The sequence below is a fragment of the Gavia stellata genome, chromosome 16, assembly GCF_030936135.1.
Source record: "Gavia stellata isolate bGavSte3 chromosome 16, bGavSte3.hap2, whole genome shotgun sequence".
Lineage (NCBI taxonomy): Eukaryota > Metazoa > Chordata > Aves > Gaviiformes > Gaviidae > Gavia > Gavia stellata.
In genome coordinates this window covers 12,142,076-12,285,781 of record NC_082609.1, presented here as the reverse complement: position 1 = coordinate 12,285,781, position 143,706 = coordinate 12,142,076, and the positions used below count along the sequence as shown (strand labels likewise).

At 45.9% G+C, this 143,706-nt stretch overlaps 2 protein-coding genes across 2 annotated transcripts; one reads left to right on the top strand and one right to left on the bottom strand.

Annotated features, from left to right (window-relative positions):
* Positions 1 to 70,396: 70,396 nt before the first annotated feature.
* UBTD2 (ubiquitin domain containing 2) lies at positions 70,397 to 127,225 on the top strand. The gene is made up of 3 exons (XM_059825465.1): positions 70,397 to 70,466; positions 100,472 to 100,708; positions 126,828 to 127,225. The coding sequence occupies exons 1-3, from the start codon at positions 70,397 to 70,399 to the stop codon at positions 127,223 to 127,225; spliced, it is 705 nt and encodes a 234-aa protein (XP_059681448.1).
* Positions 127,226 to 137,559: 10,334 nt separating this feature from the next.
* EFCAB9 (EF-hand calcium binding domain 9) lies at positions 137,560 to 141,464 on the bottom strand. The gene is given in 6 exon segments (XM_009813967.2): positions 137,560 to 137,631; positions 138,065 to 138,172; positions 138,174 to 138,239; positions 139,172 to 139,347; positions 140,499 to 140,601; positions 141,318 to 141,464. Coding segments are annotated over 6 exon segments (672 nt in total).
* Between the last annotated feature and the right edge of the window lie 2,242 nt (positions 141,465 to 143,706).

Here is a 143,706-nt window from a genome sequence, read left to right as displayed (position 1 = left end):
CCCAGTCCCCAGACACACTCTGTCACAGGCACCAGTGGGGAAGTGTGGTGGGTCTTGTGGTGGCTCCTGTCCCTAGGCAGGGTCCTGCAGCACCCCGGGGTCAGCGGGGCTGGGGGGGATGCGACGGGCGCCTCTGGCTTGGCAGGTAACCACAGGAAGCATTGTACTACTGAGCTCATTTCCACCAGGACCAAGAGTTCATTAGGAGTAAAAATAACTCTGGAAAAACAGAGCCAAAGCCCTGTCATGGAGTCCCTCAGTTGCTCGAGCTGTTTCTTGATCAGCCTGAGCCAGCCCAGGGTCCCTCCCTTCCGCCCTGCCTGCACAGCCCATTACTTCTCTTGCACCCACGAGCATGATGATATTACCAGGACCACAGGAACCATCTTTGGCGCATCAGCTGGTTTATACTGCCCTGCTCAAGCAGTCTTTGCCATTTCTAAATCATGGGCATTGTGTTTCTCTTTTGCAAAAGGTGGAATTTTACACTGAAGAACAAGAGAAATGCTTCTAAAAAATGCTGTCCCCCAGTGCTATTCCTCCTGAGATCCCTTGGATATTTCTTACAGTCTTACTGTTTGAATAAGGAGCTTTTCCAGCTCATTTGCAAATAGAGATGTAGGAACAGCCGATTTTTCAGTTTGGTTGGTGAACAAAGAAATCAGAGAAAAATTAATTAGCTCAGCCAAAGGAGAGCTGCATTCCCCCCCCCGCCCCAGTTGTTTTGCAAAACAACAATGACAAAGAAGATGAACTAGACCCAAAACAAGAGACTTGTTTTGTTTAGAGAGCATTGATTCTTCTTTTTCACTCTTTTTCTCAAAAAATGGGTCATATTTCAAAAGAAAAAAAGCGGTTATTCTGAAAGATCAGGCTGAAAGACTTCTTTCAAATTGTCAAAATGAAAAACTTCAGCACCTTTGGGGGAAAAGAAATCTTGGAGGGGAGGATTTTTCACAAAACTTGACTCAAAATGTGTAAATAATTTCCTTCTTCCATGAACTGTGTTTTCCCCAAAATTTGTAATCCACTGAGGACAAATACCCAATTTCACAGTTAAGTCTCCTTTGCAGCACTACCCTGGAGTAAGGGATAAATCTGAACAGAGGAGAAATCCCTTGATATAAAGACATGGAGACCCAGCGGTAAAAAGTGCATCCAAGAACAAGCCATGGAAGAACTCATGGCAGGAAACGAGCTTCCTTCTAAGTCAGGCATTACTGAACTTTATGCCACAGTGAATAGCCTTTGATCAGGGTCCAGGAGTCAGTGATAAGCGTGGCGGGTTATTTCTCACTCTGCTTCTAAGTTTCTGATAAGAAATGTCCGCATGCTCCCCCCAGAGGAACTAAAACATAAGAAACCCAAATCTGGCAGAGCTTAGTTCCACTCTGTTATGCATGGGAAAAATGAAACAATTGAGCTCAGTCTGTATCTAGCCATTTATTAGGTACTCCATAATTAATAAGGAGCGACATGTGTTACATGTGTTTTCTAATATGATCACATTTCCTGTGGATGAAATCACAAGCTGACTGTACATTGCTACTTCTTCTGGCTCACATTAAATATTAAATATTCATGGACGTACCAACTTCGCAGAGAAAAGGCAGGGTTCTTCACAATGAAATCATGTTTTAAAGCAGAAGGGCCCCACTACCCTCCAAGAAACCTTATAAAATAGATTACTCAGTTCTCCAAACTATCTTTGTTAGCTAGCTCGTGTTCTTCACTCAGGCTGAAGAAAGAACCTCTGATGTCCTCACTTCCCTCATACCCAACATCCACCAAATCTTCATGCTTTCACAATAACCACCTTAACTATCTTCTGGAAGGAAGGCACTCAGAGTTCCTAAGTCACAGATATTATCAAAAATCCATCAAAGCTGGGGACAGTATTTCAAAGCTGAAAATGGTGATTGCCTTTCTACAGCCTTCATTTCTTGCTGACACAGTGGCTTCTTGGAAGAAAGTGCCTTAAATATGGTGTAGAATTTAAGGGTTCTCAAATAAAAATTACTATGCAATACATTCAAGGAAAAGTCTTGGTCTGACCACCTCCATCAAGAAGATCAAACACATCCACCCTTGTAGCCTAAGATGTGACTACATAGAAGCTGTTTCCAGTGTCCCTTTCAAGCCAACCCTGATGTTCCAGAGACCAAGAGGCTCTGAGGTGAATACAGGGGACAGCTTAGTCCTCCGTCCCACCTTCTCCCATCACAAAGTCACTGCACAGCGCAGCACATGGGTCTGGACTCTGAGATGGGCCAGGCAGCTTAGGGGTATGTAGCGAATGCCTTGAGGGGCAGGTATGGTCTTGACACCTGGAACAGTTAGATCAGGAGATGTATAGGAGACATATGGGGGATGTATGACAATTGCTGTCAGATCCAAGCAAGTTGGAAATTCAGCACTGCAGTGTTTTTGAAGCATTCCCTTCCATAGTTTTGCTTCAACCCCCTTGGTCCTAATTCCTGCAGCAATATCCATCTGATCAGCAGCATCAGACTTCGCTTGCTGCGGCCCAAGGCTGTCAGGCCCTTCATATCCAAGCCAATCTGTCAGCATCCTTCCCACTGGGTTGGCCAGGTTTCAGCTATGTGGACTTCTCATTACTGGGGATATTATTTACCCATTCAGGCTTTACCCTCAGCCAGCCACACTGCCAACAAGCAGTGTTTTTTGCACCACGCCAGGTGAAGTTCCCAGCATAGTCGTCCCTGGTAATTAATGGCTATGTAGTGCCGGCTGTCAGGAGGAGCCCAGGACAGTCTCCAGATCCCTCTGTGAGCCTTGACAAAGTTAAAGAAAGGGAGAAATAAGCTGAATGTCAAGCAAAATACTTCCCTAGCATAGAGCTGTGGGATGATCCTGATGCAGGTCCATTGCCCCCTACTTTTAAAACACTTCATCTGCTCCATCGTGCCACTGTAGGACCAAGTGCAAGTCACCTCAAAGGCTGTGGCCAGCAAACAGTCCCGTCCCCAACTGTTTCTGGTAGTTTACACAGAAAGGACCTCACCAGCAAGGGATGGTGACCTACCTCAAGGTGGTCCAGGGCACATTTCTCAGAAACAGGGTCAGAAGGTCTTTCCCCCTCTCAAATTCAGTATTGACCACCATGGTGGGGAAGTGTCACGTGAGGTCTTTCTGGAGTTGCAGTTTCAGAGTCATTCTTGCCCTAATATTGAGGAGCAAAAGGTCTCCTTTGGAAGAAGGGACCAGTGCCAGGAACCCTGAGCTGTAATGTCACTGCAGTCAGGTGCAGTGTAGGGATGGGACTGTAACGAAACCCAGTGCCAGAGCTCAGGCTGGTCTTACAAGCCTTTCTGTTATGCAATGGGGAGAGAAGCTCAAATTAATTATTCTCCAGGCAATTAAACTTTGCAAAGGCAGATCAAAGCAGAAGTAGTAGCATTGCGAAGGAGATAGATGTGTTGCAGAGCTGAGAAACAAATCAAGGCCGTGTGAAGAGCAGAGTGAAAGTTAGCCCAGCTCTCAGAAGCTGCTTATCGAAAACAGGGAAAAAGTAAGTGGGTCTGAGTCATAGCAGCAGCAGCTTCATTGCAACAATCGTACCATAGCTTGTAGCTCCTTTGAAGTCCACTTTTTACCAGATCAGCAACTGGCTATCACAATGGAAAATACTTCAACAAGTGCCTGAAATTTCAATGTGCAATGAAAAGTGCATGCATTTGCTGAAATATTTTCCACTGAAAAAATGGGTATTTGGCTAAAATAAATGTTGCCAGTTTTCCAAAGGGAAAGGTGCATTTTTATGTATTGGAAATATTTAGAGGGAGATTGGGGAAAAAAAACATATTAGCATTTTTGATCAATAACTTTCAGTTTTGAGAATGAAATGATGATGTTTTCCACAGCAAACTTCAGCAAGATCATGACTTGTTTTCTTTTCTTTCACCAACATTATACGCAGGAGCGAATACCATTTATGACCAGTTTTACCAAAGGTCATACACACCAACATACAGCCACACAAGTGCACCCAGGACAGCAGTTCCTCTTCCACACTTTGGACATTGCTATCCATTACAGGCTCTGCTATGCCCACAGCAGCACCAGTCACCAGCCCTTGCAGCAGCATCTTTCAGAGAGCGCATGGATACACGTGATGGGGGAGCAGCAAGACCTGAGGAACACATACGAAATGGCCAGCAAGAATCATCCAGCCTCAGCGACACTGTGAGCGTTCAGATTGGGCTGACACTCATCCAGAAGTGGAGCCAGTCCAGAACTGTATCAGCCTGAAAGCTTGCAGGGCAAGGCAGGGGGAACACGCTGAAATGCGAGCAGGGGACTGGAAGCACATCTCAGTGGGGAGAGGAACTCCCTTTCCCTCCCACAACAGCCCAGGGCTACTGTAGAGGGTATTGGGAAAGGATGTGACCTTTTGTAGAGCACATCCGAGCAGGGGAGCTTTATTATTCCATAACAGCTACAGCCTGAAGGCAGATTAAGTTGTCCCAGGAACAAAGCTGATCTCTGCAGTCTTCCTGCCAATCCTTTGTCAAGGCAGGGTTGGATTTAATGAGGTGGTTATCCTGGTCTGACAAACAGCAATAAAATAAAAGGGTCAAAAACATGTTTGAATACATCTACATCAGCCAAGCAAGGACTCATGTGTCCCAGAGGTGGGACTGCTCCTTGGAATGGCTCTCCAAAGAGCAATCCTGGAGCATAAAGCTGGCATAGAGGGACAGGACAGCTTTAAATAGGAGCCGCTGGAGTGTTGTAGCACATGGATCCAGCTCATGCAGGCACTGGGCTTGGTGCCTGGCCCGACACGAGCATCACTGGGTCCCTGAGGTGGCCATGGTCACGCCATTCCCTGAGCTACATCCTGAGGGCCAGAGCCTTTTCATGCAAACTTAAATCAGAAAGGCCTCACCTTCCCTGCCAGGCCATTTGCCAGCTGGTCCAGAGAGGCCATCTGCCACCTCCCCACCTCCGCCCATCCCACCATGTGTGCCTTCGCGGCTGGGGCGATGACTCAGCCCATCAGCAGCACCAGCCTCCCATTGCTAGAAACCAAGCATCCCTGTGTTTGCTTTTTGTGTTCATGCTCTGCAGGCTTGTTTTTCCACCTTTTGCTTCCAGGAGCCATTTGTGACACCAGGAGAAGAAAAAAAGCAAGCGTGATCCCATCTGCTTGGGATATTTCCATCTTCCTTCAGCCACCTCCTGTCACCGTCAGTGGTGTCCATGATGGTGACTTGTGCACTGCAGGGGGATAGAAGGGTTGAAGACTCCAAAGTGTTGCAGCTCTTGGCCCTTAATTGCTTTGATGAAAGATCCCAAAAAACCAAAACTGCAGTTACAGAGAACACAAACAACAAGTCTGGCACATTCCCCAACTAAAATGACACTCAAACAGTAACCATGGCCTCTAGTGGTCCTTTTGCTATGCTGATGCATTTTCTTTATGTTTTATCAGCTACTACAGACTTACTGTGCTACCTGTATCTTTGCCCTTACCCCATGCGGTTGTCCTGTTTCTATTTAATCAACAGAGGGCACAGAGGTGACCCAAACCATGCCTGAGTGTTTGGACAGCAGTGAGCATGGCTGTGGGACACCCCCAGCCCATCAAGGCTTATGCTCAGTGCACCTCTGTCCCTGTGTCCAAGAGAACCAGCTCCCCCCTGAAAAATTCACTCCAACGACCAGTGGAAATGACCCCAAACACCCACTCACTCACCAAAAGTACAACGCAGAAAGAAGGCGACTGCAGCCACCATGGGCACAGTTCTTGGTTGTGCAAGTTCTAGGACTGGAGCCTATTTTGGGCCTCATCCACGCTATGTCCTTCACTGACTGTTTAAGAGCAGAAGAATGGCTCTCCGAAGGTGTGCTGAACATCTGCCTGTGTCTCGTAACAGCCAGCAAGCAGAAAAAGGAAAGAGAGAAAGAAACTGGCCATGCAACACATGGGTCATTCCCCTAATATCCCATCCAGCCTTTGGCATCCAGCAGTTCAGGAGCTTCCTGAGCTGAAGGTGAACTTCGAACCTTCATGTTTAATAACCAGTAGTTGAGCTTTTTTGTGACTTTCTCTATGTCCCTGTTGAACCCGCTTGCATCTTGGGCCTGTGCTGGAGGTGGGGTGCCAAGGGCTGCACACAACACCCACCCATTTATACAGCACATTATTTTTACTTTGTTCTCAGTTGCTTTCCTCAATGTGTGACGTGACTTAAACATGTCCACTACGGCAACAAAGCTCTTGAGTTTGGCTGCTTGTGAGGGATAGGGAGCCACAGTGCAGAGCAGGACTTTTACCCCTAGGACTGGCAAAGCACGATCCTTGCAAGGCCAGTGGCATCAGTGCAGTTTCATCTGCTTTTGCCTTCTTCCACAAACAGCAGGTGAACTGAGGACTCAGTTACTGTGCTACAGAACCCTCCCTCAGTCCCCTGCTCACTGCTGAATCTCATCAGGGATCTCGGACAAGCTCAGTCTGTCTGGGGGGGGAGCTTGTAGCGATCACAGCATTCATGGTTCCAGACTTGCTGATTAAGATAAACAGTTACCATGACATTTTCCTAATTATGGAGGTTTCCTAAAGGGGACTGAACTCACTGCTCTGAACTGATGGGAAAAATAATAACTGACATTGTTTCAGTATTTTTTATCCTGTAAGATCCAAAAGCATGCTATAAACATAATTTATGAGCAGGGATTACTTCACTCATCACTGAAACTCAACAACTTTGTAAGTGAGAAGGAGCAGGGTATGGAAAGAGCACTTTGTGGGTTTAGGTCAGGAAGTGGGAGGTTTCGTGTCCAAAGAGGGGACATTACAGTTTGGGGGAAGAAGAACATATTTGACCTAAGAAGAATTCAAGCAGGTTGGGGCCCAGCGTCTCATGAGAAATGCAGAACTGTTCAATGAATGCTGCTGGTTAGGACCATGATTTTTGCCTCTCTGACAAACCATCACCGCTACTCCAAAACGATCCAGCACTGTCCTTTCCAAATCTCTCTGTAAATTCCCCTTGGGGAATAGAAACACAGTCGCTGGGAATGTTGTTGCTCAGAAATGGTCTACTCCACTGACTGATTCTCCCATAGTTCAGTGAAATGATCTTCATGTATACTCTGCACCCAGGCCACGGAAGAGAAACTCGAAGCCAGCCAGGAGAGCCCCCCAAGCCTGCACACAGATGCCCAGCACTTGCCTGTGCTGTGCTCCAGGCAGCCGCTAGAATCAGGCAAGAGCTGCACTGGGAAGGAGTCTCAGCCCAGCTTTTCTGGGGTGGGTTTTATATGACTTGGGTTACATGGACCAGAGCTACAGATGTCATCATTTATCACTTAATCTCCAAGGCGATAAATATTGTCTGACTGGGTCCCAGCACACAGAATAAGGGTGTGCAGAGCAGAGCGTTTCACTGCAAACAGGACTCGCTCAGGTCATGCATGTGGCCCTGGCCATGCACCCTTCATCCCTGCCTCAGCCCTGCCTGGGCTCAGCACTCACTATCTTTCCATGGTGCATTCGCTGTTTGGGGACACAGAAAGTGACATGCTGGGGGGCGGCTTGGCCATTTCACACCTGCTTTCAGATCACCGAGCGAGCTGGGACTGTACGTGTCCTGCCCGTGGGGCGAGCTCTATGCCATTGTGATAGAGGCCAGAGGCATCTAGGCTCTGAGTGGAAGCGGGAGTAAGATGAAATGTTGGTTAAACGTTGTAGGCCTTTCCACGCTTGGACTTCACTCCTACTAAAGATGACACATTCCCTTCTTATGAGGATGGCTGTTCAGGGCAAACTTGTAAGAGTTTTACTTTCTGGCAGGGGATGCACACGAGCCCCATGTTAAGCCCCACCATCAAACTGAAGGGAAAGCAGAAGTGCGACCCTGCATCTGACCATCGCCCTCTTGCACTACACCTCTCCCTGGCTGGAAGTGACTCCACACTCGCTCACAGTAGCCGTCCCCTTGCACAGGCAGGCAGTGACAGGGACACCCCTGCTCCATTTGGGCTATTTTCCTCAGCTCTCACCCTTTCCCCAATTCTAGCCCAGAGCACTGCACTACTGAGAGGCTGTGCTTTTCAGGAATGCAGCATAAACCTCTGAGGCACATTAATGACTGTTTATTTGCCTTGTGTTGTTGCCTCCTTTCTTGGTCATGGTTGCAACAAAACTTTTTTTTTTAAACTTCAATGGAAAAACAAATTAATAGCTTCCTGCAGCCACTCTCTGCTGGCCACGAAGAGCAGCTGTCACCCACAAAGGGGGCACTTGTGACCCTGAAAATATTGGCAATGGGTCCCCAGGCTTTGAGATATCTCACTATGCTGGGATCAAACACAAGGGATTTCTGCTGCTCCTCAGCCTGGTACTCCCAGCAAGGATGGTGTGTTGATTAAAACTAGTCTCGCTCTTCCAAAACAGATTTTCCCCCTGTCACTGTCCAACTTTGGCTGGTGGCAGAGGTTATTTATTTCTTTATCACCTGCCTGTGTGTCCTCACTGTGAATGTGTCCCTGGGTCTGTGAGGCTGAAATGAGAGCTCAGGCCTCTCTTCTGTTTCAGAGCACCCCTTTAGATGAACCTGCGGGACAGGCTGTGCTCCTCACTGCCTGTGGCTGCCCGCAGCTTGGCACCACCCCGCTGCTCGGGCAAAGCGAAGCAAAGCAGTGCAGGTTCCTGACAGTCGCACAGCAAAGCCCGAGAGCTCCTTGCTGTGCTGTCTGCTGAGCTGAAGATGCTGGGAAGCCATAGAATGACACCTCCTCTTTGAGCATGTCCCAAGGAGGGCATATCCACCTCTCTTTTGGCAGCTGCCGTCCCAATAGCTTTGCAAAGCTGACCCTCAGGGACAGGCAGCTCGACACAAGGCTTGGCCCAGCGAGGCTCGTTTAGTGAGGTCACCATGACCCCTAGAGGGGAGGCGCACCACCTTCCTGAGGCTGCTGTGCTCTCGCTTTGCCTGCCTGGGCTTTCGAAAACCCTCCTCCTCCTCCTCCCGGAGCCCGGTTCCCACTCCTACCAAGCCTGGACCTGACCACGCTGGAACAAGCTTCACTTGAACCCTGCGAGGTATTTTTCTGACATCTGCAGATCTCACCAAAGCTCAGAGACCTTCCGCTCCAGTAAATGAAATTTTTGTGGATTTTGTTTTTGCAAGAGTGAGTCAGTATTTGGGTTGCAATTGTTTTTCTAGCTAGACTAAAGCCTATGTTATGTGGCCCAAATGTGGCTTGCCTACAGTTTGCCCTGTATATAAAACAGTTTTCATGGGAACTCTCTCTCTGCTCCATTTTTCAGATTTTCTTTGGATCTGTTTTTCACTTTGCCCTATTTTAAATGTATTTTCACTGGAGATTTTTTCCGCTTTCTTCCTCTGCTGACATCTTATTGTTCATTTATGTTTTACCCCTGTTTTGCTCCCTCTTTTCTTGTCCTGTATGGACTGGCATGGTGCGTCTGAGCCACCTGGGCTTAAACCTTGAAGCCTTGAAGGTCAGCTCCCACTGAGCGAGCCCTGGCAATGCTCTGGGAGCCAGCAACTCACAGGAGGCTCAGAGCCTTAAATGCTCATTCAACACTCTAGGCCTGAAAGGCAATTCAGGATAGCAAAGAGTCTCATGCCCTGGGTTAAACTCTACAGCAGAGGGAAGATCCATGGAGAGTGCCGAGATACACCCCACTCCTGGGGTGGATGTGTCAGAGTTAGGCACAGTTAGGAGAAGCATGGCTGTGCTTTTGCCACCATGGCTTCCTCTGCCTCAGGACCAAACCCTACGTAGTCCCAAGGCTATGTATTCCCCAGAGACTGGGCAGGAGTTACATTTGGTGGCAGTCTCAATGGGATTCCATGGTGCACATCCCCAGTATGACCAGTTTGGAGCACATTCCCAGCATGTCAGTCCAGCGCATCTCCAGTGTGGCTCCACATCCAGGAGGGCCATCTTCCACTACTTGCTCTGGGACCATCCCCCGGTGATGTGCACACATGAGCTCACTCTGTGCAGAAGGAGGAACACACTCCAGGCAATGCTCCTCCAGATCTTCCTGAGATGTCCACCTTGGAGCACCTCTCCTCCAGCTGCTTTCCCTCTGCTGGGTTTCCTGGCCCATTCCTGCAGGCTGCTAGTTTTTAATATCTCTTCTTTTGTCATCACTGCACCTCTCTTCCCTGTATCTTCATTCCTGGCTCATCCTGGGAGAACAAGTTCTTCCTGGCTGCTCTCCTAGCTGGGAGCTGCAGACTGAGAGTGAACACAGTGGCCTGAGCTCAGTGCCCCGAAATACTCCCCACAGACAGAGGTTCCCTGGCTATCCCTGTCTGCTCACCTCTGGCTGGGGCCAGCAGCAGCCATCCACTCCCTCACACTTACAACTGGGAGCCGAGTATATGCAAAGTGGAAAAACACTGGATCAGGAGCAGACATCTAATCTGTTTGCAGGAGGGAGAGGTTTCCTCACCTCCTGCCCAGCGTGTGATCACCCCCTGTTACCTAGCACCATGTAATACAGACAGCTAACTACTCTTCTCAGCACCATTTTTCAGCCTGTAGGTTTCACTTACTCTGGCCCCTCTTCAGTGCTCTGGGCTGGAGAAAGTGCTGCCTCAGCTCTTCATGTGCACAGCCCCAGCACGCTGCTCTGTCCCCATCGCTGCATCTGTGTCATCAGCTTGATTTCTTCGGTTTCCTTCGGTTGTTGTTTTTCTCACAAGGAGAAGGGAAAAGAGAGGGCAGAAAGCCTGGTATTCTGCTGGGGCAAGAAAAAAAACAAACCCAGAAGGTCTCTCTTGGGCTGCCAGTCTGGGGCTTTGGGACATTTAACAACAAAGCGTTCAAGCTGATGGAAAGGAGGAGCTGTTCTGAGGATTGCCCAAATCTGTGGGTGCTGGTTGCCTGATGGGAAAACGAGGGCTGGACTGGCTCTTGGGGAATTACAATACAACAGGGTAAGAAGAGAGACAGCATACCCAGCATGGGCTGGGGCTCAAATGTGGTCACTCCTTTTCTTTTCTAAGCAGGGCTACGTGTCCATCTGCCCCCAAAAAGCAGGGGCTGGGGACAGGACAGTGTCCCATGGGTAGGTCTCATCCATGCTCCTCAGGCCACAGAGACTCTGGCATGTGCTATGTGCAGGATTTCAGTTGCACGCTTGTAAGAGCTTTGTCTCTATGGTGCCTTAAAAAAGCCCTGTCTCCGCTTTAAAGAGGTGAGCTCAGTCCAGGCTCCCTGGATCGCTCATGTTTTGCACCAGGTACAAGAAGCCATTCAGCCTCCTCTGTCCCTTCCACCGTTTGCAGAATAACAACTCCAGTGATTAATAATACTGAGGATATATTTCTTCAGAGCAGTAAGAACTTGTAGTGTTAGTGCCTGTATTCAAAAACTCAGGGTACCCAACTGGAAGAATCTGGAGATTAAAACCGGAGATAGCAAAATTAGCTGCCAAGCCAGGATCCAGAAGGACATCTGAGAAATCAGGCAATTATATACCAAAGGCATATCTTTTTGTGTTCTCACAGCTACAAATATAGCACACAGAACAGGCTCTTCTCTGGCAGTGCTTGCCTATTTTGCTCATCAGAATAGTAGCCAACCAGAGGATAAAGATCTTTGCTATCAACCCTTTTAGCTAAGAAATGAAGCTTGAATGAACCTTTCATAGACAAACATCTGGACGAGGGTGGATTGAAGTGAAACTGAGCAGTGTGCTGTGAATTAACTCCAGCACTTCAGCAATTCCCGTCCTCCCTCCAAGCTTTCACAACCCTCTTGCTCTTCTTCAGGGTTGACTCCATTTGCTATCTCTTCCTTGAATTTCCCCCAAGGACACCTGAAAAATTGCTCCAAACCCAGGAGACAGCTTCAGAATTCAGGTACATCCCACAGAGACCCAGGGATGCTAATGCAACAGCTCCCTTAAACACTAGATCCATGTATCATATACCACTACATCATAAATCTCTTCTGAGACTTCATGCCTGTAGTATGTTCACAACAATCTCTTTACAGTCACAGAGCTGGCCCTGTCCCTAAATGGTGCTTTGCTCTCAAGATGCATCAGCACTCATCCAGGGACACATTACATAAAGATCTTGGTCAGGCTGGAAGCTGTTCAGAAAAAGTTTCCAGTTTGAGGAGTCTTTATGCATGGTATGTTTATAGAGAAAACAGATAAATAAAGTGGAGATATGCAATTCCAAGGCTGCATTTAGATGTTATAGACAGTAGCACATTTCAAATGTATAAACAGTCACTACTTTTACCGCTCACTCTGCAGAAGGATGTCACAACAGATAGTGCATGAATGGCTGATTGATGTTTGGCCTTTCAGTTCATGCTGATGGGGAGCTCCTGGTACAAGAGCTGGCACTTTCTTGGTGTGCCACTGGCTCGTAGGCCTAGGAAGTTAACCAGGAAGATAAATAGTCTGCCAAACAGCAAAGGTCTAGTTAATCCTAATGGGAGGGAGGCTGGCTGGCAAAGCTCCTTGTGGATACATGGCAAAAGTGTCTCAAGCGAGAAAAGACCCAAACAGTGCCTTCCTTCCTGATCTGTGCTGCAAGCCTTGAGTATTTATGGCTTGAATTACACTGCAAATTACACTGAATTACACGGCAAATGCCATCTCATGTTTGGGATCAGAGTTTCAGTACTTTCAAGTTCATCACATGCCTATCAGAATTAGGACAGTTGCAAAATATTCCCCAGGTCACACCATCAGTGTTTTAATATAGTATGGAAATTTTGAAGAGACCTGATTTTTCATCCTTCTTGGCCCCTATGATATATTGCAACTGTGAGTTCCACAGATTAACTGTGAACTGTCATATAAAAAGCCTATTATCAATTTAAAATACATTGCTCTGATTTTGTTGATTCCTCTCTTGCTTTGTATTTATAGAAAAGATAAACTAGCTTGCTTCCCAGTATTTCTCTATTGTATTCCTTCTTAGCTCTTCATTTTCTTAAATCCAAGGCCTATTAGTGCACTCAGGGCCCTGACAAACAGTCCCAATCTTGTCAGTTTGTTTTCACAATGAGGTTTCCTCAGCCTCTGAACATTTTCAGATATGCTTCCTCCCAGCATATGCCTTTCTGGGACAGGATAATCAGAGCTAAGCAAGGTTAGAGAGGTCAAGGCTCTATCGGGTTATACAGTAGCAGCACAATATTTCCTACCCCAACTTTTAGGCATGCTAACATTTTGTTTACGCTTCAGACTAGTGCTGCACAGGGAGCCTTGCTCTTTATTTAGCTGTGTGCATATGCCCAGATCCATTCCCTTTATGGGTACCATTAATTTGGAGTTCAGCAATGCTCTAACTGTACAAGGTGTTCAGTCCATTCCTTCCAATGTGACCTAGTATTTGGCATAAGATATGACATGGTGCTGCTTATTCATCTGAGCGTCTGAGATCTTCTAGAAATTTATCAGTATCCTTCCTGGCCTGACTAATTTAAATTAATTTTTGAAATCCAAAGGATTTATCTTTCTCCAGTATCTATACCTTTATCATCATAGTCAAATAATTATGGTAGATTAGAGGAGCACGAATTTCCTTTATAGAAATCAAAATTGTTCTTCCTTCTCGTGCCATATCTATTTAGGGGTTATATAACTTCATAAAAGCAAAAATATATAAAAATATATAACTTCATAAAACCAGTATGTCTAACTTCATGACACCAAAAAGCATTCATAGGTCTAATCCTCAGCTTCATCGCAGGCAACTCGTAGGGCCAAAGACAGGTGCTTTGCCACCATGTGGTCAAGATAGTTTAGTGACAGTCCTTCCTTCTCTATGCCTTGGCTACTTCACCCTTTATAGCTACAACGAAAACTATCCATTTTTGGCCTTTAGCTTCAACTTTGATGTCTTTCCAAGTGCTTTTTGACTGTTTTCATTTATGGACAGCTAAAAATTTCCCAGTGAAGATAAAGACTTTTTTATCAATTTCACATATGTGGTTTGCTGTGAAGAATGTGTGAAGCTGCCTTAGTAACCTCTTGTGGGCTCCAGTTATCTGCAGACCTCGGCCTGAAAACTTCTTCTGCAGCGTAACCAGAGATTAAGGGAACAAAACTGGAAGCGTCATGTGAAACTTCATGCCTTACACTGAAAACCAAATGATAATCATGGTTTCTTCTGGCTTTAAAATCTGTAAAATTGTGAGCCGATGTAACACCCCATGAACATCTGGGAAATAGTCTCTGCTCATAAGGGTAATCCAGCTTGTCCAGTCCATGGGAGCTCTCACATTGCTTGGAGTCCTTCGCTGAACCAAGACATGAACTGTTAATAGCACTTCTTTCTTTGGTCACTTCAATTTTAGACAATTTCTTCATCTTTATTACTTGAAAATAATATCCTGAAAGGTACAATTTGGTGCCAAGTAAGGAATCTTATTTTTGTCTTACATTTGAGTTGCCAATGCGATTTCCTTAGAGCTGGCTGTGCTTGGGCTGGATTTTTATGTTTTGAGTGATACTTACTTGACTTCAATAGATTCTTAAACCTTGCCAGCTTTTAATTGTTTTTTTTATTTGCTTTTTTTCCCTCTTGCCTCCCATTTCCCCCTGAGACTGAATGTTACAAAGTGCTACAGTGCCTGCCAACACCCTGTCTTCTGCACTTGGACTTACGGGAGCTTCTCCCGTATCCTTTAATCTTTGTAATCTCTCCTTTTGAAGCGAGGACACAGCATTATTCCTGGGGAACAACCCTTTCTACAAAGATGCTGAATTTCATCACGTGCTGCTATGAGCCGCTCAGCTATATCAAACAGCACAATAATTTCTCATTGTTTGGAGCCAGTGAGACACCAAAGAGACTGACAAACTTTTCAGTTATCAAGGAAAGGTGGGACTGAGTTTATGCTGAAAAAGGGCTTTGCTGGGCAGCTTTATCAGGCAGTTTGCCTCCCTCCAAGGGGCAGAGCCTCTTGGCATGCCGCTGCAAGGATAGAAAGGCTCATGTTTCCTATTACTGGAGACCTACTCGCATAGTAACATTTTTCTTATTTACCCGTGTTTTCCCCCTCTCACTTGAGCGACCCTGGCTATGTTCCGCTGTTTAGAAGAGTCCTGCTAATGCCTGTCATACACAAAGGAGGACACGCAGCTAGGGCTCAGGTTGGGAATTAGCTATTTCTTTCTCACCAGAGCCATTCAAGGGGCCAGACAGACTGCAAGCTTGGCCCAAGGCTTACAGTTTCCTAGCAGCCAGTAGTCTCAGGTGGCTGAAGGCAAATGCTGGCTTCAGCTCACAAAGGAAGCTGTAGCTGCTGGGGTATGTGTAGGTGAGAGAGCCCAAGGGCTTTACAAAACGCCAGGCTGTGGTCTGCCCTTCCCAGGGTCACAGAGAGTCCTCTTGCTTTACCAACAGGGAAAGTGAAGCTGAGTTTTGAGGTCCAAGAGAAATCTTTGGCCAGACAAGGTTAAGGGCTGAGAACAAGGAAGAAAGCAAGCTGTGAAGCTAACGCAGGGCATAAGAAGACTCAGAAATTATTTTGATACCTAAATAATGTACTTGGCAGAGTGCTCTAAGGTGAACATGCAGGGACTCTATTACCCTTCAGCTTCTGTCTCACTGATTAGACACATAATTGCATAACTATCTTTGTCCTAAATTTGATCTTCTTTCCACCACTGACAGCACGTCTACCAGGTGAAGGGGATCTTTGTAATTGCAAGAGTCCTCAGGGAGTCAGAAGAGTCTTCCAGCATCCTCCAAGAATAAACAGCACAACAGTGGGCATCCGCTTCCAAACTACTCTTAAGCTACTACTACTTATAAGCATTTCTAATACCAAAATGCTGGGAGGCCTGCACACCTGGAGACCCGTACAACAGGTATAGCCTGAGCAAAAGCTGAGTGTCTGAGGGTCAAAATGATGAGGAGCTTCAGAAAAAGCAGAGGTCTTGGAAGGGATCAGCTCCAAAACACCCCACACTTCTGCAACTCATCTCTTCACGGACCCTCTGAAACACTCTCAGCAATGTCTTACAGACCTCCCTCACACACGCAGACATAGTGCACCACATGGGAGCTTGCTGTCCCTAGGTAACTGGTCACCTGGGGTTCAAGGCACACCTCTGCTCTCTAACACTGTAGCTAACACACTGCCTTCCTCTGCCATCACCCCCGGGCCCCAGCGCAGGCTGCACAGAGGGAGATACACTATTCAACCAGACTTCAGTATCATGACTAACTCTACTCCCCACCCCCGGGCGCCATCTTGTGGGGCGGGACGCCATTAGCGGTGGGTGAGCTGGTCACGTACCCACTTCTCCTTTAAAGGAGTCCCGGGCGCCCGGGCCAATCAGGATGAGAGACGTCGCAGAACAGTGACGTATAAGAGCACGCGCCGCCGCTCTGCTTATAAAAGGGCGCAGCCGGGCGGCCTATCCCTCTCAGCTTGGGCCTGGTGGCAGGTGCTGGTGCTTCCTGTTGTGGGCTTTTCTTTCAGGCTGTGCACCGAAAAGACCAATTAATTCGGCCATCAGCCCCGCAAAGGTTCCCGTAATTTTGCAAGTCCTTGCTGTTGTGCTTGGACAGTGCTTACAAGGCCCCTGGCAAGCTCGCAGGCTGGTAACGTGACTAGCCAACTGCTGCAGTTACCTCAGCCACACGGTTTCAGAGCAGGAACGTCAACCAGACCTATAACCTAAAACTCCAGCAAGAAGGGACTTGTGACAATAACAAAGTCCAAAATGCTTCCAGGTTTGCATGAACAGTACTCATCAGGGTGATTAATCACCAAGAGCAACATCTGATACTGTCTTAACAATAGATTGGGGTTGATTCATTTTGCTTTTTCTCTCTCGTGTGCTGATGAAGTTGTCTCTTGCAGTTGAGTGGAGGGGTAGGCCTGCAGGGCAGCCAAAGGAATTGGATTTAGGCTTAAATCCAGATTACCTTTGCCAGCACTTCATCCTCTTCAAACCACCACCGTTCGCAGTGGTGGCTGCCTGTGTTGCATGTGCCCCTCCACAGAGCCTGGGGAATGGGCTGTGTGGGTGCTGCCATGCAGGGCTGATTTAAACCAGCCTGGGAGGCTGGTTTAGCCCTCCTGAGAGGATGGGGTGCTCATCTGCTCCTTTTGAGGCTGCTAGCCGGGCAGTGACAACACACAGACAACAGCTATCATTTAACTACAGCAACTGCAGAGGCACAGCCATTCCCAGCCACAGTTTCTAGCCAAGAAGGCATATGCCAAGTGTTGATAAAAGCTTCCTAGCTAAAAAGGTAGCAGGAATAATCAGACTGCTTTGAGAGGCACTGGAGAGATTTAAAGATACTGTTTACCTGCCTGTGATTTCCTTGCTTTTTAGGGATTATGGCCTCAGTTACAGCAATAAAAATGTTGCACCAGGACCTCAGCTTTCTTGGGGGAAAATAAGGTTCTAGGCATTTACAAAGCTGAAAAATTCAAAGCAATGAAAATGCTAAAAATCAGGCATGAAGGGGGCCCCAATGCCTCTGAAAAAGTCCTTTCCTGGAAAAAGAAAGAAGGAAGGACAGATCAGAAACAGACCTGTAAGCCTGGATATTTGGGGTTAATGATACGGAAAAACAGTCCAAGGAGAGATGCCTCTCTGCCCCATCCGTCACATGTCTGAGGGCTTCTACATCCTCATCCTTTATTCCTCCAGTTCTCATCCCTTCCTTCCCCACACTTGCGTATCGTGGCCTCCTTTCCCCAGCCTGGTTTCCCCTGACAAGAGCTGAGTGCTCTGAGCATCCTGGTTTTGTCCCTGCAGTGCAGGAGCTCATTTCACAATGGGCTTTGGGCTCTAAGTGTTCAGCAGGAGGGCAGGAGAGGTAACATGGCAGCAGAGGCTGAATGTCAGCAGAGGAAATCACCGTGGACCATTCTTTATCAAGAATGTTAAAAATAAAAGCACTGTTTTTTGAGTTCTGAGAACCTAAACATGAACCACGTTTTTCTTTCCTGTTGGTGCTATTTATCAGCCCTGTGCAAACCTCCCCAGCGCGGCAAAGTCAGAGAACACCCCCCCCCCCCCCGGGGGCCAGATCCTCAGCAGTGTAAAGCATTACAGTGCTGCTGCCTCAGGTTTGCTGATGCCGTTTTGCACCTCCTGCAGACTGGCTATTTTTCACACTTCTTATTTATAGCTGGAGGCTTTGGTCTTAGTTTTCTCCATGCCAGATGCCTTCCTTGTCCTCTACATAATACAGACTAAAAGTTGCTCTGAACCCTGAGTCTGGGGGCAGGAGAAGCAGCATGGTGCGTCCCCACAGCGATAGGGGTTCAGCTGAAACCAGCCTTCAGGCTCACTGAGTGGAAGCTGCTTGTGGGACCACAGGGATTTAATATCTGTGCTTTGGCCCATCCGAGCTCACACATGGGGTCTGGCAGTCACAGATTAAAAGCCATTTCCAGCTCTCTAATCCCTGATGGGTGACACCTTCATTACAGCTGCTTCTGTTCCTTGGTGGCTGGCAGCAACTTGTGGAGCTGTGATTAAATATTCCTGCATTCTTCTTGTGTGTGCTTTTGGAGCCTCAAAGCTCTTTGGCCACCCCTGGCTCCTTGCAGATCGCACGTCCTCCCTGTCTGTTCTGCATGACTAGCCCTCCTCTTGGCATTCATCGCTCAGGGCGACTTGGGGAGCTGCTGGGCTCTGGCAAACTCAACTGAAATAGTTAATGAATGCAACCTGCACCACAGGACTTCATTGAGCTTTTGATGTTCTGGAAGTGAGGGCACAGCAAGGAACAGCCCAGGTTAACAGTATTCAGCACTGGGTGAACACTTTCCACAAGCTCAGATGGCTCAGAACAGCCATGGAAGGCCCTGGCAGCCTCCTAAGAGCCAGCCCAGTGGCTCCCCTGTCTCCTAAGAGGTCAGGCTACGCTTGCCCGAGCTTACATATAAGCTCCTTTCTTAAGTTCTGCAGAAGACCCTGAACCACACACTATTTCCCATATGTCCCAGACCTCTGCTATGTCTCTGGTTGGTATTTGAGGAGCAATGGGACAGCACAGAAACAGAGAGCAGTGAAGCATTGCATCAGTGTCCATGTCCGATATGAGGATGGCAAAAACCTCTTTGAGTGTTGCCAAATAGACCTGTGGAGGGCTTTAATCTGCCTCATTCCTTGTTACATTGGGGTGTGCAGTTGCTATGAGATGTTCTGCTTCCACGTCAGATGAGATGTCTCCCCTGTGCCAGCTCTAGCTTCCCCCCACACCTCCCGCTAACCCAAGGAGCACACCAAACAGCTCTAATTTATATAATTGCAGGTGCTTGTTATGTCCTGCAAACCCCGCAGAGCTAGTGGCCCACCCTTCTCAGAAACCATCTCTCCTCTTCTTTACAAGAGCAAGGAGTGCCACACTTGGGCAAGACCCCAGGTTTGCAGGTGCCAGGATCTGCACCCCAGCCCTTTGCACCGCTATCGGCAAGCTCTAGGCAAGGCTATCCCGTTGGGAATCACATGTTTAGGGATCTGTAGAGCCTGGGAAACACTTTTGCCCTTGCATTGCCCGATGTCCATGTAAGTGGCTTTTTGCCACACTCACTAAAGTTGAAAGGTGGCATTGACTCGCAGGATGAGGCACTGCAGTAAAGAAATGCAACTTCTGGGCCCAGCTGCCCTTTTCCACCCCTGGAGAGGCAAGGAAGAACGGGTTCCAACCAGCAGCTCTAGTTTGTTTCCGAAAGCTGCCCCTAGCGCCGTGAGCCGAGCCCCACGCAGTGCTGCCCTGCGCTGCCTGCTGGGAGCACGGCTCGGTCACATCACACCTCGCTGGCTGGGGCAGAGCCGTGATTTTGTGGCTTTTGAGTAATGTCAGGGACTCTGCAAGCTGCTGAGAAGAGGCAGCTTCTTTCTGAGCCAGTCATTTCTGACTAATACAGTCCCTTTCAACTGCCCTTGAATTTTGCCACTGTAGAAATGGGAAGGACCAGAGGAACTGATAGCAACTTCAGTTCAATGGAAATTCAGACATTTGCAAACTACCTCCTTGCATCCTCTCCCTGCTGTGTCACAGAGGCCTGTTTCTTACACTGCTTCTATCTTGATTTACCATAGGCCAGGTGCTTCTTTGTATTCATTTAATGGAGCATAAAAATTGCAAAACACCATTTTTTATCCCACCAAAGCTGCTGACAGCTCCACTGACTTCTGCTTTGAACTGGAACTGCTGCATTCAGCCCAAAGCGATATGATGCTGCCACTCACAGTTCAGCCCTGTCAGCTGAGTTGTCATCACCGTGTTGCCTTTTGCTCTGCAGAATTAATTCCCACTTAAGCCTTGTGGCATTTATTTGTTTTCCTGTATTTGCCGGTGAATTCATACACTAGTGTGGCAAGGTCAGCCTGTTTCCTGAAGGTGGATGTCACACAGGACCTTGTACCAATACGGCAGTAGAGGTGGTCCCCTCGCTCCACAGCCACTCTCCTAGGTCTGCCCTGGCCTTCCTGCACTGCTTGAGTTTTCCAGCCACATCCCACCAGAGGAACAGCTGATCCAATTATGTTCAGGCCATTCTCGTAGCTTTGGCTTACGCTGAACAAAGGAGCAAATCTGCAGACTTTGGCTGAGCTGACCTGCTTGCCGGCAGCTGCTGGCTCTGCTGGGAAGTGCCAAGATTTCTCGTTCTGCTCCATGCAGGTGTCTCTTCTGCATGGCCCTTCAGGGCCTCAGTTCATCTGCATCCTGGTGTTCAGGCTTGAAGAGGGTGAATCTGGCTGGGGGCAGGGAGGAGGAAGGATTCCTGATGATCTGCTGTGTGTATAGTGAAATGCTGCTGTTGTTAGAAAGCACGGCTTTTCGCAGAAAGGTTCAACAGACGTGAAACAAGCCCCAGTGTCATTCCACAGTGATAAACAGTCTTATATGTCCCCTTTTAAGAGCAGGGTTGAATTCTTGAAAGCACAGGACCTTTTATAGGATAGGAAAGCTATTAGCCGCTCAGCTGTGCCTGTGGTCTGGCTTCTTGGGGTTAAATACTGCCAAACCAGCACAGGAGAGAGAGAGTAAAATTGCACAGCCAGCTCCTGCCCAGGTTGGACCACCAAATGGAAGCACTCCCACACATCCCAGCTTAGATATACTCATTGAGGAGAGCAGCTCCAGGTTTTGGGACTGAGGGTGATGTATTTGACCACCTGATGCTTTATCTTCAGTAAATCCATCCTTATTCGACCTCCTCCATCTCCTCAAGCCTTTGTGTGTATCTTCAGACCTCAGAGGCGAAGCTGCTCTGTACCCAGATCAAGCTCAGCCGGGTGGCGAGGGTCCAAAGGTGGGGAACAGCAGAGAGACAGCTCAGCAGTGCTCCCAAGAGAAAGGTCACTGCTGTTCCCAGGACACTTTTCTGCAGAGGAAATGTCTGACATGTCACCTACTTCATCCGTCGGGAGCCCGGCAGGATGGCACCATGTGCCTCGCTGCTGGCTGGCGCTGGAAGATCCGCCACCCATGCTGACTCCCATCCTGCATCCCCTCCATCTCCTGCGGACACACAGATGTAACCCACTGGCCAGTCTTTCTGGACATGCATAAAGAAGAGAACACAAAAGATTTTGGCGGCAAATCATAGCACATCTGAGATTACTTAAGCCCTATAGAATTTGGTGAGAACACTTTGCTCTGTGTTTCCATTTATCTGCCAAATAAAGCCCAAATCCCATTCTATTCCTTTAATCACAGCATTTCAAAGAATTTCCTGGTGAATACACACAACCACGTATTGGCTCTGTGTCTTCTCCTCAGTTGGAGTTAATTCTGAGAATAACGGAGGAGCTTTATCTATTAATTAAAACTAATGACTTTATAAAATTGCAGATGTGTTAAACTTTGAAAGACTTGCATTGGAGACCAATAGGAACAGGCAATTTGCAAGCTTGAATAATAAAGGAAATTGCCTTGAAATGGATATATCCTGCTAGATTAAAGCCTCTCCAGCTACTCGAAATTGCAGAGAGAATTAATTGTGGCTGTTAGTCCTTAGATTACTATGTTTACCACGCTATTTCAGAGGTGTGTCTGGGAATACTTCCCATGTACCATGCAAAACTGGGAAAGGGCATTTTCCCCTTCAAGGTAAAATCGGATACAAGCCATTGCAATGATTCCCATTTGCTTTCTTCCAAATTGTTTCCAGATTGAGCCTACTCATTTTGCGAAGATAAGGAGTCCAGCTGGATGCTTCATGCTCATCACATCCCCACTGGCACTAAAAGTTCTGCTACCTTTAATCTCGCAGCAGACAACCAAACATCTCACCATCTCCTCCCAGGTCTCCCCTCTGCCCTGCCTGCTAGTGGCTGAATGGAGTGACACTGAGCTGCTGCACTTGCAGACCATTTCCAAGGACCTATTCAAGACTGACTTGGGCAGAGCAAGGAGAAAACAAACCTGGTATCCTCTGATGGCAAGAAAGGATCGCAAAGTGACAATTGTCCCCTCATTGCAGCTGCTGTGGGTGTCCCCAAACAATCCACAACAGCGCAGGAAATCACAGCAGTAACGCAGAGAGAGAAGAGCCTCTGCAAAGGGGGAAAAAAGCCGCATGAATGTATAAGAATTTCCTTGTGGATTTTGCAGTGCACATAGGCTAAGGAGTGCAAATTAGCTAGGAGGTACTTTACTCAAAGATACAGCCGAAATCCCATCTGAAGGTTGCATTTGGCCAGATGTTTCCTGAAGCTGTATGCTGGCCAGCCTGCTGCCTGCCTTCGCCAGATGTGCAGCCCCCTCCTGTGCTGCCAAATGTTTTGCCTGCAGAGTGTGTTTCCTCGGCTGGAGTTGGATTTTCCTAATTACCAGCCTGCTCTGTGTTCCTGCCTTTCAGAAATTATTTATTCCTGCCAGCCGCTAAATCCAATGGTTGTAGAAGGTGTTTACATGGGAATAAATATGGCAGGCTGACAAATCCCTGGCAAAGGTTTCTCTCACGGACCTTTCGCACTGAACCAGCACTCCAGTTGGTGTACTGAAAGTTAACTGGGCTTCTCTTTTCTGTGCAGTGGCTGTTAAGCATGAGTTTAGCACAGTGTCAAGTGCAGATTTCATGGGCTCGGCTGTAATTCCCCCTGGGCTGAGGGGCTGTGGTGGAGAGAGCCCAAGCGCCTGGCAGCACTCAGGGAATGGGTCCGGGCCTGCTGCTGCAGCTCCAGCCCTACTTACTCTGGAGGCAGGGCTGTGTGGGGAAGCAGTTCAAGCAAAGGGAGGTATTATAAGAAAATCGGCCTGTTTTGTTATTTAGAGAGGTTGTAGATTTTTAGTGTCTTTAGTGAAAGTTGTGCAATTTTTATTGTGGTAGGAGACTCCTTGTGACTGGGGGCATGGAAGTGCCTTAGGGTCTGTTTCCTTTAGCCTAGCTGCCTTTCTGCGTAAAAATCAGATGATCAAAATGTGGATTCTGGACTAAATTCCTGACATCAGGCCAAAGAAGACACGGTGGAGTCCACATGTTGCTTTGCTATGTGAACAGAAACATGTCTTGCTTTCAGAAATGCAAAGATCAGTGAAGCGGGCTGCAGCAAAAATCCATCCCCACAGACCTGATTTCCCACCCTGTCTCACCCCAGGAAGGCTGTGGGCTTCCTGGGCAGCCGGCGGGACCCTGCAGAGTGCACCCGCCGGCAGCCTGGACCCTGCCCTCCACATCCTGCCCTGCTAACCCTTCTCAGGTGGGCTGCAAACAGGGAGAGATGCCCTAACTGGTTTCTAGTTCATATAGCATGCACACAAATGCATGTATATTAGGCGGCATTTCATCCGTAAGGAATTATGTACTGTGTTTGCTGAAACCACCAGTGAAGGAGGATGACATGTTGTCCATTAAGAATTTGGCAGCTGAATTTCTCCCAGGGTCCCAAAGTCACTGACTTTTCTTCTTTTGCTTCCCCAATCCCCCCGTATTTCCTGATCTCTTGACAGCAGTGTGCAGTTTCTCTTCTCGTTTCTTGCCATGGGTGACATCCGTTGCTATTTTGTCACCTTCTCCCTGCCACCTATTTATCACTCTCCCTCATTAAGAGAGAAGCATTTACATGGTTTAGTCAAGGAAGCATCTCTTGGTGAGGTGCTTTCTTAACACTAACAAACACAAGATGTGATAAATATTGACTGTTATTGCTGTAAACTTGTCAAGCCTCCAGCAGCGTGGGAGACAAGTGCTGGCTGTGCTGCTGAGGCAGATGATTGCAGGGGCGATAACGTGAACTACCTGTAGCTCAGGTTTGTGTATGGGAGGACACGCAGTATTTACAGCTCCTGGCTTCTGTGTCTTTTCTCAGAACTGACCCAAACATGTCCCCAGGTGCCCATGGACCTCTCCCGAATCACCAAGTGACTGAGGGCGCAGGGCTGCACGGCAGCTGCTGGATGCCTGTGAAGAGCTGGCTGGCAACGTGGTGCTGGCTCTCCTCCTTGTTTCCAGCTGCTACTTCAATTAAAAGTAGCTATAAATACACAAATGCTCTCCCGATACTATTTTCCATGTAAGCAAGAGGAGAGGGATGCTATGCAGGCATGAATGAGAGGTGTACTAGCTTGTCCTCATTTGGGGAGTGAGGGATGGAAAGTCTGGATAAAGTTAATTTCTTCCCAGACGCAGCCCCTGCAATGATGAGTTCAGAAAGCTCTTTGAGGAACAGACGGCCCTTTTCTGCACGGTCAGCTGGGGAAGTGTCAGGCATCCAAGCGAATAAATTGAAGAGCATGGGAGACCCCAGCCAGGCTCTGCCTCCAAAATCGCCAGCGACACTAGTACGGCACAGGAGCTTGGCTAGTATGGTGAAGCAATGCCTAGCTCCTCAGATCTGCATGTTTCTCTCTCCTGACAGCTTTACAACATACAAACTCACTTATATAAATCTCCTTAAAAAGTCAGCTGGTGTTTGCTAGGTCATCTCCATCTCCTTACTCTCACTCATGATTATAGGAGTGTGAGTTAATATCAATGAGGATCAAGCCTAGGGGTGGCAGCCAGCTCAGAAAACAGCATCAGGATCTTTCCAAGGGTGTCAAACTGGGGATCAGAGTAGTGTACAGGTCACCAAAAGAAACGTTCAGGCACCTCCCACACTTCTGCAGGGAGGCACCTTTCGAGAAAGCTATATTTGTCTGGAGAGATTTATTCCAGACTTGCCAAGCAGAGTTGTCCTACTGCTTCTAAATTAAGGGCTTTTGCGCTGCATGCGCGTCGAGCAGAGCTCACCCTGCCTTGCAACTGCCTGGCAGTGATGGGCAAGGAAAGGTTTATAGCAAAGACCCAGCTAGAGGGTCCCCGCAAGATTTGCAGCAGGTTACCTACACCACCTTTGCATCAGCCCTACTATGAAACCAATGTTCTCCATTTAGCATTCCCAGGCCAAACTCACTGGGTGGTACAAACATGTTTTGGTGATTCAAGTGTATGTTGACTTTGTGTGTGATTTGGTGTGTGAATAGAATAGATGTTCAAAGCACTTTCTCCTTCTGAGAGCAAAAATTTTGAAAAAAGCCATAGACGTTGGGTGGAAATAGAAGGTACAAGAATTCCTTCTTAGACAACTTCACAGAAAACTAGCAGTTCAAAATAGCAATGCCAAAGTCTTGCTCTTCAAACATGGAAGTTGAGCATGAAAGTTACTGGCCCTGCAGGTTGTATCTGAGAAAACCCCATGCAGATGGTGAATATTCTGGTACCTGCCAGCCTCAGCCTCCCAACATGTAGGGACAGAGAGAGACCTTCATCCCTCTCAGAGCGCCCACAGTCCAGCCGTTGGTCATGCACCACTGCAATCCAGTGACACTGCGCTGGTGCAGCGAGCTGGGAAGTCTGTCTGTGTCCCAGCCTGGAGGTGGGGAGACGGCCCCTTCAAGAACGGTTAGGGAACGGAAAGATATCAAATGCTCCCCCCAAAATAGCAGCTATTCCACAGCACAGAGCTTGGAGGTACTGTCCGGATAAAAGCAGAAGGGAACAGCAGCATATGGTAAATTGCCTGATGTCAAATGGAATTTTTCCAGCCATGTTCGAGGAACTCGGGTCCAAGTGCTGCTTCGAAGGCCTCAGCTCAGAACCTATATATAACTATGCTGAATTTGCTGGCAGCCAGGGTGGGGTGGACAGTGCCCAGCACCTCCCTGGCACACCACCCCTCTCCCAGAAAAGACTCTTTAAAGGGCTGGAAGTGCATTCTGGTGCAAAGGCAAGAGACAAAAAGAAAAAAGGAAGGAAGGTGCACAGTTTGGTGCATGTCAAATGTGCTTTTTTTCTTACAGTGGATGTCACACCCATTGGCACTAAGAACTGCAAGGGAGCTAGGGGTGCCTCCAAGCAGCTCTCTGAGACATCCTCATGCTATTGGTTGGACAGTCTGAAATGTATTTTCTTTTCTTTTGCCTTAGAGTCCTTCCCCACCACCAGGCATGTCCAGACGGAGAGCACAGCCCTGGCTGCTCACCTCCATTTCTGGCTGGAAGAGGACTGGCTCATCTAGCGAGCATCCCTGTGCAGGCAAGCACTCCTGCTCCTGAGTATCACAGCCCAATCCCAGCTCTCTATGAAAACTTCTGTGTTTCCCCCTGGCCTGACATCAAGCTTTAAGATGTATAGAAAGCCATGCATTGGGATGTAAAGGGCTGGCTGGATTACTCAGGCTTTGAGCACCATCTCCTGTCCTGTTGGCTCAGCTCCATCCGGGTACCAGAGCAAACTGCCCGCAGTAGAGAAGCAACACGCTGTGCTGCAGTAGACACACTGGGGCTGTGGCTGCTGGCCTTGTTCCACAAACCTCCAAGCACAAACATGTCTTTCATGGGGTAGTATCATCATTTCCAGGTCTGGATAAATAGCCCTCTGCATTTCTGAGCACCAACTTCTGAGCCTCTTAACACAGTGGTTGTGTGAGACCCAGGAGGGTGGGGAGGCAGATTTAACTCTGGAGTTGAGTATTGAGAGCCATTTCACTTCTCCCAGCTTTAAAGTTTTATCTTGTCTTTACTTTAAAGGAGGTCTGTGCTGTTTTCCTTTGAGGACTTTGTAATTATTCAGTCTCCTGGGAGCTCCGGCATTTATCACATTAGTAACAGCTTCAGCACAGAGGCATTTTCTCGAAGCTAAATGCTACTTGACTGTAACAGGACACTCAGCTTTGACGGGGGTCAGATTTGACGTCAATGACACACGTTGGCTTCTATCCTAGGTGATATCGATGCACAAACACCCTCCTGCCCTTGCTTTCCCCCTCGTCCTCCGATCCCCAGGAAGGAAGAGAGGCCTCCGTTCAGGACCATATGCCAGCTGCCAGCACCCTGGATCATGATCAGTCTCCTCAGAGACATCCAGTCCACCAGCTGGTGGCTATGCCCAAGTTCACATCCACTCCCCACTCCGTCCCAGTAGCAGCCGTTCCCCTGGACCTGTCTCCAAGGGGCTGTAGGTACTAACGAAAGTGTTCCAAGGGGCTCAGCTTCTGCCACTCAGACTAAACCCACACAGGGCTTGGAGGCTCTTTCTCCCCCACCAAAAGCCCAAACAGACTCTGTCCCTCTGGGTCCACTTCAATGCACGGCAGCAACCACAGAACTGGAACCACAAAGCTGCTGATCCCAACCAAAATGGGAGAGAGCACAGCTGGGATGCAACTGCCCCCCTGTAAGAGACAGCGAGGCCCACCTGCATCATGTCAGCCTTCATTTGGCCTGTTCCTCACATGAACATGTGCGTGCATGTGTATGCAAACTTGGCACAGCCACCGCTCATACCAGCAAACATGATGCCATCCAACGGGGCCTGCAAGGGGGCATTCCTCCTTGGGGCTGGGATGAGAGAGCAGGTGTTGATGTTGGTGTTTGGAGTCGGGAGGACACTTGGTAGGTCCTTGGGAACCCTGTCAGCTGGAGGAGAGTGGAGAAGCTAAACTGACAAGCTGCTGGACTGTGGGAGGCTGTAGTGTCTCAGGTTGGACACATACTCAGTGAGGTGCTGAGCTCCTGGCCCACAGAGGTATGGTGGCCAGCTGCTGGGAGCTCTGGTGCTGCAGAGCATGAGGGGCAGAGACCCAGAAAGCATCCCAGAAGCATCAGCTGAAATTAAGATAACCCTGGGAGCTTTCTCATTTTTTCTTTTAGGCATCTCCAGAACACCCACAAATTCTTCTCCTCTGGCCAGCTCTTACTGTATAGGACTTGCAGTAGGAGATTTTTGTTTTCCGTCATTCTCTGCAGCCAAGTGGGGAAAAGTGCTTAAAAGCCTGATTTGGGAGAATGGCTGGAGCTGAAGCGGAGCGTGGGCAGCGTGCTGGGATGCCCCTGCTTCCCACGGGGCATCAGGGTGCCCTGGGCAGCCCCACAGGCAGGCGTGGCTGCAGCCCAGCCCTGGTGCCCAGCCCAGCCGGGCCACAGAGCCCACGCTGCTGAATGGGCATCTAAAGGGAAATGAAACAGTGGAGCTGGCACCTGGCAGACAGGACCACACACATGCTCCTTGGCCATGTTTTACTCCTTTTTTAGGAGGACAGCTACTAGTGTGGGTTCCAGCACTAGGAAAAACACTGACCATGCACAGAAATTGGCTGCATTGTTCTGCATGGGGCTCCTGGCCTTTATACCCAAAGCTTGCTCCTATCTCTGGGTCCCCAAGTCCCCGAGGCACTGGAGTTCCCAGGAGGTGTTTCCCTTTATCTTGTGTCACATTTCCAGTTGAGTGTAAAGCCAAATGACACCCGCATACACATACCCACACAATCCTGATGCAGCAAACTCCAGTTTGGCACAAATCAAAGCATCACAGCTCATGGCAGCACTTGCATGGTCTTGCACCCCCCCTGAACCCAGACAAATAGGTGCTGCTCTGCAGAAAAGCAGGGTTGCAGCCTCCCCCCCTGCAGGTGACACCTCATGTGATAGTAAAGGGACAGAAGTGACCCAGCAACTCCTCCTCTTCTGCCAGCGCTGCCCGGATGGGCTCACTGCAGAGCTGATGAGAGCAGAGGCAGAGGGGAGCCCATGCCGCACGGAAAAAGGCTGAATGTTAAAAACTGCAGAAAGAGAAATAACACCAAAAAAGGTCTCACAGACTTTATCTATTAAGGAAACATGTATTGCAAGCTCTCCAGATCCAGACGGTCTGTAGCTTAGAGAATTTGCGGATAATAGCAGCTCTGCTAGTAAGAAAGACTTATTTACTCAAGTGTATGGCCTGACACTGGCAAGGAGAGGAAGAGGTTAACCCAGGTGGAGGGTTTGCTCCCTGAACATTGTGGGATGCCACATACTGTCACTTGCGCCATTTTCAATTTATGCCTTTGCTAAGGGTTGGTGGATTGCACAAGCATAGGGTGAAGATGAGAATCATTTTCACACTAATAGCAGCAAATTGTAGATTACAGCTGGAATCAGAGGAAGGGGACAAAAAGAGATCTGCAAGAAATAAATAACATCATAAAAAACAGAGCTGGAAGAGACTGCAGGAGGCCAGCTAGGCTTTTCCCCTGCTCCACGGCAGGTTCATTTTTTCCTGAAACAGTCCCAAGGGATGCTCGCTGCCCAGGCTCCCCGGCCACCCCTCCCAGCTCATCACAGCCTCCCCCCAGAGCACCAGCATCCAAACGAAGCCACCCCCTTGTGAGCACAGAAGCACAATTAAAAATGCTGGCTACGAGGCTGGCCCAGGATTGCTCCTCGGAGAGGGAGGCACAGAGGGGATGAAGGCATGAGGATGGCAAAGGGCCTCTCACCTGAAGCTCCTGATGGACTTTGCTGCCTCACTCAAAGGGGGAAATGGGGTTCGCAGGCTGTCTTGCTCTTTTGTGTTCATTAGCCTTCATCTTTCTTCCCTCTGAGAAGTGCTGAGAATGATCTCGTCAGTCAAAGCATTTGGGACCTGCCAGCCCTGGGACAAAAAGATTAATAACTTGTATCATTTCCTTTATTAGTACTGAACATTTTAGTGCTTCCAGTGCATCTCTGATACTCTTATTCCCTCAGATAGAAAAATCTTGTCCCACAGTGTTTTTACAAGATCACAACTTGCTAAGACAATGAAGTTACTTTGCTTCTGGTGATCTGTTTTCAAACCCCCCCCGACTGGTAATGTTGTAATTGTGCCTACAGTTATAAATGGTTTTGTCCTCCTTTCCTATAAATATTTCTCCGCCTTGTACAAGAGTATGAAAGCTGGCACAGTTTGGTGATTTTCTGCAGGGAACACAGAGCTGAAACACATTGACAGGATGGATGTGTGTTGGGAAACATACGGTCCCTGGAGAAGCCCACTCTAATCCTGGGGTTAACCACTTTGCAGTGCTACAAATGAAGCCAAATTTGTTACTGTTTTCAATTAAGAAAACCAATTCACATAGCAAATGATTTAGAGTGGTAATAATTGCATAATCAGGTCTAAAATTATATATTCTAAAGAGAAATGCTGATCATTACTGGAAAAAATAGTAGCGCGTGCCTGGGGAGCTAAAGCAAGGAAAGACACAGAGCCCCCAAAATAGCATCTATGAATCAGGTTGTATTTTTAGCCTCCTGCAAGTCAGAGAGGGGGACAGGAGCCAGTGACATACGGGATCTGCGCTTAAGCAAGTCTCTGCTGCAGACCCTCCCTCACAACAGCGCAAGACGAGCCCTTGAATGGCAGCAGATGTTGTCCATACCACAGATGCTGAGCCAGCAAAACCTCTCTTGTCAGTATATCTCTGTTTACCGCCCAGCTTTACGGGCAGAGCAAGCCAAGCTGGCTGGGTCAGTGGGATGGGACAGAGGACACCTGGTCTAAGACAGAGAAAAAAGGCAAGAAATGTGATCCAGTGATTTTTCACCCCCTCTTGATTTGGAAACACCATGTGATTCTTAATGGTCTATATAATCACAAAGTGTTTCACTCGGAACATGAAACCTCTTACAAAAGAAGCAACGATCTTGGCTTAGGTTTCCAGAATCCCTGAAGTGCAGTAATAAATAAGATGTATGTATGCAGGGACGTGGGAGCCTGGCATGTAACTGCTGAGTCTGGATGCCAAAGGGCAGATACTTGATTGCCTTAGGGCAGGCAGGCAATGCCCGTGGTTTTGGTGTATAAGCATCCCTATAAAAACAAAGGAACAGCAATGTTGCTCTGAAAGCCAGACAGCATCAACATCAACGTAGAGAAAGATCTTTAAAATTCTGTCAGTTCTAAGCAGAAGGGAGGACCTGCCCACACAAGTCTCCTGGGTGCCACAGATAAAAACATATCTATTGATCACTGGAGGCAAAAAGAAATATGGGGACCGTTCTTGATATCATTCTGCTTTAAAGGCAATGAAGAGGCATTGCAGATCTGTAGCGCTGTGAAGCTGAGGCTAAGCGATGTAAAATACGTCCATGAAATCTAACAACACTGCAAGGGAGGAACAGAGTCAGAAACTCAGCTGTGCTGTTGGCAGACATCGGGGGAAATAAGTTTTTCAGTACATTGGGCATCACTAGCCACATAAACCCAGACCTTTACGATTGTGCCTGGTTTGTGGGATGGCTCTTTGCTTCTGAAGCGTGTCAGCTCTGCCGTTTCAGTGTTGCCAGCTCTGTAGCCTCTCTCACACTGCCCTCTGTATGCGGCACGAGTGGAGGGACCTTGCGCACACTCGTTTCTGAGTTCCAGAGACTGCTCAAGGCAGCTTGTCCACAGAATAAATACGGCCCTGAACCAATAGGTTTTCCCCAGCAGTTCACTTTGTGCAATGGATTAAGGATCAGACCTTCCAGTTTTACTCACTAGTATCCATCTGATGAATTTAGAGAGGGGAACCTGCTCAGTGATGTCCAGCAAGTTATAAAGCCTACATTCTAACAGACACCTTAAGGTGTTCTCAAGGTCCAAAATGTGTCTTAGCACATCTGTTCTGTAAAAGTCTTTTGCTTACATAAAATTTTAGTCTACAGTTTGATTTCTGGAGCTCTGGAAACACTGAACCAGAGGTGGACCACAAAATTGGGTGTACAGTGTATCCCAGACTCCAAGCCTGAACTTGAACATCCCCTGGTCATGTTTGCTCCAAAGGCAGTCGTAAAAGTCAAACTCGGGTAAATCTTGACCAAAATGACCCATATTCTCCCAAGTCCCCAGTCACTTCCAGAGGGTTTCCAGAGTTCTGCCAGTGTCCACAACCTGCCTGTTTGTAGCTTTGCATCCTCTAACAACACTTTGTCCTTTTTCACCTACTGTGAGTGAAGTGTTTTCAGCCCAGGGATAGATGTGTCAGGTTGCTGATGACTAATGGAGTTTCACTCCCATTAAGCCATCACGTTAATCTGCCGAGGGTCACCAGAGAGAGCAGGGACTTGTTGCCTTCATAAGCTATCTAAGTGCTTCCTAGCACGCGTCCCGCTCCCCGAGGTGTGCACAGAGGCAATTGCCTCCAAGAAAGCCTCCAGCATGCAGGAAGACAGATGGCTCTGATAAGAAGTGGAGGGATGGATAAGCGTGACGTAGTTGGTCAAGGGGATCTCCTGGAGTGGGACTGCTGTCAGCCTGAAGGACAGGCAGGGAAAGGGGCTGTCAGCAAGGACCAGGGTGCAAAAAGGCAGAAGAACCTCAGCTTGCCCTACCCTTGTGTCACTGGGGCTGAGTCTCCCTGCATGGGGCACCATGGAGCATGCCTGGGAGACCAGCCTTGCCGGAGGACTGGAATCGCTGATGTCTAATAAGACACTAGCTCCTACCAGCAACTCCACTGAGACTTTCCTACATCTTATGCCCGTGACAGTCCTCCAAGACCTCAGAAAGGTTGTGCTGATGCTGCAACCTCTTCCTTAGAGAGGATTTTCATAGATTTGCTTTCTGCTGCTCAGACATCTTATTTCACAGTATTTTTAGGAGTTCTGTTCTGTTTGGCACCTGTGTCCCTCTGTTAAGTTCGGTGGAATTTAACCAACAAGTTCAAAGTTACTAGGGGGACAAGAAGAGACAGCAAAAAACCATGTAAGCCTTGTTCCCTTAAAACAAAAACCCTTTCTGTTATTTATCCCCCCCATCTGGAATTACTGGGTATATTTATTACAGCTGCATTCAGCTGACGATGAGGAATAGCCTGAGGCCATGCTGAGTGTCACTCCAGCCCCTCAGAGCTGGGTCCTGAACCTCTCCTGGGTACCCAGAAAGGTGATGCCAGCCCCTCTCCAGGCACTCACCTAACCAGCAAGATGTACCGGGCCACACGCTCTCTCCTCTTGGCCATAAAATAAAACTCTGAGTATCTCCATGTGTGTCCTTCCCGGAAAGGAGCGAACGGCTCTCAGAGTAGGGCATTCAGACCAAAGCAGGACCAACGCCAGCACTAATCCTGGCAACGAAACAAGGAGTCCTTCCTGTGATGAATGGAAAAGCAGGAAGATCAATGTGGAACGAAAGAGCTTTCCAGTCCCCAGTCCTGGTGGCAAACATCCAGCTGTGGTACACTGGGTGGTTTGTTTAATGCCCAGCATGGAAAGAGGGAGAGTGAATAGCCACACAGTCAACCAGGAGCCTGGTTCCCTGGCTGCTCGGCGTGGGTATTTGGGCTATGAGAGTGAGAAACCCTGCCTGACTGCTGCCTGGCAGGATCTGCTGTGATAGTTGGATAAGCACTGTGGCACAAGAGGCTCTGCCCCAGCATCCCTCACCAAGACAGCAGCTGGAGTAACCTCCCCTAATGAAAGGCCCTTGCTTAGACCCAGGGATCAGCTCTGGGTCACTCCAAGTTGAATCCCTCTCTCGTTTCACATTCAGGTGCTGTAATGAATTAACAATGGCAGTACATTAAATGTCATGCTCTTTTCTGTGGGTCCAGCCTGGCTTGTCCTCACCCTGCTGCTTACATTGACTGCAGCATCTGGCACACAGCTCAAAACCCTGAATGATAAAACATAGCCACAGTCAGGGTCTGTCTGTCCCATGCCCGGTGCTTGGTTAATGTGCTTGGCCCCAACACCAACTTTCCAAGCTCCTGTGCCTTTGATGCTCTTGGCTTCTTGTCCAATCCAAGAACACCGCATAGACACTGAAAAGTAAGGAAATGGCAAACAACTAGCTATTGCAGCACCGTTTGCATCCTGTGTCGTCTCCCACTGAATTACAGACTATCATCTTCCATGTTTTCTGATAGGGAGGTGTCTGTCCCAGCTGTGCCACACTGCCTTTCCACTCAGCAAGCACCTGATGAGGACAGCTATCTCAGCAGCACTTGCTTAACAAGATTTATTTACCCCAGAGATACTTATGTTGAAAGCCCTTCACAAGCATTTCTCTGTTACTGTTGATGGAGCTAACGGCCAAAAAAAAAGGCAACAACCAACTTGCTGAGGGTCCCTACTTGGCTATCAGAATTGCACCAAGAAATCAGGCTTTCCTAGCTCTTAATCTGGATTTATTTCGATGCCCCTGCTCACTTCTGTCAGTGTCAGAAAGACAGGAGAATACAATAGTTGATTGCACAGCTCTTAGAACATCTCAGCCTTTCCCGTATCTTGGTTCTTCCAGCTGGCGTGTGGCTGGATGTAGCTCCATCCCCGGGATGGAGGAATCCATCTGCTCACGGGCAGTGTGCTCCGGTGCAGATAGCCTGGGCGCAGGCTGGGATGCTGCATTTGCCTTTTCTGCTTTGGAGCTGCCTGCCTGCTTCAAGTCTCCCCAAACACAAGCTTTGTATTTTTCAGCTGGTGAGTGCTGCAGTCCCTTGGTTACAACAGCTTTGGGCAAAGTGGCGTGGGGCAATAAAGGATACATGGAAATAGGATACTAATCTCAGGGCTGCCTTATGTATAGATCGGGGAGAGCATGGGGAAAGCCTTGCTGCATCCCTGCTAATTGATCCTGCCCCGTTGTGTTGCCTGCCTGGAGCAAACCCTTCCCTGAAGGCAGTGAAACATTTCACGAGCTAGAAAAATGAGGAAAGTTTATGAAGAGCTGCTGGCACTACATTCACAAGCACACAGAGGGAACAGAGCAATTTTTATTTTCCACCACGCTTAGATTATTGCTATAAAGCTCCCTCAGGTGCCTGACACTGGGGGATACAGCAGCAGGAAGGCTGGCTGGAGAACGTCATTACAGGGCAAGTAGTGTTTTATGACGTCCGTGATAAACGGCTTGGCAAGCGGTTGGGAGCAATTCCCTGGGGAACAGGCTGGGCGAAAGTACACTTTTTTTCTGTGTACCAAAACTTGTGGAAGATTGTTGCGCCTTTTTTCCTCAGCATTTGCATTTACCACAACTGCACACTTGGGCTCAGAGTGGCACCACGCTGTACGTCCCTCCATCACCAGAAGCGGTAGCTTCTCTTCTGAGGGGAAAAAGCTATTTTCCCCTTCGCCCTCTGAAAAAGCTGTTTTCCCCATTCACACACTGCTATGCTGAAATGTAATCACCAGCCCTTTGCTCTGTGGCAGAAGGGCACTGACAGGTAAAGCAAAGGTCTCTGTTTTATAGATGCTGTGCTGAAAAGCACATCTCAGGATATGAAATCTAATGTCACAATCTATGTTTCAAACACGACTGCAGAGACAAAATGCTCAGGTCAACCCAGGCCCTGCACTGCTTCTTCTAAATTAACAAACTTTGAAGTCAGATCCATTATCTAGTTATTCCAGTAAACACTGGATGGAGTCCCAGCTGCCATACTGGGAGCGTGGCGGGGCGGGACCTGGAGGGACTGCAACCCCCCATGGTGCTGCTGACATCCAACCTCCAGCTCTCTCCCGGGCAGTGCCTCTCGGCAGCACAGGGCATCGCGATCCAGACTGGGGCTTGAAGCAGACACCTCCCACTCCCTGAGCCTGCTAAAGAGCCACCCAGCACATCCCAGTGGCCCAGCCTGCTGGAAGAGCATTAAAAAAATTACGAAGCTGTCCAGTTTGGTGTAGCTGAGGAGAGGGAGAACCGTGATGGTAAATCCTGCTCACCTGTGTTTGCCTGCACACCACTTTTTTTGCTTCCCAAGAGCAAAACGCCTGTCCTGCTGCTCTGCCCTCCTACCTGCACAGGCTGCAACCGGGGAAGTGACTCAGGAACCAAAACTGCAAAACTGGTGATTTCTTTCCCCTGCTGACATCCTTCAAGGCACCCTCCTGCTGCCTCCTCCAGTGGGCTGAACAGGAACAGATTCGGCAGTACCTGGCTGAAGAAGGGGGTGTTGGGTGTAGAGGCGTTTGCAGGGCAATGCTGAAAAACGTATGGACCAGGGGATCTGCACCAGGTGCACCCCGGTGAGCTCTGACACGGTGTTTCAGGCACAGGAGCTCCAGGCTGCCTCTCCTGCAGCACCACAGGAGGTTTCCAGCCGTGTTGCACGCTCTGCAGAACAGACCCCTTGCCAGGGCCTCCCCCAGCTCTGAGCCCGGCATCCCACCCAAAGCCACCAAAAGGTGTTGGACTGTGAAATGGAGCATCCCAGATCCTGGCAAATCCTTTGTCCCTCCGCTGCGGCGCTCACCCACAGTGGGAAGGCAGCAGTGAGCAGCGGGCGGCAGCCACCTCCGCAGCACTAGTGCGATGGCTCTGCAAATGCACGTTTGTGCCCCCACTCCTCCACCTGCCTAATGCTGCACAGCCAGCAAAGCCCCAGGAGAGCGAGCAGGGCCAGCCTGTCCCACGACACCACCAGCTAAACCCAGACCCTGGGACACATTTCCCTGGGGTGGTCATTAAGAGGCAGGAATGATCTATAAGGCTCCACATCCCAAGGCTGAGTCTGGGGTAAGAGTAAATAGGAAAATCAGCTTTTAATTCGTAGTTGGAGAAAAAGATTATCTGGCACTGCTTAGAGAATGAACAAAAAACCCTGCAGTGTTAATTTATACAGTCACCCTCCTCCTCTCCTGGTGAGCTGTGATGATAGGAGCTTAATGATCCTTTTTCAAACCGTAGGAATTTATTTTACACAGTCCATGTAGCCTCCAGAGCAGAGGAGTATGCACCGTGGAGTCTCAAAGGGACTTTGAGACTAACTGGGTAGGAGCAGCCCTTCCAATCTGTTGTTGTTTCAAATGCTTTAAAAGAGACAGCTCTTGATAATGTAGGATCTCCTCAGCCAAACTCAAGTCCAAACCGTCTGCATGCACAGCGGCTTTAAATGAGCAATCCTGCAACCGCAAATAATATATGGTGAGAAACAGCTGGTCAATTAGCAATCCTTCTCCTCCCCGTGTCCCGGAGGAAGCGTGTGCAGGACAGAACATTCATTTATTGGCGTGGCCACGCTGTTTTCATTTCATTTCATCTCACTTTCGTAAACAGCCCCGTTTGTGGGTCACTGAGGACTGAGGATGCCATACGGCCTCCAGGTCCCCCCAGCACGCCCATCACACTTCATTAAAAAATGAGTGTAAGGATAAGGAGACAGCCTGCTAATTCCCTGGGTGTTGCTGTGGTGAGAGGTCTCTCATTTTCACAGGAGCCAGCCTCTGCACTGAGTGAAAATTAAATATTGGGCTCTTGGGATCATTTATTTTGTAGCTTTGGCAGTTGCCAGTAAAATCTCCTGCTCCCACTTTCTGCAGGGCAGGTCATGTTCAGAGGCACATGAAGGACTAAGGAGGTGCGCTGCTTTGATCACGCTCTCTCTCTTCGAGGTATGTTTAAGGCACCATGAGAGTCTCTATGGAGATGATATTCTCCCTCTTACTGCCTCTGCCTCTGATACCCGTTGAAAATATAGCTGGGCTCCAAAATTAAATAAAGGTAGAGAAATAAAACTTAGTTTTATAAAAGTAGATGCAGATAGGAAAATATTAAACCGTGCTATGCTGTGGTTAGATTCATGCACTGCACGTCAAGACTCTTAAGTTTTAAGCTTAGCTCTATTATTAATTTGACACTAATATGCAGGCTTGGCCAGGTTTCCTGACTGCTCTCTATCCATTTTCCCATCAGTAACAGAATAACAGTGTGGAGCACTAAGGAGTTGTTTGCCAATATTTGTAGATCATTTTGAGATCCATTTTTAATACTTGTTTATGGACTTAGAAGTGCTCCAGCAGTGATTTCAGAGCACACTGTGGATTTGAGGTGACTCCTAAGAAATGGATTTGTCCTCTGTTCCATTGTTCTGCTCTGTTGGTCAGCTCCTCTGTGCCAAGGAGAGCAGCAATAGAGACAAAGGATGGAGGGTTTCATTCCTGCTGCTTTTCATAGGAAAGGACACAGCTCCTAAGATGAGAGAACAGAATTTCAGCTGCTGAACCAATATCTAGGCTCAGTGTACAAGCTGGGCATGCAGTGAGCACTGACTGCCTCTGGGATTAGGATGGGATAAAGGCAAACCTGCGAGGTACCTCCAGGCTAGAAGAAGAGAAGACAAGAGACACTGGAGTCAGCAATAGCTCTGTGCCAAGTCTGTTGTGGAGTGTGAGGTGCTGCAGACATGAAGATGTGAAGGGAGGGATTCCTCTCAGCTAGCATTAGTTGTCTGGAAGTCAGGCACCAGGTTCCCTCCACCATCAGTGGCAGGTCAGGGGCATCTTCCAGAGGGCAGCTCAGCTCTGTCTCCAGGCTCCTCTCTTTGGAGAGGAAGGGTTTGGCTCTCAGGGATTCAGCAGGGAAAGGAGGGAACCCTGCTCTCAGAAATAGTAAAATGTCCCAAGCATTGTCATTTTGTTACCTGATGCCTTCAAATCAGGGCCGTGAGAGCTAGAACAGCCACCACATCTGTATTTTAGCTTAAGCATTCATCTGAAAAGGACAAATGCTCACCAACACGGGCCCCAGAGCTCAGCCTTGAGAGAAGCAGCTTTGGGACTTGCCCCTCTGCTTCGCTGTTGTGTTCAGATCACCCCAACCTGAGCAGGATCTTTGGCATCTGAAGCATCAGCAGTGACCTTTAGACACGCTCATTCTGCTGCCAGTTGCTTTCCCATCCATACACACCCTGCATACAGATGGCCAAACGGAGCATCCCGACTTTCTCCCCCACCAGTTCAGGTGATGAAAATAATTTTATCGGGAGAGCAGCAACAAAAACTAACACGCGCACAGATGAAAGGAGAGGATCTGAGCAGGAAAAATGCGGTTTTGTACTCTGCGTACAGGTGGTGCCCACCCATACGTTTGCTTTGCAGATGTGTGATGGTGACGGTGTTAATCTGCACCTCTCAGAAGAAAGCAGTGCTTCGCAGTTGAGAGCAGCAAGGCTGGTGAGGAATGATCTATTATAAAACAGCCTGTGTAGTTCACCACGTAATTGGGACCTGCTGCTGAGCTCCCTTCTGTGGAGGGGTGTTTCTAAAGCATTTCTCATCACGATTAATAGGAGTCTGCCGAAGCATGCCTCCCCTCCCTGTCCTGGAAACCACTCTGACAGGAGTTACCATTTTTGCCAGCTGATGCCATTTGTAACTACCCCTGTGCTAACAAAAGTGTATTCATCCATAAATTCCCTATAAACTAAATATAGCTGAGGGCAGAAATTGAAAGTCTTCTTACTGAACAGAGAGGGGTTTTTTTGTAAAAGAGCTTTCTGAAAATGAAACCTGACATGATGCAGCCTCAAGAAGAGAAAGCAAATATTTATCACCGGTGGGGAACAGGAAGAGAGGGAGGCAACTGGTAGTGACTCAGCCTGGGCTGTGTAGGGAGTCATTCATGTCACTAGAATCAACACAACCTGGCAAAGAGGGTTCCTGTCTTGTCCTCTTTCCTTGTAAGTCCCGTTTCTTCAGAAGAATACTTAAGGCCTTTGAAATACTTTAAAAGGTCAAACTACACAGTGGGATGAACTGCAGAGAGAGAGGGGGGAAAGCAGCAGAGAGAAAAGCCACCAGTGGAAACCCACTGAGAGGAGAATATTGACTAGATAAATAATATCATGTTAAGCAGAATTCAAGAGCCAGACCTGCCATGCTCCGCTAACAGAGAGTGAATAATTACAGGAGGGGTTAGGAGGTGAAAGCCTGTCTCCTGTCGGGGATGAGGAGAGGATAATAAGCTTAGCACATTCACAAAGGCAGCCAAGGAAATCTGACCCCTTATCACACAGTTATCTGTAGAGCAGTAGATGAGATTAGGCCCATAATGGGATTGGTGCCACATGAAGCTTTGCATTTCTGACGTTGCAAGGAGGTTACTGACACCAATCCTTGCTAATTTATTGAATTGCCACAATAAAAATGCCTTCCCTACTGAAAATAGCAGAGAGTAACTGAATAAACCTCTTGAGTAAAAGGGGATTCATTGCCTGAAGAGGATTTGCAGGGCACCACAGTTATTGAGTTAGCAGATTCAGAGGCAGCCGGCCGCCCTCGGGAGGGCTTGAACTGAACCATGATGCTTTCCCCGGCCATTCCGCTTCTCATCTTCGGCCCCGCAGGGAGCTGGGCTCAGATTCCCCATTTCAGAAGGAAGGGAAGCGACTTGTCCAACGTCGCGCAGCGAGCGGAGGTTGGGGGATTGCCTTCATCTTTGTGCCAAGCTAGTGTCGGATTCAGGATAGGAGCAGGTCCCAGTGTTCCCCCCTGTTTCCTAGGACCAGGGTGCCTGTAAGGCTAACCCTAACCTGGGTATGACCACAATGGCTGGGATTACCGTAACTCTTCCTTCTTCCTCCCCATCTGCTGCTGGCGGAGCTGCCCCATCACCCCTGCACCCTTGAGGGACCATGGGCAGCGGAGGGTCCTCAAGGCTGGGAAGGGGGTTCTCTGATGGTGTGCAGGACCAACAGCAGGGTGGACTGCCCCCACTTTGGTGACGCTTCCCCTCCTCTGACCTTTGAATCTTCTTTTCGGGGCATTTTTTCCCCTTGGAAGGAACTTTTGAATGGTTGATTTTTCTCCCAACAGTTTGTGAGCTTCTCAGCATCTGCGTGGCCCAGACACATTAGTATCCTGGGAACTCATGACAGCTATTGACAGAAAATACTGTTTAAGCAGTGGCTACTGATAAAGCACAGATGGAAATGGGTAGAAGTTAGCTGTAAACAATTATTGTGTGAAAAGCATGTGATTACAGTAGCATTTGAGACTGAGTCAGCTAAGACTAGCTAAAGATTAAGAAACTTGAGGATAATGCTGTGGGAATTGTTTCTCAGGGAACAGCAGATTTACAACCCTCTCCCCCAAAAAAGGCTGAATTCTTTGAATCCTTCCAGACACAAAAGTTGAGGTGGAAGAAAAAAGCATTTTGATAAAGTCAAAACACATTGTTTCAACATTTTTAAAATCAGATGGTCTGTTTAGGGGCTAAAAACAAAGTGGTGAGATTTTAATTTTGAAATATCCTTTGTTTTCAAAGTTGACCTGTTCTTTGAAAAACATAAAGCAAAAGGAGAGGTTTGAAAGTGTTAAATTATCCAAAAATGAAACAAAATGAAAGGTTTTGAGTTGAGCAAGAATAAGATTTTTCTTCTTTTTTTCATTTCAGAAGGAAATAAAAATGTTTTGATTCAGTGCAGGCTAACATTTTTATTAGCTTTTTCTATTCAAGCATCAATCAAAAAAAGCCCTCTTTTTTCCTCTGTGCTAATTAAGAGCATTTTTGGCAGGAGGCAGAGCAGAGAGGGTGCAGCCCCAAGAACCAGCTTTTCATTTGTGCTTCATCGTGTCATACCGAGAATAATCTTTCCACTTAACCAAACCATAACTTGGCATGTTTAGCACATTCCTCCCAGAGGAAGCTGGGATGGTGCAGGAGGGCCAAGAAAGAAGCGCTTTGACAGGGCGGTGTGGGCAAGCAAGGACCAGGACAGCGGAGCCAAGACATGCTGGGGAGGACCCAGGGATGCTGCACGCAAAGATCTCTTGCCCTGTACAGAGGCGAGCAGCAAATAGAGCTGTTTTCCCCTCTCTCATACTGCATTCATTTTAACTCATTGGCATTTCTGTACTGATTTGGGGATATATTTTAGGGATGCTTTCAGCTCCATAATCCTCGAGCTTGGAAAAGGCCAGCAAGCATTACAAACAAAGCCTTCCAGATGGCAAATAGAGATGGGCTTATTCCTTGCAGAGGATTTACTTGTTCACATTGCTGGGAAGATGAATGGACAAATGGATAAATGAAGCAGCCGTTCCCACAGGGACGATGCTGCAGGCACACAGAGTTCAGCTCTTGGCTCCCATGGGAGCCTTCAGGTTTAAGTCTTTTTGTCTGTAGTGTGAAACTTGTTTTAAATGCCCCAAATACAATGCTGACATGGAATAATTTAAGCATGGCAGTGTGAGCTGAAGTGAAGGAAGGGTACAAACACAGAGGGAGTGAGGGGCTGAGTCATGTTACTCAGCCAAATGGCAAATCTGGAGAGCAGAAGGTGGAGTGTGTAGTACAGAGTGAATCCTGCAGGGCACAGATGCTCTTTTCTCTTGGAAACACTGGATGTTTTACACTGACATATCTCAGAAGACTACTTGACCCCCACTGTCAGCTCATTAAAGAAGCAGTCTTCCCTGACACCAGTAACAGTTGGCATGAACTGTTACGAAACTCTTATCCTTGCTCTTCTTAGTAACAGGATTTTCCAAAACAGCCTCAAACACAAACATTTAACCAGAAGAGGGTTCTAGTCTGCAAAATAATCCTGCAGCCAAGTGTAAACTTAAGTCTCAATCCAAAGCACCAGCTCGCCCTCCAATGCCACAGGTTTAATGCCGTATTCTCTCCTGCAAGAGGTAAGACCAAGGAGCAGGACTAGGCTGAAGACGTGGCCTCCAAGGTGAAACCAGCCAGGCTGCAATCTCCCTGCTCCCAGAGTCAGCATCTCACTTGTTTGGAAAGAGAGTGAAAGGTTACCATTTTGATGTACTTGCTTCTTGCAGTCATTTTCCACAGGTATAAAAGATGACCCACAAGGAAAAAAGAAATTAAGGCAGCAACCCTGCCTTCCTCCCTCCCCTCCTCTCATGTACTCCCCTCCATTTCTTTCTAGTCATTTAATTGGAAAGCATATTTGCTTGTGACGCACTCCAGATATCATGTTCCCTCCTGATTGTTTCCACTTTGTTTGCCTATATATTAATTCTTACAGCTCACTGCCTGTCTCTACAAAGAAGGTCTCTGCCCAAGAAGACAAGCCCTCCGCCAGCCACCCATGTCACGTACCGTGTGAGGCCACCTGGCTTTCTCACCACATGGTGAAAGAACACCTTGTTTGGGGTGGCGGGTTGGATTTCCATGCCAGGATGGAGGCAGTCACAGGGCTTCATGGGAGGGATGACGGACATGTCCGTAACAAGAAAATAGGATGTCTGTTATTCTTGGTGGTAATAGAACCCTGCAGCCCCAGAAAGAAGGCTTCCAGAACCAGGACATCTTGTCCCTCTTCCTGGGCAGGCAGGTGATGTCCTTCGTGGTGTGTCTGGTAAATGGCCTGGGGAACTCCTCAGCCCTGGAAGACTAGGGAGTGAACAGTAGCAAGGTTTCATGCTTCCTCTGCAACAGGAAGGAGGGACCCAGGGTGCTGGGGAGGCAAATGGAGGGAATGCCCCATCCCTGCACTTGGGTAGCTCCTTCCCAGGCTGAGGAGTTCTCCTTTAAGCATTGGTGCTCATGGTTTCTTATAAACACGCTCTCAAAGCCCAGGGCTGGCCCTTGTCTTGCAGTGACTGATAACCTCATCTGGATCAAGCATCGCTTGGAGATTTATCTCTTTGCTTTATTTAGAGTTTACTCTGCTCTGGTCCATCTCTGCCTGCATTTCCCTTTCATCTTATTTATCAGCCTTCCTGTGTTAGGCACATCTCAATTTTTCCCTTCCTTAGCCTCTTTGCTACACTGCGGCTTCCCAAGGCTGCTGTGCTGCTCCATTCCCGGCAGCGCAGTACCACGTAATGGTGCAGGAGACATCTGACCGTTTCCTGACATCTTCCCCTTCCTCACATGGGTTTTGGACAGGCCTCGATGTACTGCTGGTGTTCCTTTCACGGGATCCACCTCCAAAACAGGTGGCATCCTGCGTTAGCAATTTTGCTTGGCTGCGTGGAAGGAAAAAGAGATTTTTTTTTTTTCACTGGTCTCCTCTCTCATGACTTGAAAGGTTTCCTCTAGAGATGAGACTGATGGGAAAACCCCTGAGGCTGGTGCAGAGGCCGTGGCTGAGACAGGGCTCTTCCTCTTTTCCTTACTGCTCTGGCCATCAGGACCGTGCCGAGCAATGCACAATCCTTCCCCACTCTGCAGGGCCAATCCCGCCGGGACTCCAGCTGCTTCGGGCTGCACCCGCTCCTCATTCCTTGGTGCAAGCCAGCAGCATCCTCCATCCCTCACAAGGTCAGGAGGTCCTTACACGGTGGCAGGACTGTCACAAGATCTTCCAGCTGTGCCAGCAAAGTCTATTTCTTACTTGGGACACAAATTACCAAGCTGAGGCTTGTCCCTGCGCTCCACAGCTTTCTGGCACTCAGTTATTGTAGCATAATTGTACTTCCTGTCAGCTCTGTAAGCGGTAATAAAGCCTTGCAGCATCAAAGGCAGTCTGGATTAGCAGTTTATCAGTCCAGATGAGCAAAGGAAAGGAATGCAGGGAAAAATGCCGGAAGAGTTTAAGGCTAGAACCAATCCCCACTTATTTTGCATCCCACTGCAGCCCAGCAATGCCAAAGCAAAGCAGTGCAAACACTTAGGTCTGATAACACTACGCCATGCCGATAATTTGATGGAGCCCTTTCTGGGTATTAGTTTTCTCTATTGCTTTATCTACCTACGTTTTCATAAATGAAAACTGTGAGTTTGCTGAGGAAAACCAGGAAATAGCAAGAAAACAGAGCTATTTTCCAGATGAAAAGTTTGCCCGGGGGAGAGCAGGAAGGGAAGGCACCATTCCTCCTCAGCTTTCATTTCCTGCACCCCACCAAAATCTGTGAGAGAGTGAGGAAATGAGTCTTCAGCCTTTTACCGAGGTACTCGGTCAGCACACACCTGTGTGTGCGCACAGGCACTAACACGCACACATGCACACACAGACGCACTCATGGTTGTCCTGAAGGGTCCTGGGCGCTGGGGTCCCAGGCTGCAATCCTGGCCACGCTTCGCCGCAGACCATCCCTGGGTGGGGTTTGGCCAGCACTACCTCCACGATCCTTTGCAAGCTTGGCGAAAGGACACCAGATGTGTGAGCCAGCACGTACAGAACATGGACCATTGCCCTGCAGCCTTCAGGGTGCTGCACATTGCTGCGCACACACAGAGCACCCCTCTGCATCTTTGAGTTGGCTTCTTTGTCTTGAAGGAGCCACCGGCCCTCTGCTCAGCTCCAGCAGGGTTGAAGTCATTCTGCAGCTCTCCAAAGGCTGGATGGAGAGCTCAGCTGAGTTATTCCCTCCTCATTTGCACTGTCCAAAACCTGAAAAGCTAACGCACATGCGGCGTGCTCTGCAGTCCCCTCCCTGCTCCCTCAGAAGGACCTCTGAGCCGCGGTGCCTGTGGATGGTGCAGTAGAAAACCCACTCTCTGCCCTGTGACACTTGTGCACATCATCCTAAGCAAACCCAAACTTTCCCCACGCTGGTACCTGAAGGATGCAGTGGTGCAGCACTTTCAGGAATAGCGGGTGCGTTTATACAGCACCACAGAATCACAGAATCACAGAATCAGTACGGTTGGAAAAGACCTGTAAGATCATCGAGTCCAACCTGGGCGGGGGGGGGGGGACAAAAAAAAAAAAAAAGAAAAAAAAAACACACAACATCAAAAAACCCACAAAAAAAAAAAAAAAAAAAAAAAAAAACCAAAACCACAAAACCCACGCCACACAACAACAATAACAAGCCACAACCCACCCAACACCACACAGCACCATGTCCATCAAGCTACATCCCACAATGCCACATCCACACGCTCCTTGAATACCTCCAGGGAGGGTGACTCTACCACCTCCCTGGGCAGCCTATTCCAGTGTTTCACCACTCTCTCAGTGAAGAACTTTTTCCTAATGTCTAGCCTGAACCTCCCCTGTCGCAACTTGAGGCCATTTCCTCTAGTCCTGTCACTAGTCACTTGGGAGAAGAGACCAACACCCACCTCACCACAACCCCCTTTCAGGTAGTTGTAGAGAGCGATAAGGTCTCCCCTCAGCCTCCTCTTCTCCAGGCTAAACAACCCCAGCTCCCTCAGCCGCTCCTCATCAGACTTGTGTTCCAGACCCCTCACCAGCTTCGTCGCCCTTCTCTGGACACGCTCCAGCACCTCAATGTCCTTCTTGTAGTGAGGGACCCAAAACTGAACACAGTATTCGAGGTGCGGCCTCACCAGAGCCGAGTACAGAGGCATGATCACCTCCCTGCTCCTGCTGGCCACACCATTTCTGATGCAAGCCAGGATGCCGTTGGCCTTCTTGGCCACCTGGGCACACTGCTGGCTCATATTCAGCCGGGTGTCGATCAACACCCCCAGGTCCTTTTCTGCAGGGGAACTTTCCAGCCACTCATCCCCAAGCCTGTAGTTTTGCCTGGGGTTGTTGTGGCCGAAGTGTAGAACCCGGCACTTGGCCTTATTGAACTTCATCCGGTTGGCCTCAGCCCATCGATCCAGCCTGTCCAGATCCCTCTGCAGAGCCTTCCCACCCTCAAGCAGATCAACACTCCCTCCCAACTTGGTGTCGTCTGCAAACTTGCTGAGGGAGCACTCTATCCCCTCATCCAGATCATCAATGAAGATATTAAACAAGACCGGTCCCAAAACCGAGCCCTGGGGGACTCCGCTTGTGACCGGCCGCCAGCTGGATTTCACCCCATTCACCACAACCCTCTGGGCTCGGCCATCCAGCCAGTTTTTTACCCAGCGAAGAGTGTACCTGTCTAAACCACGGGCCGCCAGCTTCTCTAGGAGAATACTGTGGGGAACAGTGTCAAAGGCTTTGCTGAAGTCCAGGTAGACAACATCAACAGCCTTCCCCTCATCCACTAGGCGGGTCACCTGGTCATAGGAGGAGATCAGGTTGGTCAAGCACCACCTTGCTGGGAGAGCCTGGTGCTCCAGGAAAGGTGCTCCAGGGAAGCAGTGACGACTCCAGACTGCTTGATATCAGTGAGCAGTGGCCAGGTGCGGATTTAAGAGCTCAGCAGAGGAGGCTGTGGGCTCCTCATCAGCAGTGCCTGGCAGCCAGCGGGTACCAGGAGAGCGCCCATGTGGCTGCACATCCCTGCGATCACCTCCCGGCTGCATCCGCCCTGGCTTTGGCTGGAAAACAGGGAACATAGCACGTCAGAGAGGCAAGAAGGATGCGACTGCCAGACACGCACACCCCGTCCTTCTCCACTGGAAGGACTAGAGTGAACAGAAACATGGAGCATTTTGGAGCCAGAAAAAGACATCTCCTTCTTTACTTTTCCGGCTTTGGGCTGGGGGAAATTATTATTATGCAGCTGGTGAGAGAAAAAACATCTTCTGCCAACCCCCCACTGGGTGAACAGATGCGTGATGTGCAGCGGTGTAAGTGGTGCAAGGTCAGAGCCCTCCACTGAGGAGGTTTTTGTTCTGCTCATTTCGGGCTGCTCGTACCAGGCCCTGAACAATTACAGAGATAGAGCACTTTGTTGAGGCATCATCTCAATGAGTTTGGGAGCACTTCAGAAACTCCTTCGTGGCTTCTGGGAAAGGAACAGAATGAGCTGATTGACCGTCAGATGTTTCTGCATTCAGAGACAAGAAAGAGTACATTATTTTTAAATGCTTGAAATCACCATGCTGCTCTGTGCGGCTGCAGTTCCCACCCAGCTGGGGAGGGGGAATGATGGCCACCTGCTTCGTGGGAAGAAAAGGAGAGGAAAATTACTGTGTGGAGGAGTCTCTACTGCACTTTTTCGCTCTTGCCATGTGGTTGGGGTCTGCACTGTCCGTCAGCTCATCCCCACTGGTCCTGGGGGTGGCAGAGAGTTTCACACCTCTCCCCCCATTTGTGTCTCCCATGCCCCCCTGCAGCTCCCTATCATTGCAGGCTGGTCCTTCACCCCAGCACATCCCTTTGCATGCACATCAGGCTGCTCCAGCATCCCAGCCTGCTCTCACTGAGTAACACTGGCCCTTTTCTGTAGAGAGGTGCTGGGGTGATACCTTGCCCTGCGGTGTGAACAGAATAACATATCCATCTGCTTTGGACTGCCATAAGAGTCATCTGACGTTGGTGCTAAGCTTGGTGTTGCTTTCTCTTCAGAAGTAAAAAGCAGCGGTTGAGGTCAACATTTCAAACCCACCTTCTCATGGGCAGCGCAGCAGTGCCCTTCGCTGCAAGTCAGTGCAGTCACCCCTCCTGCCGCACGGCAGGGCTTTGCTGACAGCCGCAACCAGGCTAGCACAGTGATGTTCCCCTTCCAGCACATCCCACCTCCTTCTGCAAGCTTTCATAAAGACAGTTTCTTGGTTGCTAGACCACAACCACTCGGTGCTTCTCCAGGCTGTTACAATATATAAACGTGCACCCAAGTAGGTGCACAGATGCACACACAAATGTAAAAATATACCTGTGTATATCAGTGACCTTTAGACATGTGAGTTAAAACTCTCTTAGCTGAACAGGGTTATGGCTTGTACTTGGGCAGGTTCAACTGTACCGGGGAGAAGGTACATGCTGCATGTACCCAGTGGTCATGGTGCTGCTTACAAACAGACACTCAGACAAATCTTCCCATACAAATGCACATGCACAAATGCACAGACACAGCCTTCCTTTATCTTCCGGTTCTTCCTGACTATTTCTGTATATACCACAGGAGCTTTTGGCCCAAATACCTCTCAAAGAGGGGAGGCAATGGAGAGGATCCCATAGAATACCATTGCAGCCAGTTCATTAAGCCTCATAGTCATTAAGCCCTGAAACTGTTCTTCCTTTTTCTTTCTTTAATGCTGTGTTTACAGCATGTGCTCTTTAACACTATGATACCCAACAAAATATTTTTCCTTGAAAGAGTTAATGGGAAACAGAAGCAGTGCCCTGGAGTGGGAACAGCCTTCCCAGCCGCTGGGATTAGTCAGGCTTCTCTCTTCTTGATATTGCAGAGCTTACAATGGAGGCTACAAAGTTTGTAAACATTCCCACTTGGCAGCCTTTTCATATTTGCTTAGACTGTGATTTATAAAGTGAATTGCAAAATCCTTTTCCAAGATGAGCTCTTTGCTGTATCAGTAAATATGCGCTGGGGATCAGCTGTGGATGCAGGGCTCCCAGCATATTTCTCCTAAGTGCAGGCTACAGGGCTCTGTGTCATCTCATACCCTGTTTCCTATTGATTATCTATCTCATGCGTTTTTCCCTCAGCCATGTTATTAGGTAGACGTAGCCCCGGAGGGCTGTGGAGGTTTCTCAACACTGACTTCATTCCAGAACTACTTGGCAAACACCCGGGCAGCGTGCAGTGCCGGCCCTGCTGTCTGTGCAGCGCTGTCTCGTGCTGGGTCCGGCTGGAGTTGCTTGGGGATTTCTCACCAGACACCCAGCAGTAGATGGCTTGTCACCTGGTTTTTGAGGACCAGTGACAATCTGCCAGCTAGCATTAAAACTGCCCAAGCATCGGTCATGGTCCTCCTATCACTTGAAAGAGCCTTTCTGTGGCCCAAGTGACTGCTTGTGCCAATTCAGACCATGTGGATATTTTGCGACACAGAGTGACACCTGGACTGGAGAGGGCTCCTGTGAGCCATAGGAGGAGTTTACACAGTGGGGTATACAAGTTGGGCTGCCTCAAGAGATGGGCTTACCATGGCCAGTATACACAAGACATGAGGAACACCATCTCCAGTGCAGAGGAGCCCTCAGACAGGACTGTGATGGGGCCCACCTTGGAAGCTGAATGCACATCTTTCCCCATCCCCGCAGCCAAATGCAGTGTATGGCCCCAAGGGCAGGAATCTGCTCTTTTGGGGGTTGGGGGTGGGGTGGGGTGGGGTTTTTTTTGCATTTATTTTCATTGGCCAGTAAATAAGGCAAGGGAAACGCTCTGCATCCAGGGCTTCCTCATGCAGCAAGACAAATTCACTCTCTTCTGCTTTTAAACAGAATGTTTTCAGCTAATAAACAGGAAGAAACCTCTTCTGGTCAGCAGCGCCCTTCCCCAGTGAATGTCTCCCCTGGACCTGCTCTGTTAAGCCCTTGGGAGCTTGGAAATGCTTCAGGTGTAAAAATAGTGCCCGCAAAGTCAGCAGCCAAGCCCTGCTTCTAGACAAGTTGTATGGCGGGGGGGTGGGTGGGTGGGTTTGTGCTTTATTTAATTTCCCAAACCAGTTCCAGACTCTGTTGAAGGAAGCGGGGACTCTCCCTGGCCATCTCAGGTTATGAAATACTCAGCAGTATTCCACCTGAGCCTGACCTCCCGCTGCAGGGAGGAAACCGCAAAAATAGATTTCCTGGTAAATGAGCTCCTATCCTCATTGCCAAAACGCCTCTAATGGCAGAGGTGCTGGGGAAGCAGAGAGTCCTCAGTAAAGCTCCTGCCCTCGAAGCCAGCCCCAGGAACTCCCCAAAAGCCCCCTCCCATCCCTGCTCTGCCCGGGAGACTCCTTGGTGACCCCTTTTTCTGTGCTGTTTTCCAGTTAAAGCCAGGTGGCCGTTCTCAGAAATAGAGGTGGGAGGAAGTTCTTTCCATTATGGAAAACACTTCCAGGTTTCCCAGCGGCCCTTTTTGCTCACTGTCAGGGCACTGCGGGAAAGGAGGCGGCTGGCAGGCGGCAGGGCACTCATCAGGGAAGGCTAAAATCCATGAATGCCTATCTGGGATGGATGTAATCAGCTAAATCCCTTAGAGGATCCTAATTCAGAAAATTCTCTGTTGTCTCAGCCACTAATAGCTTGTACAAGTAGAAAGCCTTGAGGACATCTTACTGTCTTATGTTCCTGGCATCACTTGCAAATTGTTTGCCCAGCTCTGCCTCAAACAGATTAGGGGCAATTTTGGCTACTGCAACAGAGGAGAACAATAGCCAAGTGTGTCCTCTTCTGCTACTTCAGAGTTGTTCAACCAGAAAATAATGAAGAGAGGATTGTTTTGCTTTGGCTATGCAGTGTAAGTTATTGGTGAATAAATAAGCCCAAAGGCCAAAGGATAAAGTATTTATTGATTTTTGCAGTGTTTATTTCTGAGTTAATTTGCAACCCACATAAAGAGAGAAAGAAATCACTGAGAATATAACATATGTTTTATATTGTATGTATTATGAAAAGGGTTTCAGTAAAAAGATTTTTGCATCTTTCTATGGGTTGTTCACTGGATTTGCTTGTTTTCACTTCTGACAATATAATTTGATCAAATCTTAGCAGTTGCAAGGCAGACCCACATGAATTTTATCATCTGCTTTAAAGCACACAGATGCCATTTTGCAAAGCTAAAATTAAGGAGATGCAGAGATGTAACAAATGCATTATCTCAACTCCCTCTGAGACCATCTAATAGTCCCTTGTAGCCATGTATAGATATATGGATGGGATTCCTGTATGTACAGCAATCTCACAATGCCATCTCCTTCTGAGATTTTCAGTAATGCAGAGATGACAAGATTTAATACAGGAGACTGCTACGCTCTGACAACTCCATCCAACTATACCGTCTGCCAGAGGTCCCCAGCTAATTAGCTATTGATCTAAACTTTAGGGGTTTTCATTAGAATCTCGTAGGTGTCACATTATTGTTAATAGGGCTTTAGCATATAGCAGAGAGAGAACTGGCTGTGAAGATGAAATCTCGAAGATGAAATGTTGAAAATGATCCTTTCTCAAGAAGCATGACCGTGCTTGCAAGGCAGGCTGCGAGCACCAGTGGGCTATTTCAGTGGGTGTTTGCAGTAAGCACCAACTGGTTCTGCGGCCTCACAGGATCCCCAAGGCACTGCAGGACACTGATTCCTCATGTTAAAGTTTTTTGTCCCAATATATTTTAAGATCTTTTATTGCCTCTAAGCTAGCCAGCAGCTCACTGGATGGATCCCATGAGTAGAAGCATCGCAGAGCAGCAGAGAGGAGTGGGGGGAGCAGCAGGCTGGGTTTCCTGTAGCACACACAGAGGTTCAGCAGAAGATCTCAACAAGCACCTACCCTGCTGAGGCTGCATGTGCCAGTCCCCGTTCTTCTCTGGCACGGAGCAGGAATACAAATGGGGAAGAGACGCACCAAACATCTGATCACCAAGGGGAACAAACTGGCCTCAGCACAAGGCATTTTGAGCAGTTCCTTCAGCCTGTTTCCCAGTCTGAATAATTAAAGCTCCCTGCTGGCTTAAAAGAAGGAACATGCCGTCTGGTGAGCTACCGTTCCCATGTCAACAACCCAAAAGCATCAGAAAGGACAATGCCTCTCCTGGCCAGGTCACACTTCTTAACACTTCTTTGCTAAGCGCTGTTGTTGGTGGTGAAGACATGGGGTTGTGTGCTCCTGCTGAACAGAAATCAGCCAGCACTTCTGAAGCAGATTCCGAATGAGAGATGCTGGAATCTATTAAATAAATACAGGTTTAAACTAGAACAGCTGAGGTGGCACAGTCCATCTAGCTTCCTGTCAGGGCCTTATCTAAGTTAGCCTTTCTATTTTTGTTTCTTTGCTGTAGCATGTTTTCTTTATTTGTATTGTACTTTTTGGCGGTAGTTCTCTAGCTTTGACTCCAGCTCCCTTCCTAAAGGTGCTTTAACACACCGAGAGATGATGCCCCTCATCACTACAGCCTGAGCAGTTCACAGCCATGACTCTTCTTTAGAGCCAAAAAACAACATGCTGTGAGGATGAAATTCAAAGTCCTGTGCCCTGGACACTCGCCTGCAGAAAGGGAGGCAGCGGGGAGTTTTGATGCCTTAGTTCTTCTCTGACACAAGGGCTGGGACAGGCAGCACTGTAATGTGCCTCAGAGAATTAGATGTGGTCTGTCCTTACAGCAGCTTTGCAAAGTGCCCTGCAAAGCTTTTCGGCACTAAGCACTGCTGTGCTGCTGTTCTGGGTCCAAGGCTGCTGGAAAGCTTCCTGATCTTTCCGCAACAAAAAAAGCCCATTATAGGAAGAGCTGTGGGACAGAGCGGAGGGAAATATATTCAGTCCCTGCCATTATCTGCTGCTTCTCTCTTGGTTGTGCTCTGCCCTGTCTGCCCACACTTAGGCTGGCAGCAGCGCCAGGTTTACCTTGCGTCGGCACAGTGCCCTCCCGAGGAGTCCCGGTCTCCCGAGGGCTTCTTGGCAGTATAATAATAACAGTAGCAATAATAGCTAGTTTTGTTACCCTGATATCTTAGTGCACACAGTGTGCTTCAAAAGTTCATAGTCCAGCAATGCTATTAAAGCCCCAATCAGTCTAATTGTCGTATTAATTCTGAGCTGAAATAGCACATCATCTACATCACAGGGGAAGATTGCAGAAAAACGCTGCCTGTCTCTCAGACTCCTGGGGTGCTCTGGATATACAGAGGCCATTTACATTCAGGTAGGCAGAAGACTGGTTTACGAAATTTTGTGCCTCCTTTTTACCTGGGCGTGACAGCTGAGCCCCGGCACGTATCGCTGTCTTGGATACCACGGTGTGAACGGGGAGAATAGTAAATAAGAAAGTGCTAGCAGAGACTCACTACTTAAAAGTTGGGGCTCTAAATGATGAGCCTCTTGAGCCAGAAGGGTTGGAGAAATGGATTTACTTCACAGGTTTAAAACTTTGATATTTAAAGTCTTGGAAACGGAGAGAACCATGTGTCCTCTCAGATCACTTCATAATCTGAGCATAGGGCAAGTGCACAGTAACACCAAGCTTCAAATCCTACCCCTGCACAGCTCAGCCCAGCCCCACCACGCGGGCTCTGAGGGGGGGAGGCGGGTGTTTAATTAGTTGTTTGAACTTGGAAAACGTAAATCCATGTGGAGCTTCGGTCCCGCACAAGGAAGGACATGGAGCACCCCATCAGACAAGCGCCCAGCCTCCTCCCAGCCCGGCGGCTCGGACCTTGAGCACCACTTGCAAAGTATTGCAAAATAAATGAAATCTGCAGGGCCCTCTCCCAGTGGGGAATGGGACCTGTCAGAGCAGAGCTCTTCAGCAGCCTTTCTCCGGGAGCTGCACGAAGAGCCGCCCAGGAATGCCGACAGTCGGCTTGTGGCTTTCTCACCCTCCGCACCTGGGGAAGAATAATTGTGGTCTGATCAAAATCCACCTTCCCACCCTCGCAGAGGATGACGGGTCAGAGGGCTGCAGGAAGCCATGGTGGCTTTCTCCCTTCTCTGTGTTGGCCTTGTTGCCTCAGTTGCTCTCATTTATTTGCCCCATGTGGCTGGAAGGATGCTGTTGGTCTTGGCAAACTTGTAGCATGTCGCACTTCGCTGGTGCTTTGTGCTTGTTTTGCTACTCTGCAGCAGGGAAACAGTGGAAACTTGTGGTGGCTTATTGCTCATATTGCGGCAAACGTAGCAGAATGCTTTGTCCAGATTGTCCCAAAAAATCCCCTTCCACTTTAGCCCTATTCTTTAGGCCAAAAAGGAGTATGTGGTTGATTTTAATGGCGGTAAACACTGGGGTTGTCTTCATTATCTGCAAGGAGCATCCCGAAGGCCATGCTCCTGGCCAGCCAAGCTGCTATGGCCAGAGAGGAGAAGCAGTGGAGGTGGCAGGGGCGAGAGAGATCACACCACTCTTCAGGCCACTCAGCAAACCTCACTTTCAAAGTGGGATGAATGCAATTTGTGGGCTAAAGAAGCATTTTGCTGGGGGTGAACCACTGAAGCAACTGGCTGGCTGAAGCCATATCCAGAGCCGCATCACCACCTTCTCAGGGCCGTCCCTTTTGCTGGTGAGATGGGTTTCAAGAGCTAGCATATATACAGACATGAGGAGTGAGTCTCTTCAGTCTGTGTTCATTATTCCTGTTTAAATCAACGTGTTTTACCATAGCAACTACCAAAGAAAGAATCAACAGCTTTTGAGCAAACAAACACTTATTAAAGCACCCTTCTGAAATATTTATGCTTTGTTCCCAAAAGCCCACTAAGTGCATTGACAGAGCGGCGCAGCACAGCGCTGCGTGGCACCAGGAGCGTCAGGAGAGCTTTTTCTCCGCTGCCTGGCAAAGTGGAAAAAACATTCTTCAGCAGGCTGTTTATCAGCCCATGACTTTAACCATCTCCACACAACGTGATTGAGAAACTGGGAGATGGAAGCAGCTTCATCAGAGAGCAGGACAGCCTCAGTCCTTCCTTCAGTCTCCAGCTAGCCTTGAAGAGTTGCTCCAAATTACAAATTGTCTGTTTTTTCAAACTCCCTGAAGAATCACAGAATGCGCTCCAAAGTCTAATGAAAAAGTTTTTGCCAAAATTATTTTTGTGCTGATGTTTATAATGAATGGAAGGAGATAAGAAATGCAAGAGGAGTTTGTGGGGCAGGAACTGGAAGGTGTTTAAGAGAGGAAACACAAACTTACACAGAAAAATAGAAGAAAGAGACCTAAGGAGATCAAGGATGTCATGACATAAACACTCCTTTCAGCAGTGAAGGCAGCTGTGGAGGAACTTGTCCACCTCTCCCCTTGGTCCTCTTTGCTGTCATCTCAATGATGCAGATGCAACATGGAGGCTGTTCCGAGAGCACTGAAAGCATCTGGGATGGGGAGCACGCTCCTGCAAACAGGACCAAGGAATGGAGGTGGGGAGCATGGAGGCAAGGAAAGACCTTTTAAATGGACTTTACTGCTGTGCAACAGCAATCTGAGAGAAGTGCACTACAGAGGACAATTTGCATCTCTCATCATTCATAGTTCATCATCCAGGACCTGCAGAATGGCCCTGTGGCCTCTTCTTGTCCAAGAAAGCCAAACACTGCTGATTTATAGGTGTCTGCTCTTCTGGTGTGTGTTTCCCTCCCTCAGGAAGCAAATCAGATGGCTTGCTCTTGAAAATAGGCTCCCCAAAAGCTCACTGTTACAGGCTTGCGCTGGTATTTAACATGTCCCATGTTTGTCATCTTGCGCCAAGTGTCGCTTCCTTGACAGTGATGGAGCTGTTCAAAGCCAGGGCCATAAAACAGAATGAAATGGCTCTGCTGAAGAAAAGTTGTTTATGATTGCGCTTTCCTGGAGTTGTCAGCCAGCTCTTATGAGTAAATATTGTTTTACAAGTGAAAAATTTGCATGGGGCTGCCATTATTGCTGTTTTTTTCCTGGGGTGAGTTTTCTGCATAAATCAAGTTAGCAAGAAAATTGTGTACCATAACACTGACAGGAAGGTTTAAAACACTTGAGGTGTTTAAACTGAACTGTGGGTCTTGTCAGAAACACCAAAAACTGTAACGAGTAAAGTTGTACCAGCTGCTCTCTGCTGAGCTTTATCCATTTGCAGCTTCCAGGCCCACCACAAGCTGGACTTGGAGATGGCCATGTGAGAAGATTAGTGCACATTTTTACTTTATCTCATTTGGTAGTTGGTAGGTCTGTGGGGTGTTGGGTATAGAGGAAAATGTATTCATTTCCCCCAATATTTTCCTTTGAAAAGAAGCAACACAATTAAACTTAAGCAGTGTGTGCCAGAGCACTCTAGGAGAAGGGGCTGCTGAAAGCAGCAGTGGGCATCGCTCACAAACGCAGTGAGGGAGTGGGTACAACCCACCGAGAAAACATCTCGGAGGACGTCAGCCTCACTGGTGGGATCTGCGTCAGTCCAGGCAGGCAGACTGGAAAGACACAGAGAAGATGACTGTTCCCCCTGTGCAAAGATGATGTGCACATGGTCAAAGTATGTCAAACATTCTCTACCATGGAAAGCAAGGGAATAAGAAGCAACATAAGCAGAGGAATCAAAATCAGGCCGTACTTTGATACACATTTAAATTGGCCCTGCCATCAAAGTCCCAGCATTTTCCATCCTGGATTCATTCACTTGCAGGCAGCCTCCAGTGATGCCTTCTGTACTCTGCAGGCATGAATATCCATGTAGCCATGGAAAGAGTCACAACGAGGTCTCTCTAAGTGGAGGTTTACAGTGATTCGATCCATCTGGCAGTTTAACTTTCCTTCATGCTGGGTTACCTGGGCCGGTTCACAGATGCAGAGCAGAGGGGGTGGCACGGTGGCTGTGGTGAATGGCCAGGCTGTGCGGAGGCAGTCACTGCTTTCCACAGCCGCAGTGCCAGCTTAAATGCAAAGCCAACATAAAGGGCTCCTTTTGCTCTTAGCACACATCTCCCCTCCACAGCTCATTTGCCGTGAGTAGATACATGAGCAGGATATATCTTCTGGGCAGGATGTCATGGGATATATGAGTTAAATCTGGCTATGATAATGTAGCTACATAGCCTCTTGGGCAAGCAAATTTCTTTAGAATGAGTTTGCTAATCTCCATCCTGGATTGCAGTGTGATCTGAAGACACATGCGCCGCAAATGGAAAATGTGGCTATGAGGCAGGATTACCTTAAGATTTATTTCAATGTGATAGAAGGTCTCAGTACTTTCAATCCCCACTGTCACAAAATAGCAGAAGAGGGTTCGGAATCCCAACTCCTAAAATTGCTTGAAATCCCTCATTTTGCAAACCTAAGAGCTCTACTGTTCAGCTATGAATTGGATGCTTACAGGCAGGAGATGAATCAAGAAGAGAAAATGTGCTGCAGCACATGGTCCACCAAGTACCTGCCTAAAGCACAGGCTTCCAGTGTCATTCCTCACTGTAATGGGAGCCAGCGCCTGCATGGAAAGGAGCCTCCAAGCTCTGTTTGCCTACAGCAAAGCAGAGATTTTTGAGTCAAGCTTCAGGAAGGAAAGGCAATCAGCGAACCAGTTCAGCCACCCCGGGGTCTATACAAAAAACCTGTTAACAAGGACATGCCGCTGCCAGGGGAGATATTCAAGAGCTGGAGTACTGTCCCACAGTATCCATGGACTCAACCTGCTCTGAGATAATAGAGGACATTTTTTGCAGTTTGTTCAGGGCAGTAAACCCTCCTGGAGGGCTATTCAGTGACTGACATCAATGAATGCAGGGGATAAATGATAGCAAACTGCAGCTTTGTTTTCTGGTGTTGGAAGAACATGAAGAGGGAGAATTATGTGACTGTTTAACCTAAATGATGTCCAGCTGACTGTGCTAGCCCATGGAGTCCTGTTTGTTTATCCAGCGATGCTACACACACGTATTTGGCAGGCTTGTTTCAAACTACTTCAAGAAGTTTTTCCTTAAATAAGAGAGCCCCACTGTCCTTTGCAATGTTCTCTATTGCAACCATTCATAGATTTTCTCCACTAAATCACCTAGACACCCGGCATGGAAAAATGAGGAGGAAGGGACACTGTTTTACTTCATGTATTTTTATTGCTTTGTATTTGTTGCTGCCACCTTCTCCCATGAAATCAGGCAGGCAGATGTCTAAGGAGAGGTAGCCATCTTTCAAAAGCAGCTGGTCAGATGCAGCCCTAACGTCAGCAGGGGACAAAGCCTCCAACACTCATTGCCACAGTACGTCAAACACCCGTGCTGGGTCACAAAACAGCGGACAGCCCCTCGGGAGCGCACACTCACACCAGGCACATATGTATCACATCACACAACGTAGGGGCCAGGAGGTGGCCGAGGGGGAGAACATCTCTCTCTCATTTACACACACATACAGCCCACAAGGCTCTTCCCAGTAGCTCTGCAAGGTCCAGGGAGGAGCCGTGGCCCTGCGGAGCAGCCTGGAATGCAGGCTGGTAGAGGTGCACCAGCCGCCCTTTCTCTCCACTTGTCCTGCTGATTAAGTTGAACTTAGAGCCACTGATCTCAACCTGTATAAAGCGTTAAGTTTGCTCTTTCTCTTCCAGACTTCCACTGCGCATCCAAGAGTTCATCTGCCTTACTTTCATCATGATATCAATCTAATAAAAGTTATTATTTTTCTCTGCCAACTGTAACTCACTCACACCCTGAGATCATCAAAGTTACTTATACAGACTTTACTACTGAGTATTCATGCCTTGACTTTTTTAGTACCACTGAGTTTCTCCATTTATTTCCCAAAGTTGATTTAGCACAGTTTATCCTGCCAGTGAACAAGGCTGATTCTTTATTAGGGGACTGCCAGCCGTGTGCTTGTACTGGCCAAAGGCAGGCTATATAAGTTCTGGCTCAGTGTCAACTCAATGCCATAATGCACGTCCCAAATTGGAGCTGGCTTACAGCTGGGTGGCTCAGATCGTGGGCGAACTAGGGTCCTTATGCCAGCCACAAAAACATGCCTTTACACGGGGGAGTTGACTCAAATCTAAACTGAAATGTTCATTTGCTCTTCACATTAACCCCGCTAGAACAGCAGTTCGTATCAACCCCAGACTGAGGTGACAAAGGGGACACTTTGGTGGGTAGAATTTTTGTCCTTGCACAAATTAGTCAACATTAACTTTGCTTAGTTAAGAGCTGTGTTAAAACCTTTTAAAAGATTTTTGTCTGGCGCAGTTGCATATGAGATTAGAGAGCTCCCTAGACACAGAATGAAATTTAGCACCTTGAGAGCCCCAGGACAAGAAATGGGTGATGTTGGGCAGCCAATGTGCCTTATGCACAAAGAGGGCAGAATTTCCAAAGCACTTGCAGGAGCCGCTTGAACCCTTCATCCCAGGTGGAGCCAGACTTCCAGGGGAGGTATGCTGCCCCTTGGCCCGTAGGGCAAGGGGAAAGGTGAACCACCTTAGTCCTGCGATGATGGGCATGAGCTCTGATGGTACATTTTGACTTATTTGTTCTGAATCTCATGATCTGATATGTCATTTCCATTTCACGCTACACAGCAGTTGGCATTGACTATAGTCTGGCTCACCCTAGTGGTCTGAAGCTTAATGAGATGTATGTAATGCTCTGTAATTGCTTTGGGTCATTTAAGTATTAACGAAAAGTCATCCAGTCACTTTTGAGCAGTTAAATTAAAAGCAAACTGGATTTTTCTAACTATGGTGTGTTTCCAGGTGATAAATGCTTTTTAACAAATCTCATAAAATCTCCTCTTTCTGCTGCACCGAATGTAATTGGGATTTTTATGGTTCTTTTTAATAGTTCCTCAAATAATTTCATCAGCATAAAGTCTCCTCCTGGACGGAAATTTAATAAAAAGCTGAATTGTTGTGAAAGGTATGAGCATGATCTAATCTTGCTCACTCTTATTCCCAGACCTTGTAAATGTATTCATAACAGTGTGAGAGTTAATAATTAATAAATGAAATAAATTACTTGGAAATTTCAAGCTCACACCATGCTCTCCCCACCTGCCTGGCCAATGATAATTAACACTTTCGTGTTTAAGTCAAGTCAGATGCCCCAATGCCTCTGTGGCCCAGTGTAACCAGCTGGATTACCCAAATAAAGGTGTGGAGTGTCACATGCATTCCTATCATCGTGACTGTGCCTGTGCCTTTGGCACCAGTGGCGTCTCTTGTATTTCTAAAGATGCACTAGTGTGAGTTTGCTGGGTTCAGACCTGGGCAAAAATGCACCCAAATAAAGACGCAGAAAATGCCTGGTCCTTCTTGCTGGTCATGGCATGGCAAAACAACAGCCCAAGGACATGAGCTATCATCTGGACCATGACTGAATCAGCAAGAGAAGAGTAGCAAAGTCCCCAGTGCAGCGGATGGTCTGTGCTCTGATACTCCAATTCCTTTTCAAAGTTACAGTTGCAAGTTCAAAACTCTCAGAAACCCTTGAATGCGTCTGTATCCTTCTCTGGGTCATGGATGTCCTCACAGACTGGTTTGGGTGTAGAACCAACATTTTAGAGAGTTTCACAATCCATTTTATAATTCAGTAGCCTTACAATAGTGTTCTGCAGCTCAGATGAGCAAACACATGATCAGGAAATAATCCCTGTTCAGTAGCATGAGTTTTACAGATAATCGCTGCAAAACCACAGACTTATTTTTTCTGTAGATCTGTGCGAGAGGCACTATTTATTGAAACGAGCAGGTGTGGGTAAAGCAGCTCGGAGGTTCATGATGATCAGCCACACCATGTCTGTGCTGTGGAGACCAGGACTTCCCAGCTCCCTGCCTGGGCACTTGTCTGTCTGCGTCTGGGGTCTGTTTTGGAGAGGTGCTGCTTTGCTCCATCATGATGTCCTCCCTCACACAAAGCATCACCTGGTGCATGGGCTAGAAAGGAGCTGCACATGCAGGCTAGAATAAGAGAAGAGTGCGTGTGGCAGCATGTGGATGTCCTTAAGTCAGCAGAGCTAATGGAATTCATCCTGGAGCACTTGTGAACCAGCCAAGTAAATATCTAAAGCATTAGTGACTATCTCTGAGAAGCGATGGTGGCAGGCCCCAAGGGACAGGAGAGACGAACAGCGCCCTAGCTTTAAAAAGGAGAAAAAGAGGCCCCAGGAGTTATCCACCAGCCTGCCTAAATCCATTTCTTGGAAAGATACTGGAACAAATTATTAAATAATCAATATAAACACCTAGAAGATAATAAAATGACAAGAAAGAGCCATCATGGATTTCTCAAGAACAAATCACATCAAATCAATCTAATTTCCTCCTCTGACAGAATAACAGGCCTGGTGGACAAGGGAGAAGCAGATGTGATATATCCTGGCTGTAAAAAGACTGTGTACTCAGTATTGCATGACAGTCTCATGAGCAAATTAGGGGCATGTGAGCAAAATAGGAACATAAACAAAATCGCCATAATTTGGGTGCATAAGCAGGAGAAGAAAACTCTTCCCAAACAGGCCATTTCAAGTGGGGACAGACGAGCCTGGTTTGTTCATCGTGTCCATTAATAACTGATTTGTATGATAGCAAAGATAATACAGTTTTATAAGCTGGGAGGTATTGTAAACAATACAGAGGACAGGATCTGAATTCAAATTGATCTAGATAATGGGATGAAATCTGTAAGCTGAAACTCAATGAGGACAAATGCAAAATACCGTGCTTAGGCAGGAAAAATCAAATGTACGAGTACAAAATGAGAAATAACTAACAAAGCATAGCTGAAAGGATGATGATACCAATTACTTTATCACTTCTGTCTGTGTGCAGAGTATTTCTTTTCTGATTACAATGGTTAACCGAGAATTTACTGCTGTGTACAGATACTGTTGACATTGACAGAGCTGGTGGAAGTTCACACTTCTTTATTTTTGGCAAAGAAAATTTTTTTTTCCCCAAGGCTTATTCATCAAAAAGTAACTTTTTTGGGGGGAGCTTAAGTGGAGAAAAAAGCTAATGTTGTACATTAGAAGTGATCCCCTTCTTTAAGGCAGAGTTTTACTCTCGGGTCAGCAGTACTGTGTGCAGTGTGCCATTGTGTGCCCATGAGACCTCTGAGCCCTGGACTCTCTGCACCCAAAAGACGGAGCTCGCCGTACTCATCCAGTTCAGCCTCTGTACCTAGCACTGCATGCTGGTTAAGCCAAAAGACAGAGGAAACCTCAGAAACGGTCACTTATCAGTTACCATTCCCAGAAAGGTGTTTCCTGATAGACCCAGCAGCAAGGGTCGTGAAGCACAAGTTTAAGAGCTCCTTCATGTTTCCATACCCAGTAATATGATGCTCCCATTTACTAATATCAATATTTAAACCGTTTTTCCATCTCTTCAGGTTTTTCCTATCACGAGTATCTTTGGTCAGCAGATTGCAGGGGTGACGTGAGGTGACGTGAATCCAGGCTGCAGTGTTAATCATAACACCAGGGAGGATGTTTCCTGGGAGAAATACTGGACATCACTCCTTAGCACCACTTCTGCTGAACTGGCTTCCTTCGAGGTTCCAGCCCTGCCAGATTCGCTCTAATCTCTGCATCCCTACAGTTTAAATTGCTGGAAATGGTTCACAGAAGAGTGCAGGGTGCTGAAGTGGAAATTAAAGCAATGCTTATTTATCCGAATTCATGGATTTTTAAGCTTGTCTCTGTGTGTCCCTCGCTGGGTTCCTCGCATGCACGGGAGGCCGTGTCTCCACCAGGACAGGCTGAGGAGCGTCGCTTACGTGCTCTGTCTCACACAGACGTGTTATTTTCCTCAATTCATACAAAGACTATCTAATACGGCAGGAGGAGAAACTGCCTCTTTGTTTATTGGAAATATAACAATAGGATCCTATTCTAAATCCCGAGGCAGTATACAGCATGGGGGACAAACAACAGTCATCATGAGCCAAGTTCTCTTGTTGTCATTACTGGTTTTTTAATATCATCATCAAAAGTTCAAAACAGATTTTCAGCCAAGTTTATCACCCCTGATACAATTCCACCAACTCAAAAGAGTTAGAGTATATATGAAACAAGCTTCTCCACAGAGACAATAGTGATAAGAAGAGACAAGCTTTTGACATACATCCAGGCAAAGTCATCCAGCAATTCAGTGTGAATGTATCCTGCCATGCTGCAGATCTTGTTCAGTTTTTTTCCCCCCTTTTCCATGCAAAGCTCAGTCATATAACAGAGAACAAAATATTTCACCTCAGAATACTACATGTCACTATTAGGAACTAAGAGCTGGCAAGAATCTGGGAGCGGAGAAGTTGTATCATTCCTCTTCTTCCTGGTAGCACCTGGCCAGCGATAGCTACCATTGTCACTGCTGTGATTTCTGGTTTTCTCCGTATAGAAATGAACAGGTCTGGGGCTTATACTCATTCACCCCTCACCCTTTTCCTTTCCCTCCCCTCCGCTGCTGCAGGGACGGTGCGGGAGGTTCCAACCCCCGTGGCTCTGGCCCACGGTGCTTCTCCGCCGGATGTCCTGCAAACCTGTGGAATGGGGAGTGACTGGCGGTGCCGGTGTCCCTGACCTGCCCCGCGTGTGCCGTGAGCCCTTGTCCCTTTCCCTGTCTCCATTTCCCTTCTGGGAAAGCACCTGCCCAGACACACACACTGCTGTGACGTGCTCCCAGCACTGAGCGGGGAAAGCAAAGCAATAACTCGGCCAGATGTTTCCTACCACTGAGGAGAGCAGAGGAGGAACCAATATCCCGCTGGAGTATGACTGCAGTCCAAGCGAACACTTCCTGAGCATGTGCACCTTCTTCTAGTTCCACAGACCATGAGAATGCTCAAGATACAAATCTCAAATATTTGGAATATTAACATCTATCAGTTTCACACGTTCCTTAAAGTAGCATATTTCTTGCATGACTGATCTTGCCATATGGTAACATTAGCCTGTACCATTACCATCTGGCTCAGCTTTAATTTTATCAAAAGCATTTTGACAGGAGGCAGCATCTTTCCTTTTCCACCCCTCCTTCTCCCGCCAAAACCAGTATGATTTCTCCCCAAATGAACCCAAGTTTCGGTCCTGCATGAGAAGGTTGTCTGTATATTCTGTCTAGGAAATAAATAGGTCCTTGATTTCCAATGCTTTGCATTTGGAAGCAGAGCTAAAAATCAAGGAATAAGGGAACTCAAACTTCTTTCCCAAAGGAACTTTTGCTGTTCGTTAGCACTAAGCCAAGAGAGAAGCAATGGGTCATGAATCAGCCACTGCAAAGCTTCTCCTCATCCTCTCCTTCCTCCCCACCTCTGCTCTGCAGCGAGCACAGCTTTACCTACATGCCTGCTAGCTTGTGACTCTGCCGGTAACGTGCTTTCCTCCTGACACAGAGAAGACCCCTCTGTCCATGGATTAACAGAGCAAGCAGTTGGGAGGCCGTGTCGCACCTGGGGTCTCTCTCATTCCAGCACCCGGCTTTCAGCACCAGCGGCATCCCAGGGAGGTGCAGGCGACCCTGCAGCAGGTGTAGACGAGCCAGGCCACCCCCGAGGTGTCTCCAGTTCCAGGTATGGACCTCTGTGAGTTTTGCAGAGCCCTGGGTGTTACACATTGCTTCCATTCTCTACTCAGTTACATGCTCCATGAAAAAAATTGTTCCTTAATCAGCCCTGACTTACCCTGTTACCATTGCTGGTATATGCCTTCATTCTTGCACGACAAAAAAAGGAAAAAAAGGAAATTGAAATCACTTGCCCTGTTTCCTCTCACTTATTCATGACCACAGATGTTTTTATCATGCCCCCTGCTATCTTCCCTTCCTGTAGTAAACCACATCCTACATCCCCATGTCTTGCCTGTGAATCCTCAGTGTGTGTCCTTTTGGGTGGAGATACAGGATCCTGAGTGAGCCCTCCAAATACTAATACAATATTGATAACAGTAGCAAATGCAGCAATGGTAACAACAGAACCCACCGTGTGGCCTGTCCTTCCGTGCTGGCTCCGTGACCCAGCAGCCTGTAAAACAGCTCCTGCAGCATCAGAGCAGGTTGCAGGTAAGCTGGGGCCCTCATCCACACTTGCTCTCTTTGTCCCGCTGCCACTGATCCACTTCATTATTTAGCACACCGATACGTAACACTCCTGCACCCTCCCAGGCAGAGAATCAATTCAAATGCAGCTGAAAGAGGAGAACTTGTCCACAAACAGCAGGTCGTAATGAGATAAGGTTCTCACGGCTTCTATCGCAGCTGATTAGCAAGAGCTGGCACTTCCTATGCTTCAGCAGCACCATTCAGCTTTGAACAGAAAATTTACATCCAGCGCTCTAACAACAACAGCAGGACGTGAATGACTGCTTGGCTGCAGATTAGCAAGAAAGCAATACTCTTCAAATGTCGTCAGAATAATATTAATAATAAAAGAAATCACTTAAAACGTGCAAAAGTTTTGGTGTGCAATCAGGAAGGTCACCACAGGAGGGAAGCAGTGTTTCGCTTTTGTTTCTTGAGTATTCAAGGCGATGGGTTGGGGTTTTTTTAAATGTGTATTTTTGACTATTAGAAAAACCTCCCTGATGTGACAAAGCAATAAATATCTCTTATTCAGAGAATTTAGGTTGACAGGGGCTGGTTGGGACAGTGGTTTAAAAAACCCCTTCTCTCAGAATGGCTTGCAGAATTCAGAATTTATAAAAATGAGAAGCATGTTTAAAGGGAGAAGCAGCAATAAAGCTGTCATGAAACAGAAAATGAAAGTGGACAGCTCACTTGCCTGTTGCCTTCATGTGTGCCGGTCATGACAGTATCTGCTGGCCAACAGCTAATGCTTTAAGATATATGGTCCCTCCACCCAGTTAAAAAATGGGTTTGTAAGTTCTTGATTTCCAGGGCAGACAAGAAATGGAACTTGTAGTGGAATTGCTTATATACCTATAGCCTGAAGTTACAGCAACTCTTTTCCCGCAGAAATTAAGTATTTGACAAACATAACTTCACAAAGTTCTGGTTTTAAAGATACGAATGAAGAGAGAAATATCTGATGAAACTCTGGGCTGATTCATTTATCAATTTTCAAGGTTTTCAGGCTAAAAAGCAAAATATTTCCATTGTTCCTGTAAAATAACGTCGGTGCTGAAATGCTCAACGACAAATGAGCCTTTCCTCAACAGACAGTCTGGCGGCAGAGGGTAGTGCCACTGGTGCGTTCGGGGCAAAGCAAAACTGCCAGCAAGGAATATATGGGGGAATTTTGTGGGTTTCTGCAGATTCCTGCCATCACCTCTGATGCTGCACATTAAATAGTGATTTTTAGCCTTTCCAATGACCCCTTTTCCACAGCTATTGAGGATAGAAACCACGGAGCTTTGCAGAAACGTATAAAAGAAAGCTGCTCTGTTATTAACAGAGAAGACATAAAGAGCCTGCAAAAGTAGTGCATAGGAGCAGGAGTTGGGCTTGGCAGAGGTCAGGAGAGAAATGTAACCCACTCTTCACAGAAATACACTCTCCAATCAATGGAACGTCCCTCAGAAGCTCAAACTGCCCATCCCAGCATTTCCCGCAGCAGAGGTGTGTGCCAAGGCATCGGGAGCGATGTGTTTGTGCTCCTGGAGATGTGCTGAAGGACGTGCAGTACCAGAGGGCACGGGGGAGGCACAGGCAGGACTAGGCAGACATTCACTCTGTTTATGCTCGGCCAGCTCTGGATGTCCTGATGTCTGATGGGGTTCCTCAACCACAGGGACCCCTCTGTGCAGCAGATTGCTTTCCCTTGGTCATTCCAGGAAAACAAACTCTGCCCGGTTTAACATCGTTTTGACACAGCTTTGTGGTCTCTAGGTGGTGGAGATTGATACCACTCGCTTTGGTATGGCTTTCTAAAGGACGGATTATATTAGCTTGGAGTCAGCCTAAAAGTTGCTGGTGGGAATTCGGGAATGGGAGCCAGCATTCCTCAAAACCGCATCTAAATGTAAGTGCTGTGCATCATATGGGGGTAGGGAAACCTCCATCATGTTGCCTATGAAAATGAGGCTACAGCCTCATTAGCTTTCAGGAAGAGTGCCATGTGGAAGTAAATCTGAAAATAGCAACTTGCTAAATTTCTTCAGACTCTCTGAGGAGGAAGGTGGGCTTGGCTTCACGCAGCGGTTAGACTCCACGGTTCTTTCCTGCTTCTGCTTCCTGTGGGACCTTCGGCGAATAACCTCATCTCTCGTGTCTCCCTTTCCCATCTGTCAAAGGAGGATGAAAGAGATCTGGGTAGATTTTCACTTACAGTGATAAGACTTTGATACTACATTCTGGGTAGCACTGATAAAAATCAAAATGTTGATGCCTGAGACATAAGTTTAAGCAGTGGTGCAATTTGTCAGCATCTCGTACTTGTTCCCACGCAAAGCTGAATCATCAGAGAACAGGGATTTATCATACTGTATCATCGAGTGATGGCAAAACCCACCACCATTGACTGCGAGCAAACAGTGAGATCCCAGCTGGAGAGAAAAACTGGTGAAGTATACAAAATATTTTAATATATAGGAATAGATAGGAAATGACCCTGACAATGCATATGTAGGTCCACTTAGGGCTTTTCTACATGCTGCATTCCCTGGCCACGAACCCCATCGCTCTGGCCCTCCTGGTACAACATGCAGTCCAGCAGCATCTTATGCCAAAAGAAAACCCTTTAGCTTTGAGCACTGTAGGGTTTATGACCCACAAAGAATCATTTCCAACCATATAGGGTAGTTGTACCTATGTGGAATAGTCAATTCATGACACCATTTTATTTGTGAAATGACACTTTTGATTTTCATTGCAGGCAGTTAACAAGTAATAAAGAGTAAGAATTAATTAATCCTAGCCATACCCCCAAGAGATATGTAGACAAACATTAATCTAATGACAGAAATAGAGCAGCCGAGGTTATGTGACTTGTCCAAGGCCACAGTGGGTATCTAGGGCAGAGCCAAGATCAGAGTGCAGAAACTCTGATTGCAAAGCTCAGTCCTTGCCTCTCGTGAAACTTAGTTTGAGGAGGACTATAATCTTCAAAACAAATCATCCGTTTAGAAAAAGTCTTGGTTTGTCTGCTGTGCTTTATTAGTGCATTGCAAGTACATCCTGATGCATGGGGTCAGGCTGTACATATTGACTTTGGCCCATCTTGAGGGTTTATATACACACAAATACATATATATGTATTATGTACAGCGTGTGTGAGAGCAACAAGGTACCTAATGAAACAGTTTAGTACCAAATATGCAGAATAACAAGCGTCGATGTGTTATTGCAAAGCTCCGCAAGCAGACTGCTGTCTCCGTGCGGACATACTTTCCCACGCCAGCTCGCGGTCCCGCAGCCACCCCGTTATGGAACAGAGTCACATTGTATTTAACCCCCTTCAGCCTCGCTGAGGGGCCTTTTTGGGATCTCACTGGGCAGGGTGATATCGAGCTGGAAGCTGTCTCAGTGCGCATCCCGAGAGCCTCACGGCAATCCACGCTTGCTCTGCAGAATTGCCATACTCTGATGACGATACATCCACACCAACACCTACTCTCATGAAAATTTGCAAACATCCTTAACTTTCTTCTGTATTTCTACAATTTTGAACGAACTGCGTTCAATCCAAAATAAAAAAAAATATACCCAGCATACCTTTGATTATACCTGTGTATGTTCAGGCAAACCCCGTGTGGCCCTCAGATACAACCTGAGAAGAAAACTAGAACAACTGAGTTCTATGTGTTTCCTTTATCTGGTTTAAACTTCTGCACAGACAAAGAATTTTTGCTTTTCTTGTAATTAGTGTGCATGTGTTCGGACTCTAATAACCTTTCCTTAGATTTTCTTACCAGTCCTGACCTTCCTACTTGGACTCATAAAGCAGGCCGGCTCTATGTCTTTTTGTTCTCAGATTATAAAGTACTCGGCATTTTGCACTCAGCTTATCTCATACATTTGGGATTTCAATTATCGACACACGTGCCTTCCCAAAGGCTGGCTGGCCTTTCAGTATGAAGATTATGTAGGAAAATTAATGGTAGAAAAATGAATTTGTCCGTCCGTTCCTTCCACTGTGGTGACTACGAGCTCTACAAACAGCTATGCTATTTTAATTCTAAAAAATACATTTGCAATGTCATCTTTAAGGAGGTAAAATATGCTCAGCTTGAGTTTTGTTTTCTGCTGTTTTGTGTATCAGAACATTAAGCTGCCATGTATAGCAGAGCGTGTGGGGAACCCAGAGCACAGTCTGTTACCATGCTTTATTTTTTGCACTGTCTGTTTCCATTTTTCAATGTTCTGACTTATTGCTGGTTGTTTCAAGGAGCTACAGTGCATCTGATAGTGTATGAACCGTAACTCCCCAAACCCACAGCGAGATTGCTACTGAAATGAGATAACCCCGCTAGGCATTAAGCGCAGAAAAGTCAAACTTTTCTTCTCGGAGGACTGAAGTCAGGTGCTGATTGATGAAGCAGCACTGATTTTACTTAGTTCTTATTTTAATTTAAACGGGTAGTCTGTTAACACAGAGGTGGTTGATGATTAGTGGGATGCGGATTTATCTCCGAGTGCGTGTGTATTTTCTTTTCATGTGCAGACATAGGTAACCCAGGAAAGCACGGGGAAGCCCCAGACTGCACAGTCAGGAAAAATAAATCTATCTCGCCACCCAAGGCCCCGGCACCCATCCGGCCCGGCCAGGCGGGCCCTGCTCGCCCGACCCCTGCACCCTCCGAGCCTGGAAGCCGTCCGGGGCCCCGGGGCCGCGCCGCAGCGCTGCCCGCAGCCGGGGAGGGGCGGGGGTGGCCCCGCATCCCCCAGACAAAGCCCGCACCCCTCGACCTCCTCCCCCGTCCGCGCTGCGCCCGGGCCCGCGGCCCGGCCCGACCCCTGCGGCGGGGCCGACCGCGGCGCCCCGGGGCCGCGCGCCAACTTCCACCGGGGCTTCGCCCTGCCCCGCGGGGCCGCCGCCCGCCGTCCCCGCTGCCGCCGCCGGGGGTGGGGGGGGCGAGGGACGACCTCGGCGGCGCCGGGCCGCAGCCAGGCCCATCCCGGCCTACGGGCCGCCGCGGCGAAAGGCCAGGCGTAGCGCCGGGCCCACCCCGCCCGGCGCGGGCCGGGGTCGCTGCCGGGGCGGGCCGGAGCGAGCCCGGGGCCGGGGCGGGCCCCGGCGGGCCGGAGGCGGAGCCGGGCGGCGGGAGGAGGCCGCGCCTCGGGGGCGGTGTTGCAGACCGAGGAGGCGGCTCTGGAGCCATCGCGCCTGCCCGGCCGGCGGCGGAGCTCGGCTACAGGGGGAGGGGGGTGGGGGGGCGGCTCGGCGGCGGGTCTGCGGGCCGGGCGGGCCCCATGGGCGGGTGTGTGGGCTCCCACCACGACTCCTCGGGCAGCCTCAACGAGAACTCGGACGGCACCGGAGGTGAGCGCCGGGCTCCGGGGCTGGGCGGAGGGGGCGGGCGGGCCGCCCCCGGCGCCGCGGGGGGACCCCGGGGCGGGCTCTGCGGACCGGGGCCTGTGGCGGGGACGGGCCCGGGGCCGGCGCCGGGCGGGGGAGCCGCGCTGCCCTCGCCGGTCTCGGGGCGCTGCGCCCGGCTTTCTGCCCGGCCCTGGCGCGGCCGCGCGGGCCGCAACTTTCCCGGGGCGGCGGGGGTGTGCGGGGGGCGTGCTGGGCACCCCCGGCCCGCTTACAGCCCCCGGGAGCTCGGCGGGGTACCCGGGTGGGCGCACCCCCGCGGGCAGAGCCCGCGGCCCCGGCCCCGGCCCCGGCCCCGGCCCCGGCGTGGCTGGGGGCTTCGCGGCGCGGCCCCTCCGCCGGCCCGGCGCGGCCCGGGGGCAGGCGGCTGATGAAATAAAGACAGGCTGGGGAGAGGGCCTGCCAGGGGCTCGCAAACTTTGTTTTCCTTGGGCTCAGCCCCTCGTCTTGTGCGGAAAATAATTCTTCAGATCACTTAGATCCTGGCACTGCCGCGGGTTTGTTGGTTTGTTTTTTTGCTTTTCTTTTTATTTTCTCCAAGAAAGATGGATGCTTTCCTCCAGCCTAAATCACCCGCGCTAAATAATCAATTTCCAGCGACTTCAGATGCTGGAACAGCATGTTCTCGCTGATGTAAAAGTGCACACCTACTTAGTGAGCGTAGCTTATATGGAAACACTGCTGCAGTGTAAGCGGCCTTTACCCTTATGTTTTTCTCTACCTCAGTGTCTGAATGATTGCTTTTTCCAACGTTCTTGGGTTTGTGGACCCCTGATGTTCTCAAGCTGAGCTGTATATGCCTTATAGTCATTTAAAGTCAGCTTACCAACCGGACACTTGACTTCTAAGTAGTCCTCGCACATGCAGGGTCCACAGATTTCAGGTTGAAAATCCCTGACCTAGGTCTACATTTTCCCCTGTGCCTCATGGAACGCTATCTACAGGTTTGGTTTTATTTCGGATGTGCCAGCTGATGGGTATGCTGTTATATCAGTGACTTTGCTGTCATTCCATAATGTAAAAATCTGCAGCTTTTACAATTACATCTGAAGCAGCCACCTGCTGATTAATGCCAGACACATAGTTCATAGAAATACCAGAAAGTCCAGCTGCTGAGAACTGTGTAGGATTTAATTACATCATTGTCATTAGAAGGAATTTTATAGCTTTGTCTAGTATGAGTCTTCCTTACTCTTTCCCCATTTAAAAAAAAAAAAAGGGAAGAAGTGAGTTATCTAAAAAATGCATCAGTACTAAGCAGTCTTGCCAACCAGTAAAAAATGCGAGAGTGTCAGTGCGGAAAGGAGCAGAGCATGCTAACAGTCACAGAAAAAGAATGGCAGGAATCATCACATACCCAAAAAATCTTGACCAAATAACATTAAAAGCTATGCTGAGGTTTGTTCTGAGACCTGTTTCAGTAGCTAGGTGTTATGAGGTGAGATCATGTCACAGAAATAGCCTCGGTTTAATTTCCTCGCTCTTGTCTTGCCTGTGATGTCAAATGAATGAGATACGAGAAAAAAAATATCATCAGAGTTGGGCTGATATTGTAAAATAGTCTTATTACATGCCCAGTAGCAGCATGAGGTGGGCAGTCTTCCTCCAAGTTCTCTACAGATTACTGTCCCAGATGGACTTACTGGGACATGTTCCTGCTTGGAGTTTACATGGCATGACACACTGCTGCTTTGGGGTTAAATAACCTATTGTGCTTGGTGCATTAGAACAGCAGCTGGGTTTATCAAGATGTAAGAGATGCGAAATGCGTGTCAGCTGGCTTGTGTTGATTCATGCTCTAAGGATAATGTTCCTTAAGGTTGTCTCACTGAAGTGAGAAGTGATGACATTTCAGTCGAATTATGGGCTTCTTAGGACTGTCTTAAACAATCAGCTACCGTGTGCAATAGCCTGTTTTGTAACATTATGTATCTGTTCCTGCCTCTCAACAAGAAAAAAAGGGGGTGTAGGTTAAGCCGAAAGAACCTCAGACTATCTTTTATAAATCTAACTCCTGAGATGTGAAAGTCCAGCCTGCACTAATTCTTAGTTTTACGCATTCTGCAAATGTGCCCACGCCGAGTATGAAATCTGACTTGCTCTCTCGAGGGAGCTTATGTCTTGAGGCATCAGCAAGCGAACCAGCTGAAGCACAAGCAAACACGATTTGGAGACTAGACCTGTGCAGAAAGGAGACTTATTCCTGCTTCCCACATAAGGCTCGTTTCCTCTAGCTCCTGGGCTGTGACCTAGTCTGGTGTATTCGCTTTCAGATTGCTGTCAATGAGCAGGGCCAGATCCTTTTATAAATCTCAGGAAGGTGTTTTGGAGCAGAAACATCTTACTTCGGGGAGGCTTTGTCTCTTCCCCAGAATGGCAAAGTTTCTTGGAGAATTACGAGTGGTCAAGAGATTGATTAGACAGTAATAGCAGTGCTTGATGCTGCATAAAAGTGGGAGCCGGATCTCAAGTCTAATTCATACAGGTCTCAGCTTATTACAGTGCTGTGTGGAGCTGGCAAAATCTCGCTCGATTGTATCACTGGAGTTGAGATGAGGATTTGTCACATCCCCGTATTTTCCTTGGTCCTTTTGTCAATCGCTGACGCTTCCCGTTACTTCTCTGCTGCGCGGCAAAGCCGACAGCGTGCCCTGACCACATGTGCTTCCTTTGTCTTTTACTATTGTTTTTTTTCAAGGTCAACATGCTTGCATGTATCCAGAGAGATGTTACATGTACTCAGGTGTGTCTCTGTGTGTAAGATTGAGTTAATCAAAAATACCAACTCTCTTACGTGTGTACCAGCTTATTGCATGTTTCTGTTCGCATTGAACGAAGCAGGAGGAGTCTGTTCCTTAACACAAATTACACATGCTGCTCTGCCCATCCTGCTGGAAATGAAATGGTCTTTGCACATTGGTACCAGCTGTTTCATTATCACTGCTCCTTTTAGCAAGTTTTCATTTCAACAGAATGAATATTGCTTGTCGTATTTAGGAAAAAGTTCCTGTCTTGATGCTTGGTGCGTTGTAGCCCAGCAGAGCTGTATTGTGGCGGGTGGGTGTCCTGGATGGTGAGATGGATTTATTGGTGACTCTTCAAAGACGGTACAAAGAAGAATAAATGATGATCCTTAAGTGCTTTATAGACACGGGGTTCCCCCCCCCCCCCCCCCATCCCTTTAGCTCAGCTGTCTCCCATCAGATATTCCAAGCTTTCAGGAGCTGAGCACCACATTTCTTCTTGCTGTGTCTTGTCACTGAGTTTCTGCAGGATAGTGAGACTGGGGGAGAAATAGCTGTTCTCTGGCCACTTACAGGGTATGTGACTTCTTCAGCTGTGTGTTCAGAAGAGCACTGGGTTTGGAGTTAACTGCTGGAAAACTGCACTTCTGGCTGTAAGTAAGGTTTAATAACTTATCAAGTATGTTTGGTTTAGCCCAAACAGGAGAACTTACATTGCCAACTTGCCATCCCCACAGGCAAGTCCTTTTTGGAGGGCTCTTACATTTCTTTCCTTTCTTTGCAGAGGAGCAGTGGGAAGGAAAAGGAGAAACACAAACCCGTTCATTTTCTTCTGGCAAGCTCTTAACGCTATTAGAAGTTGCATATTACTTTGTCTTACTTGGTAAAGTTCAGTGAGACAGTTATTTGTGTGGAATAACGAAAGGGCAGGAAATCCAGTGTCTAGAAGTACAGGCATGACAAGTCATTACAGATTAAGCCTTTGGCTGCAGCTGTCTGACTGCTGCTGCGCTCTCCTTGACGTGATGTTCGCCTGCCTGCTGGAGTTCTTATCGCCCTTCTTTGTTATAAAGGACAGTGATTCTGTTTGAAATTTGTCTTCTTTACTGCTGCCCCTATCACCCAGCAGTGATAGTAGGGGCAGGTGGAAACAGGGCTGCACATTTGACTGACACACTACAATAGGAGGTTATTAAAAATATGAATTCCTTCTGTAGTATTTGATGCAGTGCTAGAGCTTCGTTAACTTCTAGAAAGCCAAATACTATGCTCAGCCTCTGCTTTTGATAACTGGACAACAGTTTCTTAAATATTTTTCTTTAGAGTGCTGTGCAGTGCTGCATATCACATGTCTAATTTGAAGTTACAATAACTGCTTTCATGGTGCTTCTATGGAAGACTGACCAAGGGAATTTGCATATTAAGTAGTCAGATTTGTTGCTCACAATTGCACTAATACAGTAGGGCTATGCACAGCTTGCGCGGGGGGGTTAAACAAGCGTCTCATGACCGAGCAGTTAATAGCATTTGGTGCCTACCCCTTGCATCGGAGCATACAAAGACTCTCCCACTTCCAGATTGCATTTTGCAGCGTGTTACAGCTGTTGGCTGCAAGCTGTGATGGTGCGTGCCTGCACACAGCACCTTTCTGGGGTTTCATTCCCATTTAAAGGAGGTCGCTCTAGACTTCAGGTAGTTCCTGCTGTTTTGTAATGCAACCCTGAAATACGGTGCTGGGTATTTTTTTTCAGAAGTAATATTAAATCAGAGCTGGCATTAGCTGTAAAGCTGGCATTACTGTGGCTTTTTTTTTTTTTAATGGAATAATAAGAAAAGCTTAGCATGGCTCTTCCAACTTGCTCTAAATCTCTCATGATTTCTACGAGAGTACGTGTGGTTTTTATCAGGCTTTGTAATAAAAGTAGCCTTTAATGACTCAGTTTCCTGAGGGCTGGGCACCCACAGCCTCCTTGAGATTATTAGGATCTGTGGCTCTTATGCTGAGAATGCCTGGTAATTCAGTCCCAAGTATTTTTTACTGGAATATCACTTTGATGGTATGACACTTTTCATTTGTAAACTAATAGACTTCGTTTTGTTTTTCAGGTGATAACAAGTAACTCTTAGAAAATGAAATAAGGTGTTATTTTTACTGTTAATAAGGGCTGACAAACACAGCTGTTCGATTTCCTTTTTGGCGTTGTTCCTCCATGTAATTGTTTGTTTGGTTTCTAGATGAAGTGATTTGTTTTAATTTCTCTGTTTGGGACTTCAGTGTTGAAAGCAACAACATCCTCCTTTGCTGAATATTAAATATAATAAATTGAACATTCACTGTGCTTTGGAGATTTTTGATAAATGGAAAATATTATTAGTTGCCTATTTGAATAAACTCTAAAAAGCAACGATCCGCTCTTATTGCAGCAGGTAATATGATAGCTATTATTTTTCATGTGAATGTTGAATAATGCAATTAATGAGTCACGAATTATAATACGGTTGAAGCCAGAAATAAAAATTTGCCTTATATTTAAGTCTTGCCAATTCCTGCAAGTCTTCTTGCAGGTACAAAGAAGGATCAAGCTGGCCACAGCTGGTCTGGTTACCCAGCTCCTGAAAAAAAGAAAGAAAATAAATATCTGAAAAACTTTTGACCAGATGACTGTATTTGAGAAATGAATTCAACTGCTCCTTTGCTGTTTTATAAGCAAAAAAGGACTGTGATACTTACAGGGTTTGATGTAAAAAGCACTTTCACCCTGTCTTGTAGAGAAACGCTGTGTATAAAAGTCAGTTACATTTTTAGGCAGTTGTTTCCAATTTGCTACCTCTGCTTCACTGCCTTAAAATTCAGACTCCTTTGATATAAATACTTCGGGGTTTTTTTTCTTCTTAGTCCTTAATTTTTTTAATTATTTTTGTCTTCAAATTGCTTATGCCTGCCACAGGAAAGCACGCTGTACTGTCCGGTAAGTGCTTCATGGTCCTCCCAATTCTTTCTCGCCAGATTCAAAATGACTTTCTGAGCGTGGCTGGTGCAGTATGTCCATCCTCTCCTGCAGAGAAGCCAGATCCCAGTGCATCCGCGGCTGTGCAGCATGGCTTTCCCAAGTACTGCTCTGAAAGAAAATGCAGGAAGGGCTTGGCTTTCCTTTCCATGGGGTGTTCCCTGAGAAGAGGCGCAGCTGGGTGTGTGGCCACGAGCGTTCCCTTCTCAGAGGTGGTGGCATCCCTGTCTCGGGAAGGGACTAGCATTTGTATGGGGGAGTTCTGCCACCCAGCAGCCAGGATGGAGCAGGGAAGTCTTCGTGGGGCATCTCTTGGGTGCGTAGCGCCTAAGCGGCAGCTTAAAGGCAGAAGCCTTTGGTTCACCTTCATCTTTCCTACATGCAGATGCTTCGGGTGAAGTTTGTAGAGGTTTGTGGGTTTTATTTTTCTTCCAGGTGGAAGGTCTGCAGGACTCGTCTTTCTTTTGCAAAAGTCACATTATGAAATTGAGCCTTACTAAATCTTCCTAATTCTAGTTGTAAAAGCTACTCCATTTAGGCAGCTGTAGTCATCATAATTGTAGTAAAAATAGAGTAAGCAGGCGGGTGAGGTGGTCCTCAGGGATGTCTTGCCAGTTTGGAATGCTGAATTTCAGCATGCGGAAAGGCGCTGACCTTGGGTGGATGCCAGGGCGATGCGAGTGTTGCATGTGGACGGTGGGCTGTCAGAGGCATGCTCTGTTTACTGAAAACCTACAGGCTCTTTGCTCCCAGCGATGCTAAGCCTTTGGCGTTTGTATTGTGACTTGGCAGGGCTGGTGAATCCGCATGTCAGGAGCGAGCGTGTGGGCCACATGGGATCCACACGCTGGGGAAGCGCCTGTGCCGCGGCTGTGGTCCTGCTGGTGGGAGGCTGGTGCCTGGCATCGCTCGGCATGGGAGCGTGGCAAGAGCAACAAGGCTCAATTACCCAAAATTGGAAGGGATAGGCTATGAAGTGACCTGTTCTGTGAAGCAGGTGGAGTACAAGGAAGAATAAAAAAGCTGAAGTCAGTAACCTGGTTTCTGGCTGTTGAATGGAACGCTCTACTTGGACTCTGAGGTTTTCAGTTACAGCTTAATCTGCTGCCTATATGTTGTCCGGCTGAAATCTAAGATTTGAAAAACAGATAAATGTTCCACTACTTGGGAAGTAAAAGAAGTGCAGGTTTTGGTTGGGTTTTTTTAAGAAGAAAAAAAATAAAAGCTTTTTCCTCACACTCTGATTGCATTTCCAGTGTGAAAAGTGCAGAATCTAATTCAGTGGTTCAAACTCAGTTACCAGTATCAGTGGAAGAGTGATGCATCCAAAAGCAGCATGAGTGCCCATTGCACTGCTTGTACAGTTGATGGAAAACAGCTATAGCTACATACTATAGCATAGTATGTAACTTGATATTTTACTGTCTTGACCTGCGTGCAGTAAAATATGCAGGATGTCTAATGTGGTTTATTTAAGTTCAACTGGAATTTTGCATTTGCTGCCTTCTGCTGACCCTGGGCAGATCTCACAGCTATTAGCCAGGTAGTAGCTTTCTCTCCTGGCATGCTCGGATTAGGTTTGTGCAAATGAGAGATGGACAAAAGATGGGGCAGTGCAAGCTGCGTGAAGGGGTTTTGTTGGGGCAGTGCAAGCTGCGTGAAGGGGTTTTGTTCTGTTTCCCACCTTTGAAGTAAATGGAAAAACTATGTCTTAAATGCTGAATGGGGCTGGAGTTTCTTAGGCTACCTTAAATATTTAAAATGACATAAGTAGCCTGTCATCCTGAGACTGCACAGTACTGAGAGATGCAGGGGCACTGCAGGTTCTGCAGGTAATAAGTGCACGAGCAATTAATACATGCTATCAATTTGCAGGAGCTGTTCTACATCCAGTTGACCTATTAGGGCCTAATGTAAAGCATTTGAAAATTGTACTTCATAAAGTGGAAATGCTGGTGGGGATGGGGATCCTTGCTGCTGCGCTTGCCTATTAGATCACTTCAACAGCTCCTCCCTTCATCCTTTTCTCAATGCCCTTTTCCCATCTCCCCCCCTCCTTAGCAAATATGATTTAAAAGGAAAAATTCAAAGCCCTGCTTGAAAGCCATTTGTGGGAGGAGATGGGCACAGTTCTGAAGAAATGATTCTTCACTTCTGTAGAAACTCAGATGTGCTAAAAGATTTTATATATGTGTGTGTGTGTATATATATATATATATATATATAAAAAGACATGCTTGTGCTGAAGAGTAGGTAGAAGGGGGATGGGGTTTGGGAAGTTTCTGATCTATCGTGTGGTTTTCCACATTCTCAAACATGAAAGAAAAGGCACTTTACAAATGGTGGTGAAGAGTGCTTCAGTAGTTTTCAGCGAAAACAGGTGCTGCCCGGGGGAAAAAGATTAGAGGCTGAAATGTGAAAATGTATCATACAGTGCAGTAGATCGCATGTTATCTTTGCACATGTTTAATAGGTAAAGTTTACCCTTAAAATAGATATATTCAAGCTACTGTTATTGACACTTTTCTATAAATAAGTAAAATATTTTTTCATAAAACCAAATTATAAACATTTAATAGTTTATAAAATATTATGTTATATAATAATTTGTAATAAATGTAGCAACTATAAATAATTCTCCTAGTTCAGACAGCGTATGATGTGGGAAGGCATTTTTCACCTTTTCCCAGGAGACATTTGTCCTCTTTGAGAATACTCTTAGGGTCTGAGATGGCATTGGGAGCGGAGTACAATAGTCTGGGGCTGGAAGTTTGTTACCTTTGTATTTTTAAAATTCAGTCATGGAGCTCTGTTTCTGCTCTCACGCTGTGATCAAGGGCACACTGGATTCACGAGAAGGATGTCTCATGGCATTTACTTTGTCACTTTATTTTTCTGCCACAGAACTATCATCTCCGCTGATTTCTTGTCTCTCTGGGTAAATACAGTCTTTTTGTATAAGAGTACCTACAAAATAGCGGGCAGTCAGGTAATACCTGCAGCCGGCAAACGCCATTTTTTCCTGCCAATTTTTTTTTTGGCAACATGCTGCTGCTTGAGCGCCTGAGCCTACTGTAGAGCATTGGCAATTGCAGGATAATGGCTGGCTGGTGAAAAGGTAAATGATTTAAGTAAGAATTGCTAATTCACATGCTTCATATGTACTGCACAAAGTATTTCTTGGCAAAGGCATAGCAAAGCGTTGCATATGTCATATATGCTGGACTTCTTAATGCCTTCAGAGTGTTTTCAGATGCATTTGCTTCATCTCTGGTGCAAGTAAAAGCTGTGTACATCAAAATAATATCTTTAATGCAAGATGCTTAGCCTTTAGTTGGGCTTTCACCTGCCAAATTCTTCTGAACCTCTCTTGCATGAGTCATTTCTTGTCCCCTACGGGGACAGGGATGCAGTGAAGGACCTGCGGGGCCATGCTGGAAATGAGGAGAGGACACCTGGTGTCTCCGAACATGGAACCGCATTTTAGATACTTTTTTGGTGCAGGACTCTACTGCAGGTAAAAGTCCTGATTCTACTAATGGAGGCTCTGGTTGCTCCAAGTTTATTAACACACGGACCGAAGCGAGGGTCAGGAGACACGGGCAACAAGCAGTTTGGAAGTGTTAATGGGAAGCAAAGCATAGCATATGTGTTAAATAGTTTGGAAACCATAAACGTTATCTTAAGGTTGGACTAACAATTTCACTAGCTCTTGCTGGATGTATTCGCAAGGAGGCTATATTTGGTGGCAGCAGTAGTTAAACATACGTTCAGATGAAGCTTAGCACTCCAGTCCTTCACACCTTTAAGTAGCATCATCCTTTGCTGTTCCCGGATTTGGTCTGGAAGCCTGTTTGGGACGTGATGCGAATGCCCTGCTTGCTGAGGGTGAGCGAATCTCTTCCTTTGCCTGTGCATTACGTACAGCCAGTGCATGTAATGAGCAAACCTGCTGAACGGGTGGTAAATCACAGGTCCCAGCTGAGGGTTAACACTTTGAGGGGTGAAGAAGGGGAAAGCTGTCAAATATCTATTTAAACTTTTTTTGTAAGGTGTTGGAACTCACTTGTGAATTGCATGTTGATGACTTGGCTCAGTAAAATACATAACAGACTGATTTTTTGGTAAGGTTTTTTTTGCTGTGTGCCTACAGAAGTACATTAAAAGAACATGGATTGCTATAAATACAAGCAATTATCGAATAAAAATATGTTCTGTAAAGTGCTTATCAATGTCGGATCTTATTCGAAGACAGGTTTAAATGCTCATTTGAGATAAGTTCTTTTACTCATTTGTGTGTTGGTTTTTCACATCTGTAGACCTCCGTTGTATCTTTATCCAAATCTAAAACTAGTTCTGGTGCCAAAACATCTTGAATTGCAACAGAAAATCGCATGTGCATTGAAATCGCATTACTCGATTAAAGTCACATGCTTTAAATCAGTCACGTATTGCATAGCCTTACGCTGATGGTACTTAATGCAACGAACGTCCCATCGCTGCCTTAACGCAACCAAAACAAGCGCATTTGTTCTACGTAACCAAGACACTCCAGCTGCTGCACTGGTATTACAGCACAAAAATAGCTCCAAAAATACTACAGGCTCAGTTTTTCGCTTTAACTGAAACTCCTTTGGAATGGAACAAGAGGGAATACACAATTTTAGTCTCTCCTCTGGGAGAAAAAAAGGAGCAGCGGCATTGTCAGAACAAGCGAGCATGGGTATTGTGGTTTGGTATTGTAAGGCAGTACTGGAGTGAGAGCCCTTTAGGTGTAAATAATCCTCTAGTTCTTGAACACTGACTCATGATAGAGACTTTCTAAACCCGTGTGCTGTCTCTCAAAATGAGAAAAAACAATCCAGCATACAGAAAGATTATTTTCCTGTAAAACTCTAAAAACAGTTTAACTGTATTTGGGGTATCTTTTTTCTTGTAAATGGCATGAACCCTTAGAAAACATACCAGGTGCTTCTCAACTGTGACAGAACTGCTTGGGCCACCACCGCCTTGGGGAGATCATGATGTAAATAATGCTGTCTACCCAGATACAGGTTTCCAAAAGCTTTTCTACCTTTGTTTCTTACGAAGAGAAACACTACCAAAATATGCTTTTTAGAGTTAAAGGAAGACTGCAGTGTTTTGTGACTGTGTGAATCTTTCATGGATTCTATCCTTCTGGTCTCTTCTAAAAATTACATTTTCTTTGCTTATAGCTGGAATCGTGCTACTCCTGAGTACAGGTTGTAGTCTGGGTCTTTTTTGGGCTAGCTAACGAATACTGAATAAATTGAACCGAAGGAACAATACTGGCCCCAAAGAGTTTACAGTCTGATAATTGGCCTTTACTGGTTTGGTAGAAGCAACTGCTGCATTTTCTGAACTGACCTTATCCTCTTTTTTGGTCAAGTAAGCTTGACCAGAAGGGAATTCTTGACTCCTAACCCTACCATCTTGCTACTGTTTTTACCTTGCCTGTTTAGCAGTAATTAATGCTCTCAGGTTCCCATGTTTTATAAGGTACCATCTCACTTCTGCATTGATTGGCTTCACAGTCCTTCTCTCGCCAAAGTCCAGTAAGTAAGGTGTTAGTAGAGCTGTGTCTTGAGGCTTGTGTGTGCTTTATCTCCTTTGGATGTCTCATGCTCTTTCTAGTACAATGACTGGTCTGCTGTGCACCTAATTCTCCTGAATACCATTCTTTCTCATAATTAGGTTTAAGTTGGGGAGGAGGAGAAGTCATGACGTGTGATTTAAATTACCACTCTAGCTTTTTAGGCAGCTTGAAAAGTGAAATACTCCACTGGTTTTTGTGGAGTCAGTGCCCAGCAGCGGGGAAAACGTGGCAACCCCATTTGAAATAATAGGAATTTGGGTTCCTTGTTTATCTTTAACGTAGTGGGCGTAACTTAATGCTGCTGGTGGAGACTTCCAAGCATTTCTGATGCAAGTCAGTTGTGCTGAGACTGCTTACTGAACCATCTGGAAGTAGAAATTTGACGGTGCACTAGTTGGTGAAGCCCAGATGAAACACCTCCCTGTGTGCCCATCATGTTGATGGGGTCTAGCTAATCGCTTCACCCTGGAGTAGCAATTATGCATGCAGAATGGGTGGGCTTTTTGACGCTTCCCCATTCCCAGCCTTCATCCGTCCCAGGACATGATCAGTCATGATCAGTTCTCAGGGAGCAACTCTTTCTCAAGAATCTATAAGTAGACATATTTAAAACAGTACTTGCCACAGCTTCCTCAAAATACTGCATTGGAAAATAAACAAGTTTTTTTTTTTTTTTTTTGCATTCTGAATAACTGATGATGTATGGAATATAACTTTTTCTGGCTTTATCCATCCCAAAGAAGGCAGGTGTTTTATCTTAGGAATGCAAGTGCAATTTTTTTACTCCAATTATGTTCTTTCTGACTGTTATATTCAGGGAAAATTGTATGCCACAGGATTACGGAAGAAACAACATTAGCATTTTATCTTATTGTGGGAAGCTTATTACTAAGAGTTAATAATTTGCATTGAGCTCCACATTAGTTAGGAAAATATTATAGATACTTGGGGGTGGGGGAGGAAGCATTTCAATTCCTGCCAGTGTCCTACCTTGTTAATGTCTCTTGGCAGGCTACATCCAGAGATATGCTGAAAGCGCTGCTGTCTGATCATCGACCCTGTTAATAAAATAGGGGTTTTTTAAGTAACGACAATTCAGCTTGAAACAAGGTTGTGCAAAGTCCACGACGGCAGTGCTGGCAAAGGCGTCTGTATTTCCTAGTTCAGTGCTGTGTCAAACAGAATATTCTGTCTTAGAAATTCTACCAACTGATCTAATCTTGTCTTAAAACTCTTTCCAGGTTTGCCTACTCAAGTATGCTGTCGCTATCTGATTGCTCTGCCTGCCAAATTTCCAAGCTGAATTCATCTTCCATTGATAAAGTGCACTTCTAGCTGCTCAGTGCAGTCACCCTTCCTTCTTTCACATGTCTCATTTCATTATTATAAATTAATATGAGGATTTTTTCCAGCTGAAAGAACTCTCGCCATGCAATTTAGATTTAGGTATCTGCACCATTTCTTTTCTTGTTCTTATTTTGAAACCTTCCAACTTTCACTTGTTTATGTTGAAGGTTAATAAATAAGGAACCCTTTTTCCCACAAAACAAATATTTTTCTGTCAAGATATTTCAGTGCCGATTGTTATATGTTAAAGTCCATTTTGATGCTAAATAATGAGCCCCTATGAATGAGCTCTTTTGAGCTGGGGTGAGTGCTACTCAGACGTGAATATTTTGTGGTCCATTTTTCTCGTGCTCATCCTTAGCTTTTACACAGGTCAAAACCTTTGGATTACACAGCTTCCCCCCCCCCCCTTCCTCTGTGGCTAATATTGCAGCATGCTCTTTCTGTGGAAATACGGTTGAGGCTGTTTAACTGAGTACCGGGTACTTTATTGGCCAGTCTTTACATGTTCCTAGGACTAGCTTTTCCAAGCAGTGTGATTGCTGAAAACATAGGTGTTTCAATGGCTTTCTTGGAGTGGCCATTTGGATTGAGTTTGGATCAGCTCCTGCTGTTCCAGGTGTAGGTATCTAACAAAGGGGGAGACACAAGCTCTTCTGTGGTAGCCAAGAGGAAAATGCTGTGCTTCGGGGCGGGGAATTACAGCCCTGTCATAAAAACAGGGGTTGGCTCAGAATACTAGAGATCAAACTTCCAGATGTAGTGTGAAAAGAACATGCAAAGAGGATTATTCTTCCTACTTGATTTTTCTAACCGTCTCTAAGTAGTTGGTGTTCATCTTGGACGTACCCCAGCAACACTACTCTTCCCACAGCAAAGGGGTCTCTTGTTTCTTACTGCCTTTCTGATTATTATGTTTAATAGCCTCTGTTTCTAGTAGTGCCTAAATATTGCTGTAATAGGGACGGTCCTGAAGACTGGACATAGTTTTATGAACCAAAGCTACAGCTTAAAAAGTAAGGAGAGAAACAACTGTTGGAAGAAATCGCTGCCGGGGGCCTGGCCTGAGCTGAATGGAGCTGCTCGGTCTGCGAGAGTCCCAGCCACATGCTTTCCATCCCTAGTTTTGATACAGGCTTTTAAAAGCAAGGAAACTTAAATACTTTCTTTGTGTATGTATTCTATTCGCTGGGGGATCTGAATGGGTTCCTTTCATGTATACGATTTGATTGGTAGTGTGATGGAGTCTGAAACATAGCCCCCGTTCTGCTGGGTCCTGGGTTTGAGGTGCCCTCAATCAGAGCTGCAGAAGCAGCACTTCATGGCCAGCTCATTAGAGCACAGTAATTAGTACAGCGAGCTGGGTGAATCTGGAATGTACTTGCATCCAACCATTTTTGTGAATTCTTATTTTAACCACTATAGCTAGCAATCAGCGGTTTTGGTTTTTGGGGTTTTTTTTCCAATGCTTTCAGAATTCCCTCCACCTGCACAACAGTGTATGAAAAACCATGGAAGATCTGGGCCCTTATTTTCAAATGGCTGAAATAAGAATCTCTTTTTGCTAATGCATTCTCACTCATTACCAGTCAAGTTCTCATCCTTAAATTTGAAGCTAGGCTTATTTTCCCTTCAAGTAAGGGGAGAAGAGGTGAGAAGAGAGTCTGTCTAATGCTGTAGAGTTCTGCCTTAACTCAGAAGCAAAGACTTTTCCTACAGAAACTTAACTCTCAAGTCCAGAATCAACATATGCTTACTTTAATCTGCTATTACAGCACTCATGTCTTAAATTGTGTGGAAAAAGTAGGAAAAGTGCATCTGTCCTGACATGCGATACTACTTTTGCTTATGAGTAGATGATGACACTGGAGAAATAAGCTCCTTCGAGCATTACGGTGAGTACCTTTTTAGAAAAGACAAGCGTAGCCCACGGTCAAGACCTACTTCAGCTATTACTGGGTATGGAACAGCCAATACCGCTGCCAACATAATCATTGCACTGCTTGCTCTGAGTTCTTGAGAATTACATGCATTTTAAATCAAATTATGGTCCATGGTGATCCCTTCGTTTGGAAGGAAGAGGAATTACTTGAGGGGACAGGCTGTTGCGTCCATTGGAAACGCTGCCCTTCAGTACAGAACAAGCATCACTCAGTCCATTAATAGAGCTAAAGACTTCTGTGCTCAGGGACTTTTGAAAGAGATCAAATGAATCTGCTAAAGGTGGAAAGGCTCTGGCTACTTTAATCTGTCTTCATTTGAGCGATTTAAATGAAGAGGGCAGTTTCCTGTGCCTACTCCACAGTTCTTCCATCTCATGGAGAGTAGCAGGCTCCTGCAGAAGGAGGTTCACAGCAGAAGCTGACGTCTGTGCTCAGCGTTGCTCGGAGGAGGCTGCATTGTTTATGCTCCTAATTCGGGCACCTTTGTTTAAGTGCTTAAAGTTGGATTGCATCAATAATCCTTGACTATAGGCTATAATAGGTCTGGTTTTTTCCCTGAGTACATACATGGGGGGTTAAAATGGCCTTGAAAGGATGTAGTTTTAAGGCTACTTTGTTCAAGTGCTCCCATTTAACAGTGGAGTTTTATTTTTGCCTGGATGTATGAGACATCAGGTTGCGACAAAGGCTTGCATATTTTTCATTTTAGGTTAGGAAGATAGATGATAGCTTTCTAATTATCTAAGCAATGCACTAGTGTCCTTATGTATTATTACTTGTCTCTAACTCTGGGTTAAATTTGGTTTTTTTAACAAAAGGTATACTTGAAAGGTAGGAGTTCCTTATGGCTAAGAGGTTGGTATGTATAAATAGCCAGACATACATGTTTTTCAAAAGGCAGCTTGGTCTTCTGAAGTTGCCTGGGCATTATTAGTAAATAGTACATAAAATATTAGATACACTTTGTGCAATTTTGAAGAAATCCTGCTTGCAGATGAAAGTTAATAACTGCCCTATATTGATGGTTCTGAAGCATCATCTATTAAGAAATTTTTTTAAAGGCTTCTTAATATCCAGCCTGTCCTGTAAACTATGTCAGTATTAATCTGAACAACACTGAGAGGTAACTAAACTTGTAGAATACGCCCAACTTGTCCTCTGCTAAAAAAACCCAACCAAACAAAAAACCACTCCAAACCCTTGAACCCTTGATGTTCGTGTTCACATCATCCTGATATGCTCCTGGTTCTTGCCATCTCGCATTATACACAAGGATTGCACAAAATCTTTGCATTTACCATCAAAAGAAGGATTATTCAAAGGTAATTGTGCTAATTAATGATGTAATTATTATCATTAAACTATTGTTACTTATTAAATTATGTAACAAAACAGTATAGTAAGTCCTTAGTCTGATTACGGAAGAATAGTTAGCGGAATTTTTTTTAATTCCTGGATATGATTTGTTTCCCTTCCTTTCTAAGTATTGGAAAATACATGGGAGCTGTGTTCAACCTGTGTCATGAACCCTCTACAGCATGACACTCGTTCTCTACTGAAATCTTTTATCCTGGAGATTGCAGTTGAGAACAAGTTTTAACTATGAAAACTCAACTCATAGTGTCTTTTAGCCTTTCTTCCAAGATCCACATAATTAAATGTCTGTGGAAACCAGAGGCAAGAGAATGGATGTCACCCTGTCGGTGTAGAGTAGCAGTCTACAGAAGAGATATGGCACCTTATGGCATACTCCGTGAGAGGCGGGGTGGGACACATGGGTGGGTGGTGGGGAAATTATCCAACTTTGCTTTTACTTAGAAGAAGGTAGTCTTTATCCTGTTTCCATGCTTTTGGGTGATCCTAATATGGAGCTTCTCTCTCTCTGAACTGCTCTCCTTTCAGGGTTTAGCTTTTGTTTTCCTCCTGTGTTTTGTAATCTCCAGCATCTTCAGCTGGAGAACAGAGCTGTCAATCAATTGCTATAACCTGCTCCTGGATCCCCACAGCTCCTTTAAGTAACTACTTTCATTTTATCACCTAAGTGGATCACAGTGTCCGCTTTAGATTCTGTGGCTCTTTTGCACATCATTTGAAGGCAAATTCCTATCCTTCACATGGGTGAAGCGGAGTTTTTGACAGGAGTTAATTTTCAATCAGATAGTTCTGAATCTATCTTCAGTTGTTCTTTACCGTGTGTTCTAACCTCTGGTGGGGTTGTGGGGAGCAGTAGGCTCCCTCAGCATCCCAAGGCAACCGCTGATCTCTGCATATCACTCTTGTGTGAGAAGGCCAAGTGTTGCACCTTGGAGCCATTGATGCTGCTTGGCCTTCACAACCATCTGTAGACCTTCCAGCTGCTGAGCTTTCTCCAGTCTTGGGTGCTGGAGTTTCTTGGAGAATGATTGTCCAGAAGAACAGATAGGAGTTCAGATTCACAATTGCTTATTTAAAAATCTAACTTGCATCATCATTTTGCCTTAGCTGGTTTTTTCCCCACTTGTTTTAGATGACATGCTGTTGAACTGAAGGCTGGAGTTTGCTTAGGCTGTAAGCATATGTACTTCCATGAATAAATTTTCAAGCTTACTAACTGGACTGTAGATCCAGAAAGTATTGACTATAGAAGAGAAGTGAGTGAATGTTTTTGGTTTTCATTGGAGCGTTAAGCCACCAGTCTGTAAGACTTCTGCCCTGCAGAGGTTTAGTGTGCACAGTCAAATGTATGAACATTAAAATGGATCTAGTTCTTTTGGTACCTCGCTCTTTGGGAGCACCTGGAGGCTCAGTGATGTGATCATTTAGCTTCTGTGGTCATACTGATTTGCTAATGTTGTGATGAATTGCTTTTTACTGATGGGAAACAAGGGACAGTAGGGGAGGAGGATGAGTCCTGCTAGTTAAAATATTGTAGCATGTAGAAACCTTCTCTGTGAATGAAGAGCGTTTTGTGCTAAGGGAAGCTGAAATATAGAGGAGGTCTTATTAGGTTAGGGGTTTTTTTTGCCACAGAAATGAAGTCTCACCCTTGCAAGGCCTTGGGGTTTTTTTATCCTATGGCTGTAAACTTGCCAGGAAGGATAGATATTCCAAAAAGGTGGACTTGGTGGTAGATGGAAAACCAGATCGATGTTCTGGGGGAGTCTTGAGTGATGCTGTGGTGTCATGACTTGTGCTGTGTGACCTTAAAGAATAAACATCAACAAGTGGGGTACTAGATTTTCTGCTCCTAAATCACCGGTGTGCTGGTGCTGTGTATGGCAGGACTCACTTGACAGCTATTAAAGAAGACGTTACCACCTACTGTTAAGAGCTGGTTGAGAGGTTACTTTGCAGAAAGAAGCTTGATACCTGAGGAGCATCGAGAATGCATTATCCCACCATTACACATCTGTCCGCAGCTGCAGGTACTTAGCACGGCTGTGCCCGCAGATCTGCCTTGTTCACCTTGCACTGGCAGATGCGCTTCTCAGAAATTACCAGGGCATAGTCCCTGGGAAAATGTGTGGTAGGTTTTAGTTAGACACTAAGACAAAACACTTCTTAAATGGGAACCAAGTTGAAAGCATCTAAAAATTGATACAGAAGTAATTTGTAATGAGTGTGAAATGGTAATTTTATCATGGAGAACTACCTTGTAAAATAGAGCTTAGTAAAGCAGCAAGTATCATTCTAAGAAATACAATTTCTTAGATTAAATCTTTAAATGTTTGCTTATGCGTCTTTCACCTGTTCCTTAAACTGAGCAATTGCCTTTCAGTTTTCCAAATGGCACCTGTGGAACATAATATGGAACTGTAAAATTAAATCATTAAGATAATGTATGTTTGGTATGTGTGTCAGGTAAGATTCCTATTTTCAGCTTATACTGAGCTCTTAATTAACTGACGAGCTTAAGTAGCTGAGATACAGTAATAGTGCATTTAGTTAATTGGCTAATGTGAAACTTTATCCCTGCCAATAACTGTGACGCTGGAATAAATTCAAGACATGGTGTTAGATCCTGTAACTAAGCTAATTTAATCATTGGTCATTGTAAAAACAGTTACCAGCTTGGAGGCTTTTTTGTTCAGTACATTCTGGAATTTGTGACTGCTGTGCATGGCAGAAGTGGCATGGCAAGCAATGCCGTGTTCACCTAAGTATTCATTAGGAACCTTAAATTGGCCATCTGTCTTGTGCATTGTACCTTATATTACACAGACCGTGTTAAATATCAAATGTTGGTTTAATGCAACGTAGCCCAATGCAAATTAACACTCTGGTGAGATGGGATCTGAAAATTGTGCTGACTTCTGCAGTTCCTCCTAAGCAATTTTACTTTAGGGGAACCCTATGGATTTCTAGGATCTCTATTGGTTTTAAAATTTTCCTAGGTAGCACTGAGCCATAGTGGTGACCTGAAAAGCTTTAAATTATGTTGAAACTAGTTCTGAATCTCCGTGGTGCTGGAAAGCTTGTTTCTGTCAGGGCACTGAAGTGCCCCAGCTCTTCCCTTGCTGTCCTTCCTCCTGACTCAGTGAATGGGCTAAGAGCTGCAGAAGTCTGGGTTTACCTGTTGTAAGAAAGTAAATTTCTGGGCGATGCCACCAGTGAAGTCTTCAGAAGTTGCAGCATCCTGTGTACACACACTGCACGCGGGTCTGCTGAGGAGCGTGTGCCAGCTGGCTTTCAGCACGGTTGCACCTAATCAGGGTGGAGCCAGCTGCATTGTTTAAAGAAAATTAACAGCTTAATATTTTTTTTTATAATTCTGGCAGGATGAAAGATAAGGCTGCCTTTGATTTTTTTTTTTTTTTTAATGAAAATTGTGCTAGTGTTGCAAGTACTCACGGTGCATTAAACACAGGCCAGATGTACAGCAGATGTCCCTGTCTGTCGCTTACCGAACTCGGAGAATTTGTGATGACCTTGTGTGGTCGCTCTGTGGCTGCGTGACAGAGGCTGGCGCTGGCCGCGCCGCTCCCACGGCTTAGGCCAACATAAAAGCAAAGCTTTGGTTTAAACTCCGCTGAGCCAGGCCCTGATTTGTGCCTTGCTCAAAGCGTGCAGAACTTGGCTGTTAGTGTGTGGAGAAGCACTTGCAGCACTTCAAATTGTCAGGTTTTTGACAGGAGGGATGTCAGCCTCTAGTAAACGTCTTTACATCTTTCTTTAGCAGTTCATATAAGATGCTTGTTATGCAGTGGTCAGAGGGAGAACATTATCAAGGAGGGAGGGGGGCTTCTGAGCCAGGATAATGTTCATTTGCAGCTGGGAACGCTAGATCTTTCCTTGTATTAAATCCACGCTAGCAGATGAGGCTGGTCCGTGCTGCTGGCAGCAGGCAGGTGCCCGTGTCACGGCGATACACTGGCATGGAGTTGACCAGTCGGAGGAACTCACCGCTTTACGGTTTTATATGAAGAGTCTAAAGTTTCCCTGTTAACTGAGTCAACGGGAAGATACAAAAGGGTTTTAGTACTTTAAAAGTGAAGTTGCCAAGTTGCATTCTTCCTCATGATGGGAGATGGAAAGCACTTTTTTTTTTAGGTAAGCTCGGTGCAGCTTCCCACTGCAATTCCACAACTGTTTCCAACTCTGCTGTGCTGCGTGCAGAAGTTGAAAGAAGCATGTACTTTATGCAGCCTATCTCAAATATAATATGTTTCATGTTGCTGACAGCTTCCTTAATGGTTCTTTGTGCCTGCACGCCGTGATTTGGGAACGGGTAAATCTTTTTACTGTTCTGCATCCAGCTGAAAACATGCATCTACCAGAGACAGGAACAGTTTAAATTCTAGTGTAAACAGTGCTGACAGGTAATGTCTGTCCCTCGAAGCTGTTCCACCATAGCACGACCAGAACTTCATTGCAAGGCTGAAGCTAACTCTGAACAGCCAGCGTAGCTATTGCTGTTCTTCCTACCGGCTGCAGAAGCAGACTTTGTGGCTCCAAAATTCCTCTGAGGGGGTGCGATCAAGAGAGATGGGCATCATCTGGCCTTTGCCCTGCCTGGCAGTGTTCCTGCTTCACCCGTGGTCACCCCTTGACCGAGGCAGTAAGGGTTTGAGGTGGTGACTCTACAAAGGTGTTTGCTCCCTAAGACATTTTTATCTGTCAGGAGAAGACGTGTTGCATCATGAGCTTAATCGAGACAATGGAGAAACATTCTGCTTGTGCTTCCAGCGGGAAGGTGGGTGGGCAGGCAGGGCTCAGGAGTAACCATAAAGCTTTTGTAAACTAATAATAAAGCCATAGAATTAACGCTAGGAAATAGTGCTGAGCTTTTGGTGGGAGACCAATGCGAAAAATTTCCTTTGAAAAACATTGTTTGAAATGTTGAGGCAAATAACAGTGGAGAACTTCACAGTGGCTTTGTTTGCATTATTGCTCTATCCGACACCACTTATCCAGAGCGTTTGTAACTGTCAGGGTTTGCCATCCTGCTCTTGCAGCTCTGGGGGCAGACGAATTGTCCTCGTAAAACCTGCACAAACAGACGGGAGGCTGAAGTTCACCTCTCGCCAGCTGGCTCTCGGCTGTGAATTGCACCTCACGTTAGACAAAATACACTGATATGGTTTAAATTTCTGTGAAAGGCGACCTACGTTACTCCAGCGTGTCCCAGCGCGAAGCATGCGTCAAGGCTGTCGGTGATGTGGATAGATCCTGCGTGTGTTGGGATGAGGTGGGATGTTTGGATCTGGTATACCATCAGGGAGCAGATCTCAAAACTTTGAAGCTTTTATTTCTTGCTGCAGTACTGCTAGTTTCTTTGAAATGTGAGGGGTGACGAGTGATGAGCCACTTGGAAATACCAGGCTGTCTTGATTTCTTCTGCAGTTCCTCTTGAAAGTGATGGGAGAAATGGAAAATGCAGTGTAATAGCTGGTAATTAGAGCCAATTTTTCTCTTTGTCCAGCACATTCATACGCCCTTATCCTCTCATGTGTTTTATATCCCATGCTGTGAAGCCTCTGGATTGACTCGGTGAAGATTTTTAGTGCCTTGTGTATGGGGAAAGACAGGGAAGCATTGTGCATGTATGACTTTTCCAAAGCTGCCTGCAGTTACTAGTGTAACTTGCATTTTATTCACTACAGTTTCTTCTGTGCAATTAACTCCTTTTGGAGGAAGGTGTTAGGTAAGAGTTGAGGAGAGACCTGGAGGAACAGGGAAGGCATATTCCCCGCTCCTGCTTTGCGCAATGCTTGGCGGCATCTGTAGTGCTGGCACAGGTGGGCGGCATCTGGGGGACAGCGCTGTTTGCCTGGTTGGCTTTCAGCGTAGGGGTGGCACGAGTGATTGATGGTACCCCCCTTCCCCAGAGGGACCCCATACATCATTTAGCACCAGCACATGTTGTGTCTGACAGGCGGCTCACGTAGGAGTGCGAGCCTGGCTTTGAGTGATGATGATCAGTTTGCTGTGCCCCGCTGGTTCTTCCCCTTCTCCATCTGATTTGTTTTCTTTTTTTTCTTCCCTCTTTCACCCCCTCTCAGGTAGGAGAAAGGTGAAATAGCCCCTGGGGCTGGTTGGTAGGTTTACTTCTTGTGCACAGATTCATCTTTGCTAGGTTTGCTGCTCTGAAAAGCTTCACACCACAAGTTTACTTCTTGTCTGGCTGAAAATTGACTGGTTAGCCTACACCTTTATAACATGGATTTGAGTCTGTAGTCTGGTGTTTTATTACGCATCTGTTTAAAGACATAGCTTGAATTTCTATAAGGAAATGTAGTTTTTCTCATAATGTTCATTTCACCCTCCCCAGTCTCCCTTCATGAAAAAGCCTAAAATGTAACTCAGTTACAGGCATTGTCTTTATATCTATGTATCTATATCTATCTACACACAGTGTTTGGAAACCTTATGTCTTTCTCAGTCCTACAGCGTACCCAGAAATGTTACATTACTCTGTAGTGTACTCTCAGGACTGTACTAAGAGGTATTTCCTTTAGTTTTCATATGAAATCTTGGTGCTCCTTCATTTCCCTGTTAGGAAAATTTAATTGTTCAGTGAAATATTTCATTTGTAAGGCTCAAAGTCTTTTACTACTGTCCAGGGACAGTTTCTTTCCAAAATACTGTTCTTGCCTTGCAAAAATGTAACCTTCTTAAGAAATAAAAATGCTGAAAACTAGCAATAAACAGATAAGATTCTGCCATTTTCCCGTTATTGTGTAAGCCTGTGCTACTTAATGTAATTCAAATTGTCTGCTTCTTAGATGCAATACATTTCCCCCTGCCCCCTCCCCAGTTTCGCTGTTTTTCTGCACCTCTCCTTTGTACTGACTCTTCCTCCACATGCTATTGTAATTCAACTACTGAAAGGATTACACTGGAGAACGATGCAAAGAAAATTATTAGGATGAGCTGTGTCTAGATATTGATACCAAATTACAAGATGCCTTATGAAAAAATTGGAGCAAAATAGATTTAAAATGAGACTCATTTGATGAAGTGGAGTGCTGCTCACTGATTGTGGGGAGGGAGACCCTTGGGACTGCTGCTAAAAGAAACTTTATGGGTAATAAACTGTTACTTTGCATTTCATTTATCTTAGAAAAATACTTTGTTAGCAACTGATCCTCAACAGGGAAGCAATTTTGTAAATATTTTTGATCGTTAGTTTAATTTGTATAATATTGAGTTAGCTTCTCCTGACTGTCTTCAAATAATTACCCATTGCTGTTTCTCAAATTCCATATCCCTGGGAGGATGTAGCTTCCCCTGTTGAAGCTGTGCATGTCTACAGTTCAAGCAAACGGAACAGAAACTGCGTGCCACGTTTTCCTGGCTGGCCTCAGCCTCTGCAAGTCTTGGTCTGTGTCGTCTCCTTGACGGCTTATCATTTCTGTCCTCCTTCCAGGGAGCTTGACAGCCATCAAATCCCATCTTTTCCACTGAGATCCATTTCTGAACATCTGTTTCATCTTTCCCATTCAGATAGACTGCTTTGGTGATTTTTCTGTCCTTCAGCACTTCTGTTGGGCACTCCTGCTCCTTTCCTCACAGTTCATTCAAAATCTTTTTTATTTCTCAACACTTAAGCAGTTGTCTTCATCTTTTAGATATTTTCCTAAACAAAACAAAGAAAAAACCCAATGAAAATATTACCAGATCTTGCCAGAGTCTTCTGATACTAGTGTCATTTCAACACTTTGATGTTATCTTGTAACACTTGCCTGTATCTGCTCTTAACTGGTGCTCCACAGGTTGAGGGTCCCTCCCTGCCAGCCTTCCCCAGTGCTTGTTTCTTGTTGTGTGTCGGGCTTCATATACGTTTGCAGAGATGTGGAAGCACAGAAAGGCCTTGTTCTTGCAGCTCCAGCACACAGACACTGTCGGATGCATGGAGATCAACAGCTTTGGGCCTCCAGTCCTAAAATGGAGCATGTCCAGTCCAGATGTCTCCTTCTGTGAGCTGCACTGCCGGGCTCTCCATGCCCTGGGTGGGTTGTGTGTGCACAGAGACTTTTCCAACACATGCTTTGGCCAAATCGGGACAGTTTCTCCTGCCTCTTACAAGAGCAGCAAAAGACTAATGCTACAAGCAACATATGCTTCTGTTTCAAAGGCAAAGGAAGAAATCCACTGTGAGGCACTTGCATGAATTTAACATGCCAAACTTTATTCCTAACATTATTTTAAGAAATAGGTGAAAGATACTTGAAGAAATGGGGTGGGAGGGAAGAGCTCACGTAAGGCTGACTGACAGCAAAGGAGACATTTCCCCAAATGCTTAAGTTTTAGCTCAGTTGCTGGAGGTAACTCTGGGCTGTAACAGGGGACCAGATCCTGTGGCCTCTCTTACAGGGTTACCTGCATGGCCAGTAACTGGGAAGGAGGAAAATCTAATTCAGGATTGAAGCAGAGGTCCACCTGTCCTTCTCCAGAGGCTATAAGCTGTCTGATGTCTTATTCAGCTGTTGCATTTGTGTTACTTGATTTGACAGTAAGCCATTTGGGGCAGAAATATTATCCAATTTGATTACTGAGTGCTACAGTTCATGGGTGTATAAACTGGGAATTACGAATGCTTTAGCTGGATATTGGCTTTTAGTATAAGACTCTTCGTTACCAGCTGCTTCTTCTACTCATCTGGTCCGCTTTGGAGGAGGCAGCGATACTGTGATCCACAGTGATAGTGACATAACAAACGCAACAGCTGTTAAAAAAAAAAAAGTTCTACATAGACATTTTTGACATTCTGTTAAGAAACTGATTTAAATATCTGGATTTATCTGCATAAGCTCACTCAAAAGAAGCTTAGATAACCTTACTGATTCCATTGCTTTGATGGGAAGCTGCAGGGAAGGGAAACAAACCTTCATAATTCAGGTTATAAAATAGCCTGCAAGGACTATTGAAATACATCTTTCCTTCTAAAAAAATAAGACTTTGTAGTTTTCCAGGAGCTAAGGTTAGCGGGGCAGACAGTAGTAGCTACCTTGAGGATCCTGGGGTACTCCCTTACCTGTGAAGGGAAAACACATTGTATGCTGGTAAATCCTACTGATGGGACAGAAACAGCCAACTGCTCATCTGCCACTGGTTTTGGGTCACTTTGATCTATTAAACAGTCTAATAAGGGACACTTGACTAGGGAAGGGGGCTTGAGCAGTGCTTGGATTTCACATGTGTAGGGACACCTGCATGGCAGACGTACCAGATGGGTGAACGCTGAGTTCAGATGAGACTTGCCTCTCTGCTCGCCTGCTTCTCCAGCCTGCTGCACATCATTGCGATCCCCTCTCCTGCCCTGGCCTCACACTGTATCCCGGAGTGCCTAACTAGATAGGTTTGGGTTTCTTCTCTTAAGCATACTGAGCCCTAGGAAGTTCATTATGCAGCTGGAAATTATCAGGACTTCTTCCCTTCTTAGCTATTGCTTCTGCTGCTGTTTATCTGAATAGACCTCAGCAAGTCCTAAAAATGATGTCTGGAGTTTGTGCTCTGCATTACTGTGCAAGTAGTAGGTGCAATTCAGACCGGAGGGGAACAGAAATGGTGCAGGAAGCATCTTTAAGGCAACTCTCTGGCTAGAACAGGTCCAGTATCCAGGAGGATAAAGAGCATCTGTAATCTCTTCACAGTAACCCCTCTGATCAGCCTAGGAAAACCCTTTCTAAGGCCACATAGTGGCCTGTATAGTTGCTTCTCCCCGAGAAAGGCTGCTCTTAAGCAAGGTCCTGCAGCTTGTCAGCAACTTCTTACCCCTCTTTTGGGATGCACAGCACCACCTGAATATCTGTGAGCTACTGGAGCAAGAACAGCCTAAATAATTTTGAAGTGTCACTAATGTGCCGATCTTTTTCTTTTTGAGAAGTAGACTGTTAATGGGCTTCAGATTTCATTCTAAATAAATCTCTTGCCAAAAATATCCACCATTGCCATCTATTGAGACACGGGCAGCTTTCAGTTTTGCTTCAAGAGAGAACATGCCTTTTCGGCATTTATAAAACTATTCATATTTTCAGGCAGGATCTTAATAATTTCTTACTTATGTTGAAGTGACGTAAGATGAAAAATTAAGGATGTTACTTTCTTTTCCAGATCTTGCAAGCTGGTTGTGCCTCTGATGTGCATGGCCTTAAATGAAGTCAATGTTTTCTTTTGAGCTGTAGTTTACTTCTGAAGTGAGGAATATAAAACTGACACTGCAAATACCTGACAAAGTGTTTTCAGTTTGCTGATGTTTGTTTCATTGCCTATTCTGACTAGTCTTTATCAGCATTATTACAGAAAAGGAAAAGTCCTTTGATGTGGTCGAAAACTTTGACTGTAGAAATTCATTTGGTGCTGTTTCTCTTTAGTGACTAAAACATGAGGTGGAAAGCAAGAGATTTGGGCCCTTTTACACACTCGGTTTTTTACATGTCTTAAGTTTCCTGTATCCCTTCTGCTCTATCTATCCACACAGCTAAAGAGAGATTACTGTTTCTTTGGGGTGGGGAGCATAAAGCTTTTAGGGGATTCTTGAAACACTTCTGATAAATGGTAAACACGCTAAAGACCTTTTTAAATACTGGCTTGCGAAGCCAAGTTGGGTTTAAAGGCTTAGTACTGGGGTGGATGGCTTGTTAGAGTGCATTTGGCTTTAGAGGCATTTGTAGAGTCACTTTCTTCCACTATCCTTCTTTCCAACTTGAGAAAAGAAATTATCACTGGGTTTATCATCACTGCTGGCTGCGTAGGAAGGATTGTGTCTCCAGGGAGAAGTTATTTGAGACTGTTAGGATCTCTGTCTCTTTAGTCTCTCCCCTGCTATTCTTGTCTAGTGAAGAGCAATATATTCGGATGCTGTCTTGGGCAAAGGGGGAAGCAAGGGAGAGAAATGGCCTGTTGCAGTTTCTGCGGTGGTGCTGGACAACAGGCAGGCAGGGCTGTGTGCAGTAACCGCTGCCGTGCTCGGGGACTGCGGGAAGTGCCTTTAACCCGCTTTCATAATTAATGCTTGGGGAGAAAGAGAGGGCCCTGTGGGATAAATTAGCATTCATTGAATGTACATGCAAACAGATGTTAGCTGAAGTAGAAGGGAAGAAAAGATGCCCACTGACCCAAATTTCTTAGTGTCCTGCTCTGTCTGTCTGAAATTTTCATGCTCTGACTGCTAAACCTGAATAAAGAAACAATTCCTTGTTTACATGTTTTACCACGTATGTTTTTACAATTTCATAGTGTACCATTTAATGCACGCAGTCCATCTTGTCGGGGCTGTCTCCTTCACCAGTGTTCTAGGCTGGACCCGTCATCAGCTCCCAGCTTGCGTGTGCTCAGCTGAGACTTGGACTAGTAAGGGCTGGGCTTTGCCAGGAAACTCGGTGTTTTGTAAACACTTGGGTTTGCTGCTCTGAAATATGTTAAATGGTCAGCACTTCTTTGAAAAGCAAATGGAAGCAATCCCATGGAAGCAATCCCATGGAAACAAAAAGCAATAAATGTTTGTGGTCACTTGAAAGGATTCAGAAGTTTATTATTGTTAGTTTCTGCATGGGATACAGAATAACAGCTGGAGTCATTGCATGTGTGCCATGCAATTGTCATTTACTGCTTTTAATTATGATCTGACTTTGTTTCCATGCAAATATATCCTCTACTATGTTTTTTTAATCTGAAGAAGGCTCATGCTTTCACATAATTGGCAATGTCACCTTACCATCAGGAGTTCTTTTCAATGACTTAAGTCTCAGCTTCTTAAGTGTGAATGTCATTCTGAGTTATGAATTGAATTAGGTAGTTCTTTGGTCATATAAAGTCAGATTGTATAAGGGCGCAAGGTTTAACCTCACGTATATGTTTTGGTCTCCTTAAAGCCTGTGTGAAGTTGAAATGCCTGCTGCAACACCAGGCATTGACGGTCAACCCTGAGACCCAATGCTGGGTGTCAAGTGCTGTTCTGGAAACAGCTGAGTGCATCTGTGGCAGAAGAAAAATCAAGGAGAGGGAATATTGGAATTAAATACTATTCTTTCAAAATGTTACAGCTTACCTGAAATGAGTATTTCTCATACATTGACACTTAGTCTTCTCAGTCATGTCGCTCACCCCCCACATGCTCTTTGCCATAAATATGGTTTGTAGTTAACTGTAGAGATACAGTGCAAGTCTAGATTAAGAACTACGAAGAGTATTTAGACATTACACTAGTCTTCCATTGAAAACTGAACGCTGGAGTAAGATTGAGGAGAGAGATAAGGGTTTTTGTCAGCTATTGTCAAATTTCTGCCAGAAAAATAAGAGGGTCTGGAGAAAATAAATGTTTCTTACTATCTCTAAGGATGTACATGGGGTACAGAATGCTAAATGTAGACCTTTGTGTTTGTGCTGGTGCTCTCCCATCCTTGCAGACTAGCCAGGAGCACCTGATAAGCAGCAGCTTTGCTCGGCAGGCTTTGATATCGCAGCAGCTGTGGTATCTCGCTCTTGTAAGAGATATTTCAGCCTTGGTAACGTGGAGGTGGGGTGACAGACTGTATCTCTTCATGCTTCCCCGGCCTGCCGACAGCTGGGGTTCCTCTGCTCTCTTGGGACGGCAGGGGCTCTTCATGGAGGGTGTAGGAGGGGATGGCTCTCCAGCATCATATGTGGTGGGATCCTGAACTGACTTCAGTCCGGTGTAGCTTACCTGTCTTTCAAGAGCCTTCAGTACTCATCACCCAGTTTCTATGACCTGTCCCATGGAGGGGCTGCTTGTTTTCAGCTGCAAACACACTGACATTTAGTTTAACTGTTGAAGGACACTTCATTTCCTCTGGAGACATTTAAACTATGTGTTCAAGGTTTTGCAGTACTGAGCCATGGTGAGAACTGTTTTCGTGGTTTCTCACTGCTCTTTTCCCCATACTGTCCTCGCAGGCTCCTGTTGCATTGAGCTTCTCGCTGCCCGGAGGGGGCTGAAGGAAATGGGGTTTTAATTCTCGCAGGGGGAAATTCTTGCCGGTGTGCACTGAAGTTTGCTCCCTTCTTTTTCCTTTTCCTTTCAACAGAAGTTGAAATAACCCCTTACTAGCACGAACGGAAGAGAAGGGTTTAGCGAGGTCTTAGCAGTGCTGTAATTTAAAGTGAGCGGGTAGTTTTAATCCACCAAGATTATACCTATGTGATTATCTTAATTGGCTATTACACAAAAATAGCTGTAGTTAAAATGAAACAAATGCTTTCATGTTTATTCTGAATGAGGTAAGCACTTCTTAAAGCTTGATGGATTCCTAGATTATTCTTTAGGGATTTCTGCCTCTGATAATTCTAGCCTTTGTGCATCTTATCTGCCTTTCTGCATATACTTACTCTGAATTACAACTGTTTAAAAGGAGGGGATGCAAAAAAAAAATCATCTCTTTAGCCTTTTAAACATCTTCTATTAACAGAGTATCATGTTTATTGAGCAGAGAGTGTTGCTAGCAGCATTGAGCAGAGATCTGGATGCAGTGTGGCCTCACTGCACCCCGGTTTGGGGTAACGGGCACCTCGCTGTACCGCTGCTACAGCCTTTGCAAGATGGCTGTTGGGTGTGAGTCTCCCAGCCAGGCGCACACGGCACAGGCGGAGGGATGTGAGCTTGGGGAGAAGTTGTGGGGTGCTCGGGCGCAGGTGAAATCAGCAAGCAGGAGGTAACCCCTCAGTTTTTCTAAGAGGCAAAACCTACTTGGGGCCCAGGGGAAGGGAGGTGATGTCTCAAAGGAGATGGGGAAAAAGGATCAGGATTGCCCGAAAGTAAACTTCAGCTCCGTAGATCCTAAACAGAATAACCAAAGGGAACTACAGTAATTTTGTGCTGTTACCTTTTTTAATTTCTCTTTCTCCTCCACAGTTGCTCTCGGTCGTAATCAGCCCTTGAAAAAAGAGAAACCGAAATGGAAAAGTGATTACCCCATGACAGACGGACAGTTACGCAGTAAGAGAGATGAGTTTTGGGACACGGCACCAGCTTTCGAAGGTCGCAAGGAGATCTGGGATGCCCTCAAGGCTGCTGCACATGCTTTCGAGAGCAATGATCACGAACTGGCACAAGCAATCATTGATGGTGCAAATATAACACTACCACATGGTAGGTTCATCTAAGATGGATGTGGCGTAAGTGTAACAGTAGGTTAAGGCAAATAGTTTTTTAACCTGAAAAATCATTTGAGACATATATGCATTAGTTTTAAATACTTGTATTTCGGTATGTACAATGTCTTCCTATTTGGTGTTTCAAAGCAAAGTTACATTAGTGTAACTTTGTGTGTCGCCCGGAGAAGGGTGACGAAGCTGGTGAGGGGTCTGGAGCACAAGTCTGATGAGGAGCGGCTGAGGGAGCTGGGGTTGTTCAGTCTGGAGAAGAGGAGGCTGAGGGGAGACCTCATTGCTCTCTACAACTACCTGAAAGGGGGTTGTGGTGAGGTGGGTGTTGGTCTCTTCTCCCAAGTGACTAGCGACAGGACAAGAGGAAATGACCTCAAGTTGCGCCAGGGGAGGTTCAGGTTGGATATTAGGAAAAAGTTCTTTACTGAAAGAGTAGTGAAACACTGGAACAGGCTGCCCAGGGAGGTGGTAGAGTCACCCTCCCTGGAGGTATTCAAGGAGCGTGTGGATGTGGCATTGTGGGATGTGGCTTGATGGGCATGGTGCTGTGTGGTGTTGGGTGGGCTGGTTTTTGGTGTGTTGTTGTTGTTTTTTTTTTTTTTTTTTAGGTTGGACTTGATGATCTTACAGGTCTTTTCCAACCTTAGTGATTCTGTGATTAGTGTATAGAGGGACCAAGAAAAGCTACCTTTCTGTCGTTACCTAAATTTGAACGTATGAGCAGGTACATGGTGTAATACACAATTTAAGAGTCTGATCTCTGTAGGCAACACTTGTGACTTTCTGTAATCTCTTGAAACCCCTGCATGCTCAAAGGTACAGTTTTCTTAATTTTTTTCCAGCCTCCCTTTGTAAGGGAATAGATTCCCCCCCCCCCCCCCCCCCCCCGATTTCATGGGTTTCTTTGGCACTTGAATTGTTTTGGTTTGGTTTTTTTTTTTTAAACTTCTTTTCTGAAGAGTGTGAAAAACTTTCCCAAAAACTTGGTCCTGGCAATCTGCTGTAAGATCTTGTACAAGATAAACTGTAAGCACTTATTTTAGGTGCTTTCCCTTTCACTCTGTTCTGAATTCTGATTTTTTTTTTTCAAGCTCTGTTCTCCCTCACTTCACCCTCTGAAATTAATCACTCCCCTTTATTCCAAATAGAGTTCAAGTTCTGCATTTAAAAAAAAAAAAAGAAAGAAAAATGGAATGGACTTGTAGCTTCAGTAACCTGAAAGAGTCAGGATGAAATAAAAAAAACCAAAACAAACCACAACCAAAACAACCCACACCAAAAAACCCCCACCACCAACCCATAACAAAACACAGTGAACAGCAGCAGGCATGTGTTCTGGTTAGGCTCTACTTGGTGTCCTCTCTTCCAGAAGGGGCATGAAGAAGCTTGCACCAAATAATGAACTTGTTCCAGACATGTGGAGCTGAATGCTGTATAAAAGACATTATATATATATATGTGCTGATTAGGGTCTCCCAGGAAGAGAAAAAGGATGATGTGGAAGATTGCGTACCTTGCTTTCTGGGGTAACTAGTCTTCATGAGATTGACTACTCATATTACCTTTTTTTCTTTTTCTTTTATTGGTGGTGTTTAGGACCTCAGTTTCCTTAAGAAGTCAAAGCTGATCATGCATTTCGTTTGGAAGGGGTGGATTTGGGGATCTGTCTGTCTTTTCACAGACTAAAGTGTGAAACATTACTAGTTGTTGAGGCTCAGCGTGTTGTTTTCCCCTCTCGTGTTCGGCAGTCAGGATCTCCACAGCGTCGCTGAGAGGTGGAAACATACGCTGCTGCAACATGACCCAGCTTTTCCATAATTCATGGGTGATCTTCTGTGATCCTCCAGATCATTGTTTTCAAGGAGGTTTGAGTTTTGCTGGTTTGACTGATAATGAGTGAGTTTTTGTCAAGGGCAGTTACGCCTACGGAAATGATTTCTGTAGCAGCTGTAGTTTTAAAGAGAAATTTGTCAGTTATTTCCAGAACCTGTCAATGCCAAGGAGATCTTGGGTCTCCTCTTTGTCAGACCTGTTGGAGGTCTGTATACATTCTAGGGCCAATCCATTGGAGAGAGAAAAATAATTTCCCTGCCATAAGGTAGCGTGGTTTTCAAAAGATAGAGGAAGGAATCAGGTTGTCTAGTGTGGAACTGGTATCCGAAAACCTCCTTCTTGCTGTGCTTGTCATACCATGTTTCTTTCCTTGCACTAGTTTGTAAAACTGGTCAGAATCTGGAAATCCTAAATTACCTACCAGGCTTCTTGATTTTATATATCAGTAATGTCTTTTAAATAACATATTTATTCTGTATCCAGAAAACAGCAGAATATTCTCCTTCTAAATCGGTAGTGTTGCTGGATTTTTCTCCTAAAACATCTATGTTGCTGAAAACATCCCAGAAGAAGCTGGGTGTTTAGGCAGCTTATAGGCTCAAGAGAATTGTATAGATGAGAGGAGTCTGGCAAAATTGCTGACAGAAGTTATTGGTAATTTTAAGTCCCCATTAAGACAAATGGAAATAATTAATATCTCAGAGATAGAGTATTTGCAGACCTAAGGTAGTCGCTGCATTGTTTTGCTTAGTTGCTAAAATAAAAATAGTAGAGGTCAGGAAAACTCAATGTTATATATGGGACACGTTTAGCAAAATATAGACTACCTTCCACTATGGTCTCTTACTGCTTATACGAGTTGATCTGCAGATCTGCTTAGCATGAAGAATTGTCTCTTGGTGTGTGAATGCTCAGTCTCTGCAGTGAGGGTCTGGGTCTGCTTATGACCATACACAGAAGACTGATAGAAACATAATTCTTTTAGTAAATGAAAATTTGAATCATGAGCATGCTTTTGCAGTGAGAGGGCTATTATTTGTATAATGCGGTTATGGAATTTGATGAGACCCCGGTAATGAGGTAATGAGCTATTTTGACAGCATTAGATTATGTATTCAGTTTAAATGTTGCACAAGTGTACATATGAACAGCAATTCCAGGGGAAATGTTAAATTTACAGCATCAAGGCATGCAAAGAAGCTGTCTGACATGTTAGGTCTCTGCTTCCTCTCGTTAGAGTGGCATAACAACTTGTAATTGTGGAGGAGGATTTTATTCAAGTGGGAAAGTTTAAGTCTGCCTGGAAGAACGTGTCTTTGGGTTCTGAGATGGAGTCGCTTGTGTGTCCGTGCTCCTGGTTTATGAGAAGAGAGGATGGGTGATGTATAGTTTCGACACTCCCAAATTTTGAAAATAGCATTTCTTTGTTTCTTGAATAACTGCTTATTAAGTTTATTCAGAATTTAAGGCTTTAAGTCCCAGCAGTTTCTGGTTGCAAGCAAAAATCTGAAACTGGGCAGACAACTCGCATTTCTTCTCTTTGGGCAGTCTGAGGAATGTAGGATGGATGGCGTGCCCTGGAAATTAGCCCTTTTAATGTCACTGAATGTAATACTTAAGAGGGAAGAAGTATGTGAACTCTTAAATTTGGCTTTTCATCAGCCAATTCGCTTGGGGACCTGCCTACCACTGGCAGACTGTAGTCTGCTGTCTAAGGCCCACGTGCAGAATATTCAGAATATTTCAGAAAGAAGTCAGGAATCAAACTTGTATCAGAGGCTCTGTTGCCCAAGCCAGGCCTGGCCTGAGGCTGGATTCCAAATACAGAGAATATTTTGAATATTTATCCAGGACCTCGTATTTAGTAGTGATTTTTGTACCCACAAAATTGCATTACTTGCTTTTTATCAAACTTCCCACTGGTGACACTTGTCTTGTGCATCAGCTGCTTGCATAGTTCTCTGTGCAGTGTGACCTTTCCACTACACAGGAAGCTACTTCTTTTAGAAATTCAAGTATTTCTTAGTCATCAAGCATTATTAGTGCCATGTATGAATAGATCATGAATAAAAGCCTTCCATTTACAGGCTTAGTAATGCCTATTATCAGCAAACTGAGCTTATCTCCAGGCAGGTAGAACAAACAAACTGTCCTTGCTCTGAGTAAAACCAAAAACCTCCATGTTTTTGTTTACAAAAACTCACTCTGTGCAAAATTTTAAAAAAAAGGGAAAATAGCTGTCAAGAAATCCAGCTGCTGCGTATGCATTAACTACCCCGTCCTGTGCTTACCCGACTTACACTACCGCCTAGATTTACCCATGTAACTGCCGAGCCCCGCGCGGGCTGCTCTGTCCTCCCACCCTGCCCTGGGCTCTGCGCGGGGACCTGCGTCACCTCTGACATCCATCTTTTATACCCTTTTTATTGTCTGTAGCTGTTTACCTGGCCAGGTAGCAAATACACATCCAGTTCAGGCTCTATCTTCTGTAACAAAGTTAGGAGGAGACTTCAAATTCTTGCAGAGCCTCCTGAATTAACACCTAAATGCCTATGTGCAATTTTGTCTTCTGGTCCACCAGAAACCCTGGTAGAAACTGGCAGGAGTGCCAGCATGCCTCCTTGGGGTTTAGGCTTTGTTTCATCAAATGGGAGGAAGAGGGAAAATTTGCTGTTCAGACTGTGCATGAAAACATCCCGTATTTCCCCAAAGAAAGCAACCGTTTAGGAAGATGAGATGTAGAAATCAAGATTTTTTTTTTTTTTTTCCTACATAAATAATTTAACAACGTAGCACTGGCATTTTTGTACGTGGAAACTTGTATTTATCATGGGACAGGTAAGGATGGGACAGTCTTCCTTTGATTTCCTAGCTCACCAAAGAATCTTGATTCCTAAGGAAAACCACCGTCAACTAGGATAAATTCCTTTATTGAAAAAATGGAAAATTTTTAATTTCTTCCTCTCCCGAAGGAAAAGGTCTTCTGCAAAATGATACAATACTATGAGACTATGGCATTTCCTCTCATTTCTTTTCTATGTACACAACTGAGGCTTAAAAAAACTAACCCAAACCCATACATCTCCATTTTAACTGTAAGTTAAGTGTGGTAAGTGTGTTGTGTACGTATTCAAACCCTGTATTATTTACAAAATTAAACCTCGTGGGAAGTGGAGGAGTGGGAAGAGGGGGCTGGGGAGTGAGTAGGGACTGACCGAGGTTTGCAGATACAAATTCTGGCCTAGCTGATGCTGCAAAAATAAAATTGCTTTCTTATTCCAAAAACCCATAGGAAAGTGAGGAAAAAAGCCTCATCTCTTCTGAATGCTGCATTCAGCCAGATATCTCACTTATCTAACCTGTGTGAGGAAAACTCTAACCAATATAATTTTTCTAATGGATGCTTTTTGCTGTCTTCTGCGGTTAAAAATAGCACATAAGAAGTATTAAATAAATAAATAAGCTTGTGGGATGGGCTTAGGACTTCTCATCTATCTTGGGTGCCTCTGTAGGATGTATTTAAAAATAGAAATAACGTTATCGCCAATTTATACATTTTTTTCTGATGTCTTAAAGTAGCACATCCTCAATATTTTATTAATAACTCCATTTAAATTTGATGAAGAACACTTTTACATACTTCTCAGCTATCAAAAAGGAAATGTTGGCATGTGTAGTATTTTATTAGGGTCTGCACCAAATGTTAATATTGAGCTGAACTTGTCCTGAAAGTAGTTAATATTAATTGGAATCTGTCTGGGGTTAAGTGGAGTTTTTAAATTTCAGGATGGACACTTAATCTGCTGTAGCATAGTTAGCAGTATAGTGAATTTAACTCCTCTAAATACTATTTGAACAATAAAAGGGCCTCTCTGTTGAGCCCGGTGGCTTTGTGCTTGGGAGCAGTCAGTGTCTCTGTACCTTAAAATACAGCTTCTGTAGCTTGCAGCATGCTTTTTCCGTGAGCAGTCTTGCAGTGCTGGCTCTTTGTGTGCAAGCAGAACTGTCACATTTACTGTGTGTAACACTTGAGATCATGAAAAGTGGGGATGTGAGTATTTAACTTAAATGCTGGGGGAAGGGAGGTGAAATTACTGAAATATTCTCACCGTGAATAGAGCATTTTCTTCCCCTTTGGGGGATATATTCAACAGAAAACCATTTTAAAAAAAAACCCAAACCCAAACCAAGCCCAACACCAGACCAAAAAACCTGAAGTCAACAGCAGTGGTGTAAAGGAAAGCACGCTTCACCTCCCCTCTATACCCCACCCCGGTTCAAACACAAATTCCTAATTCCAGCAAAACTCTTTTTTCCCTGTTGAGCTGTAACTATGCCTCATACCGTGACATTTGCTGCCTTTGGGCCTGATGTTTTCCTGCACTAAAGAGCAGCTTTTCGTGGCTGTGCTGCAGTCCTGCCCCCCTGAGCACTCCTCCCCTTTGTGTGCACTGGGCTTTCGGGGACGTGTTACATCACTCCGTGTACCTGCCCTCCTTTAGTGCTCAGCTCCATCTCCGTGCAGTAGCGTGGTTCAGTAGACCCATCAGGATGCACGTGCTCCTTACTGATCAGGCTGGGGTGGTTTGGGGTTTTTTTTTGTACTCAGCCAGTACTATGTGAACACTTACTAGTCATACTTGATAAAGCAAGTTATCCTCTGCTATGCTGAAAACTCCATTTTTCTTTGTAAATGAGGGATTTCACGCTGTTGCTCAAGACTTTGGGAGTGCAAGGGAAGGGAAGAGAGGGCAATAGCTGAAGGTGATCGAACGGTATGATTTCAGGTAAATGGGAGAGCAGCCCATAGCAGAGGTGCGTTTGGCAAGATGTCAGTGTTGCTTTTAGCGTTGATTGCATTCATTGTGCAAGAAGTCCTGAGGAGGTTTTTATACTGCTTAGGTAAATCACTGGGAGCGTTGGAAGACTTCTGTTCCCTGCTGCAGCTGGTGTTTCACCTTCTCTCACTGGTCTCAAAGTAAATCAGAGGAATTATTGAGACCTTTTTGGAAACAAAAGCTGTGTGTCTGCTCAGAAGTGTTGGACGGGCACGTGCGTTATTGATGGTGGGCATCAGTGTCCTTTATTGCTGCGTAGCGCTGATAGACTGTTCATATGTTACCTTTATTAGGATGGTGTTTTATTGACTTTGTTCGGCGGATGGTATTACCTTGTTTCCATCCTTACTGAGATTATTCTGATGTTTGGGGAAGTTTCAGGCTGACAGGTTTTGCCTTGCTCTAACTTCTTTTCTGGAGTAGTTTGATGAAAGGTTTACATAGCAAGATCGTGCTGGTGCGAGAAATACAGGATTTGCCTAAAGCAGTTGTCCCCAGTGTTTGAGGCTGGATGGACACCACAGTCCATACTGGTGGTAGAGGCAAACCGTAAGCAAAATACCATTTTCTTCTTCCTTGCAGGGCGGAGGAACACCGTAATGGTGGGAAAGCTGAGCAGTGTATGCCATCGATGCAAGTTAGTCATCCCAACCAGCCTCATCCTTGCTTATAAGGAGAGAGGAGGGTGTACAGACCCGCCTCTGCACAACAAAACCACCCGAGGTTGCATATGACTTGGACTGAGGGAGGGGAGGAGTGATCACGGTAGCTTATTTTTGTAGAAACAGTAACTAAGGATGAAAATAGCTTTCAGTGCTTTTATTGAAGAAGAACCAGACAGCTCTCTGTCCCGGAGAGGGAGAATTAGCACCCAAGTGCCAGCAGTCCTTTTAAGGCTGTATCAGCCGTTGGTGGCTATGCCACTTCGTATTAATTTAATAGAAGGTATTATATATCACAGGCATATCAACTGGTTTTGTATAAAAGCTAGATCCTATATCAGAAGAGGGATTCTTTATACCATCCAGAGTGAAACAGGACTTATTTTTTCTAAGTCAGGTTGAAGCATGGTCTTGAATTCAAATGATTAGGTATGAATTTTATTCTGCTGCAGACTTTGTGCATCACCTTTCAGAAAATACATCTGCTGTGGTGTTTTTATCTATTAAATGGAAATATCTGCCAAACCCTGCTCCTTTGTGAATGTTAAGGCTCCTCATGTCACATGCCTGATCTTTACTAACATCCCAGAAGTGGTGCATGTGAATGCTAGTGGTGGGATGCTACTGTAAATGAGCTTTCCGTAACGGGCCCTGTGTATCCATCTCACGTACTGATTTTCCAGGCTCCCAAAACAATAATCGCTAAAATCGCTTGCCAGATGTAGGTGGGCAAAGAAGCAGTGAAAGGTAGTTAAGAGGCTCTCAGGAGTTAGTCTTAGAATTTATATAATAATTCAGAAATATCTACAACAAAATTATATAGTAGACGTTTAACACTGACCATTTAATTTATGTCTCCCTTAAAATAAGTAGCTCCAGAAGTGGAACTCTGTAATTTTTGTAGTGCTTTTTGTGTGATGGCTATATTGGATTTAACTGTTGTATTGATGAATCTGTGGTTGAGAGAATCTGTACAGTAGATTTCGCTGTGGCATCTTCAGTGTTTTAAGTTGAATCTGCTTCTGTAAACTGCCCAGCAAGCCCCAAGATCCTTGTGTTTTTTCTCCCACCCTTGCCTGCAAGCTCCTGTACCCATTGCTTAGCCTTTGCTAGGGGGTTAAGGCTGTAGGAATTGCTTTCTCCGTAGCTCATTTGTCTGAAGTGCCTTTTTAATTGTCATTGACAAAATATGTTTTCTGTAATGTATTACATTGTCTACACAGATGTGAAATGTTGTTGAACAATGTAGTTTTGTATGTGGATACCGAATGCTCAGTCAGGTTTCTCTAATGTCTCTTTAAAATGATAGTGAATGGTATTTTGGTGACTGTGGCTGTCTAATTTTAGATTTCAGCAGAGTTATGAAAGCTTTGGGAGGTCTGACTATTAAAGCGTATCTGTCAATATGATCAGCAGTAGTACTGAGATGAGCATGCAGGCCGTAAAAGTTAAGGAAACTCTACAATCTTTCTGTAGTGAATATATATCATGAAACTTACAGTTGAGGCCATTAGTTTTTTGCTTTTTGTTTTTGGCTGGTTGGGTTTTTTTGGGTTTGTTTGTTTTGGGTTTTTTGGTACTAAACTCTGCTCAGCAGAATGCAGTTCTCAGTTTGCGGGGAGAGTTTCTGTTTTATTTCAGTTAAAAAAAATACCAAAAGTAAGGGATTAAAAACCAAAAATTGCTGGTGCCGTGCAAGGAACCAGGCTAGCTGCTGGTAGCGCTGAGGACATGAGTGTGCATTAGGAGAGTGCTTGCATTTTGGTTTTTCTTCTACACATCAGTGTCTATTTTTAAAAGTTGTTGATGTCAAGTTCCCTCCAAGTGGCCAAGAAGGCCAACGGCATCCTGGCCTGTATCAGAAACAGTGTGGGCAGCAGGAGTAGGGAGGGGATCGTGTCCCTCTACTCGGCACGGGTGAGGCCGCACCTCAAATCCTATGTTCAGTTTTGGGCCCCTCACTCCAAGAAGGACATTGAGGTGCTGGAGCGTGTCCAGAGAAGGACGACGAAGCTGGTGAGGGGTCTGGAGCACAAGTCTGATGAGGAGCGGCTGAGGGAACCGGGGTTGTTTAGCCTGGAGTAAAGGAGGCTGAGGGGAGACCTTATCGCTCTCTACAATTACCTGAAAGGGGGTTGCAGAGAGGTGGGTGTTGGTCTCTTCTGCTAAGTGACAAGTGATAGGACAAGAGGAAACGGCCTCAGGTTGCACCTGGGGAGGTTCAGACTGGATATTAGGAAAAATTTCTTTACTGAGAGAGTGGTGACACACTGGAATAAACTGCCCAGGGAGGTGGTGGAGTCACCATCACTGGAGGTATTCAAGGAATGTGTGGACGTGGCATTGTGGGACATGGTTTAATGGGCATGGTGGGGTTTTTTTGGTTGATGGTTGGACTTGATGATCTTACAGGTCTTTTCCAACCTTAGTAATGCTGTGATTCTGTGATCTTCGCTAAAATGGTTAGTGAATACACTGAGTGTAGCTTTTACAACACCACACCCAGACTGTTTTAATATCTTCCTGCCTGCATGTGTGCACAGCACCGACAGATAGTCTGGAAAAGGGTTGCCCGCCCAGGTGTGAGAGCTGCGGTCCCAGTTTCAGCGGTGCCTCCCTTGAGTTTGGACCACTCCAGTTGTTGCAGTCTCATCATCATGTTACTCAGAAGCATGGACGCGGAGCGGGGACGTGACAAGTGTGAAAAGAAACGCCTACCGTCCAACTGCTGGATGGGCACCTGCTCTGGGCTCCTGCAAAACGGTGGGGGAGACCAACTCATCTTCAAAATCCACTTCACGGAGCAACTTTGTGCTTGCTCCTTCTGCCCTCTCTGTCCTCAGAAAGTACCTCCTGCTGCTGAGAAACCTCTGAAATGCTCTGGCTGTTTCACTTCTGCTCAGGCACAGTAATTGTTTTTTCATTAGAAGACTTCATCTAAATTAGGGATCTTCAACCAGTGGCCTCCAGGCTGTGTGCTCCCTGCTTGGGCACTGAATTCAGCCTGCTCCAACCTGCTTCCCACCGGCTGCTCGGGGGCAGCTGACAGGGTGGCAGCTCCTCCTCTTCTGCCATCTCTTGCCTCCGTGATTCTCTGCGTTTTCTCTGTCCATCGTTGAGCCGGCATGCCTGGAAAGATGGCTTATTGCTCTTGGGAAACACCTTTTTCCAGGGAGGCACATGTGCGTGCAGTGCTGGGAAGGGCAGATGCGCTGTGCCTGTGCTGCAGCCCTGCTGCACAAGCAAAGTCCTTATAATGTTAGACTCAAAACAAAAAAGGTCTCTTTCCTCTGTAGTTGTCCATATTGAAGGCTGGCCGGATAATTTGAAGGTCTAGCAAGTTGTCTGGTAAAATTAAGATAATTGTTTCATTTTTGCTTTTGATCCATGTGAAATTTAAAAAGGCAAAAGTCAATTATGGCGCCAATTGTTTCACCTCTTACTATCCTTTGGAAAAGGAATTGACGACTCAAAATGTAGATGCAAACTGAAAAATGTTTAAATCTTTTCTGTAGCCTTGTTTCACGTTCTCTTTTGCCACTTTCTGTTGTTGTTTGGTTTAACAGCATTGTCAAGTCCAGAAAGCCTCATCACATGACTGTTGCACAATTGGCAACTTTAGCTGCATTTTTCTTTTTAAACTGGAACTTCAAGGAGAAGATATTCAATTTATAAATATGACTGAGAAAACAACTCATCCTGGCTGAAAATACAGCACGTTATTTCAGTTCCTGGATGCTTAAAGCAATCCATTTGTTTACCTTCACACTGAAAAAGGGCAAGTTTGCAGCATTAATTTATAGACTATAGTGCAGTAGAAACACCTTCTTTCATAGTAACCACTTCAGACCTGGGAGTTGAAAGCTTTGGAGAAACCTTTGAATTGATTTTTACGTTTAAGTGGAGTTGTGAATGCTTAGGCTCTTGAGTACTTTCCCCATTTCCCTTTTGAAAGCCTTGGAGGGGAGAGGGGCAGGGAGTTAATGTGAATAACCCCATCCTGCATTGACCTGGAGTCTCACAGCCAGCTGTGTTTGCTCTTCAGCTATATTTTGTCCTATCTTTGCTCCAGTTCTTACTCTGAAAGGACCCATTGAAAGCAGAGTGTTACTCTGAAGGTGCCTATAAAGCACAAAATAAACCGAGGAAGATAAACCCTTGTTTTTATGTGAAGTGGTGTAAAAGCTTTCCTAAATAGCAAAGCTAGCTGTTGCTGGTTTCTTTCATTTTATGTAATTCCTTGGATTGTTTTCGCTTGAGTCAGAGGAGGGATGCAAGGGAGCAGGGAAACAATGCTGTACACCAGGATGGGGCTCCTGCTTTGCCAAATCCTTTCTTTAGAGCTGTTGGCACTTTGGAGGGGAGAGTGTGCAGGGGTAGTACTGAGAACTAGTGACTTTGGAGTGTGTGGGTGTGTTCAGCATTTCTTTCAGGTATGAGGCACAGCATGGAAGAAAGCAGAATGTGTATTCTCAATTTGATAAAGTGGAGTTGGCTTCCCAATACTGACCAGGGCTGTGGACCCTGAATGCTTTAAGGAGTGGAGCAAGATGAGCAGGTCGCCTGCTTCCCTTTACAACCTCCTTGTTCCCCTTCCACATCTCTTCGTGGGGCCCCAGGATGCTGAGCAGGGTCAGTGAACATCTCTAGGTTTAAAATGTCCTTTGCCGTAAGGTGTGGTTGCTTTTGACATTCGTCAGTTCCCCCATTGTCGTGGTTTAGCCCCAGCCAGCAACAAAGCACCACACAGCCGCTCGCTCACTCCCTCCCTGCCCCAGTGGCACGCGGGAGAGAATCGGAAAAGTAAAAGTGAGAAAGCTTGTGTGTTGAGACAAGAACAGTTTAATAAATGAAATAAAATAAAATAACAAAAATTGTGATGAAAAGGAAAATAACAACAACAAAACCAAAACCCAAGAAAGACAAGTGATGCAAATAAAAACAATTGCTCACCACCCTCTGACTGATGCCCAGCCTGTCCCCAAGCAGTGGTCTCCCGGCCAGCTTTCCCCCTAGTTTATATACTGAGCATGGTATCACAGGGTATGGAATATCCCCTTGGTCCGTTGGGGTCAGCTGTCCCAGCTGTGTCCCCCCCCAGCTCCTTGTGCACCCCCAGCCTGCTCACTGGTGGGATGGTGGGAGAAGCAGAAAAGGCCCTGACTCTGTGTGAGCACTGCTCAGCAATAACACAAAACATCTCTGTATTATCAACACCATTTTCAGCACAAATCCAAAACTCAGCCCCATACTAGCTACTATGAAGAAAATTAACTCTATCCCAGCCAAAACCAGCACACCCATCCAGTTTATAAGACAGCTGCAAGCACCTATAGCAGGTGACTCGATGGGTATTGCAACAGCAGGAAGAAGCAGGAGCTGGGAGTCGGGCAACTGCCAGGATGGTTTTGCTGCTCAGAAAAACATCCGTGCATCCCCAGCCTCAGAAGTGGTGGGAAGGGACCATTTATGAAGGGCCTTTACTTTCGCAACCAGTGGCTTGCATGCATTTTAGAAAGAGAAGGATGTAAACCAGCAGTGATTTTAAAATGCAATGCACTGCGGAGGAACACTTGTCTACCACGTAATAAAGTGTTTCTTAACAGCACCATTAACTGGGTTATTCATTTCCGTCCCTTGGGCTGGGTGTGACTCCAGGTTTTTGAAGAGCGCTGGGGTGTAGCCCCTGCACTCTGGGAGGCCTCTGCTCCACTGGGATGTGGTTAGAAGAAGTGAGAGGTAGAGATGCTTGGAGTATCATCCATCGCCAGGCTGTCACCATGCAGCTTGGTGGCTGAATTAACACAGTGTGTTTTATACGGTATTTTCCATTAGAGAAATGCTTCTTGTAAAAGTGAGCTGTTTAAGCGATCCCCTGACTGAAAATTAGAGAAATGCCAATAAATTCTTTCGTAATTGGTGAATTCCGTGAGAAGGCTGTGTCTGCAGTGCCTACCAGGCAGTGCTCCACAGGGTTGGTGTTTCTCTTGTTCTCAAGGAAGCGAATAACAGCCAGACTAACGTTTGGCCAATATTCGTGTTCTTTCTGCATTGCAACTGCTCTGCATAGCGTGCGGTGGACACCTGAGCACAGAGATTTGTGAGTAGAGAATGAAGGGAAATGACAATAGCTAATCAATAAGACGATTAAAGATAATCGTTGGAATTGGATTAGCGTATCACTACTGGAGGTGCTTCTATTCTAATAGTGTACCCCTCTCTGTTATTTTAATTTTGTCTTCCGTCCTTCTGAAAATTCCAGATCATTATGTGGAATCTCTTGCTCTTTCCTCCCGTTCACTTAAAGCTAACATGCTTGGGCCAGTACCCAGACACTGAGGAGTAAGTACATGTATTCACAATGTAAAATGCACTTTGTGCTGCTTTAAAGCAAAGGGCTACTGTGGAAGATGGTGAGAAGACCCATCTGTACTGGGAATTGCTTTAATTTGCTTACCACTTATAGCCTTCATTAGTGCCTGTGGCACTGGGACACGTGTGATTCTGTGGCTGCTGGCTCATGTGTCGGCTGTTTTCCATAGGAATGGTACAAGCTCTCTCTGCTGTCCCGGGTGCAGCGTGTTGGTGCTAATGAAGGACACGTTATGCTGTTGTGCTTCACCAGACTCCTCCTAACCTTGAAACAGAGTCTATTTTCTCAAAAGCCTCTTCAGTCCAGAGCTACAATTAAGATGATGCTTTCTGTCATTTCTGCTGTGATTAATATTTTTCAAATAGATGCACAACATTCTTTCTGAAGGATGCTGGATTTCCATGTTTTCTTCAAATGGAGCGTTGAATCAAATCATCAGGATGTAAAAAAGTTGTGGCTGGCTGAAATATTTATATATCTAAGTGCAGGTTAGAAACGATCAACCCTTCAAATAAAAACCCACTTATGGCTACATCCTACAGTTGTTTTCCTTAAATATTTTTAACTTATGCTCTTGTTGTTTGAAAGGTATTTTGAGGAGCTTCGTCAACATAATTGCTTGGACTCTTCTCAAGTCTCTTCCCCTGGTAGCATATGCCCGTCTGTTTCCTGTCTTTGGTTTCAATTTGCCTTTTCTGGTGCAGTGAGGACGACTGTACAATGCTGTTTTCAGAACTGCGTTTTTTCTTCTAACCATTGATGTGTGACCAGGAAAGTGCAGCTAACTCCTTTAAGGGGGGAAAAAACCCAAAACAAAACAAAAAAACCCCCAAGACTGACTCTACATGATAGCCATTAAATGCTCAGAATAAACCCAGACTCATGACAAAAGAACATCTCAAATGCTTCATATAAGAAGCTGCAGACTGCTTGTTGATCTGTGTGTTGCAGATCTTCCAGACAGGAGTATGTCTGTTTTAAGTGAATAATATTCCTCTGGTATCTGATAGTGGTCAGGACATGATGTCTAATGTATTAGATACTTCACAGCAGTGGACATTTACTCCATCACTGGCTGCTTACAATGGGGAAGCTGGGTATCTGCTTCATTTGTCTTGCTGTCTGCTAGTAAAATGAGAAAAAGAAATATGAAGTGTTTAAAATTTATTCCTCATTGAAAATTTCAGTGTAAGCCAGTGAGAGCTCCCTAGATGCTGCCTTCTGTGTGAAAAGGTGATCTTTGGAGGTGGTATTGCTTGCTTCTGTAACTGACAGAGAGCATTTTGCCCTAAAATTGGTGTTCCTGAAGGAATTGATGTCCTTCAGAGGACCTCAGTTTGGGAAACAAGGGGCTCAGCTAGACCATGGGTGTCTCGCTTGCTCCTGGCCCATGGATGCACCCTGCTCCTCCTCCGTGATCTCCACTTGACAGTGGCCCTAATGTGCGTCATCTTTCTCTGTTTTGGCTTCAGGTATTTAAATAACAGGAAGATGGTAACTCTTCTCCAAGATCAAGGCAAGATAGTTACGGTCGGAAGTGTCCGAGTCGCAGAAGAAGGCTTCTCCCTAGCACAACTTTTTAGGGCCAGGTAATGGCTGAGGAGAGCCCTGGCAGTACTCGCTAGCCTGGTAGTGAGCCAAAAGGAGGTATTTTAGTACTGTTAAGTCTTCCACAACCTCTTTCAAGAAATACCTTGGGATGGTAACTTCAAGTCATTACTGGGCTTCAGCGAGTGTGTTATAGAACAGATTCACCTCTGGAAATGAAGGAGAGTCCTGAGTATCTTCAGCACTTAGCAGACTTAACAGGCTGGTATGGGTGCATTGGAGCCTGCTGAAAGCATGTGGTAGACACCGGCTTCATCTGGTGCAATCCAGATTTGCCAGTAAGGGGAAAAATACTGACTTCTAAGAAATTCAGTTTTTTCCTTAGCACTAGTGTGCCTTGTGATAGTATAGCTTGAAAAGGTTAAAACAATAAGGGACTTCTAAATTATAACTTGGAAGAGGCTGAGTTTGTTCAGACCTAGAGCTGGTAGTTGCTTTTTGCTGACAGTTACCACTGAGAAGTGGAGTGGGCTTTGCTTTTTCGCTGATACATGTCTGAGCCTAACACAGTGTCTACTACAGAGTAAGCGATGTTTGTTTTGTAGTGTTATTGCAAAGAAAACCTGCAACAAAATAAAGTGTGTGTTTCCATACACATTTTGACTATTGGTCATTATACAGAAATAACGAAGTCTCAGAGCCGCCTTTATTTCTTCCGTAGCAATCAAGCAAGTTTTTTGTAGAAGGTCATAGCTGCAGCAAGGCCTTGAATTTTTAGCCTGTCTGGGCTCTCACCGTCTGTGCAGATCTCCAGAGCCTCTGCTAGATGCACAATTAGGGTGTGATACAGCTCTGATTAACAGGCAGTCGTTTTCATTTATGCTTAATCAATACATTTTTTCTTTTTTATTATAAATAAGGTATCTCTGAAGGAACAGCATCCTAGAAGTGAAGAGCCCACTACATGGGATAAAGTGGTACTGCAGGCTTCTGTTGTGTCACATCTTTCCTGCAACCTTCTGTAATCCCCTCTGCCCCCACCTTTTTAAACTAGCCTTGTGTTGGAGTTTTATTTTAGAATATAGGTACTAATGTGGGATTGTGTCAGTTTGCTTGACCTCCCTGGAGCCTTGAACGTTTTTGCTGGTTATCCTGGGAGACTGAGCAGGCAAATGAATGACTTCCATGCTCATTAAAATGTCTTGGAATGTCGACACAGGGATACAGGCAAGTTTGGGAGCAGTAAGGGAAAAATGATCAGGGTAAACTTTTGTCTAGGTCATTCTGTGCTTTCTTTCTATCCCCTGTTGCATATAGGTAGGTCGAGGGGAGGGTTGTTGTTTAGTCATAGAAAGTAGGAGTTTTCCACATCCTTCTCTCATTGCAAACTGATGTGGGACTTCTCCGTGCTCCATAAAAGCCAACATTGGCTTTTGCGTTCAGTCTAAGGGATTGCCTCCACTGCTGTATTAGTTGAATCTGTAAGTGCTGTCTTGAGTCAAATTTCCACCCATATCCGCTTCTAGCTCGGATTAAACCAAGTCTCAAATACCGTTTTGCTGCCCAGAGAGGGCATTGTGGTGCTCAGGGGATTGTTTGAAGGTTAAGCACATTGGCACTGGTCATGCAATGGAGATGGAGCAGCTGGAGGTACTGCAGTCACTAGTTGCTAATTGAACGTCCCTGTGTAGGACAGGGCTGCTTAGCATGGTCAGACCGTGCCTTCTCCACCTGAAAATCAAAAGGACATGCTTTTTCTTTAGAATCAAAAGGACGTGCTTTTTCTTGAGGTGGCTACAAGAGTTGGTCCGAGGTAGAACAAGCGGATTGTACTGAAGGAGATTACTTTCAAGCAAAAGTAAAGTTATCTTTGCCTTTTGTCTTATTTGGAAAGGAGTGCAGCAGGCTCTGGCGTATTTGTTGGATGATGTAGCGGTCGATGGTGTTGATCACTAGTGTCCTGCTGATCTTAGCTAAAGGAAAATCCTCTTAAAGTAAAATGCAAATAGCATAGCAGTTACTTTGGTATTTCCAGTTACTTCTGGAAGACAAAGTAGTTTGTCATATCAGGAAAGTGAGACTGAACAGTTATGTTTTGTATATGATTATTATGTAAAAAATCCTACTGTAATGGGCAAAAGACTTTTTTCTCTGCACACTAAAAACAGTGCTCACAAACCATGTTGCTTTACATAGGATGGCGGAGTCTTTGTAAACGTAGGGGTCTAGTTTAGGATTAACAGAACTTCTGCAGTCCAAATGGCATCTGCTCTTCTGTTTTGTGAAAGGATAAAGCGTTTGTACCTCAAAAGCCAGTATGCTGTGTTTTCTGGTGGCCTTTCTGCAACATCATATCAAGCATCTATGACTTCTGCATCAGAAGGAGACTTTTACAAGTCTGTTTTAGGAGAGGAGAAGAAAAGCTTTGTAGACTGCCAAAGAAAGCAAAACCAGCTTAAGTCTTTGTGGTTGGCAAGAAAAAGGAAAATCTCTATCAGTTGTATAAAATGCTATTGTTAACTTCCCATTCGGTTTTCCATTTTAACCGCGTTAGTCATAAGATTTTGGATGCTGAGTGCTAGGTATTCACTCTGGGTTTATGGGAACAACAGACTAGTTAAAAATTCAGTGGTAACAAAGGCAGTGACAACTTCTGTAAATCTGAGTTGAGCTTCTGTGCCTCCTCACACTGAACAGATAACCTGGTCACTTTAAACGTTGCCAAGTTAGCTGTCCATGGAGGGCTATGATGCAGGCTCAGATGATTGTGATACTATGCTTTCTTTTTTTCTCCAAATCCCCCCACCCACTTTAAGAAGATGAATAATGGAGAACAGCAAATGTAAATGAAGAGGGTATACAGAGAAGCTCTTTTACCAACCTGATTTTTTTTTTTAATTTTTATCTAAAAAGCCTGTCTAGACAGGCGTCTATTTTAATGACATGCAAAGCAGAATAGTACCTGAATACTTTATTAGTAAGAAGACTTGTCATCTTTGAACCCTGATGTAATGTTTCTTGGAAGCTACTACCTTCCTGCAATACTAGATCCAAGTTTTGCAGAGTGATATAGAAGTGGCAGTACATACGGTATTGCTAACATAACAACTACTGAGCATTAATACATAATTGACTTTCTCTATCAAACCTCATTTGGATAAAGAACGACTCACCGATGAATCGGTCTGTTCTAGAGTTTTCATTGTGGCACAAGCCTGCCAGGAAAGGGAAGGGGAAACTTGTCGTAAAGGGTGCCGTGACTGGGTGACTGGTTCACCAGCCTCTGAACCCATGGTTGTGGTTAAAATTCACCATCTTCTTGCATTGTTTAGTTCATAGTTGTTATTCATAGTCCTGGTCTAGTAACGGGCAGCCCTTAGCCATGTTGTGGATTACAGGTGCGTACCAGCCCAATGGGTGTCTTAGTTGTCTGCTGCAACCACAGGAGGTGAAAAGCCAATGAACTGTATAGACTGTAGGTATCTGTGCTCGAGTAAAACTGTATTAAGGAAGAATTAGCTCTGTTCTGTAAGTTACACCACTGTCAAGTTTTGAGCTTTCTGGCGTAGGTCCCCTCTGGCTTCCCCTCTTTCTCTGGCGGGTGAGCACGGTGGGGCTGCAGATCCCAGTTCTTCTGACAGGATTGCATTAGTGAGGATTTTTTTTTAAGAGGACTTTGGAGGGAGTTGGTTCATGGCCCTGAGCCCCCCTTTCCTACAAGCATTCTCCTTCCAAAATTGTTCTCCGTCCCCACCCATCCCTCCTCCCATGGCAGCTAATCCCTCTCCTCTCCCTGCCCTGCTCTCCCATCTCTAGCACAGGCGGGACAGTAAGGGATGCACACCTACTAACTGCGGCTAAAATGTGAAGAAATTTCTGTCTTTCAGAAGGCTGTGTTAATCTTAATTATCTTTCACCTTCAGCCTAGTTAATTAGTGCCAGTGAATTAACTGATGGTGCTCTGCTATGATAAAGGGAGAGGATCAGCATGCCCAGTGATGCACCTTGCATATCTGCACCAGCCTTTTCCCAAAATAAACACCCCCTGCTCCTTCCCTGCTCCCCCTCCCCAAAATCCAACCCAAAACAAAAGGTTTGTGACAAACATAAGTAGCAATGGCATGCAGGCAGGTTGGCTTTCAGTTACAACCCATGGACAAGACATACCTCAGACTGGGTGGCGATGGCACATCCCTCTTAGCCAGCAGATTAGTGCAGAAAGAGCTGCATAAACCCCTTGTCTCTCTCTGCTGTTCCAATGCATCTTGGTTTCTTTGGCAGGTGAGTGTTCAGGCAATGCCATCTTAGAGTGCAAGCTTCGCTCTCTGCAGCGCTGCAGTTTCAGTCGGTACCGAGCCCCGCTGATTCGGTGAGAGTGGTTTGGGTTTTCCTCCCCTGTGCAGGTGTGAGTTGCAAAACTGGTTTTAAGAATGGTTAACTCAGGAGATCGCCAGGTTCACAAACCTGCCCCACACTAGGGTAAGACGTGCTTAGTTTGAAGCAGGGTGACTTCGATACACATGGGGGATCTGCAGCTGAGATCTGCTCTTCAAAGTATTGTTACAGCAAAGGCAGCTAGTTAGGATCATTCAGGTTGGAAGGGACCTCAAGAGGCTGTCTCCCAAGCCTCTGCTGCAAGTAAGAGTGTCTCAGGTTATTGCCTTGCAGAGCCTTTTCAGACAGCTGAATGTACGTTATTTTATCAGCGATCTTGGAGCCCGGGTGAGCCGGGTTTTCTGAAGAACATCCAGGCGTGGAGATGAGAATGAGCAGTGCAATAACTGATTCAGTGAACCAGCTAGAGCTAGTTCTCCTGCCAAAGAACGGGGTGAGAGGATTACAAAGGCAGTAGCAGAGTGTCTTAACTTTCTTCTCCTCTCCCTTCTTGTAATGAACTAAGCAGAATTCCAGTCTGTCTTGAGCCCGTTGCTGCAAGCGGGAGTGAGCTGGTCCCCGCTCACCAAGCAGCTCCTGAAGCACTGGGATCTCCCGCTGGCTCTGGGAGTCGTTCTCCTTTGTGGAATTGAGCCAGACCGATAATGTTCCCGTAATGGAAGAGCTGTTTTTCAGTGAATTTGAAATGAGAATTATTAAATGCTTAACATTTATTATCTACAAAACCCATTCTTTAAGGAGCTGGAGTAAGTTCTTTATTATAAAGGGAGGCTGAAGATGCGAGCAGAGCTGTGTTGTGTAAGCAGCTGTGCTGTGGCTTCGGAGACAAGCTTGTACCTTTGTAAAGCCTTTGTACAGTAGCTTCATGGTAGTTTACATTTGCGTAGCCCATGGACGTTTAGTGTGGAAGAAGCATGGGAGGGCGCTTATGTATGGGGTTTATTATCAAGTGCTTCATCCATACCATTAATGATTATAGCTGGTTTATGGCTCTCCGTATGGGGTGCAAGGCACAGGCTTGCACGAGTACTCCCACACATTGCCCTCCAGAAAATGGGAGAGCTACAGTTGTTAACTGCAGCATTAAGACATTTCAGTCATTATTAAGTTATATGGGATTTAATGTGAAACAGCTTTTTTTCTTTTAACTCCTCCCAGTTTGTGATGGTTGTAGGTGAGCTGGAACAAAGCACTGCATGTTTTCACTTGTTTGTCTCAGTCCTGTTCATGTACTGAGCAAAGTCACCCTTCACCACTCTTGCATGCTGTTGACGTCAGTACACATTTTTTTTTCTTATAAGATCCTGTGTTTCCTAGCCGTGACGTGGGATCAGCGGCTAATAAAGATGAAGAGATAGTTCAGCTTTTCTGCCTCAGTCATTGCTCTCTAGGAATTGTTGTACTGTAGGACCCAGAAGACGACCCACTTGTTTTTTGGTGCTCGTAATGAGTTTCAGCCATTAGTGACCTATGTTGGGTTCAAACCAATAGTCTACAGGTTAAAGCTCTACTATTGCCAATTTATTCAGCAATCCAGGCTCAGCTTGGGTTTGGAGTGGAGCTTTTCAGTAAGAAAAACAAATGAACCAGCTGTTCCTTGGGCAAATGTGTTATACGCAGGCACTTACATTCCTTAAATTAGCTAGTCGCATTGCAATGCTAGATTTTGTTTTGCATTGTCTTAATTTTTCTTCCTGCAGCAAGTCTGTCTGGGGGAAGGAAAGAAGAGATGGAAATCTGCTCAGTTTTTAAGTTTTGGGCGTTTCTGAGCAATCCTCCTCAAAACTGCTCAAAATCTTAAAGAAATAGAAGGCACATCATGAACAGAAAACAAGAAATTTGCTTTTTCTGACGAGAATAGTATGCAGCTATAAAGACATGCCAAAATGATGTTAAAATGCATGAAAACTTTTTATGTTTTTGGATGAGTGTGGTCATATACGCCTGACTTCAATAACTTCTGTAAAAGTTTACCTTTGTGTCATTTAGGTCTCTTAAATTCATGTGCAGAAGGACAAGTCCAAACTCTGAACTCCTTATGGGTGGAAGCAGTATCTCAACCAGTCCTTTTTTAGTGTTTTCCCTTACCAATTCAGAGAAATTTCTCCATCCTAATAATCTCAGTAAAACAAAGTTTTATACCCTGCAGGGGAATTAATTTCAAAATGTTCCAGTTCTGTATGCTTGATGATCACATCTGCTTATTTTTCTGCCTGAAACTCTCAAGCTGTCTCCTACCTGGATAACAACCAACAAGAAGCTCTGCCTTACAGCTCCTTCCAGAATTCACCAGTCTCCAAGATGATACTACTTTTGAAATATTAAAATAATCCTGTCCGTTGTGGTTCTAGCATTGTATCTTCTGTTCTGTCCGACTTGAATCAAGCCTATATAGTTAATTCCATAACTGTGTTGCAGCATCGATACTGAATGACTCTAGAGCTTGCTTGAGAGTGTAAGTCTTTAACTGGGAAATTCTCAGAGTAATGAATCAGTCAATAAGATCTTCAAAGCACTCCTTACATCACACGGCATGGCACTTCAATTCTGAACGACAGAAAGTTGGAGAGGATTAAGGTTTGGGTGGGTGGGTTAGTTGGTTTGTTGGTTCTGTCATTGGCTTTCCTCACAGGCAGTTCTTCATGTTGTTACAGGATGGTTTGTGTCCGAGTTTATTACAAGTCATGTCAACATCTAGAGGAGTATTTAAATACACAAAGAATACTCAAGTATATGAAATATCAATAAGCTTAATTTGTCCTCTCCTCAATATTGTTGTAAGATCTTTTTATAACATCTCCGTCTTTCATGTCCAGTACAGAATCCTCCACCTAGACCTGTGTATCTGCCACCCGCCCTCTCTGCTGCTTTCTTCCTGAAATCTGCCCCTTTTACATGGTTTCTTTGCATGATCCAGCAGTGAAAATTCCAAGTAGTGACTCACCCTCTAGGCTTTGGCCTCTGAACTTGGTCCGGTTGCTTGATGCAGCATTCAGCTGCAGCATCTTGGGAAGGAAGGGGAAGCAGGGAAGGGGAAACCTGTCTAAGTGGGGCTGTGGGACAGCTGTCCTCGCGTGGCTCCGAGCACCCTGCCCGCCGGTGGAGCGTGGGGCTGGCAGGGGAGGGTGCAGGGCTGCTTGCCTGAACTGTGAAACCTCTGTTTGCATTGCTTTTTCCTTCTCCAGTTTATGGGAGGCTGCATCCTTCCTATGCCGTAACTGGCTGGTGAGGACCCTTGTTGCCTAGGTAACAGGGAAACCTAAAAAAAAAAAAAAATTTTTTCTTTTTTCCCTGTGTTTTCTCGTGAAAGCTTGACATTCTTTTAGTGCCCCTTCTGGCTGAACAACTTTTGTGGCCCAAGCTGATGTGTCTTGCAGGAAGGATCAGAAACATGGTTTTCAATTATAACAGCAAAATTACGAAGGGTTTTGTAGTTCCGATATTTAATTTCCTGCGTGCTTTGCACTGCGTAAGGGACGCTGCAGCGAGTGCCTCGGTGAAGAGCTGCCATCTGGCTGGTGAGATAGGCCTTGCCGTGGTAATTCAACCACTTTCTCTCTTCCTCTCCCATAACTTGTGTTTTTCTGCACCGCTTAAAATAGCTCCAAGCTCACCGTGCCTTTGGTTAATGCATTCAGCCATCGTTTTGCTTTTGAACTCCAGCTAACGTGATGGCACTTCACGCTCTGCCTTTGACTTTGTTGCCGTTTACGACATCTTGAAGGTTGTAGCAGAGCCTGACCCTTTCCAAAGATCACTTAACCGAAAGCCTCGTAAAGCCCGGCGGGAATTAGCTGGCTGAAGAGGACCAGGCTGTGCGTGCACAGCTCCGTGTCTCTTTGGAGGCGAGGACCAACACCACCTCATCTCCTCCCTGGAGCTCCAGCGTGGACTTCAGCAGGCGCGGTGTGCCGCTGAGGAGGTGGTGCCATCGTAAAGTCTCTTCTGCTCGCAATAGTTGTCTTCTGCGCTTTAATCAATATATCCAGTCTTGAGAGTCATTGAGTGGTACGTAATAGGACTTGAGAGTCTTAGGAATGTTTTTACCAGTACAAGTGTGGGATTACCGATGAGGTTTATGGTAACCTGTTGTTCTGTTAACCATTTGTCATAAACAATTTCTCAGCCTGGGACGGGACTGTGCAGTTTTTATGGGCAAGAGATTTCCTCTACTGTGTCTTCTTTCTTTTTTTTCTTTAAAAGACAGACCTCCAAGTTAGCTGCTGTTTCAGAGGAGGATTTTTTTAATATTGCTTATCTGATAATGATTAAGCAATCCAGTGTTTATAGCATATGCTTTGACCTTGATGTTAGTTCAGCTGGGCAAGGATATAAATGATGAAGAAATTCCTTAGCAAGCTTACCCCATTGTATTTTGTATTTAAAATTAACTCTTTGATACGCTATTCTGAAATAGGAGCTTTTAAAGAACGATACAAGTTTAGCTGCTCTGCCTAAATTTAAAGGCTGTTGAAGTTTGGATTTTTTTATTTATTTTTTCTTTAGCAGCAAACTACATCTACTTGTTTCTGTGAACTGTGATCCAGGATTTAGTACTGTGACATTTACTAAATAGATCAGGTGTACAGAATGAAATGGACATTGTAAAACAAAACTGAATGGCAACATACAGGATGGGAACTTCAGGCCTTGGTCTGTAAATCACAGACAAAGTACCATGAAAGGTATGAATCCAATACAGTTTTGATAAAAACTGGTTTGCTCTGAGATTCATAAATGATATAAGACTGTAATGAGTGGTATAATTATATTCCTCTGGATTTCCTTTTTTGTTTTCATTTCTCAATAAATCGCAGGGCATAGCAGCCTTGGCGTGCTACCTGTACAAACAGAAAAGCCTCCAAAAGCTGCTGCACCTAAAACATTGAGCTTTTAGCCAAAGATTTCCTCTGTGTGTTTTCATCAACACAAATTATCCATAAAAAAGGGGGGCTTCTGTCTGAAAGAAAGATTTCCAGCACAAGATGCTGCTGTCACAGTGGGCCAAGTGACACAGTATGTCCCCAAGTTATAATTTTATATTTCAGTAATTTTGCTGATCAAACAGCAAAGTTTAAGACGACTCACTGTCAGCGTGAAAAAACCTCCAATTAAAAAAAAAAACACCTTTGGTTTCTAACAAGGAGCAGTTGGGTGTTGTGTGCAAGAACTGCCGAGTCAAAGAGTTTTTTAAATATTCTGTAGCTCAAGGACTTGGCTCTTCTTCAAACATTTCCAACTACAAAAGGATGGGTAATCTTGCAAGTGAATGTGCCCCCTCTAGGGGCAAAAATGTGGAAATTTGTTATAGCAGGTAAATTCAAAACAGGGGAGAAGCAGTTGCTTGGAGTGTGAATATCTGGGGGTTTTTAACCACAGCGAGAAGGGATTTCTGCTGTGATTTAGGATGCAGCTTGCTCTGCATCTTGGTTTCCTGGCTGCAAGAGGTGATGTGTGCTGTATGCAGCAGGGTTCTGCTTTCAGCCTCCTCTTACTTGAACTCTTGAAATGCTATGAAAATATGCTGCCATTTTTTCAGGGTAGTTCCTGAAATATCTTTATGAAGTGTGTCTCATACTGTGAAAGTCAGCTTGTATTTGTTGCTTCAGTAAGTGTTAAGATTCTTGAGCTGTTCTGTGCGCATGACAGCATTTTAGCAAGAGGGAATGCCGTATGCAAGGCGGCACACCGCTGCCTCGTCGTCTTTAACGCGAACACCCAGATTATCCCGGGGAACCTCTCGGGAGTCTGGGGAACTAAAAATCCCTCCTGAAACTGCAGGGCTTTGAAGATGGGAGTTACAGCCACTGTGCAAATGTAAAGTATGTGCTGGGTGTTGTTGCTGTGGCAGTGACGCCGTGCTCCATACGGAGCCGCAGAGTTGTCTGACTTGGGTGGTCGTGGGTGTTTGTTCTGGCAGTGCTCACTAAAACACGAGTCCTATATGAAACCCTTTCAGCAATCTTTGAATGTTTGAGAAGTTACAAAATCTTTCTTTCACAGTGGTCTTTTGCCACTGGTCTTTGCCACTTTGCCTTTTCAGAGCTCGGGTTCAGGATCATGTAATTCATCCCAGTAGCATTTTCTGTGCCCTGAACCTCAGGCCGTGCTGCTGGTGAAATACCCCTCTTCTAAATGACACGTGGGGAGAACATCATCCTCCCTCATCTCTTGCTGCTGCTTTTAAAGTTTATTCTGGTTTATATGGAGGGAGGGGTGCGTTTGGGTTTTAGAGGGTGCTTTTAAGTCAAGCCCAAGTTCCCATATGAAAACAAGGTGAAGCAATTTTTAATGAAAACTTCAGATTTTGTTGTATCAATCCTTTAAAGCCTGAATTCAGACCTCATTGCTCAGATCGTTTAACAGTGAGGTCAGTGCTTCTGAGCGTGACAACTTCAATGTTAAATGTGAAATGCATTCATATTCATTTTTTCCCCCTCTTATCTCCTAAAGGTGCTCTTACAGAGTGTTATGATGAACTGGGCAACCGGTACCAGCTTCCCGTCTACTGCCTCGCCCCACCTATCAACATGATAGAGGAGAAGGGCGACCTGGAGACTCTGGATATTCCTGATCCCCCACCCAATTCAGGGCACGAATGCCAGCTTCGTTTGCGCCTGTCCACAGGCAAAGACCTCAAACTCATGGTCCGCAGCATGGACACAGTGTACCACATGAAGAGGCGGCTGCACGCGGTGGAGGGAGTGGAGCCGGGCAGCCAGCGCTGGTTCTTCTCGGGCAGGCCGCTGGCAGACAAAATGAAACTGGAGGAGCTGAAAATCCCAAAGGACTACGTGGTGCAAGTCATCGTGAGCCAACCCTTAGCAAATCCCACCCCAGTGGAAAACTGATTTCTGCTTGTTTATTGATTCTTCTTTCCTCCGTCTCTGTCATGGGGTTTGTTTTCACTGCCCTCTCTTCTTTCGGTTTTTCCTGCTAATGGATTGGTTCCAAGAAATGACCAGCAAAAATTCCATCTGTGATGGAGATCTGCAAAAACAAAACATAAAAATGTAAACTGGCCTTTGGGGTTTGCCTGATCTCATATTTAACACAACAGCAAGCAGCACAGGGCAAGGGCAAAGGAAGGAGCGGGAAGGGGAAGGGGAAAGGGAGGAGGTACAAGGAAGGAGGGAAGAGTTTGTAGTTCACTTAATACAAAAATGTATTGATTCTTAAAACTGTAGGTGGTGTCGTGATCCATGGAGCCAGAGCAACAGAGAGCACTTTTATTTAAAAAAAAAATTTAAAAAATCAAAAAATTAATCCATTTATAAAATTTCATATCAGCACCACATACAGTTCATGCAGGAATCTCAGCTGCTCTGGGTAGGTCCCACGCTGTGTGTTCACGGCGATCCTTTCTAGTGTGACCCAACTTGCGTGCTTGGCCCAGGCACCGCCGAGGCACAGCCAGCCCCGGGCAGCGGAGCTGGGCTGGGAGCTCGGTCTCCGTCCCGCACAGGCAGCTCCTGGCAATGCTCAGACCAAGCAATTGTACATTCCAAGATGGCAATGCAGTCCTGTGCCATTGCTGGCTCCCGAGCTGGGAACGCAGCCCACCGGAGCCTTAGGCAATAACTTAGTCAATGTATACTTTCACGTACTGTACTGTAAACTTACTTGCTACAAGACTGACTTAGCCTGAAGTTTACTGGCTCGCCGGCACCTGAACATGTGCCTGCCGAATTACTGTATATCACTCAGATCATTAAAACTAGTTTTTATCAGGCTAGCTGAGGTGAGTGATGCACTGGTCTGCACTTAAGCGTTAGGTGCATCACCTTTGTCAAATGGCACTGGTGTTACAGGTCCAGATTAAACTGCAGTTACACCCCGATGCAATGGATTGCAGCTTCCCCTGCTCGGTTCCTAGACGGCACAAAGCATGGAAAATGGTAAGGAGGACACGACAGCACACAGCTTTTCGTGTGAGTGTCATCTGAAGCAGCAGCCAGTCTTCTAGCTCTGGTGCCTCTCCAGCCAGGACAACTGGAGGTATCCTCACCAACACACACCTGCGGCCCAGAGCGTGGTGGTGGTGTTTCACAGCCAGTGTTTTCCCTTCAGAATGTAAGAGGAGCCCTTTTGGCAAAAGACAAATCCTTTTGTAGTCTCAAAAATCTGAATTGGAGCATATTTTGGGGAGGGGAAAGATCTAATTGCTTGTTCCCTCAATAAGCGATGCTCTCTGTGTTCCTTTGGTAATGTACCCCTGTCTGGTAATGCCGTTGATTGAGATCAAATGCCCTGTTCCTTTTAAACATGATTTCTAGTTTGCTTGTTTTTTCAGCCATCATTGAAATGACTTCACTTCTTCCAAAGCTGAATGTGCTATTCAGGTACGAATAGCATATTTTTATTGGTTTCCGTCTTCCCTCTCTGAATCAGTGTTCTAAAGCTACGGTTGTCTCAGCTCTTTCTCGTCTGCTAGTGAAACTGGTGGGTTACATTGGCAATTTGAAACCTGTTACTTTTGCTCCTTCTCTAATTCCATAGAACTCAGTTTCTCGGACTCGGAGGGAGTTCTTGCTCCATAAGCATCAGCATAGAGCCAGAATGAGCAGAGGTCACTTGTACAACATCACGAGTCTTTCCCAGCAGATGGAAGCAGGCACAGAATTTACACGGATGGTTGGAAAACAGATCCACATTTTATATGCTTTCCCACCGTACCCCAAATAAATACAGCTTTCTTTTTGTCCCCACGTTGTATTAAGCCTATGATTTTCTGACAGGTCCTTTAGCCCCTATTTGGTACGGGATGACTGAAGTGCAGTGGCAGAGCTGTGTAAAGGAAAATTAGTTCCCTGTTCTCATAAACACCAAAGTGACTTGGCTTTCTTTTTTCTTGTTAACGACGAAATCAAAGCTGATAAATACTAATCTATAACAAAAGTTTTCTATTGTAGAGTTTTTTTAAGACAAACATGATTTACTGTACTGGGTTTTTGCAGTGAGATCTTTTGCATTCCAGAGGGGAAAAAATATTTGATATATATATAAACAACTCAAAAATCTCTTGGATTTTCACTGGGCAAAGGATGGTTTCATGCCAGGAAGACACTACTTGTCTCATAAGGCATAACTTACATCTCTGTATAAATGGTCTTTACGATGTTGTTTCCCTGCAGTCCCTTCTGGAAGGGGGGAAATCATGATAGATTAAGGAGGAGCAAACCAGGGTGACAGTTCTGTAACTGTGAACACTAAAACACTACTTTTTTTTGTAGGATACATTTTGTTGAATTTTTTTTTCTTCTTCTATTTTCATTCAGGCAGTTGTCACCATGTACTGTTTTTGAGATTACAGTGTGTAGGGGCTGGGAGAGCTCCTTCTGTCCCTCTCCTCCCTCTTAGTTGGAAAAGGTTCAGTTTTACTATGCTATAATAGATGACCATGTTTTATATTAATTGCTTTTATGTCGGGGAGCAAGGTGGTAATCTGAAGGCCATGTTGTGAGTGGGCTTTGAGTAGAACAGAGGATTGGTTCATGAAAATACTCTTCTCTCTAACAGCCTCCCCCCCGCCATCCCTTAAGCACATATCTAAAACTGAAAAAAATCAATGGTAAAATGTTTTTGTAGGTGAAAGTGAAGACTTTCCAACCTCTTCTGTGTAAACTGACAGATGTGCAAGCGCATACCCTGCTGGAAACAAATTTTACAAGATTTGTATTAGGAAAGAATTTCAATTTTTAAAAAAATATATATATATTAAAAAAAAACCAGTAATGAAGGCATACAGCACGTTGACTAACATATCCCATGTATATAACTAGAGGCTGCAATATGCACTGAGAGAACACTCATTTCTGTCTCTGAAATGCCTTGTCTTTCTCCTACAAGATGGTCTTCGGTTCAAATGCCAGTGCGGGAAACCAGGCTGGGGCTCCCGTGGGACTCACGCGGGTTCCCGGGGCAGAGCAGGGCTCCCCGCCTGCTGAGGAGGGAGGGAGAGAGGGAGGGAAGGCTTTTTTAACTGCAGAGCAGAGTAGGCATGGCTGAAGCGAGACTAGCAAAGTACTGAACCGCTGTTTAGCTGGCAGCCCCGGTGAGAAGGCAGGACCGGTGCAGGTCTGCGCGGCTGACACCAGTGGCTGCTCCCGGGGAGGATGGAGAGAAGAAGCTCGCGGGTGTGCGCATCTTCATTTTGCAGCGTGGATGTACGCTGAGCTGCACGCTGCTGGCAGCACGGCCTGGGCTGGGGGTTGGCATGCTGGTTGGTGTGCTGCCCAGCGCTGTGCGGTGCCGTCATTAGAATCAAAGTAATGCAATGCGTTTTGTAACGCATGCAGCCATGAACTATGATGCCAAGTGCAGACAGTGAGGAGTAATAGGGTATTTTTTGTTTGTTAGACCCATCAGCCCTTTGTGTCATTCCTGATTAACTCTGGCTATGAACTGATGCCAGCAGATTACATCTTTTACCATGTTAGTTACAGGTCTGTTTGACATGATTCAAATCTTTATACTTTTTATTGTTGCTTCTGCCTGACCCAGAGGTAATAACCTAGTGAAAGTCCACACTCCTGAACAGCTTGAAAGGCAGAGAGGCATGAACACGCGTAGTCTGCTGGGGCAAGGGAGCTCCAGAAAAGCCGCGGGTGCTGTAGGTACATTGCTCGGGTGCGCTACGGAAGGATGCTCAGGGTCGTTTTCCCCAACCAAGTGATAGCTGCTCCTCTGAGCACCCAGCTCCCAAAAGTTTTATTGACTACCTTGGCTCTTTGTGCATCAGTTTATTGGTGTCCTCTGCAGAAAACAGTGTGGAATAGCTGCACTGCAAGAAATTCTTTTAGTTTCCTGAAAGCCTTTACTTCTCTGAATCTGGGAAATACTTTGGAAAACTAAATTATGCGAGTCAGCAGTGTAGTAAGTTGGATTTTTTTAATAGACCCCCGATGCTAAAAGTAGTAGTAACAACAACAACAACAAAATCACCCCAGGAGCAACCGAACAAAATGCCAGCTCCTCTTTGCCTTTCACAGAAAGTTCCTAAGTTGCTTTGGGGAGGAGAGGAACGAGGGGTTCACTGAAGCAACAAGGCAACACATGGCAATGTGCATAACCTTTGGTAAAGCAGATGGCCAATTGATAAAATACTGCTCTAGTATGACATGCTTCTGCATATATATCCATTATGAGTAAATAATGTAAAAACTTTTGAAAAACTATTTAAAAAAAAATCTTAGTTTGTTACAATGGTGGGTTGCTTTTAGCCATGGAGTTTTGAAAGCATTTTAGCCGTGTAAGTGTTGACGAATTGAATGCTGTATGTTTCTCCATTTCTGTCTCCTTTAGAAGCGTAAGTGCTAGCTACATTTCTGACTCTCGATCTATATTTTACAAACTCTTTTCTACGTCACTGTAAATACATCCAAGACCCTGCACCTTATGCAGAGAATGTTTACATTTAAAAAAAAAAAAAAATTTGTTGGCTTTTTCACTGCGCTGCTCAGATCCTGTTATGTTGAAATGAAGGTAGTCTCTGTTAGAAAAAGGGGCTTTTTTTCTTTGCCCTTCACCACTTCCCCTGTAATTCTGACTCCCTCCTGGATGATGGCTGGCAGCTCTTGGACAGCGTGCGCTCCCCTGGAGTCGGATGTAGAGGTATTTGAGAAAGGCGTTTTCGAAAACTTGCTTTGGGTGGGGGGGCTGAGCTTCGTACACTCTGCAACTTTCCTGGAAAAAGAAAAAAAATCTGCTTCAAACCCACGAGATGTTCGTGGTCTGCCTTGCAAGTTCACTGATCTAGGAAGCCTTTGAGTTAAACTTTCCAGCAACTGTGCTTCTGTCTTCTCCCAAAGAAGATGAATGTCCTGCTATTATATCTGCAGCTACAAACACTTCTGTTGGTTAATGACTGTATATACAAGTCTGCCTGCTTTAAGACTTTTCCTTTTCATAAAGTGGTTTTGATTGCTCTGTTCTGCAAATGGTTCTCCTCTTCCATATTTCATCCGCTTAGATACTCCATAGCCGTGTGTGTGTTGCTCTTGTTCATAGGAGATGGCGCTGTAGCTCCCCTTCCAAGGGAGATACATGCCACTGAGCCTACAAAAGTCAAATAGTTGGAAGACAAGATGTTTTAACCAGCGGGCTTCTTACCGTGGACTTTGAGACTTTTAATATATGTGTCCACTGGACTCTCCGTGAAGAAATATGTTCCTGCCCTCCAAGCAGGACCACTTGTTGAGTATTTATCTGGTAGAACTCTGTATTTGTATATTTTACAGATGAAGACCATTTGATCAGAGCCATGGGGCAAATAGAGAACTTAAAATCCTGACTCCTGCCTTAAAACCTTTAGTTCATCTTGAGCTCCAAAAATTCTGCACCTGCTCGTTCCCAAGTCCCTTTTTTCTTTAGGAAATTTGAATCCAGTCAAAGGCTGGAGGCAATTTAAGGAAATTTAAAACAAAATACATTTTAGCTGATGGCTTTATTAAAATAACTAACTGGTCTTGTATTAAAAACCCTATTTGTGCCTCTCTTAAGTCCAGGGAATGTTTAAAAAGTGGAGGTGGCTTTTGAGCAATGATTGAACTGACTGCATTAGCTGGCAATTTGTAAGACACTTGCTTTCATATGCTCTGAGCAAGAGACTTCGGTTTGTGTCCTCTCTGCCTCATGGTAATGGCTTTCAAAGATGGCTGGTACCATCAAATTTGTACTTCTTGAATAAATATCTTCATTTTTATGGTAAAACCTTTTGTATGCGGTTTGTTTGTGTGTGCCATGTAACAAACATTCGTATTACGCAGGATACGGTGCTGCGTTTGGTACTGACACAGAAAATACACAGCTCCAACATGCAGTGAAACAAGGACAAGGGGATTCCAGGGACGTGACCCTTTTTAGAATCAAATATACCAGTTGTGTAAAACATGCTTTTTAACTTCTTTCCCCTCCCTGGCTCCTTCAGTCAGTGAAGAATTCTAGGCCAGCATAAAGATGCTGTGAACATCAGGTAACTTTTAAAACGCATTATGTATTTTTGTGTTGTACCTCTGTTTCTTGGTTGACATGTCGCAGTAATGTGTGCACATATTTTTAATCGACTGCAAAGCACAATTGGGTTGTCTTTAGACTGTTACATTATGTGATTTTTATTTTTTTTTCTTAACCTAGGGAAGATCTTGCACCACTGACAGCAAACCATCGTGAACTTCTATCGGAAATGCTGTACAAAATTTCCTGTATTTAAAACAAAAAAAGAGAAACTTTTTTTCCCCCTGCATTTAAAAAATAAAAGTAATCCTGGAAATGCCATGCCTTAAGAAATAAACTCAGTGTTGTTTTTCTTTTTAAATTTCTTCAATAGGGCTTTTAATTCTGAGCTGGAGCTATGCAACTTTTTCATTACCTGTCTCATACCCTAGAGACACTTTTTGGTAATAATTTTCATGTGTGGCAATGTTTTATCTTGCAAAGAAGGTGTGCAGTCCGTGGAGAATGCAGGGCCTGGAGATGCGCTCAGACATCCAGCGTGAACCTCCTCTGTGCCCGGCTCCCGCTGCCTGCAGATGTGCTTCTGGCTCCTCAGAACAGTGCAAAATAATGGATCAGTGTAATTGTCCTGTAATTACAGTAACTGATGTGTTGTCTTAATTCAGGTCACCACTTTTATAGTCTTGATTAACTACCTAATGTATCAGAGGAATAGGAATAATTTTTTTGTAGGCCACTTTGGTCTCATGTTATCACAGCTAAACATTTCAATTTTTTTTTTATCTTAGGATAATTTAATGGTAGAATTTATGATGTTAGTTATAAACAAGTGATTTTCCTGGAACTTGTTTAATTTTTTCCCATATATATATATATTCTTTTTATATGTGTGAGTATATATAATCTCTTTTATATATACATACTCCCTTTTGTGTGTGTGTGTATATATATATACACATGTAAAGTAATGGGTGCAAAGGCTTGTTTGTAGCCATTTGTTCTGACCCACGAGACAACCTGCTTCCACCCCGCCCAGCATGGACAGAGGAGTTCCCAGCGCTCATGTCCTCAAACACCAGGATTATAAAACTATGTGTGATCTTTCTTTACCCATCTTCTAGTTGAGCAAAGTGTGGTCGCTTGTGAAGTAGTCAGAGGGAAGTGCGTCCCATGTTGTCGCATGTGTGCGTACCCACACCATGCCGCACCAAGCTGTCCTTAGTGTGCAGCTGTAGCACATCTGGGTGTATGAAATGGGCTGGGGAACTCCGGGCTGACTGTTGACCTAAGCAAAACCCGAAGAGGATGTAGATTCTGTGTCAAAAGCGCACAAGAGCTGAAATCTTCTCAGTCGCTCCTGCAAGCGATGAAATCAGGTGCTGCTTCACACCCCACAGCGTACAAGCGTAGGGGAGAATATGTGTTTATAGAGCTCTGTTATACAGACTACCTTGTTTCCATTCCTAATTAACATAGAACATAATTAATGTTTGTATTGTGCCTATATTCGTATTTCATTGAACTGTATCTCACTATATGAACTTGCATACTGTGCTACCACTAGCATGGGGTTTCTGCCCTAAGGTGGAGGTTGCACCCTCGCTCCTGGCCAGGTCCCCAACGCCTGCTTTCTGCCGCCTGAAGCTGCATCCCAGTTTGGCGAATGTGCCCATCCTGCTCGGTCTGTGCTCCTGCGGACCCGTGCTGTGTTAATACCCGCTGCTCGGCTCCAAAGCTGGCAGTAAGGGAGATGATCTTTAACTGCGGTCCCAGTTTTGCTGCTCCTTATGCTGGGACGACAGCCCTGGTCAGTGCAGAAACTCCGGAGTCACTCTGGGTGCTGTAGTGAGCATCTGGCTGAAAGCTGGGGGTGGCTGGTCCCTCTGAATCTGGGCTAAAAATATCAAGGTAACTTATGGAAAAGGCACTGAGCTCTGCAAAGAGCGGTTTGTTGTGCTCTCTCTTTCTCTGAATAATCCTGGAAAGTTGGGATTTCAGCTGCTTAGTTTATTTTCTCTGGACTCAGAGCAGTTGCAAAGGTCTGAGAGATGGGATGCTGCTTTACAGGCGTGCCGAAACTTCACTTCGTGGGAGGTCAGTGGCAGCGCTTGGAGACTGGAATTTTCTATTCTAATTAGTCCCTTATGCTGTAGCCATGCTGCTTTGTTAGGGAAGCTCTGTAATGGCAGCGAGTTTGGAGGAGGTTCAATGGTCTGATGCCCCGTGTGCAAGGTGAGAGAGGGAAATAAGTTCATTGGATTGCTGTGCTCAAAGGGTAAACAGTCAATATCTAGCAAGAGAAACTAAACTGCCTCTCTTGCTTTCTCTCCACATGGACTTAATTAGGTGGTTTCGTTAACAAAGCAAACAGCGTTTCCTGTTGTTGGGCTGTTCCTCACGAGCGCAGCGGCACGGCGGCAGGGAGCTGCCCGAGCCCGGGTCGCGCAGGCAGGGATGCGGAGCAGAAAGCACAGGAGCGGGAAGCGGCCAGCGTGAGTGGCTCCAGCCTCAGAGGCCAGTCTGCCCCATTTCAAACCAGCCTTGCTTTGAGTGCGTCTGAACGTGGCAAAATGGGAGTGCTGGGGAGGAGGGTGCTCGCCAAACCAGTGAGTAACGTAGGGGACAGGAAGAAGTTGTCTCTAAAATCCCAAGAGGACACACCTGTGGCAGTACATGGGGGACGATAACGCTGACATCAGGCTTAGTCCTGGGATGAGTTGTGAGACACGAGGCTGAAGTCCAAGTTGCATCAGTCCTTCCTCCTCCTCGGACACCAGTCTCTGGTGCTCACCTTGGCAGAGCAGCGGCGATGTCCAATGGAGAAAACAGAACAAGCAATTGCTTTACTGCAGCACTTTGATTTATTCACTTTCTACAAGTTTGGTACATCTATCCAGCGGTTGTAAGCTCAGCCCAGGGGACGGAGAAGCGAGGCTGCGTCATTCCCAGCTGGGTAAAGTGTTCTTGTTCAGGCTGTTAGGAGCTCACTGATCCTGCTGGGAAGCTATTCATGATCCCCTTCCTCTTTTGGTTGTTTGTCAATACAGAAGACTGCAACCATCTTGAATTCCCTGTAGTTCAGTTGCTAGTTTTGGAGAGGAGGTAGATCCCTGGATTAGCAAGGCAGCCTTGCCCCATGTAAACAGTTATTTCAGAAAAAGACCTCAAGTCCGGGCTCTCATCCCCTTCTCCAGCTTGCTCTAGTTTCCCCACTGACTCGGGAGAAATTGGTTTCAACTGATTGCCTCCAGCTCATCCCAAACATGTTACAGGCTAATAGGGCACCTCCCTGGCACATGGCTGGTTCTCTACCACTTGTAATGAGTTGCAGATGTTGGAACGATTCATAAGAGCCGGGGTTACGGTGTGGCCGGGCGGATGGGGGGAGCGGGGTGCCTTCACGGCTGTGTCACAGCCGTGCTGCTCCTGCTTAAAGTGGCCTTTTAATCAGGCAGCCTCGAGATGAAAGGACAGGATCAATGCAACTTGGGGTTGAAACAGCTTATTCCGGGAAACTACTCTGAGGGCTTTACAGAACTATCCGCAGGCCCTGAGCAGGACGGAGGCTTTGATACCTCGCTGCGCCGCTAAACCGCACAGGAAACAGGCTGCGAGCCCTGCAGGGCTTACAGGAGAGATGCAACAACCGCCTGTAACAAATAATTGAAGAGGATACTGGTGGTGGAACATAAAGGAGGAGAATTATCAATAAAAACAATAACCCAGGAGCCTAGCAGCAGAAAGGAGGAGAAAGAGGAGGGATCTCCCTCAGTTACTAATGGCTGTCTTGCTAAACATGCTCCCGGAGCACGCTGAGATGCTGAAGTCATGAGGACCGTGTGAAGCTGTGACAGAGGGAAGAGATGTCTACGGTCTATTAATGACTGATTCCCTACCAGTGTAGCTGCAGGTGGCCATTAATCAGAGTACTTCAGTGCAGGGAGGGATTTGAAAGAGCACCAGTGACGAGGCAGGGACAAAAGTGAAGTGGTAGCAAAAGCAAATTGGCAAGGGATGGGGGCACGCACCTCCGAAAGGAGGACTGTGGAAATGCCGAGCTGGAGGGGAGGTGCTGTTACCAGCTTTGTTCCCTTTCTGGTTGCAGGGAGCTGCTCCCCGCCACGGGGCAGGGATGGGTGAGATCCCTACGGCCTCCCCTTGGAACCTGGAGCTGGTTTAAAGCCAAGATGAGGGATCCATCAGAGAAGAGAAAGAGCTTCTCCTGGGGCTCTTATCTGGCGTTGGCCTCTCCATGACTGCTTTTGGCACAGGCAGAAGCCAAGGTACGGCACTCGTAATGTTTCTAGAAGGGGCTGGGAGCAAGTCTGAGTGTACCCTGCTGAGGTACCCCCTGGCCAGCAGCTCTGAGAATGGACTGCAGAGAGCCTGGAAAATGATGAGGAGCCACAAGCGCACTCAGAAGAAAATGGCTTAAATAAAGGTACTTCTGCCAGTCCTGCCCACCTCCTCCCATTAGAGTCTCCTCAGACGGAGGAATATGCCTGGTTTACCCCCCAAAATTATTTCTTCCTGTTGCTATCTTACTGTTAAAACATTTTCAATTCAGACTGTGCAGTAATTCACCAAAGACCTGCTCCTGAAGTCAGCAGGAAGACAACTCAGGCTTGAGTGAGAAGCAGCTGTGGGCTGTAGTGCAAGATCAATCCCAAGAATTAGTTTTGAATTTAGGGGCATTTTCATGGCCTATCTTTTGACTGTAATTTCTCTAATTTTACCTCATCTCCGGAAGTATCAAAGTCCTTGAATATCTTAAGTTCTTCTTTCTGGATGTTGAAGAGAAACCTTGTGGCTTCAAACTCATTAAAATCAATCATATTATCCCCGTCTCATGTCCAGCAGTCGAAAGGCAGGTCCTGCATGCTGGTGGATGAACTGCTTTTCAACATGGTTCTGTTTTGGGGCAGAAAGGTTTAGAAACAGATGATAAGCACCAGTTTCCTGCCTGGAAAGAATACATGGAATACCAACCAGTGCTCATGTCCAGAGAATAAAGGTGACCTTCCACTATTCGCGCCCACAGGAAATACCAAAATCCTGGTGCTTCCTGCTGCGGAGCCGCGTGGGAGCACGCGGCTGCTGCCGGCTGGGTTCGGGCTGCAGGCTGTGCTGGGGAGAGCTACCGACAACCAGCCAAGCTCTGAGGCTGCTTTGTGAGGTCCTTTCCCATTCCTCCCATGTGCCGAATGACTTGCAGGGCTACGTCCCACGGTTGGCTCCTCTCCTTCTTCCTCGAGTCCCATGGGCAGCAGCGCCGATCGCTGGCCATCAGCTGGGTGCCTGGTCCAGAGTGGAGCTGCAGGACATGTCCAACAGTAGGGTTGATCTCTGGGTGTAACTCTGGCTTTACCACCCCTGTCCCTCGCTGCAGCCTGCTGTCCTCACTGCTTTTCCCTGAAAAGGCACTGGGCTCTCCCCAGCCTGTGCTGTGGGCAATGCCGGGGAAGGCTGAAGAAGGGTACCAGCACACGCTGCACCTACAAGCTAGCATGAACCGATGGGTGAAAAGAGATGCTCCACTCTCTTCCCCACAGCTAGCCATAGCCAAGGGCTTGTTTTTTGGAGAACTCCTTGCCAAGATGGACAGCCTGAGCTGGGACGAGTGTTTAGATGGTTCCTACCTGGCAACAGGTTCAGGGGTGGATTTATCCCAGAGGAGCAAGATTGGTATTAACAGAAGGACCACTCATTTCCCTGCTTTCCTTTTCTATGCAGCAGCATACACCTAGGGACCCTCTCCATCCCTTGTATGCCATAAGTAAAGATCAGCTCCAATGAGCTGATTCTCTTTACGTGTGTGTTGGATGGTGCAGATGTCCCTGTACTGATTCCAGAGCCCACAGGGTACACAACTCGTGCGACAGGAGGACGCATCCCACCATGTAGAACTCATTAAAGCAAATCCTCCCCATCCTGTTTCGGTCCATCAAGTCGAACAGCAGCATGATCTGGTCCTTATTCAGGTCAGTCACATAGTAAAGAAAGCAATAAAACTGCAGATCTGGAAAACAGTGAGCTCTCAGGCATCGTCTGCACAAAGCTGAGCACAATAATTAGCAGGATTTATTTTGTTTTAAATGCCTACTGCTCCCAGACAAGTTGCACAGGCAATTAAAACCCAGTAGCAGACAAGAGATACTGTTCAGAATTAATAGAACAGTATTAATAAGATGGTCTGATTTATGAAAGGGGCATACATGATTTCTGCACCGAAGGCAATGTTAAAGTGCCCATAATTTTCTGTCTTTCTTCTCTTCTGCCCCACCCCTGGACTCTTCCAACAAAGCAGAAACATGGGAATAGACTGAAGAACTGCAGGCAGGAGGTGGAGAAGCTGTGAACCAGCAGACGGGGGGTTGCAAACAGCCTCATCTGGAGGATGCTATTGGCAAGAAACGCACCTGCTTTCTAACACAGAGCAGGATCAGTTTATGGGAAGAATTACATGATTACATGATGAGGTTGCTGCAGTACTAAGGAATTAGCTTCAGTGAGCCAGAAGTCCCCTCTTGCCCCGTGTTCCTGGCATCTCGCTTGTTCAGCTGTAAAGATCTCCTTTATCGCTGGCCTGACTTTTTCCTATGTCAATTATCTGCTTGTTGCGCCAGGACCTGGTTATCATGTTTGCACAGTACTAGCAAGCCTGTGGCTTTGCATGCTGCTGGGATGGAGAGGACAATAATACCATAAAATCAAACAGGTTTCTTAGGCTCTCAGACCTTTTTCTGTCTCACAAACATGGAAGGGGGAAGAGGAAAGGAATACCTTCGATGCGAGCTGAAAATGCATCTCGGTGCCTCTGCATGGTGCCCTGAGCCATACATATTTCAGAAGCCAATGCAGGAGTAGCCAGGCCATGTAACCTTCCAGAGCAGCCAGGGCATGACAGAGCAAGGAGGACATGGTGATACATGCTGTATCCGAAAGCTTTTTGGGGTATTGCCAAGCACTTGTATTAACCAACCTGCTAGTTAATTAGCATTACAGAGTGTTGCGTTTGTTGTAACATCTGAAGTGCAGTATTTGCAATGTCTGTGATCTCTGGTTTTAAATCCTAAGCTATGTAGCATTCTGTGTATCTCACTTCAAAACATTACATAAGGCCTGTAATTTTAGAGCATTAATGCCAACCCTGTTTTTAGAAGTACTTACTGTTCAGGTAATTCTTTCAATGAACAGCCAGGAGCTGGAAATACTCTGCCAGCGCCGCAGCATTTACTGACAGCAAGCAGTATACTTCAACTAAACACGGATGCTGCAGGAAACATCAGATTTCAGCTTCATTTCAGTTGGCTGTGGAAGATCAACAAAACAGAATTAGCGCCATGGCAATGACCCCTCACAGAAGGAAAATTCTGCCCTAGAACCAGACCCCACGACTTCAATGCTTTTCCCACATTTTCAAGAATTCGCCTCAGATGTGGAGGCAAAGGTTCCCCTTCCATTCAGCATTAAAGGATAATACATGCTAAAATCAAGTGACAGAAATTATTCTTACAATGCTCAAGAGCATTAAATCTGATTCAAATGTACAAGATAGCACAGACTTAAGGATTTATTTTGACTGTAATGCAAATCTCGACCTCAGACAAGCGGTACCTCAGTCTGTTGGTCCATGCTGAGGAGGTCCTACAGAGCAGCCACTGCCGGGCTTTGCTTTTCCGCTTAGCCAGGGCTTTGATATTTCTAGTTTACAGTACCTGACAATGTCCTGTGCAACGTATCTGGGAGCTATAGCTCAGACATAGCTGCTTGGGAATGCCCAATTTCTTGTTCAAGTTAGCTGTTAGGAAGCTGAACTACTCTTATATTTATATACAGTGTTTATCACCCATTCCTCTTCCAACCCAGAATGAGTCCAATCCAGCACAACAGTAACCATTGAAAGTGCTCTTTAGTCCTTACCCCTAACCTATACCAGGAATAATGCTGATAAAATCAAATTCCACTGGCTTACTTTGGTCGACAGACCCTCTGTAATCCAACATTTAAAACGCAGAGCTGCGTGTAGTCTTGCAGTCGGGTCAGCAGTTTCTTCTCCTTGGGTCGTAATGCTGAGCGAGAGCTCAGCTCTGCTAACGCGCACTGCTGAGGACTGTGCTGACTCTGAGCGGTCATGGTTAATGCAATGGTGATGTTCGTGACTGTCTGTCCATACGATCAGGGGTGCTCCCAGGAGCGTGGGGGAGATTTGCAAAGTTTTTTGCATTTCTGGAGTTTATATTATCTTTCCCTTATTTATCACTTAAGAAACAGTAAGAAGAAGTAATTCACAGACAGATAATTAACCTGTTTGCTGACTTGGTTTGACACCTGTGAGCTTTCTGCAAGAAATGGGTGGAAAGAATTCAAATGGCTGATTCGCTTTCGGTACAGAGCCAAGAGACAGCAAATCTGCTCACAGGGTATCAAGCACTGGATAAAAAATGCCGCAGCCCTCAAAATGCTGTGCTGAATGAGTGTTGCTCAGAAACTTTTGAAGGGGTAACTTGAGTTTGCAAAATTTATGCCAGCCGAGAAATCACCTCTCTGAGTCCTGATCTGATCAGCCTACCCTCAGATAGTCTACGGGGCATCTACCTCCACTGCAAGCCCTCTGGCATGGGATTTATCCCGGATTCCATATCTTTACAGCACCTGATAAGGACAGATATTGCCAGTAGGTGCCCACAGCTCTTGTAGGGGCAATAACAAAGATGATGGGGTCAAACACTTCTCAGGGAGGCAGATGACAGAACAAGGGGCAACGACCACAGGCAGCAGCTTAGGAAGTCCAGTGGGACATTAGGAAACCCCCTCCCTCTTCCAGGATGGTGATGCGCCCTGGAGCAGGTAACCCCGGGGAGGTCACGTCCGCTCCATCCTGGGAGGTTTTTCAAGACTCAGCTGGACAGATTGCTGTCTGGGCTGGTCCAGGGCTGGTGACACTCCTGTTCCAAGCGGGAAGTTGGCCTAGATGATTTCTGGGGGTCCCATCCAAGCAATGTTTCTATGGTTGTCTACAATGCCCAGGTCCCTAGTGCAATAAAGTAAATACAGTACTATTAATAAGAATGATAACTTAAAAAAAATTTGATAGCTAAAACACTGGAAAATCAAGATTAAAAGTTATGAAATTTTGAAAGTAGTTACTGTGTTTCTGTTCTATTCTATTCTTACTCCAGTATTGCCAAATCCACACATTGTATCGGATCAGATCCAAACCCCATGAAGTTGGGTAAAAACAAGTGCTCAATTATTTTCAGTTTCTTTCTGTTTCAGGGATATACTTGGGTTGCATTTTCAGCTTGTTTTTCCTACCACTCAGGGGGGAGAACGGAAGAAGTAGGGGAACACGAAACTTTCTTCAAAAAAGGCAGCTGAAATTCTCGTACAGCCGCAAATTTCCAGGAACCAGAGTTTCAAATAGTATTTCAAGCATCAATATCAGGAAACCCCCAACAGAAATGTGAGGGCTGATTATACCAGGATAACCCCAGTTTTTCTTAACAGCAAAGACAACGAGAGGTGGCAATCAGTCCCCAAGCTCTAGGGTATAATACATCAGGCAGCTAACGAGAAATCGCCAAGCCCAGATGTTGCCAAACCGAGATGCTGAGTTTCGCCTGCATTATGCATCAGGCAGGAGTGTGCAAACGCACCCCTGCCCTCGGCTCGCTGATGGGACACGTATACGGGGCAAAATACACACGCTGGCGTGAGCAGTGCTGGTATCACCGAGGTTTGCCCGGACAGCCATTTACCACTAAGCCTTCTGTTAAAACCAGAGCCCTTGTGGAGCATGGCTGCACCATCGGGTATTTCCCCTAGATGTCCCCATTTAATACTTGATTTCAAGTCAGTTTTTCAGAGGATTTGAAGTTTTGCCAGGGAGAGGATGCAAACCTTCACACTTGACACCAGTTGGGTCACATCTTCTCTAAAACAAATTGATGGCGGGTGTCCGCGGTGCTGACACACTCGAATTCCTGCTACTGGGAGTTTTTAAAATATTTGCGTTGGGTTGTTTTCCCATGAGATGAACTGGGGGAAGAAGGAAACGTCCCTGTGTTGCCGAGGCAGTTTAGGAGTATGTTTTCACGCCCGGAGATGTGTCTCTTTGCTGGGCCCCCAGCAGCGCAGCCCATGAGGCGAAGCACAGCCCGTGCGGGTGCTGTTGGCTCGCCACGCTCCGTGTGCCGGGCGGAGCAGGCGGGAACATGGCAGCAGCCGCTGGGGAGTTTCAGACCTTTCCTTCCAGGCCTTCGATGTTCCTTGTATCCAGCACCGTCCTCCGATGCTCTGGCCTCCTCCCTGCTGCGCTGGGGCGGGGTGGTGGCGGGGAGATAGGCGACTCCCTGCCTCGCTCAGGGGCATGGCT

What these genes read in the sequence shown, in the direction of transcription:
- UBTD2 (XM_059825465.1), top strand. Translation starts at nt 70,397, where the DNA reads ATGGGCGGGTGTGTGGGCTCCCACCACGACTCCTCGGGCAGCCTCAAC. An exon ending in GAACTCGGACGGCACCGGAG is followed by an intron (nt 70,467 to 100,471) that starts GTGAGCGCCGGG and finishes TCTCCTCCACAG; the next exon opens with TTGCTCTCGGTCGTAATCAG. An exon ending in AAATATAACACTACCACATG is followed by an intron (nt 100,709 to 126,827) that starts GTAGGTTCATCT and finishes TATCTCCTAAAG; the next exon opens with GTGCTCTTACAGAGTGTTAT.